Source organism: Prionailurus viverrinus, unplaced genomic scaffold (genome assembly GCF_022837055.1).
Source record: "Prionailurus viverrinus isolate Anna unplaced genomic scaffold, UM_Priviv_1.0 scaffold_63, whole genome shotgun sequence".
NCBI lineage: Eukaryota > Metazoa > Chordata > Mammalia > Carnivora > Felidae > Prionailurus > Prionailurus viverrinus.
In genome coordinates, this window is record NW_025927625.1 from 382,943 (window position 1) to 522,743 (window position 139,801).

Consider the following 139,801-nt stretch of genomic DNA (forward strand, 5'->3'; position numbering starts at 1 on the left):
CTTACCCACCCTGCACAACTTCCAGGTGGCTTCCTTTTTGAAAACGGAATTGGAAGGGCGCCTGGGTGGCTCCGACGTTTAAGCGTCCCACTCTTGATCTTGGCTCGGGTCATGATCTCCCGGTTTGTGGGTTCAAGCCCCATGTCGGGCTCTGTGCTGACAGCGCGGAGCCTGCTTGGGAGTCTCTCTTTTCCCCTCTCTGCTCCTCCCCTACTTGTACGCACGTGCGCACACTTCTTTCTCAAAATAAACTTCAAAATATTAAAACAAAACAAGATTGGAGCTTCTGTCACCTCACAGGGCAGAGTGAATCCCGGGGGAAGGGGTTTGTGTGACGGAGGCAGTGGACAGCATGACGTCCCCTGACCCACAAGTGCCACGGGGTGGGCCAGCCCTGCTGGCCACTGCCTGCTGTGCTGGTAGGGCCCCTTGGGAACCTCAGGAGAAGGGGAGCAAAACACTGCATAGCCGAGGCGTCAGGAAGCCGTGGCAGGTGCCGGCAAAGGAGCAAGTCCCCAGGAGGGACAGACCCCACGGTCAGGCTGCTCCTTCCTGGGTGTGTCACAGCCGTGAAGGGGGGACCCGGGGCTTGGGGCGCGTCCCTGGGCCTGCTGCCCCAGGAAGCTGGCAGGATCCAGGTCCGAACCCACAGGTGCTCTTGGTGGTCAGAATAACTGGGGGCAGGTGGCCAGAGAGGGGGAGTGTCCCTCAGAGCCACACTGGCCACGTGTCGGCCACGGATGCACGGGAGCGCCACAGCACCTCAACCGTGCCGTTGACTCTCCGGGGAGAGGCTGTCTGGGCAGACAGTGCCAGGTGACGGGGGTTCATCTTGCTGCCTTTTCTGTGGGAAGCCACACTCCATCCAAACAAGACCAGTGAGGGGGAGAGTGTGCACATGTGTGAGTGTGCATGCTTGTGCAGTCTCGTATGTGCGTCTGCGTGCACATGAGTACGTGTGACATGTGAGCATATGTGTGAGCACGCGTGTGCACATGTTTATTCTGGTGCACGAGTGTGCACGTGCACATTGTGTTAGTGCACGTGTGAGCACGTGTGAGCGTGTGTGTGAGTCTATGTCCGTACACGTGTGAGCGCATGTGTTGGCGTGTGTGTGCTGGTGCCTGTGTGTGTGTGCACGTGAGTGCCAGCGCCTACCTGTCCCGCGCTCCACCTCGCTCCTCCGCCATCCCTGCCCCCGGCCCCAGTGCTGACCCTTTGGGGGTTGGGTGCTTAGGTGTGTGCGCAGCGGGATTGCAGCCGGCCCGTAACAGAGCTTGTGAATGACCTTCCTGTCAGGCAGGTTGAGGATCACACTCGGTGGAGTGCTCTGTGCGCCCTAAAAATAGGGGCGAGTCTGTGTTGAGGGGGAAGGGGACACTGGGCTGCAGCAGAGGGGACGAGAGTGGGTTGCAGAGTGGGGCCCACAGCACGCCTGTCCCATTAGAAGTTCAGGGCATGCAGTTGTGCGTGGGAAGAGTCCTGGTTGTCCCGGACGGGGGTTATGGCTCTGGGTTTAGGTCCGTTTCTTAGTGTTGTAGCTTCTGGAGTTTTTCTCATGGAGCGAAGATGTCTCTTTCGGAGGCACATTTCTCATAGGTGTGAGTGGCTGAGGTTACCGTGGCTCCAGGTCAGCTGGGAGGCCCGACCGCCTGCAGACTCGGGGGACCCCTGGGGTAGTGCCTGCCCTGCCCCACTCCCCGGTGCCTCTTTCAGGGTCTGCCGAGTCGAGGGGTTGAGGTCACAGGCCCCAGAAAAAAACCCCAGCGAGGGGCCAGCAGCCTGCACGCAGGCGTATCTGGGGAAGCACGTTCTGTGCAGAAGGCCGAGACCTTGCTCGTCTTCATTTAGCGAAAAGCACTTTCAAGCGCTGTAAAGACTACACTTTGCCGCAGCTTGAGCTCTGCCAGTGGGAGTGGTGGCCTCACAGCCGACACTCACATGCCGTGTCAGACGTGGCCGTTCAAAAGTGAGTGCGCTGCGGGAGGCCTGCACTCTGGCGGGTGCCCTGCCCTGAACTTGAACTGTGTTCAGTTACTGGCATCTCCCACCATCCGCAGCCTCTGCCGTGCGGATGGCTGGGCTCTTGGGGGTCTGAGACCCTGCTCAGGCAGCCTGTCGTCTGCCCCGGGTCTCTGGTGGCATGTTGGCCTGGCCCGGGGGAGCGCTGTGGGAGCATTGCGGCGCCAACACGTCTCACACCAAAACCTGGACTAAACCCTTAGGAATGACGAAAAACGAACGTCAGGAACTGAGCTTGGGCTAAGAAGGGACCCAGGCCCCACCGAGTCTGCCCAAGAGGGAGATCGTTAGGTTCCCTTCCTGTGGCCTGAATCCGGAGGACCAGTCCCGGCATTTGCAGAAGGAGTGGACGGGGGCCTGGCTCAGATCTGGTGGGGGCGGGGGTTAGGAGGTCGTCTAGGGAGTGATGCCAGCACAGGCTCCAAAGGCAAGAGATGGCCATTAGCGGAGGGGCTGGGGGGGACGACGTGGCTCCAGGCTGAGGACATAGCACGAGAAAGGCCAGGAACGAGAAGTGAGCCGAGAAATCTTGTGTGCCTAAGCTGTGAGTGTGTGTGTGTGTGTGTGTGGTGTATGTCTGTGTCGTGTGTGTGTCTTGTGTGCGTGCTGTACGTGTGGTGCATGTGTATGTCTCTGGTGCGTGTGTTCCACGTGTATGTGCGCTCTGTGGGGTGTGTGTGTGGTCTGTCACGTACGTGGTATGTGCGGTGTGTTGCGTGTGCACGTGTGTTCCCTGTGTGTTGTGTGAGCGTGTGGATGGACGTGTCCGCACGGGTGTCTCGTGCACACGCGGAGCCCACGTTAACTGTGCCATCTGGTCCCGGCAGGAGTCAGGAGCCCGTGCGTTTGTTGGTAACTGTGTATTTGTCCTGGGGAGAACTGCTGGAATCTTCTGAGAGTGAAAAACCGAACCGGAAGATCCAAGGGGGTGTTCGAGCCGAGCACCTGCCCCGCCAGGGGGCCCGGGGCGAGGCCCCTGCTACCACCTGCAGCTGCTCTCCCCAGACCCCCCCCCCCCCCACCCACCGGCTCACCAGCGCCCACGTGGCTGGCGGTGCCCGGCCGCAGCCACTCCCGGTGACGGTAAGCGTGCACCTCCCGCCACGGCTGCTTGGGCTGCGTGCGTGGTTGTGACCTCACACTCAGGCCGCTGTGGTCCTGCCCCGGGGACCAAGGCTGCGCTCGCCCCCCGTGGAGTGTTGCTCTTGGTGCCACTTTGAGGTTGGCTGCAGGGAAGCTTCCGGGGGGCCTCCGAGGAGTGCTGCTGCGGTGCCCCCACGCGTGCACTCTCAGTCCCGTGTCCCCGTGACGCTTTGGCTGCCTCTGTTGGGGTTCAAAGTAGTCTCAGAGCGTGAAAACTCGCTCTGCTTCAAGTGTTGCCAAATCCAGTGCCAGCTGCAACCTCGGGGCTTCCACACGTCAGCGGTGCCATTTCTGTCCTGGGAAGCCCCGTAGGACGCGGCCCACCCTTGCCTTCCACGGGCTCCTGGGCCGACGTGCGCCCTCCCGTGCCTTCCCTGTGCCCTCCTCGTGTCCTGTCCGCACCCCGTCGCTCCTTCGACAAGATGAGTGCCGTCGCCACCGCCATCCTCCACGGCACTTCCGGTTTCTCCCACGTCCCTGCTTCACCTCCCTGGGCCGAGGTCTGCGGTTACGCCCTAGAGCCCACCTCCCCGTTAGTGGGGTTTGGTTTTCAGAAGCATCCTTCGCATTGGCCGGTACTTCCATCCAAATGTTGTTTTCACGCAGGAATCGTGTCGTTCGTAACACGGTGCCTTTCTGTGCTCCAACCCCCGGGGTGCTGGCCTCGCCGTCCATGTGGGATGGTCTCTGTGGTCCCCCAGGGGTCTCACTGATCAGGTAAGCCCTGCCTGGCCCCACACCCCGAGAAGAGTGGCGGAAATCCGCCCTAATGAGGCAAAGTCCCCAGGACCCTCGGCTCTGCCAGGGGCGGCTGTGATGTGGCTCACCTTCTCCAACAGCCGGACACCTGGCCAGAAGTGGCCACGGCTCCCTCCCAGCCCCTCAGCTCGACCTGGGTGTCCCCAGAGTGCCCAGAGACCCCAGAAGCCCCTTGGTCAGCAGGCCTTTGTTCTGCAGCAGGAACGCGGTCTCTTGTTCTGTCCTCAAGGGAAACTTGCAGAAGATTCCCTGAGGATTTCGGCACACAAAAGTGTCGCGTGGTCACAGGGTCTGCTTTTGCTGCAGTCTTTTCCTCGGTTTCCCTGGGGGTGGGGGTGACCCTCCTCCCGTCTTGCAGATGGATCTGTGCGGCCGGAGCCAGAGAGGGGCCCTGCGGGAAGCCAGCAGGAAGCAGGCCTCGCCCCGCCGCTGGTCCAGAGTGAATGGCTGGTCGTGGCCCCTGCACACCTTCCAGGCGGTGGCCTGGACCACGCTGTTCATCTTGGCCTTCGCCAACTTCGGTATCTTCGTCCCCTTGCTGCCGCCTAACTGGAACTTGGTCATCTATGGTGTATCCTTCACTGTGGGAGCAGCGCCCGCTGTCCCAGGGAGGCTCCCCGCGGGCCCTGCCCCAGATCTGGCTCGGGGCCCTGCCACGCCTACCAGCCCCCGCTGCGACCCCTGCTCTGCGACCCCGCTCCTCCTCCTCACCCCAGACACCCGCCACGGCCACGCTGCCTGAAACCTTACGTTTGTTCTCGGTGTGGCTCCCTGGCTTGGGGCCGGGGCTAAAAGCACAGAGTGTCTGCTGCTTGCCTGCCGTCAGTGCAGGGAGAGCACGCCTGGGGGCCAGGGCTGGAGGGGCTTTGGGGTGAGGCAGGCAGCCTGGACGACAGGAAAGGGTCGCAGAGGGGTCGCGGGGCTGGCTCAGAAACTGAAGGCTGAGTCCCAGGGATTCACATGGCGTTCGTTCTCAGGGTCTGGGGTGCCCCATGCGGGCCCCACTTGTCTGCAGGTCTGCAGTGGGCTGGGTCAGGCTGGCTGGCGGGGGAGCCACGCCAGGGGTGCGAGGAAGACACCGATTATAACCGTGTCCCTCTTGTGACAGGTGAGTCTGGTGGCGGGTGTTGGCTGGGCCTGGAGTGGCCGAGGCCAGAGAGAAAACCCGCCGGCTGTTAGGAGCCACATAGGCCACAGTGGGGACTGTGAACCCCGTGGTGGCCTTGAAAGGAGGCTCCAGACGTGTCACCAGAGTAGGCTTCAGGCCAGGTGGGCGGGCGTCGGGGATGCACTTGGGGCTGGCGCGCAGGCCCCATGGTGGAGCGTGGCAGGTGCAGCCGAGTGCTCCTCCCCCAGCCAGGCGGGCATCGCCAGCCTTGCCCCCTCCTCACACCTCACTCTGTGGGTGACGGACCTCAGTTTCGCCAGCGCATCTGTGCTCCGGGGGCCACCGCGGGCCAACCCCACCGGTGAGCCTGGGCGTCCCCCATGGCCTGGTGTGCAAGCCTGCTGCCCCCCCAGCGCCACGCAGCCCCCGATCTGGCCGGCCTCCCCCCTGTGGGGCCCTCAGGGTGTCTGATCCAGCGGCACAGAGCTGGGAATGTGGGTCCTGTGTGTCCGGATGCAGCTGCCCCACTTCTAGGCCTGTGGCCCAGGGTTGACGACGCTAGGTGGGGCCTGCAAAGCCAACATCCCATGCCCCACATCACCCCGTATAACTTGTGTCTTTCACACACAAGAGGATGGGCAGAAGTCGGCCAGCCTTGTAGATTTCTCCACCGGTCCCCAAAACCTGCTTTGTTGGGTTTTTTAAATTCAGAATCCAGGCACAGTTCACGCTTTGCATGTGGCGAGGGGTCTCCTCTCTCTGTCCCAGCACGAAGGCCAGCAGTGCCCGACCCACGACTTCCTGGTCAGAGTGGCACTCTCACTGGGACTCGCACCACAGCGAAACGTCTCCCAGTTCTAAGAGGGAGCCCTCTCTCGTTCTGGGAAGAGAAGCCCTCAGTGTCGGCAGGGGCCAGCTCCGGGGAGGGCCAGTTCCTGGCCTCCTTGCTGCCTCCAGCTGCCCCTCTATCTGTATCCTAACCTCCGTCCCTGGCTGTGGGTTTGTTTGCGTTCTGGGTTCTAATCCGTTGTCTCCATTCTCCCTTCGCCGTGGCTCAGCCTGTTCTGGGGCCTTCTCGAGCTGCCTCGTGTTCTCTGTCCAGGGAGCACTCTGAGAACTCACCTGCTTTCGGGCCCAGAGGGCGCCCCGAGCTCACTGGCACACCCTTTCTCCCAGGAGCCCCTGGCTGGCCCGAGTCCCAGGTTCTGGCTGGCTTCCTTTCCCCTCAGGCTCCGCAGCGCTTGGCCACCGGGGGGCGCCAGCGTCGTTCGGCGCTGCAGGGACCGCTGCCCCAGGAGGGAGGGCAGGGTCTGGGTTGCACCTCCAGAAGACACAGCAGAGGAGGCGGACCCCTGGTTCCCCGCTGACCTCAGCGGCCAGCTTCCCCCACAGCCCTGCCCCTGCGAAGGGCCCCGGAGGGTCCCTGTGCTGAGGGACTGGCCTCTGACGTGACCCGTCTTAGTCCAGGAGCCTGCGCCCTGGCCAGGCGAAACCCCTGGTTAGGTTAGCCTCAGTGACTGCAGGGCTGGTGGGGGGTGGTGGGAGCTCTGGGGGGCGCCTCACCCCTTCCTGCCGCAGCAGAACCGGAAGGACCCGAAAGGAAGGTCGGGAGGGCGTGTGTCCTGGGCTGGCGGAGCTGTGTGTTTACCAAACACAGATTGTCGCTAAGGGGATGGGGCCTCGAGGGCAGGGCCTGGCCTTCTGCCGCTGGAGACCTCCCACCCTGTGCCTTTTACTTTTTGTTATTCTCTGCAACCTGAGAGACACCCATAACCCGGGCATCTGAATGTGGGGGCAGAACTTTGGTGTGGTGCCCACCTGCTGACACTTCTCAGCCAAGTGGCTGATGGAATGAATGGCCAGGCAAAACACGGTGGCCTTTTGCTCACCCGTGTCACTCCCACGGGTGACCTGCCTGAACCTGTGTTTGTGCTTAAGGGGGCTTGCCTACCGCATGGCGGGGCGCTGCCCCTCTGTTCCTGGGGGACACGTTCTGGTAGTGGCCTGGCCACGGCACCTGCAGGGTTGGGACAGGAGGGGAAAATCAGGCTCAGGTCAGGGGCCTCGCTGCCTCCAGTTTGAGGCTAGAGTGCAGGCCACGCTGCCCCTACACTGTCTCCAAGGGCCCCAACGCCTCAGTCCCTCCCCCACACCTAGCCTGCCTGTTTCTGATGCGACAGAGGAAGGGGCCTTCCTGCCACACCTCTTGTCCTGGGCCGGACCCCTGTGCTCAGGACCTGCTCCCGCTGCCCCAATAACCACACAAACAGTACTTGCCTCCAGCCAGCGCCTCAGGCTTCAGGGAGCAGGTGCAGGGAGACCGTGTGCCAGCACTGTGTTGGTGTCTCCAGCTGTGATGGCAAAGCCTGACCAGGCCCCCGACCACCTGGCCACGGCCCCATACCCTGAACGGAACAGCAGAGCAGGGGAGGGTCAGGCCTTACCCAGCCCTGCAGGGTCCGGTGGCCACAGGAAGGGCCTTGGTGTCACCACATCCCTTATGTGGCACTGAGGGATCTGGTCAGTCTCGTGCCCCCGTGCAGGTCCCCCAGGGCCCGGCTGGTCCTCAGCCACCCTTCCACTCACCCCTGGCCTGGGCACCAGCTTCCTGGGCTGAGCCTCATGGCCCTCAGCTCATTCTCGCCTGCCCTCCTCCTGCCCTCCTCCCCCAGCAGGGCTGGGTCCCCATTGCCTCCATGCCGTCATCTGGCAGCCTGAGTCCTGGGTCTGCACATGGTGCCTAGAGGCTGGAGGGCGAGGGAGGAATGAGCGATTTGGGCCAGAAGCAGCCTCCCACTCAGGCTAGTGCATTGTGGAGGCAGGACCCCGCCTGTCAGCCCCAGGCCCGTGGAGGCGGAGGCAGAGGCTGAGGCGGAGGCGGCTGGCAGGTCTGAGGAGGACCCTGAGGGGGCTTCCCGCAGGCCTGAGCAGTAGCCCCAGCCCCCTGCCCCGAGCCCCCACCCCTGTCAGATCCCGGCAGAACCCCGTGCACTGTGGCCTCGCCTCCCGGGCTGGGTCATTTCCCCCTGCCCCACCCTGGAACCCAGCCTGTAAACCCTGAACCCTCCCATTCAGCACCAGTCCTGGGAAGCAGGGCAGGGCTGACAGGGAGGCGGCTTCCACCTCTTCTGTTTGGTTTCCAAGGGGACAGTGTGTTGGTCCTGAAGGGGAGGAGGAGGATGGGAGCCCGGGGACTGGTTTCACTCTGGGTGCCACGGCGGGAGTGGGGCCAGAGAGCCAGAGGGGCCTAGGGGCGAGGAGAGACAAGACGGGACCCAGACAGACCGTGCAGACGGGCCGTGTGAGCCCTCCCTGCTCCCCTCCATTTTTTGATGATACACTGTCTTCTTCGCCCGACGCACGTGCTCTGAGCATCTCTGCTGCCCAAAGAACCCCCACGACTTCGGCACCCAGCGTGGTGGCCGCTGGCCCCTGAGGGCCTTCCCTTGCTGCCTTGGTGAAGCGTGGGGTCCACACCCTCAGGCCGCAAGCAGGCGCCTCCAGCGTCCTGCTTCTAGTTTGAACGGGCACCTTCGCCGTGTTGACCAGGCCTGGCCGCACGTTCCTTGACACGCTCATGCCCAGGTGACTGGTGGGCTTTTCTGTTTCCACTTCGTGGTCCACTTGCTTGCAATTTCCATCGATCCTGCTGAAACCAACGTACGGCTCAAGAACTACTCGGAGCCCGTACCCACCTTCGACCCATCCAAACACACGCATGTCATCGAGAACCAATATTGCCACCTGTGTGAGATCACCGTGTGAGTGCCCAGCGTGAGGGGGCAGGCAGCCCCGAGGGCGCGGCCCCTGCCGTGTGGACCCGTCCCCTCCCCGTACTGTGCACAGGCAGGTCCTGCCCCGGCCTTTCTGTTTTCCATGCAGCTGACTGGTGCCGCTTTCCTTGAATCAGCAGCAGTGGCCCTGAGACACGCAGGACCCCTCACCCATCTAGGGGCTCAGATGAGTCCCAGCCCCCCCACCGGAACCCCACCTGGGCTAGTCAGAGCACTGAAGGCTCAGCAGGCAGCCTGGGAGGGAGGCCTGTGGCTCAGGATGGGAGCTGGTGGCACCGTGTGGCAGGCGTGGCTGAGGGAAGATAACCCGCCTGGGGCCTGGTCTTCCCTGCCACCTGTCTCTCCCTTCTGACCCTGTCTTCCTCCTGCACATGCTGCTAACGGGCTGCTCATGTGAATTCTTCTTTCTAGGAACAGGAAGGCTAAACACTGTAGGGCCTGCAACAAGTGTGTATCTGACTTTGACCACCACTGCAAATGGCTTAACAACTGTGTAGGGGGCAGGAATTACAGGTGAGGGGCTGGAGGGGGAGGTCCGGGAGGGAGGGGCAGAGTCCTGGGGGAGGGAGAGGGAGACCCAGCAGGGAAGAGGGATAAGGGCATTGCAGGGCTGGGGCGGGGGGGGGGGGGGTGGACCTAGAAGTGGGGAGGGGTGAGGTTCTGGGGGAGGGAGAGGAGGTCCTTGGCAGGGGAGAGGGGTGGGGTGCTAGGGAAGGGGGAGGTGGGACTTGGCAGGGGGGAGGGTGAAAGGACTGGGGGAGGGAGGGGGATTGGTCAGGGGGTGGGGGGAGGGGGCCCAGAGAGAGGGGTCCTGCAGGCTGGGGGCCTCATGGGTAAGAGGGTGGGGGCCACAGGCAGTGGGGGGAGTCCCGTGCTGTCCCCAGCACAGCGGTCCTTAGCGTCTTTCTGTTCTCCTTGTCTGGCTCTGAAATGTGTTGGCCTGGAGCCCCTCCCGAATGTGGAGGCCCAGCCCCATCCAGAGGGGCTCAGGCTGAGCTGACTTGTCCTTGGCCCGCTGGCCTGGACCCGGGCGCTTTCTCCCGGAGGCCGTCAGAGCACAGAGGATGTGGGCCGAGGCTGCACTGGGAGCAGGTGTTCAGTCCTGCACGGGCTTCGCCAGGACCCCACGTGCTAGGGCCCAGGCTGTGAGTGGCCAAGAAAGTCACAGGGGCTCCCCCAGTTAGTTCAGAGTGGCCTTCGCCGGCTCATGGTGCTGCAAGGGGTTCCACTGCTCACCTACCACTCATAGCAGGTGTGTTCTGTGCAGCCTGGTCATGGAGCCCGGTCCAGGAGGGTTATGTTCCGTGCAGCCCGGTCATGGAGCGTCATGCTCTGTGCAGCCCGGTCCAGGAGGGTTATGCTCTGTGCAGCCCAGTCATGGAGTATCGTGGTCTGGCTCTGTGCAGCCCGGTCCAGGAGGGTTGTGCTCCGTGCAGCCCGGTCATGGAGCGTCGTGGTCTGTGCTCCGGGCAGCCCGGTCCAGGAGGGCCATGCTCCGTGCAGCCCGGTCATGGAGCGTCGTGGTCTGTGCTCCGGGCAGCCCGGTCCAGGAGGGCCGTGCTCCACGCAGCCCGGTCAAGAAATGCTCCACTTGTTCAGGTTTGAAAAGCGTTGCTGTTTTGAGCAGAAGGAAATGCAAAGCTGTCATGATTAGAAAAGTCTAATGAGAATCGGGGGCCTGGGAGCCCCCATGCCGCCCTCTCCCGTGCAGAGGAGGAGCCCCAGGCCAGCTGGGGCTGCCTCCTCACGGTAGCAGGGCTTTCTTCTCTCCCCCAGATGCTCCTCTTAAGGCCTTGGTGCGACAGGCTGGTGGCCTTGAGGTCTGGTCAGCCGTCGGGGACGGGCGAGGGTTTGTGGCCCTGCCACTGAGGAGGACCAAGCGGACCGGGCCCCAAAGGGCACACAGGGTGGAATTCTGAGGTCCTGATAGTGGCCTCCGGGCACAACAGGCTGCAGAAGTTCCCGGTGGGGACGGCTGGGCCCTAGGAGCCCTCCTACCCACTGGGCAGTGTCAGCAGCAAGGAGTGTGCACAGAAGTGAGGGCACCTTGTGTGCGGGGGTCCTGGTGAGGGCGTGGCCACCCCTGTCCACGTGGAGTCCCAGACTCCCTCCTGTCCCTTCCGCCGTCAGGCAGAGAAAGCAACAGGAAGTGACTGCATTTAGAAGACGAGTTGGCCAAAACAGTTGGCAAAGTGTGATAAGCTCCCGAGAGGACATGCCTTCACAGGGGAAGTGCCCGGACTGGGCGCTGAGGCACCACAGACGCGGGAGTCAGGGACGACAGCGACGTTTCTGGCCCCGAACGTGCAGCCGGAGTGGCTTTGGCCCCCACCCTGCCGGGAGGGCCGCCTCTGGCCGGGTGCCAGCAGCAGCGGATGGCCGAGGGCCTTCTGCTGAGGGTGAGCCCGCCGGCTGGAACAGCTGCACTGCACATTACAGGCTCCCCGGGGACCAGAGCCAGGTGTGGGGCCAGGCTTCTGCCCCCTGCAGCTCGGGGACACACAGGACACGTGCCCTCCAGGGCCTTCGACAAGGGGCCACAATGCAGGCTGCCCTCCACATCCATGTGACCCTTTGAGGACATTCACATTTTAGCTCTCTGCCTAAGGATGTGCTAAAAAACCAAAAACAGACCTCAAGATGTTCTGGAAAAGAATAATGGAGTCAGATAAATTTCAGCTGGAGAAAAGACATTGATGAAGATTAAACAGTTTCCTTAAATATCACCACGGTAGAAAGCCCAAAGGAAGACCTTGCAGCAGAAGCTTATTCCAAGAATTGCTGACCAGAATTTAATTTCTGGATGGTTAGATCATTCCCTGTCCTGAGCACAGGCAAGAGGACGGGAGTGATTCTGGTCTAATGCCAAAGCACAAGATGTCACTTGTGCACGGAAGTGTGCACAGGCCCCTGGAGGGTGTGTGGAGATGATGCACCGTGGGCCGCCGGCCGGCCAGGTGCCTGTCCCAGCACCTCTGGCCTTCCCGGCCTGCTGGGCTTCCATGCCTCTGGATGGAAGCACAGCGCCCAGGATCCTGTGCAACATGGGGGGCAGGGGTGGTGGTCCCGACCCCGACCTGGCGGAGCCCTGGTGAGCGGTGGCGGCGTGTGGAGGAAGCTGCGGGCGGCCCGACCTGCTTGGAGCCTCTGTGTACCCACCTGGGAGCCAGGCCGGGCCCTTCTCACTGCCGCGTGGGGGTGGGAGGGGGACAGAGAAACTGGAGGTGCCCTCAGGGCATCCCCTGGGGAGCTCGGGTGCCAGGAGACAGGAAGAAGGCTGGGCCTTGGGTTCAGGGTCAGGGGCACCTTGCCCGGCCCTGAGTCTGGCTCTGCCCCCGCAGGTATTTCTTCTGCTCCTTGGTCTCTGCCTCGGCCAGCCTGCTCTGCCTGATCACCATCCTGCTGTACGTCTTCATCCAGTACTTTGTCAACCCGGAGGTGCTGCGCACTCATCCCCTCTATGAAGGTACGGCGGGGGGGCTCCTCTCTGGCGTTGCTTTCTCTCGGGTCCCTCGTGGTAGCCTCTCCCTCCAGCTGTCTTTTGGGGAAAGCTCTCCCTATGGGGGGGGAATCAGTCTGGCCCGCCCCCTAGCTGGTTGAGCTGCGGGGCCGGGCAGGAGGGCAGCAGCCCCCCAGGCACCAGAAGGCAGGTTGGGGGCCCGGTGCCCATCACCCAGTAGTTGGTCTTGGCAGGGAGCAGGGTGGGGCGGGAGGGCAGGGCTGCCTGGGGAAGGTGCCGGGTGGTGTGTGGCTGCAGGTGTCTGCTGAGCGGCTCCAGGAGCCTGGCCTTGGGAACACATGTGCCTCAAAGGTCTGCCCACCACTGCCCACCCTCCGGGCCTGTGACCGTGACCTTATTTGGAGAGAGGGTCCTCCCAAATGTGATTAAGGATCCTGAAATGATCATGGGTTACCCGGCAATGTGTGGGGTCCTGGATCCAGTGAAAACATCCTTATAAGAGACTGGGGGGACATGGGCACAAGCCCAGGGGTGCCTGGAGCCCCAGAAGCTGGAAGATCCAAGGATAGATCCTCCCCCGTGGCCTTGGAGGGAGACGGGCCCTGCAACAGCCTGACATCGGGGCTTCATCTCTGCTGTTGAAACTGCCTGGTCTATGGCCATCGGTCACAGCAGCCCTGGACACTGATGCAGGGAGGACCCCAAGCGGAGCACCTCGTGTGTCTGTCCTGAGTGTTTGGGGATCTCAGCCCTCAGGGTGCAGAGCAAAGCTTCCTTTCTCAGTCCAGGCCTCTCTCCAGAGCACGTCACGGCCATGCCCTCTTCCTGGAGGGGCACCATGCCCTGTGCACCTTCACCCCCAGGCCCGCACTGCACCTGGGCTGGATGAGCCCTCGTGAGAGGGGCCATCTGACCTGCACCTGCTCCGGAGTGCATCCTGGTGATTTCCATGGTAAAAGGGAACAGTGGGGTCTCAGCGAGACCCGGCCCTGCTCAGCGGGAAGAGCCGCCTGCGCTCTGCACACAGCCAGCTGGAGGCCTCCGCCTGCCATCCTTCCTGACAGTCTCCACACGCGGCCTGAACAGAAGGGCTGGCCGGTGACCGCCGCCTCAGAACAGTCACCGGCGGGCACTGGGGCTTCCCCGCAAAGGTCCTCCCGGCCACGGGGCCTCTCATCGCCCCAACACGCTCTGAAATGTGGCTCGCACGTGGTAAGGGGCAGCCTCAGCGCACCCGAGTTCCATGGCACGTGTCCTTACTTCCTCCCAATGTGGGCGTCGGCTGGGCCCTCGCTGCCACACGCTGGCAGGACAGAGGGCAGCCTGGTCTCCAAAGGTGCTTCTCTCTGGGAACTTGCTGGCCCCGGAACCATTGTGGATGTGCTGCACATGATTGCCTGATGACTGAGGCAATCTCCTGGGTTTGCTGTTCCAGAAGATTCCATGGGGCTGCTTACCCGCCAGTTCCCTGGGGCACTTTGCTCTCATTGGTGGGAATCATCAAGACATCACGGCTGAGGGGACAAGCATGTGGCCGGCCACCCCATGGTACATCCGGCCTCATGCACACTGCGCCGCAGCCCCCGAGGCACACAGCGGGCCTGGCGGCCACTTTCCATGCCACATAAGGGACTGGAATCAGTACCTCCCAGACTCTGTGGTGGGATGAGAGCGTTTGAGCTGGATTCCATCTCCGTGGGCCTGCCTGCAGATTCCTCAGTGCTTTCCTCACACTTAAGTTTGGAAGTGTCAGCAGCCCTCGGGGCCCAGAGGACCACATCCTGGAAATGTCCCAAGGCGCTGGCTACTGCCTTACAGTTCCCTGTGAGGGCGGCTGACTGAGAATGGGGAGGGCCTGGCACAGTGGCATGGCCCTCGGGACAGGGTGGGGGTTCAGCCAGGCAGGGGGTCAGGCTCTGTGACCTGGACCCTTAGTTATCCTCTCCCAGCCTCACCTTCCAGACCCGTAAAGTGGGGCTGCGACACCCACCTCAGTCAGGGGGCTGCAAGGGCACCTGGGCGAGGTAGGGCACACACTGGGGTGGGGGAGAGGCTCCCTCGGGCTGCTCACCCTCCCCCACCTCCCAAGGAGGGGCTGGCCATGCCCCAGGTGCTGGATGCATGCGTGTCTCCCTTGCCTCCGCAGACGTCTCCAAGGACACTTGGCTGCTGTTCCTTCCTTTGTTCCCTGTAAAGACGAAGACCCTGGTGGTCCTGGGCATTGGGGTGTTCGTCCTGCTGCTGTCCGCCCTCAGCCTCCTGCTGCTTGGACACCTGCTCATCTTCCACCTCTTCTTAAGTATGTGTCCTGACCCCCACTCCAGTCTTTGTCCCTTGCGTTCCAACATGGCCCAAGACAAGGTCTGCTGGCCCCTGCTAGAAACAAGCACGTCAGACAAATCACAGGAAGAGACACCCCTAGAAGGACAGCAGGGCTCATTCTGCTCTGAGGCCTGCAGAGGACACGAGAGGGCCTAGGAGTAAGTTAGATAAGGGAGCAGAACGTGTGAGGCAGGAACAGGCACCATTAAAAAAAGAACAGGGGATTTAGAGAAGCACCAAGTCCTAACAATGAAAAATAGTGAGCCAGCGACAGGGTATCTGCTGACCCAGCTCGCTGCAGGGACACTGGCCGTTTCCTGGAGTCCACGCAGCACTGCGTGCAGCAGGCTCCACTATGCCATGGCCCAGGGGAGGGCACGACTTCTCTCTGTGGCCTCTGCAAGGGAGAAGGTGGCAGTGGGGGCCCTATGTGGCTGCCGGAGCGGGTCTGGCGCAGGGAGTGTCGTCAGCAGAGCCAGGGCCAGAATCAGCACCCAGAGCCAGCACCCAGAGCCAGCACCCAGGCCAGCCCAGGCCCTTATCCTAAAGCTTCCACGCACTGGCCAATGGGGACAAGGGTGCATTTGGGGACAGCGCCCCAGCTGCAGCCTACATGACAGCCGGCAGGTGGCAAGCTGGGCAGGTCCAGAAGTCCACTGCGGCCACTCAGGACAGATGGATGTGAGACTGGAGAATAGGCCCACGGGACAGATGGCCAATGGGAGAGGGACCAGAGGGCCCCAACCCAAGCAACAGGGAGGGTGGTGGTGCCACACTCACTGTGGGGGTAGGGGAGGGAGATGCACACGGAGCTTATGGCTCAAGGTGCTGTTTACAGGGTATCTGGACAGCAAAACACAGACTTCCAGAAAAAGTTGGATTATTAGCTATTGTTACAGTAAACTTACCCTGCTTGAAGTAACAGAGTTATCACCCTGCAGTCTCTGTGGGTCATGGGTTCAGCATAGCTTAGCTGGGTCCACTGGCCCTGCTCGGCCACAAGGCTTCCGCCAGGTGTGAGGAGGGCTGTGGTCTCATCCGACCGGGACCCACGTTTAGGATCAACGCCAGGGTGTTGGCAGGCCAGTTCCTGGCCTCAGTTCCCCGTGAGTTGTTGGCCGGTGCCTCTTCCCACCAGGACACTCCAGCACGAGGGGGCAGCCGGCCTTTTGTAGCCCAGTCACGGAAGTGACGCCCCTCACCTCTTGTGCCAGGCGCTGGGGCCACCCACTCTCCAAGGGACGGTGTGATGCAAATACCCTGAGGTGGGGGGTGGGGGCTGCTGGGGGGCCTGTCGGAAGCCGTGGGCAGCTGGATGCCCCACGTTGAAGTTTGGGGGAAGGACATCCTGACGAGGCTGCAGCACGAGCAGAGTGCAGCGTTGGTGAGGGCAAGACCTCCCAGGAAGACGCACGGATGTCGGGGTGCCAGCAGCAGGAGTGTGGGGAAAGCCGCCTCCACACGAGCGGGGGGACAGAGCATCCCAGAGACCAGCGGCCCCGGCTGCTGTGCTGGCGCCCAGTGTCGCCGCGGGGGGGGGGGGGGGGGGGGGGACATGGCAGACGCTCATTCGGTGCACACCGCACTCTGGCCTCCCTCCCCAGCCCCATCTCCTCTCGCTACTGTCAGATGAAGGCATTTACACAAAAGTCAGGACGAGTGTGAGCTCTGGGGAACACACAGTGTGCACTCGCCACCCGATGGCGATGGCAGCCATCCTTGCAATCCCTGCAAGAGAACGAGTATTTTCGCGAGCGTGTGGCCAGGCGCAAATGACGCCCTGACACAGGTTCTGGGGGAGGTGGGAGGACCAGTAAGAGCCAGGTGGAGTTCAGCAGGAAGCCAAAGCAAACACAGACAGACGCACTTGTACACACCACCCAGGGAAGGGAACGGGCTCCACGCGGGTGTGGGGGCAGCCCACCCTCCGTCTGCTCCTCCAGCTGCAAATAGGCTTCTGTGGGCGGCCCTTCTCCCTTTCCAGAAATAATTAGAAGCCATCTGTCCTCGTGTTGGTTTTAGGGAAAGAGAAGTGGGAGGATTGGTGCCTCCGGTGAAGCAGGCACAGAACCCGTTTCGTGGACGGTGCTGTCTGTTGACAGAGCCGGGTCTCAGATGTCCTTTCAGTGACCCGGGGTGCTTCTGCCACAGTGCCGGAGCCAGCGTCCGGGTCCACACTGGCTTTGCGGGCCTGGAAGGCTGCAGGGCAGCTGTTCCTGGGACGGGCACCAGCAGCCTCGGGGCTGTGACGAGCTACCGCTTGCCTCCCATAGGCCAGGTGGGCCCCGGGGGTGGCCATGCAGCAGCCTCCCGGCGCCCCGGGTTAGGAGGCAGCTCCCGGCACCCTGGGGGGAAGCCCTGGAAGACCGGGTTGTGGCCTGTGGGCCACTCTGCCCGCTTGCGTAATTGTAACTACCCGTTTCCGCCTTTCTCCTCTCTAGTGTTCAAGAAGTTGAGCACGTATGAGTATGTGACACAGAACCGCTGTCAAAAGACTCCAAAAGTTCCAGCAGGGAGGAAAGAGCTGTCCTTCAAAATAAGCATGCCACAGGTAGCGGGTGCCCCTCTGCTTCACCATCTGCACTATCCGGGCCTGGGGCAGCGCCCAGTGTCACCTTGCAGCTAGGACTTCTCAAACACAGTCCTTTGCTTCTGTGTTGGCACAATCCTCTGATTCCGTGTGTGTGTGCGCGCGCGTTGTGTGATGCAGTGCAGGTGTGTGTGATGCGGTGTGTGTGCGTGTGCGTGTTTGGTGTGAGATGCACTGCATGTTTGCACGTGTGAGTGCATGATATGTATAATGTGATGCACATGTGTGTGGTTGCGCGTGCATAGTATGTGATGCAGTGCATGTGTGTGTGTGGTTTTGTGTGTGTGTGTGTTTAGTGTGAGATACAGTGCGTGTATGTGACTGAGTGCATGTGTATGTGTGCATGCGTACATGGTGTGTGTGTGCGGCGCAGTACATGTGTGTTTGGTGTGTGGGAGGATTTGTACGTTCACTATCCACAGAATCAAGCCAGCAGGGCTGACTACTTTTAGGCCCATATATTAATGCAGCTGCTTCTCATCAAAATTAAAAACATTTGCTTTTCAAACGGGTGCCATTAAGAAAATGAAAACATAAGCCAAAGGCAGAAATATGTGCAAATCATATACTTGTGTCCAGAATATATAAAGAATTCAAAATTCCATTATAAGAAAAATGACCCAGTGTTTTAACTTTTTAAATGGGCAAAAGATTTGAACCAACTGTTCACCAAGGAGGATCCATGGTTGGCAGATAAGCACGTCGACATCATTTACCATTAAGAAAACACAAAACCACAGTAAGATACCATTACACACCCATTAGAATGGCTATAATCAAAAGAACCAACAATAAAAAGCGTTGGTGAAGCTGTAGATCGAAAGGCTCCTACGTTACTAGCGCAGATACCAAATTATATCACTTTGATAAGCAGTGTGGTGTTTTCTTAAAAAGTGAAATGTATACTCACCGTTGAAGTCAGCAATCCCACTTCCAGTTTCTTAACTATTAGAAGTGAAGACACAGGTATTCATGTGACGGGTGCCATCCCCCAGTGAGATCCTTTCCTAGGACCCAGGAGACTCTGAGGCACCATTACTCAAAATTAACTAATAACTGACTTGAATTGTGTATAAGACTAAGCCCAGTGTCAGCAGCTTTTTCACTTTGTGAATTTTTATCGCCCACAGCAAGCAGATGACGACCTGGGTCCATCTGCACGTAGGTAAATGTGTAAGCTTACTAGAGTTGTTTTATCTGTCTGACAAATACTATATGCTCTCAATAGTCTTGCTTTAAAAAGTCTTCATGACTCCAAGGTTATACAAATATTCACATTCTTTGCTAGTATTTTCACCAGTTTTATTCGCTTTGCATTTTGATTTCCAAGCCGTCCTGAATTTGTTTGCGTGTTCACGGAGACAGGGACTAAGGTCGTTATGTCGCCCTGAGCCAGCGCCAGCGCCGCGCTTCGCCCAGCACCTGGTGCCCCGGGCTCCCCCGGGAGACCCTCTTCCGGCCGCGCCTCACCCTGAACGTCCGGCAGGGGAACGCCCTCGGCATTCTTTAGTTTCCATAGTTGACAATTCCTCCACGTGTTTAGTTTCTGTGTAAATTTTAAAATAGTTTTCGTGCAGTTCTGAGAAAGGCGGAGTTCGAAGTGGAGTTACAATAAACATTCCCTAGAGGCGGAGCCGCATGGTCTCAGCTCCACGCCCTGAAACTGCCCTGGAAGTCGGTCTCCCCCGGGGGAGCGGGCCGGAAGTGCCGCAGTTCGGTGGTGCTCTCGGAAGCTCGGTCCTCGCAGAAACGGGTTGGGGGGCGACTCCCATGTTCCGGCGGAGCGGAGCGGGTCGCAGGGCCGGTGCCGGCTCGCGACGGAGGAGCGGGAATCCCTCCCAAGAATCCGCTCGTTCCTTCTGCATTTGTTTCCTTAGACACCCGGTGGCCATGCTTCTGGGAAAACCCGGGTCGTTTGGGAGTTTCGCTTGAAGCATCGCCTGACAGAGGTCCAGGTACAATCCGAGCACATTCCCCTCACCCTGTCCGGCCTGAGGGCCAGCCGCCTCTAGAAGCAACCGAGACTAACCCCGTTTTCGGGCAGTCGGTGTGGACGCCGCGCAGGAACTGGGGACCCAAAGTCGCTGGCCGCCCCACGCGCTGCAGTCACTGCTGGCGCTCCGAGGAGTGTCTTCCAAGTTCCGTTTTAGTATTATTTTGTGAGTTATACTCACGATGCTTTGTTTTTATAAAATTGTAATCACATTGTTCAACTCTTGAGCCCCTTTTAAAAATTCCATATATTGTGGTGCCACTGGGTGGCTCAGGCGGTTAAGCATGGGACACTTGGTTTCTACTGAGGTCATGATCTTACGGTTTGTAGGTTTGAGCCCCATGTTGGGCTCTGTGCTGGCAGCAGTGAGCCTGCTTGGGATTCTCTCTGCCTCTCTCTCTGCCCCTTCTCCCCAAGGTCTCTCTCTGTCAAAATAAATAAATAAACTTTAAAAAATTCCATACGTTGTGGACATAGTTAAAAGAAAAAGAACCATAATTTTTATGAATGTAAGTTATTTCATCTTTGGGAGGGACCATATTCCTCATTTCTGGAATGTTATTTCTTATTTTCAATCACTATAGTGTTCCCTTCTCCAACTGGAAAGTGAGCTGCTAACCTTTGTATTGAAAGGTCGATTGTGTTGAGAGACAAGCCCTCTCAATGCGCTGGGCCGTCTGTCACAGTGGCCTCTCTTTCCTGCAGAAGTGTCCCTAGTTTGACCTGGACACTCACAGCCTTACATGTTAGGCAAAGCCCACTGTCAGAATGTCAGCTCCTAGAGATCAAAGAATATGTTTAACTCATGTGGCACTCCGCCCACCCCCCAAAAGAAAAATCCACTCAGTAAGTGCCCGTGGAGTTCCATGATGTAAATCACTGGTATATTTTAGGGGAGAACTTAGTGTCGGACTCTCTAAGGTGCTTCTCTCTAATAGGAGTTATCAGACCAATTTATTGGGAGTATTTCCTCTGGACCGTTAATCTGCTGTGAAAGTAGGGTCACACGTGTGAAGATACTTCTTGCCTAATTCTACAGGTGTTCTGCTCAGCTAATGTCCATCAAGTGGCTTGTATTTATTTTCTGTTGCTATGTGGCAAATTCCCACAAATGTAGTGGCTTGAACTAAGACTCGTCTGAAAGTGCTTGTGGGTCACGTGCCTGGCAAGCTCAGCTGGGTCCCTGGCTGGTGCCTCCCAAGGCAGCAGTCACGGCTTACAGGTCAGCCCTCCCTTCTGGAGGTTATGGGGACGAGGCTGCTTCCGGGCAGATTGAGAATGCCGATGCAGCTGTTGCTTTCCCGCTCTTGCCACGTGGCCTTTCTGTCTCTAAGTCAGTAACGGTGGGTCTAGTCTCCTCATATTTTAGATCTCTCGGACTTCCTCCTTTTCCTCTTTTCTCAGCTTTTAAGGATTCGTGTGATTGCATTGGACCTACGTGGGTAATCAAGGACAATCCTCCGTTTCCTACAGTTGCTGCAAGGCATGAGCACAAAGTGACAATGCCGTGGTCTCCAAGGCAGCTCACTTTGTCCATTTGTAACTGAGCTCTGCTGCACCCACAGACTCGGGAACGCAGTGGCTGAGCGTGGGGGCGCCGCAGCAGGAAGAAGCACCCCTGTGGCCTCCCGCCGGCAAGCAGTCATAGACCTTTACGGGTGGCGCTCCTGCGCCGTGTCCTCCGTCGTGCAGCCAACCCGAGGGCACACGGACGGCCTCCCAGGAGCTGCTGGCTCTGAGGCTCTGCAGATGAGCGTGTCACGATGGCGGCCAGTGCATGGAGCTTTGCAGCTGTCGGCGGCGCTCTCTGAGCTCACTGCACAAAGCAAGGCCCTTCTTTGCTGATGGGAGTCTGTCCTCCCTTTTGCATTCCCATCCCTGTAGAGAGCGGCGCAAGGAGGCCCCGCCGCAGCCGAGGTGTCCGGGTCTGTGTCCCACCATCGCCACGTGCCGGGAGAGCTCCCCGCTGCAGGTGAGAGATGCCGGGCACGTGAAGGGTCTCAGGCTGCCCCCGGAATGAGGACAGAAAACGCTTGGGATTGCTTGTTTGACTGATTTGAAGCATTTACTCGGTACCCAGGCATGCTACTCATATGGGAACAAAGGTGGAGGGAGAAGAGAAGAAAAACAGACAGAAAATATCCTTAACTGTAGGGCTTATTGTGTGTGTGTGTGTGTGTGTGTGTGTGTGTGTGTGTGTGTGTGTGTAAGGGGAGAGAAAGAGATAAATGCAGTGCAGTCGGGGTGTGCTAAGACTGAAGTGGCATCCGTGTGCTTTAACGAAGGGTACTGACGTCTGCGTCCTGCTGGCTTTGAAAAGCACCAGAAAATAAAATGATGGATGGATAGTCATGTGGTTAAAAAGAAATATTTACAGCAAAATTTTAATGATGATAGGACCTGGAAGTTGAGTGTGTGGGCATTCTTGTACAATCCTTTCCACTTTTCTGGGTGTTTGAAATTGTCCATTCTTAAAAAAGTGTTAGGGAATAACTATAGGCCACAGACATGGAGCAAGGGGTGTGTGTGTGTGTGTCTGTTTATGTCTGCTCTTCACAGATTGAGACTGAGGCAAGAATGTCCACCTCAAACTTCTATTTGACATTTGACTAAAGTTCCAGCCAGTGTAATACAGCAAGAAATACAAAGACATATAGATTTGAAAATGAAACTGTATTTATTTGCGGGAAACATGCTTCTAACAAATCTGCAAGATATATGGTAGAAATAATAAGATAGCTCAGCGAGGTGGTAGGATACAAAATCAATATAATAACCCCAATTATATTTCTGTATACTAACAACGAAAAATCTCAAAATGATATTAAGAAAACCATTCCATCTGCAATAGCATTGAAAATAATAAAATAAAATAAAACAAGCACCAAATGTATGTACTTAAAGCTACAAACTATTGATGACAGAAACTGAGCACAATCCAAATAAACGGAAAGATTTAGAATATTCGTGGACTGGAAAATATTGTCATGATAGAAAACTCCCCCCAAAATTGATCTACATAATTACCATGACCCCTATTGAGTTTCCAGCAAGCTTCTTTCTTTAAGGAAATAGCAAGCCAGCCCTAAAATAGATACAGAAATCCAAAGGACGTAGAGTGACCAAAAGAATTTAGAGAAAGAAGCAGCAAATTGGAGGACTTACTCAACCTGACTTAAAAATGAACTATCGAGCTACAGTAGTCGGGACAGTGTGGGCCATGAGGGTGGTGTGCCCAGTGAGGGGAGACATGCAGGTCAAGGGAACAGGATAGGAAGTCCAGCAATAAAACCTGATCAGTGGGTGTTAAACCGAGGTGCCAGGATACTTAAACGGGGAGAGATGCGAGCACATTCAATAAGCTGAGCCAGAACAATTGCATGACCGTGGGCAAAAAGAGAGGGCGGGGAAGAGCTTAATAGCTGCTTCCCACCATACACACAAGAATAACTCAGAATCAGTCACAGTTCTGAATTTAGGGGCTAACCTATAACACTGTAGGAAGAAGACAGAATAAGACCTTGGTGGTCTTGGGGTAGACAAAGTTTTCTTTAACATGGGCACCCAAACCACCATTAAGGAAGAAAATGGAAAATTTGACTTTTTTTATAAAAGAAAGCATTTCCTGTTCAGAATTCACCACTGCAAAAATTAAAATGTAAGTCACACACAGGTTGGAATAAAGATTTGCAAACCCTGTACTTAAATCCAGAATAAATAAAGAACTCTTAACACTTAATGGGGAAAAACGGCCCCATTTTTAAAACGGGGAAAAGATCCTAATTAACTTTACCAAGTAGGCTCTATGGGTGGCAGATAATCCCCTGACGAGATGTTCCGCATCATCCACCGCCAGGCAAGTGCAACTACAGCCACGGCAGGACGGCTGGAACGGCTCCCTCAGAAAGGCTACCGGCGCCGGGAGCGGAGACACGGGGGGCCGGCGGCCCGCAGGGAGCCGCGCGAAGCCGTCGGGGGCTTACGGTGATACCACTGTGGAAAGTAGTTCGACACTTTCCTAAGATCTTCAGTGGGTGCCTACCCTCTGACACGGCGGCCCCCACGCAGAGACCCCTTCCTGGGAAGGCCCTGAGCCACACGCACCTGAAACTAACGACGGGCTTGATTTGCTACGAACAAGCCTCGGTACCAGCGATCTCTTCTTCTTTTTCCTTTACCCCCACAGGCGGCCACCGGTGACCTGCAGTCACCCTCACACGGGTAGGTTGTAAGCTTCCCGGACTGGTTCCCGCTGAATGAAAACGGCTACGCGCTCTTAAGGCGAGTGCTTTGGAAAGTGACTCATGCCTGACGGGGTATGTTGAAATCACGTGACGACACAGGAGGAAATAAGGCCGTTTCGCGTAGCGGTGCCGCGTACAGCTACGCAGGGACCTCTTGCGCTCCACGTGCTTGGGGAAACGCAGCAATCGTCTCCCTGCGGACGACTCGCGCTCATTTCTTCTGTGTGTCGGTCGGAGAACGTGCGGGGAGCGGGTCCCAGCCTCCTTTCTATGACCCCCGATAATACGTGGTTGCCCGTCGCTCCTGAGCCATGCCTGCTCATTCTGAGCCCGCGAGGAGTCACACGGAGGACAGCCCTGCACGCGCACACGCACCCAAAGTGCACGCCTGCAAAGTCACAGAAGCAGAAAGTGGCCCATTACGAAGGTCACGACCCAGGGTGAGCACACATTTTAAAACGTGCACTCGGTCTCCACTTTGAAATCGTACCGGTGTGGAAAGTCACCTCGGAACACGGAGAAACGAGAAATATGCTCACGTTAGGGTGAGGGTCTCGATCTGCCGGGGCTGCCCTGACAAAGGACCACAAGACAGGTGGCTTAAAAAATAGAAACGTACCGTCTCACTGCTCTGGAGGCTGGAGCCGGACTCACCTCGACGTGTCCCCAGTCACAGGACCTGCACTTGGCTTCTCTCCTTGGCTCGTACCTGATGCTGTTTTCCCTTTGTCTCTTCAATTTTCCCATTTTGCCCCTTTCTGGCAAGAATGATTGAAAATTAACGAGCCAGGAGGGCCTGCCTGCCCTCTTGCACGGACGCGGTCGTCAGGCCGAGGGCCTGCCCGTCTTCTGGCATGGACGTGGTCATCCCTCTGAAGGCCTACCTGTCCTCTTGCACGGACGTGGTCGTCGGGCTAGGGCCTGTCCTCTTGCACGGACGTGGTCGTCGGGCCAAGGGCTGGCCTGTCCTCTTGCACGGACGTGGTCATCGGGCCGAGGGCCTGTCTTCTAGCATGGACTTGGTCGTCGGGCCGAGGGCTGGCCTGTCTTCTTGCTCATATGCGGTCGTCGGGCTAGGGCCTGTCCTCTTGCACGGACGCGGCCATCGGGCTGAGGGCCTGTCTTCTTGCATGGACGCAGTCGTTGGGCTGAGGGCCTGTCCTCTTGTATGGACGTGGTCGTCGGGCCGAGGGCCTGTCTTCTTGCACGGACTCGGTCGTCGGGCCGAGGGCTGGCCTGTCTTCTTGCTCGGATGCGGTCGTTGGGCTGAGGGCCTGTCCTCTTGCACAGACGCAGTCGTCAGGCTGACCCTGGTCTCAGGTGATGACACCTTGAGCTGCTAGAGTCGCTGCATCTGAAAACCCCCCTTACAGCGATGTGAGGTCATTGGCAGACACTGTTCAATCCACTTGCACGGTTCAGTCAGCTGAGTGTCCCACGACCTACATCCCCACCATTGCTCTTGGTAATTCCTGAACATCTCTTCCCTTCCAACCCCAGGGCCTCTCCCCAAATCCCCTCCCGATCTGCAGGGGCACCCCTTGTTGTTGACACCCCCTGCTGCTCCTGCAGCTCTCCCTTTAGGTGCTCCTCCCCTGCCCTCCCGGGGTCTCCCACCATGCAGTGGACCTGAGGGGAAAGGGCGGTAAGGAGGCTGTGTGATGCTGTGGCCTGTGGTTTCCAGCAGCCATCGGCATCCCCTCCAGGAAGCAGCGCCCGTCCTTGCTGATGAGTGTCTCCCCTTCCCCCCGCCATCCCACAGAGTGAAGTGCAACCATCTGCTGCCGGACGTGCACTCTGGTCCACCCTCCTCCGCCAACACGTTCGTGGAGGACTCGTGGGTGATGGTAAGTGAGGCATGGCCGTGTGTGAGTGAGCCTCAAACACAGGGGTGGGGTCCAGTGCTGAGTCTAAGCTCCCCACAAGAGCAAGGGCAGGACAGTATTTGGACCTGCTTGTCTGGCTGGTTTAAGGCATTTATGGTGTCCTTCGGGGACACTGCTCGAACAGGACAGTGGTGGGAGGGGGATAAAGGGAAACAAGGCGGGCAGCACAAACGATCTAAAGCGCAGGGCGTGTGTGTGAGCAGAGAAACATGACGGAAAAATGGGTGCTACTGGAACGGAAGCATCACACGTGTGCTTGGGTGACATGTGTGCGCTCCAGCAAGCTGGCGGGATTCTGGCCAGGAAGGGCTCAGTGACCCACTTACTGTCACAGCAGAAGGATGCCCCTACTCATCTCCCAGGTCAGCGGGGAGGAGGGACATACCTGGTCCACTGTGTTCATTACAGAGCCTGGAGTCAGAGCTCCATGTTAGAGATGCTGGAGGCCAGTCTTCAGTGGGGACTGGGTGTGACCGGCCAAGTCACAGCTTGCACCGTAGCCAACACAATTATGGCATGACCCCTCCCCGCCACTCGCTCCCATCAAGCCTTCCAACAAGTACATACTTTACGTGCATGGAGACCAGGCTGCTGCTCCATTCCAGGGGTCACAGTGGTGGCTGTGGCAGTGATAGCATCTATTGGCGCCCATCCCTGCCATCCCTTCTTGGGTGGTGGTGGCCACACAGCTTCTGAGTGACATGAAGGACACATCTCAAGAAGCAAAGATGTGATGACCATGTGGGTGTTGACCATGTATGACCGTGAGGGCCATGTCCCCCCGCTGGTTATAATGTGTGTCCAGGTGAACATGTGGAAGCCCTCTCTCTGATGTGTGGCTCTGGAGCTCGCCTCTAGGATGTGTAGTAGAGCAGTCTCAGGGCCACCTCATTCCCCTCCTGTCTCAGGAATCCAAGGAAGCTGTGACCGTTCGTTGTCACTCTGCTGGACACTTGTCATCCATCATCACGTTTAATCCCTCTGTGGATTGTCTGAGACAGATCATCATCCCACTTTGATGGCCGGGCTCGCCTCTTGGTGTGCGTGGAGCTTTAGGACCCCACCGGCTTAAACCCTCCCCACCCCATACCCCTGAGGATACATTTTCTTCTGCTTTCAAAACTGTATATGCCAGATATGGTCATATGGCTTTCTAGTGCCACAGTAGTAATAGCATGGGGTCTGGGGCTTTTAAACATTTGTATTCTTCATTCTAAATCTCCCAGTGTTGAAAAATGCATTTCTCACTTCAGAAAGGTAGTTACCTTTCCAGCCAATTTACACAAATTACCAACACTGTCGAATTCTACCGAATTTTTAAAAAATAATGACACAAACCCTCTCAGAATATAGAGGAAGAGAGACCTGTTCTGTGAGGCCAGTTCCAACCTGATACCAAAGCCAGACAATGCCATCCCAAAAGAATACCATGAGGCAAAATCCTTCAAGAAAACACAGACAGAAACCATTGATTAAGTGTTAGCAAACCAAATCTAGCAGCATACAAGATTAAGTACCATGGCTATGTGAAAATTAATTGACATTATACAAAATACCAACAGTAAATGACAATAATATGGCACTGTCAATTCAGAAAGGGAGTTGCCAATAAGAAACTCTCACGTGTGACAAAAACATAGTCTCAACAAATTAGGAATGAAATGAAAAGATCTTCATTCTGACCCATGCAATACACCTATGAAATACAACTAACATACTTCCTGGTGAAAGACTGAGTACGTCTTAAAACCGGGAATAAGGCAAGGATGTACTGAAGTTCCAGCTGGTGCAATAAGACAAGAAAAAGGAATAAAGAATAGAAAGTGAAACTGTGTTGATCACAGACAACATGATTCTAAAATACAAACAAAAAACAAAACTGCTAGTAATAAAATAGTTTTGCAAGAAGCAGGTAAAGTGATCTCCAGTAAGCTCTGGGACATTTATCTTCAGTGTTATCCAGAGCACGCCTGAAATCACATATGGTCCCTACCTGGCGTCGGGAGCCTCTGTGTGCCTCCAGCTAGCTCCACAGCAAATTGCCTCAGCATGGTCAAAGTAAAAGTTTCTCCATTGCCTTGGCTGACCTAGAAATGTTTTATGTAATTTGCCATTCTCTGGAATGGAAACAGTGAAAAATAAATCTCTTTTGACTTTGTATTGTTAAAAAAATAGCAAATCCAATCATATTTCTGTATTTGGCAAAAATGCCACTGAAAATAATATTAGTTATTTTATTAACAATAGCATTGACAATAATGAATTTAACGAAACTGTAGTAAAGTCTATACATTGAAAGTTATAAGTCATTGCTGAGAGAAACTGAAGACATTTGAAATAAATGGAAAGATATACAATGTTCATGGATTGGAACACTCAATATTGTTAAGATAGCATTTCCCCCAAAACTGATCAATGGACATAGTACAATCCCTATTGAACCTAGAGAGCCTAGGATGTTCTCTTTTGTTTTTTTATGTGTTTTTTTTTTAACCAACAAGCTGATCATAAAAGGTACATGGAAATTCAGAGTACCTAGAGTAGCCAGAACAATTTTGAAAAGAGAACAAAATTGGAAGAATTATACAATCTGACTTCAAAACTTACTAAAAAGCTATAGTAATCAGGTTAGTGTAGTCAATGGAATAGAAATGGAATAGAATAAAAATTCTAGAAATAAGCCTTCACATTTATGGCCAAGGCAATCCTTTGGGGAGAGGTGAAAATTTCAACAAATGGTCCTGGAACAACCGGATATCCATCGTGAAATAAAAATAACACCGTACTGGGAATGCAAGCTGGTGCAGCCACTCGGGAAAATAGTATGGAGGTTCCTCAAAAAGCTAAAACTAGAACTACCCTATGACCCAGCAATGGCACTACTAGGTATTTATCCAGGGGAGACAGGTGTGCTGCTTCAAAGGGACACATGCACCCCAATGTTTATAGCAGCACTATCGACAGTAGCCAAAGTATGGAAAGAGCCCAAATGTCCATCGATGGATGAATGGATAAAGAAGATGTGGTATATACAATGGAGTATTACTCGGCAATCAAAAAGAAGGAAATCTTGCCATTTGCAACTATGTGGATGGAACTGGAGGGTATTATGCTAAGTGAAATTAGTCAGAGAAAGACAAAAATCATAGGACTTCACTCATATGAGGACTTTAAGAGACAAAACAGATGAACACAAGGGAAGCAAAAATAATATAAAAACGGAGGGGGACAAAACAGAAGAGACTCATACATACGGAGAACAAACAGAGGGTTATGGGAGGGGTTGTGGGAGGGGGGGATGGGCTAAATGGGTAAGGGGCACTAAGGAATCTACTCCTGAAATCATTGTTGCGCTATATGCTAATTTGGATGTAAATTTTAAAAAATAAAAAATAAAATTAAAAAAGTAATAATACCGTACTTAGGTATTGACTGCCCTGAGACCCAGGTGCTGTCAAGGTCAGACTCTCCTGGGGCGTCTCCCTCAGCTCTCCGAGTCCTCAGGCGGCCCCTCCTCTGTGCGCCTCGGTCCTGGCCGCTGCCCGCGTGCAGACCTGCCACAGAAGTCAGGGCCGCCCGGTGGCCGCGTGTGACACATACCGGCTCTGAGCGGGCCCCTTGGCCAGTGTGGACACTGGCTGTGGAGTGCGCTCCCCCACAGACCCCTTCCCTGGCCCCGGGACCCTGAGGACGTTTGCTCCAAATCGGTAATAACGAATGTCGTTTTGTTTAACAATAAGCTCGAGGTTCACCACTCCACCTTGTTTCCTGTCGTGAACAATCATTTCTTCCCTCACAGGAGATAGCCAGCAGCCTGACTTCGTCTGCCCTCAGGTGAGTCTCTGAGCCTCCTGCAGGTGCTTCCCGTGTCTTGAAGACTTCACCACGATTCCCGACGAACACGGTCTTTGCTGGGCAACCTTAGGGCACTGTGATGACGTGATCGAAGACAAGCCAGTTTCCCTCGACGTCACAGACGCGGACAGCCACCCGAAGGGCTCGCCGAACTCCGCTCGCTGGAGCTTGCGATGAGACCTCTCTAGGCTCTTCACAAGTAATGTGTGAGCCAGCGCACAGTTGTGAGCGATGCCCGTGGACTTTCTGTCTGTGAGCACGTGCCGCGTGCAGAGGGCGCCGCGGTCCATGACCGTGTGCGGCAGAGGCAGGGCTCTCCATGTGCCAGGTGGGTGACCGCACCTCGCAGGCCCCTGGGGAGCACACGGCCTCTGCCCCTCCTGTGCCACAGAGGCAGAGAGTGGCCCCTTTCACATCGTGGCCCAGCTTCAAGCGCACATTTTAGAGAGTAAATCAGGCGTAGCGGAACACGGTGACTCCCATCCCCGCGACAAGACGTCGTCTTCTCCTGGAGTGTGAGTAACAGGAGGCCACACAGCACCCATGTCAGCGAGGTCCGTGCCGTCTCCCCTACGTTTCCCTGAGCACACGGTGAGCACAGGCTCCCTCTGTTTCTGGAAGGATGGTCCTGGGGAACATTTCACAGCTGTAAGTGTCTGAATATTGTATCCTCACTTCACAACCTCAGTAACTTTGCACCAAGTGCCCTTTAATGCATTTGAAGTGAAATTAAAAAGGGCAAGTTATTTACTTGAATGTCACCCACCACATACACACACACAGACCTCCTGCTCTGGCCCGCAGGGACTGTTGCAGAAAATGTTTCTTTGGTAACCAAAGAGTTTGGACCCAGTTGAGCAGCTAGCGCTTTAGACACCTTCCGTGGCCTGCTCCTGAGGCCTCACCCGAGTCTCAGTCCTCGAGGCCCACCCACCAGGGGCCCCCCTGGGACGTCGATCACAGGGAAACCTTGTAGGACTTCATACAGCCCGTGTTCCTCGCGGTCGCTGGCAGACAAACTTATTGGGAGTACTTCTTCCCGGCTGTTTATCTGTCTAGGGTGTCCGGTCTGCTGGTTATGTACAAATCAGCCAAGCAGTGAACATATGAATAAGGGGGAGGGTCCGTCGTGCAGGTGAAGCTGCTTCTGTCTGGTTTTAAAGGCATTTCTGTCGGCAGAAATCCACCGGGTGGCTTGTTTTAGTTTTCCACTGGTGGTGGAAGCCTGCAGCGTCCTTCTCGCATGAACCTTCTGCGTGTTTATGGCGCGGGACCCCCTCTGGCACTCAGCCTCCAGGCGCTGCCTGCTCCCGAGACTGCAGATAAGAGGGGGCCCCAGCGGGGAGACGTCCACGGGCACCGTGGAGCCTGCAGGGTCCCCACGCACTAGCCCGCCCGGCGAGGGCCTGCCCTGGAACGTGCTCCTTCTTCCCCGCTCTGCCCTAGCGGACCCGGGAGCCAGGTGTTCCTGTCGCCATCCGGTGATCCAGTGACCTCACCCTACACTCCACCTTGGCCTCCGGCACAGAGGACCACCTGCGGTGAAGGTGAGCCCGTGCTCAGATGTAGGGCCTGGGGCTCCCTCCTAAGCCGGGCTCAGCACCATACCCGGATGCTGGTCGCACTGGTGTTCTGCATTTCTGGGTGCCTGGGCCACTACACAAAGGGCACCAACGGTGTGTGTGGAGTAGGGGGAGAAGCGAGGGCAGGTCACGCTCCTGACGGGGGCCCGTGTGTGTGAGAAGCGGAGTCCCCAGACAGGTGTCCCTAAAACGAGCCTCGTACGTGTGCTCTGGTGCCACGTGCTGGTGATGGCCACGTGGTAGGTGACACAGACCAGAACGCCCGCTGTGATAGACTCTCAGCAGTGGGTGTTTTCAGGGTGTCTTGTGTAATCCCTTCAACTTTCTGTGTGTTTGGAGTTTTTCATGATAAATGTTGGGATAGCGAAGGGGTGTGTATAACTGACGGTCAACACAGAGCGTGTGAGCCACACACGGGGTTGAGTGAGGAAGCCTGCAGACGATACGCTCATGGCCCCAGGACCGGGCGGGCGGGGTGGCCTGTGCAGCCAGGCAGGAGACACAGGCAGACCCAGCGTGGTGGCAGTCTCACCGGCAGGTGAGTGTAGAACCCGGAAAGGCGGGGCTGTGGAGGGCCCGGCTCCCACCGTCCGTCCTTCTGTGTGCTCCCTTCCAGAGTGGCTCACGGGGCCACCCAGCCAGCGGGGCCTGAGTTGCTTCTGTAACAGCAAGGGGCTCCGGACAATGTGCTGGAAGCCTCGGCTTCGAGCTTGACGGCACTTGAGAGGGCCCCTCGACCCTGGCGCTCAGCCGCCCATGCACATTCACCGAACTCAAGCGCCCAGTCCCGGGCTGGGGCTTCCTCTCGGCTCATTCTGGAACCCGTGTTTAATCCTGACGCCCTGTGTGCCCCACTTCACGCCAGGCCCACCCCTCTGCGGGCGACCCCAAGGCCCGTAGCTCTTAGCAGAGTCCTTAGAGACAAATGGGCGCCATAAGGCACACTTGGACTTGGGAGTCCACTCTGGTGTGCAGGCGTGACCGGCTCCACAGCCCAGAGTAAGTTCTTTAACCTCCTGGAGTGCCCGGGTCTCCACGCTTGCAAGCTACGCATGGACTCCCTGAGGGGTCCCGAGCCCTGCTGCCGGTGTCCAGCTGGGACTGGTGCTCAGTAAATGGTAACCCCCGTCCCCCATCATACCTGCTTTGGACTTTGCTGCCCATTAATTATAATCCTCATCTGAGGACACAGACTCATCACTGATCTATGCGTTATCTGCTTCCTAAGTTTACTTGGTATTTTATTTATTTTTGGTAACAGATGTAGCATCACCACCCCCTCCCCCCCCAGAAAAAGGCAGGGTCCTGATGTGGTCAACTTCTGTGTGGCCCGGCCACGTGTGGTCTGCTTCTGTGTACGTGGCTTGGCCACGCTCTTTGTTCTCATGTTTTCCTTTCACTTCAGTGTTTCACATCATACGTAGTCCTAAAAAATAGATGCTCACGACACATCGGTTACTCTTTATTTCACAGAAAGGACATAGTGTGTATGTGATGTTTGGAATTTGGGGGAATCACCTTTTCACTTACTACCTCTCGGTCAAAACGGTGGTTCCCTGTCCCCGGTGGCCGAGCTCATTTGCTTTCCTTCTGCGACTGCTTCTTGTAACTGGTCCGTCCCCTCTGCTGTGGGCCAGCAGGACGTGTGCCCCCGTGCGGGTCCCTGTGATGAGCAGCAGGCCATCTCTTCTACAAGGCCAGACTCTTCTACAGGGGTGCTCGGTCTGCACTCCCGCAGAAGCATATGCATATTCGGAGCCCCGTAGGTCCGTGTCATCCCCAACACCCGGGGCACCGAGTGGTGCGGCTGGCGGCTCACAATCCCTCCCAGCCTTCCCCTCACCACCGATGGTGCTGAATATGCATTAGCCATGTGAATTTCCTTCTGTCGGAAGTGCTTCCTCTTGTCCTTGGCCCATTTTCCTCCTGGGCTCTTTCTGCTTTTCTTATAGATTTATTTGTGTGCTTTATATATGCTTGATACAAACGCCTCATTAGTTGGGTGAATTACAGATAGAGTGTCACAGCAACTCGACTCCATGCTTAGCTGAACTCAACATTTGATGAGTCAGAGTCACACTCACACTTGTGCATATTTTATGATAATGCTTTTTGGTCTCGATTAATCTCGAACCCAATCTTCTAAAAGACAGTCATCTATACTTTCCACTGCTAATTTTCAACATTTGATTTTGAGAGTTGAGTCCTCACTCTGTGGGTCATTGGTGTGTTTAGTGTGAGGTAGGGATCCAGCTTCATCCGTTCCAGGTGGTTTCTGTTGTTCCAGCTGCTTTCGCTAAACATCAGATTGACCTTCTTTCCCCCACTGATTTATTTTTTGTATGTCTCGTATATTTTTTATTCCATAATTCCTCCACTACTGCCTTTCTGTATTTAGTTGAATTTGCATACTGTGCCATTGTGATTCCCATCTTCTTTCCTTTTGCTTATACTTTTTAGTTACCTTCTTACTGGTTACCTTGGGGATTACAATTAATACCTTAAGCTTTTAAGAGTCTAGTTTGAATAATACTACGTTAATTTCAGTAGTATATACTCTGATCCTATACATCTTCCTACCTCTTCCTTTATATTGTTACATCTTTATACATTGTGTGCCCGTTAAGAAAGATTTATAATTATTCTGTGAATTGGTCTTTTAAGTCACATAGAGAAGAAGAGGAGTTACAAACCAAAGTACGACAATCCTTGCTTATGTCTCGACCTGTGTGGTTACCTTTCCGAGCGTACTTTATTTCAGCTACTGTCTAGAGCCTCTGTTTTAGCCTAAAGATCTCCCTTTAGCATTTCTTGTAGGGGAGGTCTGTTGGTCATGAATTCTCTCAGCTTTTGTTTATCTAAGAACATCTTAATTTCTTCTTTATTCCCAAAATACGGTTTTGTTGGATTTAGAATTCTTGGTCGGCAGATTTATTTTCCTTCCAGGACTTGAGAGGTGCCCTCTGGACTCCATGGTTTCTGATGAGAAATCAGCTGTTGATCTTACTGAGGCCCCTTGTACGTGATTAACCACTTCTCTCTCAATGCTTTCAGACTCCTCTCTTTGGGTTCTGAGAATCTGGCAGTGCTGTGTCTTGGTGCGAAGCCTTCTGAGTTTATCTTGCTTGGAGTTTGTGGAGCATCTTGGATGTGTAGATCCGTATCTTCCATCGGATTTGGAAAGCGTGCGGGCAGTGTTTCTTCGGATACTTTTTCTCTCTGCCCCCTCTCTTCTCCTTCTGGGCCTCAGGTCCGCCAGGTGCTCTTCATTTTCCTTTGTTCCATTTTTCTCCCTGGTCCTCAGGTGGGAGAATTTCAATTGTCTTCAGGCTCACAGATCCTTTCTTCTCCTGCTCTGTTTTGAACTCCTCTAGTGAATTTTTAATTTCACACTTTTCAGTGGCAGAATTTGTTTGGTTCTTTTTTGTAATTCTGTCTCTTTATTGATTTTCTTTTTTGTTCATTCAGTATTTTCATGACTTCCTTTAATTCTTCACCTTGGCTCATTGAGCACATTTAAGATAACTGACCTAATGTCCTTGACTACTAATTCAAATGTCTGGGCTTCTTCCAGGAAATTCTGTCAAATTCTTTTTTTCCTTTGAATGGGCCATATTTTCCTTTTTCTCTGGATGTTTTATAATTTTTTGTTGAGAACTGTATATTCTGAGTATTATAATGTGGTTAAGTCTGGACATCAGATTCTCCCACTGCTTGGGATTGTAGATCTTTGCTTGTTGAACTATCAGTTTGTGACTCTCCCAAGCTATTTTTGCAAAACATGTATTTGTTGTTGCAAAGTTTCTCTCATTATCTCTGTGGTCAGCCAGTGTTTTCCTTCAGTGTCTGGCTGCAAATAGGGGGACTAAGTGTCCCAGTAGATGCTCCCAAAGACAGCTACTGCTGCCAAGGGGGCCAGGGCAAGCGAGCCCTTGTGCCGGCCCCTCGGGACATGACCAGACTAACCAAAAGGCACAACAGACAAGTTTTGGAGTACAGAGTCCCTACTGCCTGCGCAGGAATGAAGGCTGTTGGCCTGTAGCCGCAGGAGGACTGAGGGTGGGTTGTCGCTGCTCTGTTGACACCACTCACTCGGGAGAGTTGGACAGCATCTCTCCCCTGGTGCTGTGCAGCGTGTCTGGTCTGGCTTCAGAGTCTGGAATAGTTGACCCCAAAGGCTCTCTTTAGCACAGTGGTCACATCTGTGGAAGACCAATCTCTCGTGCTTCCTGCTCCCTGGCTTTGTCCTTAGGTGAAGCATGCTGATGTGCACTCTGAGAACACGTGTCACCACCTCCCCACAAATCTCTACCCCGCAGGCAGGCCTCCACCGTTCCACTGCCTGGCTCCGTTGTGTTTCTGTTTTCATTCTAAGCAAACAGTGTGCTTCCCTGGGGCATCATTTCAGTAATACCTTGATCACCTTTGCTTCCAAGCACCATCACCTCCTTCTGTGGGTTTTTCTTACACGTCCTGCCTCTACCAGGTTGCTGCCCACTCCGTGACCCTCTGTAGCCAGCACCCCCACCTCTTACCCATCGGAGCCTTGCCCCCACCTCAGCTCCCACAACTGCCTCTGCGTTGGGTCCCCTGGGGGCCTGTCCATCTCGACAGCATTGTCCTCACACCTGGCTTTTCTACAGTCTGTTCCCGTTTGCTTCGTCTTCTTCAGGGAGCCATTGTTCATTGAGGTTCCCCTTTCATTTCCTTCCTATTTAATCTCATTCATGCCTCAGTTTGTATCTTGGCTAATTCTCAAGAGCTGGCTCTGGGAGGAGGACGAAGGCATGTACGGGTTTAGAGATCTCCTAGAGACACTGGACTTGCAGAACCTTCCAAGGAAAGTTGTGCACAGCTGCACAGTCCAGTCCCGCCACACACAGCCCTGTAAGTCAGAAGGAGCACCGTCCCCGGCCGTTTGGCGAGAGCCGTGCTCTCCCCTGTCGTCCGTGCAGGGGATCTGAAGTCACCGTCCGCAGGCCCAGTAGCACCAGGGCAAGGGAGAAACCTCCTGCTTTCGGGAGATGGTGTGAGGACATTCGGGGCCCCTGGGTAGCCAGGACTCACCACCAGCAAGCAGAGTTGTGCAGAGAAGGTGCCAAGAAAGACGAGGCGGCCTGTGTTGTGTCTTCCCCCCATGCCAAGGGTCCAAATAGGCTTTGGTGGCCCCCAGGAGACCCTCCTGCTCATCAGGAAAAGCACCACTTGTCTCTGTCCTGATGCACGTGCAGAGGGAAAAGCCACCCCCCCGTCCCCAGCGCAGCCTCCTCAGCAGCCCCACATACAAGCGAGTGCTCTGAACTCAAGAGGCGAGATGGCCGCCGGTGTCCCAGAGCCCGTCGTGGCTCCGTCTCCAAAATGTGCTCTTGCTGCTCTGTTCTGTTCCCTTTGGCAGTGCAAGAGGTGCCATGTCACGTGTTTCCTGTTATTTCTCTGCAGGTCTCAAAGGACCAACAGGAAATGAGGTTGCCTGTGAAAGCAGACAGCGCCGAGGGCAAAGGCCCAGCTTCAGGTAAGACATCACGCAGTGTGGGAGTTGAGATCCACCCAAGTTTGATTCCCTAAAGAGGAAAACGTTTTCTACAGAAAAACAAGGAGAGGGAGAAATCACCGGTGGGGAGTCAAAGGTCAGGATGCTTGCTGTCTCAGTGGCACGGAGGACGAGCTTGGGCTCACGTAGTGTCTGCCGATGGGGCCTGGCGTCCCCGCGCTAGCCCCGCCACCTGCTCTGTGTGCCACAAGGCAGCAGGTGCAAGACGTGGGTCTGGACGCCCAGCTGAAAGAGTGCCTGCAAGGTAGGAGCTGGCCCTGGGTGGCGTCGCTGTGGCCGCCGATCTGAGCCGTGGACCCTGACGTGCAGCGGTGGCCAGCCTAACGATGGCACCAGAGCGAGGGCCACGGAGAGTTTGACTAGTGACCGGAACCAAAGGCCTGATGTGCTCTGTTAGAGGCTCAGACTCCACCACCCGCACGCTGTCTGCCGAAATGCACGGTGATTTTGTTATTCACTCCCCTGACCCTTCCGGAGTCCTTCTGAGACGGCCCACCTCATCTAAGGACATGTTCACCACTCAGCTTTGAAACAACTACCTATCCTTGGCCACGATGACGCCTCCTGCTGCCCCCGTCGCGTCAGAGCTCACAGTGCAATTCTCCAGTGCTCCTGTTTCTAGAAAAGAGGTGGAGGCTGACCTTTCAACACACCCGTGGCCGCAGGCGTCAGTGGCTCCTGTTTCTAGAAAAGAGGTGGAGGCTGACCTTTCAACACACCCGTGGCCGCAGGCGTCAGTGGCTCCTGTTTCTAGAAAAGAGGTGGAGGCTGACCTTTCAACACACCCGTGGCCGCAGGCGTCAGTGGCTCCTGTTTCTAGAAAAGAGGTGGAGGCTGAGAGGGTGAGTTTGATTTCTGCGTGATTCCAGAAGGGCCAAAGCTGGATTTTAAGAAACCTAAACTACAAGCAAGTGGCAAAGTGACAGGGAGCCTGAGCCTCAGGTCTGGGTACGTGGCAGGTTGGCTCCTGAGTGGACTGACGCCACGGGGGCATGCATGTGCACGCCGTCCATGTGGGTGTAGGTGCTCGTGGACAGGTAAGAACAAGGGGTCCTCAGCCAGGGACGGAGGCAAAGAGAAAACCCACAGAGAGCCCCGTGGGCACCTGCAGCCTGTGTCCCAAGGGCCCCTGCCTCCCTGGTGAGCCGGGTTCTCGTGGCCTCACGGGAGGGAGAGACAGGCCCACGCTCAGGGCGCAGCCAGAACGGAAGGCCGATAAGTCATCCTGTAAAATCGGGACCCAAATGGCTACCCGCGCATGGCAGTGGTGAGCCCGGACGAACCCCGTGCTCCGCTCCCACAGGACACAAGAATGAACCTTGGAGCCGAAAGGAGCAGAGAAAATCCCCCAACTCCTCAAGCTGAGATTAACACCAAGTGATTCTGGACCAGCCGTTGGCAGGTGCCGAGAGGCGCTCCCCTCGCAGGAGCTGGGAAGATACCAGCCGCGCTCATCCCACATGGCCACGCCCTCACGGAGGCCAAGGCCACCACAGAAACAGACACACGTCGGGGGTTGGGCTCGAGGACCAAATGCAAAGTAACTGTGGTTGTTGTTTGGGGAAACAACAGGCAAAGGGAAACACATCTGAAGAGAACAGAAAACTTGTTTAAATCGCACGTGTATTTGAAGAGAAACCAAATGAAACTCAGAGCTGCAGAAAATACCACTGACGTGGGGCGGCTGACTGAGGGTTTTGCAGCACGCGGGTCACAGTTGGGGTTCGTGAGCTCGGAGCCGGAACTGGAGAAGTTACCTGACGCCCAAAGACGGGGCGACAGGCGGAGAGCGCGACCGGAGGTGGGGCTGGGGTCTGCGGTGTGAGCGGAGTCCCCGGCAGGGAGGGGCGCTCGGGGGGCAGCGTGCGAGGCAGCGGGGCTGAGGGCCCTGCGCTGCAAACCCGCACGCACTCGGGTCCGGTGAGTCCAGGAACGGCAAGTGAGACTGTAGCTGTGTCGTGAGAAGCTGGCACACTCCGGAGACAAAGGACATGCGTATTTTTAAATATCTGGCGATAAAAAAAAGGGGAGTCCTTCCAGGGATATCGACTAACTACGCTCATTGTAACGGAAGCTATGGCAGAGCGGAGTCCTGCCTGCAGTGCGGGGGCCATCAATCAGCCCAGGGCTGCCCTCCTGGCCGATGCACCTTTTAAAGTGAAAGTGAAACAGGCTCTTCGCACAGAAGTAAGGAACGTCCGGGAGTGAAAAAGAGACCATTTTCGGAGCACTTTTACAAAGCGACGTCCCTAGGAACAGATCTAACAAGAGACACGCCGGACTCATGGAGAAAACCATAAAACTTGCAGAGGGACGTCTTGAGGAGCCTGATGAGTGCGGACAGACCCAGCTCACGGCGTGCGTGCCAGGCCTCCCAGAGAGGCCAGTGCAGGACGCCAGCTCGAAACCCTGCGTCTGAGATGTGTGTGGAACTGCAAAGGACCAAGAATGCCAAGGAGCAGGAGAGGAGCAATTTGGGACGTCTGGCCGCGCCGCTTCCACGAAGCTTGTGAGTCAAAGACAGAGTGGGGTCTGTGCCGAAATAAGCACAGGGCCTGGCGTGGTGGCTTGCAGGGGCCGCGAGCACGTCAGTGGGCACAGGGACACTGTTTGTGGCACGGGGCGGCTGACGAGCAGGGGCGGGTAGATTGTTTCACAAACGCGGAAACATTGGGTGCCGTGTGGGAATAACACCAATGAAATCAGACCCCGCCTTGTACCGTTTACACAAGTTAATTCCACGTGGACTAAAGACATAATGGGTGAAGGGACAACTATACAAACTGGAAGATAATATTTGCTACTATCTTCTTTTTTTAAGTTTATTTATTCTGGGAGAGACGGAGAGTAGGGGAGGGGCAGAGAGCCAGGGAGAGAGAGAATCCCAAGCAGGCTCAGCACTGTCAGCCCAGAGCCCGACGCGGGGCTCGATCCCAGGAAACCTGAGCCGAGACCCAGAGTCCGACGCTTCACAGACTGAGCCCCCCCCCCGCCGCCACCGGGCACCCCTGGTACTGTCCTTATGTCCTCATGGTGACTGAGGGTCCTTAAGCAAGGTTTTCTTAAAGGCACTGTCCCTAAAGGAAGATACACAGAAATTAGATCACACCCAGATACAAAGGGAGGCTGTCAAAAATCGGGAAAATATTTGTGACACATAGGTGACAAAGAATTGGTGTCCAGGACACAAAGTACTATGACACCAGCAGGAAAAACATAGCCACACGATGGCTGGGCACTTCGGGGAACAGGGAACCCAGAAGACCCACAAACAAGTGCGTACCTTCTGCCATCCTCCGGGAAATGTGACTGAAAACCACATGTGCTGGGGTGCGGTCCCTGTCACATGAGCAGGTGTGAGTCTGCCATCACTGAGGACTGGCACGGGTGGGCCTGGGACGCGCACGCGGCTGATGGGCTGGGCCAGTGCCGCGCCCACAACTGGTGGACAAGGCCGTCGGCACCTCCAGTCATCCCGGGTGTGGGTCGGGAAATGCCTGCCCCCTGCACCACGAGCCATGAGCATTGCTGCCGGGTCCGAGGAGATGCCCAGTACGGGGACCCCAGCACGGGGGAGGGGTGGAGGAGGGTTCCCGCTGACCCGCTGAGCAGGGCTGTGTGTGCAGACACAGATGTTCTGTGCAGAAGCGGCCGCCCTCCTGGCAAGAGGTCAGGACGGACGGCACCAGGAACCTGTCCTTGGCCTTCCTGGCAGAGGGCCGGTTCTGCACCCGGGGCCAAGGACTGGGCACGCCCTCTGCTCACCGCCCTCAGGTGCTCATGGCACTTTCTTTTGCTCTGCAGGAGCCAAGGAGCCCACACTGGCCAAATGGGCGTCCACACACCCGTGTCCTTAGAGATCCGGGCTCGGGAGGCGGCCCTGGAGAAACTCAGGCTCCCGCACCTGCTGCCCTCCAGCAGCCAGCATGTGCTGCACCTGGATGTCCCCTTGCGGAGGCAGCAGGTCCAGGGCACGGAGCCTGCCACTGTCACCACCACCAGGAAGCCAGCGGATGGGCAGGTGTGCAATCTCCAGCACATCTAGCTCCCAGGACAGACAGCAGAGGTGGCTTGGGGCCAGGCATCGCCATCCAGCCAGGAAGCAGAGGGCCCGCTCGATGCTTAGGGAGAGACCAGGGTCAACCTGGATATCTCTGTCAGCACGACTTGCGTCCGCGCTGCCACGGAAGCCCCTGAGTCCAGGGCAGGCTCTCACCCCGACTCCCACGATGCCTGCCTGGCCTGAGGCCGGCAGGGGCTCCCGCTGTGTTCATGGTGCAGTGCAGCCCTCGCCTCTACGCAGGCACCGGTGGCAGCCGATGGCCCGGCTTCCTCCAAGCGGAGTGCGGGGTCCGCGTCCAGAGTCCAGGAAAGAAGGGAGCCTGTGCACACCCTGACTTGCGCTATTTCCCGAACACGTCCCCATCGTGCTCCGAGATTCAGGACAGACTTGGTGTGCTGTTTTCACTTGTGTTACTTAGGAATGTTGACAACTGTTATGAACCTAAGTAGCCTTTAGGGAAATTCTTCAGAATTTCTTAGACAGTTATACGAAATAATAAAAAATAATTTCGTTGGCAATAAGCTTGAAATCAGTCTTGGTAAACTTTAAATTCTTGGGTTTCAAGTGGCCTTTTCGAAGCCCCTCCTGCCCCCACCCAGCCTGAGTCCTGGCCAGAGTGAGGATGAGGGGTGTGATACAGAGGAGGGGATTCTGGCCTTTTTTTTTTTTTTTTAAGTTTATTTATTTTGAAAGAGAGAGAAAGACAGCGAGCAAGGGAGGGGCAGAGAGAAGGGGAGAGAGAGAGAGTCCCAAGCAGGCCCCATGCCACCAGCACAGAGCCTGATATGGGTCTTGAACTCACAAACAGTGAGATCATGACCTGAGCCAAAACCAAGAGTCAGACGCTTAACCCACTGAGCCCCCCCCAGGAGCCCCAGGGCTTCTGGCTTTATGGTGAACTTTTCACCACAAGATAATTAGTGCTCTCATGAAAATGTAATTTCATTGCATCCTGGATTCATACAAAGTGAGAAAATCCCCCCAAAACTGGAGAACAAAAGTGAGCTGATAGGTAGGTGGTCCAGGACCAGGGGCTCCTTTGAAACCAGGCCTTGATCCAGAAGCCAGGAACAGAGCTGGGGGCAAGGATCCGGGATGAAGCCAGTCTCAGGCAGAAATAAACTGAGCCAAGTTAAGAAGCTAGATTTTCAGAGCTTAAGATCAGTCCAGATAAGCTCACAACCAAAGATCACAAACCATCACGCACGAGAGAGCCAAGAAACAGTAAAAGAGAATTCAGACCCCCAGAAACCCCAAGGACTAGAAATACAGGATATTAAGGAGGATGCACAGAATCTTTTAATGTTGGGGTGCGTGGGTGGCTCAGTCGGTTGGGCGACTGACTGCAGCTCAGGTCACCATCTCACAGCTCGTGAGTTGGAGCCCCGCGTCGGGCTCTGTGCTGACGGAGCTGGGAGCCTGGAGCCTACTTCCGATTCTGTGTCTCCCTCTCTCTCTGACCCTCCCCCTTCATGCTCTGTCTCTCTCTGTCTCAAAAATAAATAAACGTAAAAAAAATTTTTTTTAAAGGCTGAAAAGAATTTTTAGAAATAAAAAATGTACTTGTTAAAAACTTGGATAAATTAAACACCAGATTAAACATAGCCAAAGAGAGAGTTCTTGAACTGGAAAGTAATCTGAAGAAGTTGCCAGAATGTGGATGCAGCCGTGAGGGCCACGTGGAGGGAGGGCTGGCGGGCGCGGAGGGCAGGTGGGCCTCAGACGCGTCCACAAAGCCCTCGAGAAGGGACTTACTGTAGTGGCAGGGTCGCCCAGGACTCACAAAACACGTGTCGGTGGCTTCTTGTCCAGCCAGCTGCACAGGTGAGGAGATCTACACCTCGACCTCCCGTACGGAAGCACGGGGCACCGGAGACACTCTGACCTCAAGAACAGCCGGAGGAAAGATCACCGACAGAGGAAGAGCAGACGGACGGCAGACCTTCTGGCTGTAAGGACAGAGGGAGGAAACAACTTCCACAAAGCATGACAGAAAATAGCTGTCGACCTGGAGTCACGTACCCAGAAGTGCTACGCGGAGGAAAAAGTAAAACCACGTTTGTAGATGACAGAGCACTGTGCTTCCTACCACCGAACCCACAGTGCTGTGACTGGAGAAGACAGAAAGGAGAGACGTGTGCGAAGCAAACATGGACAGGAGCCACGGGAACGGGTGCCACATTCACCCTGACCCTCTCGTGCTTCCTGTCGGCTCACCAGGTTTTCACACAGTAGAGACACAGATTTGGACGACGCAAGTAACGAGCCTGATTCGCGGGACGGCTGCGGACCCCGGGCTCACTTGTTGGGAGGTGTGTGTTCTCCCGGGGCTCGTGGACCTTTTCTAGAAACGGAGCTTGGGCTGCCCTGCCTCACCTCAGCGCACTTACCACCCAGGGACCCTCGGCGTGCCGCCCCTCTGTTCCTCTGCCCCTTCACACTGTGCCGGTCTCCCGGCTGTTCCTGCCCCTTCCTGCTCACTGCCAGCAGCGTTTCCGTCGTGGTCCTTACGGTTGGGGAGCATCCAGCCTCTTGCGTCTGTGGCTTATAGTTTACGTCAAACTTGGAAACACTTTGGCCATTATTGTTCTGACACCTTTTCTGCACCCTTGTCCCAAGCATTCTCTCTGCTTTTGGGGGGGCCCCGATTAAGCACACAGTAGGCTGCCTGAAGCTGTCCCACAGATCACGGACGATCCGGGTTTTCTAATTCTCTTCTTCCTGTTTCACTTCGGGTAGCTTCTGTTGCTACATTTGTTCCGTGTCTAATCTGCCATTGGCCCGTCCAGGGTATTTTCCATGTCACACGCTGTAGTTTTTCGGTCCTGCTAATTCAGTCTGTGGTGCTGCTGTGACGCCCATGTCTCAACGTAACTTTCAGGCCCTGTGGAATGCAGTTAGCTGTGCTAATACCTCGTGTCAGTCCTGGGTCGGTCCCAGATGACTGGTCTTGTCACATCTGATTTTGCTGCTGGTCTGCACCCCTGGTAGTGCTACGTGGAATCATTATGTTCACCTTATGGGGTGCTGAATGTTTCTGTATTTTTATGAATATTCTCGAAATTCATTCCGAGACGCAGTTAAAGAGTTTGATCTTTGTGCCTTGGGTGGGGCTAATGGTCCCCCACTAAGTTGTCTCCTTCCCCTGTTGCCTCAGTCGGCACCCCACGGATGCTGAGTCTTGAGCTCGGCCTCCACACTCGCTGCACACGCCGGCCGGACGCAGCTGCATTCTCACGGGGCTCCTGCGGGGCTCTGGGTCCGTCTACTTTGGTACTCGGTCTTTGAGTTCGGTCACCCTGCATGGCGCTTGGAGGCTATACCCAGGCGCTTGCTGGGGACCCTGCCGCTCAGGGGTCCTGTGCTCTGCTGCCTTTGCTCCATGTAAGAGAGAGCACACCTAATTCCTGTGACTCCGCCTCATCTGGACGCGAAAACCTGTTCTGTAACAATGGGACAGACGGTACGTGCTGCTGCACAAAGGCCCATTTTCCTCTGCAAAAGCAGAAAACGCGCTCACGGAAGCAGAGTCTGCTGGACCTTAAAAGGCTCAGCTGCTGTGTCCCCGGGAGGTGGAGAGGCGCTGGGATGAACCCCATCCCGGAACTCTTGAGGGAGCACTGTGTCAGAGCGGAGGGCATGGCTGCGCTAGCCAGGAGGTGCGCACGCGGTCCTGTGCACGGAAGGCCGCAGAGGAACGCTGGCTTAGATTAACTGGGGGCAGATCTGGACCGTATTAAGGGACGGATTTTGTTACCACGTGGAGGCTTCGGCACCTCTCTGTCCCACGGCTGCCTTCTGACAGGTTTTCATGCACATGTGGGAGCAGCTCCTTGAAGGGCTTGGATCTCAGTGGTGGCAGATCGTTTCTGTTTTCATCACCCGATAACTTGGTGATGCACCGCGTCCTCCCAGAGGGGCAGCCAGAGAGCCACCTCGTGCACACTCCAGGCCCAGTTTTAGGATTGCAAGGATAAATTCGTAAGCTAAAAAAGCAAGTTTGGGGCTCCCTGGGTGGCTCAGTCGGTTGAGCATCCAACTGTTAATTTTGGCTCAGGTCATGATGTCACAATTCATGAGATCGAGCCCCGTGTCGGGCTCTGCGCTGACAGTGCGGGGCCTGCTTGGGCTTCTCTGTCTCCACCCCCCTGTCTCTCTGCCCCTTCCCACCTTTCTCTCTCTCAAAATAAATGTTTGCAGTTAACAATAAAGATGAAAAAGCAAGTTTCTGAAGTAAGCATCACACGCACGGGCTGTGGGCGCCAGCCCTGCCCTATGCCTCCGTGTGTCCTCTCTGAGTCCCAAGACTTGCCTGGCAGCAGGACTGCAGTCAGGGCTGTGTGTGCCGAGGACCCCGAGGGGGACCCTGAGCTCTGTTCAATACTCCGTTGTGGCCATCCTGGGGGTGCTACCGATTTTTGCACAAGGGGCCCCCAGTTTGAATTCTGACCAGGCCCCGTATGTATAGCTGGTCCTGACAGTGATGCTGTCTCCACCCTCCAGAAGCAGGGCGCCAGCCCGCCTGAAATGTGGGGGCAGGACCTCCGCGGGCCCTGACTCTGCCCATCTGGCCCTGAGGGCTCCCCCACCGCCCTGCCCTGAGGGTGTCCCCATCTCCCGAGGCCTTGCCTCTCCTTCCCAGGGAAAATGCTCCTTGAATATTTATGCTCCTTGAATATTTATGCTCCTGAAACCTGGTGCCCACCTCCGTTGGCAGATTACCCTGTGTCTATGTCAGAGCTCTAACAGGTCTTGCAAAATGGATTCAACCGTCACCTTTGGCCGATACGACAGTGGGAACACAGTGTGCAATGTTTTTCTTTCTTCCTCTTGCATCGTTAGTAGTGATGTCCAGGAGAAAGCAGTGCTGAGGCCTGAGTGGCATGCGGCGAAGACGCTGTCCAGCTCCGACCGGAACCAACAGAACCCTGAGTCTCAACGAACAGACCTCTAGACGGTCGCCCATCTTCCACCAGTTTGAAGCGGAAGTAGAAACTAGAGGGCTGACAGGAGGCATGTGGAACCCAGGACCTCTGTGGGGCTGGGGTGGGGCTGAGCCCCTAGGGCTGCCTGTCCCTGGCTCCCGAAATGTCAGGAAAAGCACGTCCTCCCCACCGTGGCCTAGTGGACTGCGGCAGAGCCTGCACCACCGCCCCCTCTCTGGTTCGTGAGCTGCCTGTGCAGGCTCTGAGCAGACCAGAATCTCTGAGGTGAGCCCCAGAGCTGCATCCCACCTGCAGAGTCTGGCACTTGTGATGCATGGGGCTCTGAGAGCAGGGCAGAGTCTGGAGGGGGTGTATGTGTGTGTGTGTGTGGGGGGGGTCTCTGCAGCTGGGAGAGTTAAGGACAGAGGCTGGGTGGGGGCGGGGGTCTGGTGCCAGATGGACCAAGGACAGAGACTGGGTGGGCATGTGGGTGGGGGTTCTGTAGCCAGGAGGGGAGGGCAGAACCTGGGGTAGTGGTTCCTTGGCGAGGTCCAAGGGAGCCACAGCAATGAAACTGGAAGAAGGGTCACACCCCGTCCCCCGACCGGCCTTCTCCACTGGAGGGTGTCCTGCGGGACAGACAGGGAGGCCCTTGCACCCCAAGCCCCAGCACTAAGCAAGTGGGGCCAGCCTGGAGGGGAAGGGCAGCGGGCCTCACCCAGAAAAGAGGAGACATTGGAAGATTTCCGGATCTGCGTGCGCAGGTAGGCAGGACGGGCCCACCTTGAGCGCAGGAAGAACAGGGTCTCCAGGCTGCGCTGGGGATGCAGCCGCTGCTTGTCCCTGGGAGGGCGGCTCCGGCTGCACCGGGGCCCAGCACAGCCTGACCGCACCCAGGCGCGGCTGCACGTCCCGGCTGCTCCCAATCTCCCGGACGAGGCCCATTCCCCGCCGGCCCTCCCTGCGCCCCCTCCGTGAGGTCCCAGCCCGCACCCCCGACCCCGACCCCACTCCACATTGGGCCTCCTCGTCGGCCCGAGTCTCGGCGGAGAGGGCAGGGCCCCGCCGTCCCCCCGCCCCTCCCCGCAGGCCCGTCCGCTCGCGTGCTGTCGGCCGCGGGGATGCGGGCGGGCCTCCCGAGGTCCCGGAGGGCCAGGTGCGGCCGCCCCTAGCCCACCGCCCCCGGCTCGCCTCCCCTGCGGGGTTCCCACGCCCCTGCGCCGCGCCGGCCTTGTAAGGCAGAGCCGCGCCGCCGCCGGCCTCCGTGCGCCCGGCGCGCTCCCCGGGCCGGGAGGGGCCGGGGGTGTGGCAGGGCCGGGGGCGGGCCAATGAGCGCGCGGGGCGGGGTGGACCGGGGGCGGGCCAATGAGCGCGCGGGGCGGGGCGGGCCAATGAGCGCGCGGGGCGGGGCGGACCGGGGGCGGGCCGTCGGGGCGCGCGGGGCGGGGCTGGCGGGCCCGGGGCGGCGGGGGCGCGGGCGCTCGCCGGACACCCGGTCGCGCGCGGCCGAGTCGCGGAGGCGCCCGCTGCAGTGGCCGCATCTCCGAGGTAAGCGTCCGCAGAGCTCGGTCCGGGGCGCTGGACGCAGGACCACCCACCCCGCCCGGGCCCGCCGCGCCTGCCACCTGCGCCCGCCGCGCCTCCTCCTGGCTGCGGCCCCCTGCGTCCGTGCGCCCCCATCCCCGGCCCTGGGCTGCCTGGCGGTCGGTGCTGCGCGCTGAGGCCCCCGGGGGCTGCGTCGGGGGCGTGGGTCCGGGGGCTCGAGGGGCGCGGGCGGGGGCGACCCCGCTGCAAGGGACAGGTGGTTGGTGCGTGGGCCCCGGATGAGGCGCTGGGCCTGTCTGGGCGGCAGCGCTTCACGCGACGAAGCCGCCCCCCCCCCCCCTCCCGGCAGCCCCTTTCCCCGCCGCCGCCGCCGCTGCCGCCTCCCCACGTCCCGCTACGCGGACGCCCAGGCCTGGGGAGGCAAGACCGAAGGGGATTAGGGCGTAGAGGGTGTGAAATGAAGCCAGTGCCCTGCAGCCCCAATTCCGGGAGACCCGGGGCCACGCAGAGGGCCCAGAGTGAGCGTGGTCCCTTGGCAGAGACCGCGCCGCCCCCTCGGGGTCCCAGGCCCCTCTCTGGCCGCATTTGCGTCACCATTATCACGCCAGGTGACAGTGTCAGCCGCACAGTGTGCGACTCCAGCAGCCTCCCCGGAGGGTGTCACGTTCTCTTATCGCCTGTGAGCACAGAACCCGGCAGTCAGGATGAAGAGATCGATTGCCAGCAGGTTTGCTCACACACCTCTGGGGAGCAGTGCCCCACCTGTGCAGCAGGACCAGAGAAACCCTTTATTCTGCGGTTTCAGTTACGCAAATGCAGCCTTGAAATGAGCTGGGGAGAAAATCCATTCCTGCCACTCTGCTCATGACTATTTCGACAGGCGTTTGGTGTCTCTGAAGATGAGACACCGTTTAGGGTAAGCTGACAGTGTGGCCATCTATCTGCGTATTTAGTGGTTAACTTACCTGGCATTTTTTGGATACCGGCAGGGTCTCGGGGACGCTGGATAAAGGACCCAGCTCCCATGTCCCACTATGCAGGCCTGTCCTGACTCCCCATGGCCAGCCTCTCAGGGAGGACCCAATGGAGGTGGGGGGGGGCGGGGGGAGCTCTGCACAATCCAGGGCAGCCCCGCACCCCTAGATGGTGATTGGTAAAGGCCAACCTGGATCCCGAGTGCCCCGGGGATCCAGGGGCTTGGAGTGATGGGGAGAGAGCTTGCAACAGGCAGGAGATGGGGGTGGGGCAGCGAGACAGCGGCTTGACGGAGGCCTTAATTAAGCTGGATTCTGTGACCCCGTCTCTGGTACCAGCCACTGTTCCCGTCACATGGTCCAAATCACAGGGCTCCTCGAGGGTTCTGGGGGGAGGGGTGCTGGTGAATTTGTCTGCAAATTGCCTGCGGTAGGAGGGTGTGTGCATTCTCCTGGGGGAAGGGTCTGCCGCTTTCCTGATTTCCAGAGGGTTCCGTGAGTCAGAAAGGTACCATAACTTAAGTGCTACATTAGAAAATCGCTCTCCGTGAGTCCGGAAGGATGAAGTGAGGGAGATCATGGGAAGCTCTCTTGGCTGTATTCTTATCTCCCTGGTGCTGTTTGTCTCCTCTTCCCGAACGAATCCTTTGAAGTCTCAGGAAATAACTGGTAAAACCGTATACGAGGTTATAAATACTCATGGTGGAAAATGTGTAAATCACAGGAGAATTTAAAGAAAATTAAATCACTCATCACTGCTTGAGGATGCAGAGAAGGCTTTTAGCAGCCAGCCGGTCCTCAGGGCCACAGAGTGCTCCCGGCAGGAGAGACCGAGAATGAAAAGCTTCCTCTGGGAGAGGCTGCACTGCCTGGAAGCCAGGCCTATTTATAGCTGGTGATGTTGCTGGTGAGGCAGGAGGAGCACGTCTGGGGATCTTGGGACCACGAGGCAAGGGCCCTGCTGCACCTTGAAGTGTCAGGTCCTCTGTGGGCTCAGCGTGGCTCGGCTGGAGGGCGGTGGGGGCGGGGCGGTGTGCCCCTGAGCCCACAGACCCTGGACCTGGCAGACGCTCCCCTGTGTGTAAGCAGCAGCCTTGCCTCAGGGGGTGGGGGGATGGAGCGCACCTGCACCTGGGGCTCAGACGTGGTCTCCAGCCTTTCTGGGTGGGGACGCAGCCCTGGTGTCTGCCCTCGGCAGTGCAGTGCGTCTTCAGGGGGACCCTTTGCGGGAGCGGAGAGTGCGGGGTGCGGGGTTGGCCCTGCTGGGGCCTCGGGTGAGGGTGCGGCCCTGTGTGAGCCCCAGGAGCGGCCTGTGGGGGCGCTGCCCCTCCCTCCTCCCCAGCTCTCATCTGATGTGGGGTGTCGGTCTGTTCCCAGGCTCCTTGTCCCTGGAACTGCGCAATAGCACAGGACGGCCGTCAGCCGGGAGGTGTAATTTAGCGTCCAAACACAGGACCTTCTTTGGTGAAGAGTCCAAAGTCTTGCACGGAGAGTAAGGCAGTGACAGTTTTCTGCCTTCCCCGCCCTCGCCCCCAGCCCTCGCTTCTCTCAGCAGCGGGACCTGCCAGCCGGTCCTGGGAGGAGCACGTCCACACCGACTCTTTCTTGTTTTTAATTAGGTTTGTGGTGAGGAATGATGGGTTCTTACCTTTGCTGAAGCCTAGATGTTAAAACCACCTGGAGCCTTTTCCACTCCTCCTGCTGCCTCTGTGGTGGGGCGCACCCATGTGTCCCCAGCGTGTGTCCCTGTGTGTCCCCACATGTCCCTGCAGGTCTCCAGCATGTCCCCAGGGTGCCTGTGTCTCTGGGTCTCTTGGCATAAGTGCAGTGCCCCCGCGTGGGCTCCGTGTGACCTCCTGCCCCGAGCCACGTTTCCCCAGACCTCTCCCTGTCACACCTGTGTGATTGCATGTCTGCTGAGCACCTGCCAGGTGGCCTTTACCTGGGAAGCCCCACTGCAGTGGGGACAACACCCAGCAGCCGGCGCCCCCGGGTGACCTCGTGCAGTCCCCACATGCCCCGCTGTCTCACCTGCATGGGGCGGGGGTGGGGGGGGGGCGCCAGGTGAGCGGGGGGGTGGGGCGTGCGGTGCAGGTGTGGGTCTGGGCCCAGAACCGACGTTAAGTCAGGTTAAGTCAGGTGCTCCTCGAGTGTGCCTGCGGCCCTGCGTCACAAGCTGTCTGTAGAAAGCCCGCCCACACCCTCCTTCTCCATCCAGGTGTACGCGCTTCGTGCACTCACTGACCCTCGACCCCGCTCCAGTCATTTAATGCCGTAGGACAGACTGTCCCCAAACCAGGGCTTTAAGACAGTGACCCCGTTTGCTTTTGCTCATGACTCTGCCAGCCAGCAGGGCTTGGCACGGACAGTGGTCCCCATCCCCGGACCTCGGCTAGGGGGTCTGCTGGCCAGACAGGACCACCCGAGGCTGCCCTGCTTAGTTGAGTCTGGGTTGAGTGACTGGCACGAGGCTCCCCTGGCTCTGTGTGGGGTCTCTCCAGAACGTTTGCCTGTCCCTCGAGGGAACAGGGGAGCCTGGTTCTTTGTCGTGTGGCTGTGTCCCACGGTCCAGCCAGCTGGGGAAGTGCCCCTGGCTTGAGGGGCGGGAGCTGGTGGGTGGGAGACGCTCTAGGGTGGCCCCTCTTCTCGGTGCTTCGGAGGACCAGTTGTGGCAGCCCCTGGGGCCCCTGGCCCTGTGCCCCTCGGCCTTTGACGGCCCCTGGCCTGCTCCCTCGGGACTCGCTGCACCCTTTCCGTGGCAGCAGGTCGCACGTCTGTGGGTGGACGGCCCCCCCTCGGCCGCGCCGCCCGCTGCGCCCCGGTTCTGATTCCTGCCGCTTGGTCAGCTGTCCCCCGCGTCCTCGGGGTCTGAGGCTCCGTTCTCCTGACACCCTGCAGGCCCTGCCCCACTGGGCCTTCCAGCCCGGCAGGGGCCCCTGCCTGCTTCTCTGGACTGGCTGCCTTTTTCTCATCGAGTTGTAGGGTCCTTTACGGGTTCTGGAGACAAGCCCGTATTTGTATCTTCTCCTACCCCGTGGCTTCCCTTTTCTCTCCATCCGTGATATTTGTTGATGAACAGAAGTTCTTGATTTCAGCCTGCTGCCATCCTAGAATGGTTTCCTTTAAGGGCAGCGATTTTTGAGGCTTGTGCAGTGGATCTTTCTCTATCCCCAGGACGTCAGATACCCTCAGCCCTCACCTTCGTGAGGATTTTGCCTCTCCTACGTCAGTCCTCGGAGCGCCTGAAGGGTGGCGTCGGCGCCCCGTCTCCCCTGCATCTGCCATTTACTGAAAATATGCTCCTCCCTTTTTTCTGCAGGGCCACCTTGTCACACATGTGTGCGGGCTCTGGCGTCCCTCCCGTGGGTGGTTCTGTCCCATTGGTGCTGTCTTTGCTTCCAGACCTTTCTCTCGAGTCCCCATGCCCACGGAGCAAATCTTGTCTTTCTTTTAAGATCGCTGTGTGTTCACAGCCCTTCTCCCACATATGTCAGCTCAGTGCGTCTAGACACTAGACACAAAAGCTGTCGGAGTTTTTATCCAGATTAAGTTAAGCCTGTGGTCGAATTTAAGGACAGTTGACATCTTTCTGTACGTAGATTCCAACCCATGTTCATAACGTCATCACTTAGGCCTTTCGTTTCCTTCAGTGGCCGAGTTTTCTGTGTTGACTGTCTGTGCGTCCTCTGTGAGCGGTGTTCCGAGGAACTTGTATTTCTTCATATTTTAAATGTTGCGTTTCTAAATGCTTTTTACTGTGCGTCTTTGCTGTTACGCAGAAATGAAATGGCCTTCTGTGTGTTGACCACGTATCCAGAAACACCACTAGACTCACTCACTGGTTCTAATAATCGTCCTGGGATCCCTTTGGGTTTGGTGTGTGCACAACCCTAGAAGCTGCAGATGATGAGTTTTTTTCCCGAACAATTTTTATATCTTCATTTCCTTTTCTTGTCTTTCTGTACTGACATGGGGAATACAGTACTTGCCCAACTTAAAAACAAACGCTTTCAGTATTTCAAGTGTGGCGGCTTTTTTCAGTTTTTTTGCAGGTGGCCCTTTTTCTCAGATTAAGGAGTTTTCCTCTTTTTGCGATTTACTAAGAATTCGCATGATGCATAGATGCTGACTTCCGTCAGATGCTCTCCCTGCGTTTATGATGGTGGCTTTAGTGGGACCCTCACGTTTAGCCACATTCCCGGCCCCGCCCCAACTTGACTGCAAAGTGTTGATCCTTTTTATCTCTGACGGGATTCCGTTGGTTAATGTTTTGTTTAGGATTGTGAAGGACAGTTTTTGTATCCATGGGCAGCTCCTCAGGTCTGCCTGCGGTGTGGAGTGACTCTGGCTCCCACCGAGGCCGGGACCTGGCCGCCTCGCCCCTGCAGCAGGGCTGTGTAGGACCCGCCACTGGCCACTGCCCCAGCATGGGCTTTAAGCCTTTCCTAAAGCAGCAGGCTGTGTGAGCCGCCTCTTCCTGTGCCCAGTGCCTGCAACTTGAGGCCAGAGCAGGGATCCCAGCAGGCAGCTGTCATATGGCTGTCCTGTACTGGGAGCCTGTCCTCCAGGGGCCTTTGGAACCCGGCCCCGCCTGATCCTCTGGGCCCTCTGGGCCACGGCCCCTGGCTTCTCTCCTCCACGCACTGTTATCTGTGGGGGACGCTCCTCCTCTGGTCTCTCTGGTCCCCTGAGTGCTCCCAGGTGGCTGTGACAAAGAGCCACAAAACGGTGACTTAACACACAGAAGTTTATCCTCTCTCAGTGCTGGGGCCAGAGGCTTGGGGCCGGGGGCCGGGGGATCTCGCTCCCTCCGGAGGGTCTTGGGGAGGGTCCTTCCTGCCTCTTCCAGCTCCCGGGGTTCCAGGGCTGTGGCTCTGTCATCACGTGGCCTCCCCCATGTCTGTGTGTCTGCTTCCAAGAGCACTTGTCATTGGGTTCAGGGCCGCCAGGCAAATCAGACCTCGCCTTGGTATCTTCAGCTTGATGACGCCCGCAAAGACCCTTTCTCCAAACAAGGTCACATTCACAGTTCTGGGGGTTAGGATGTGGCCGTTCGTTTCTCGGGACCGCCTCTCAGCCCCCTCCACTTGCCCTCAGGCTGCCTGCAGGCGCTGACAGAGACCCCTGGCCGGGCACTTGTGGGGCCAGGCGCTGGGTGACTGAGCGGCTGGAAGTTTCCACCTGTGTCCTCATCCAACCCGTAGGGCGCCACCTACCCGGGACATCTGTCCGGGAGCCTCAAGTCTCCCTCCGGCTCCGCCCACCAAGACCAGAGTGTAAAGGGTGGGAAACGCGGCACCCGCACACTCAGGGCTTCAGTGCTTCCCATGTCGTGGCTGGGACTTGTGGGCAGAGCATCTTGGGACAGGTCTTAGAGAACCCGTGGCCCAGACGGTGAGCCATGGGCTAGTGTGGGCCTGGGCAGCCGTCTCGGAGACCCCAGAGGGCCCAGGTGGGCTGAGCCCCCTTCTCTGTCCCTGCTGGTGCCCGGGGGCCACCCTCCCACGCCACTCTGCTCTCCTTGGTTCTGAGGCCCTCTTTCGGGATTGGGGGTGTGCCGTGGTGCCCTTTGGGGCTGCCCCTTGGCCCCCACAGCCTTCATTTTCTGAGATCCACATGCAGACATGGTCCACTTCACACTCCTGGTGAGCTGTGGCTTCGGATTCTCTATGAAACTCTCTGAGGGAAGCGGGTCCCCCCGAAATCCCTGGCTTCGTGGTGACAGGAGAATGTCCCGCTGTTAAGGGGCTGGGGAGAGCCACCCAGAGGTCCTCAAGGGGTAGGTGGGGTTTGAAGATGCCCTGCCTTCCTCAGTCTCCCTTACTGGAAAGGCTTCTGCCCCACAAGGTCACCTTTTGGAGAGCACACAGCCTGTCCTGGCCCCCCTGTGCTGGCTGCCCAGCCCTCAGCCCTGTCCCTCCCGGCCCCCCAGCCCCATCCCTCCCGGCCCCCAAGCCCCGTCCAGCCTGGCCCCCCTGTGCTGGCTGCCCCTAAGCCTGACCCACCAGCTGGGCAGCAGCTCCCCAGGTCAGAGGCTGGGGCTCCCAAGGCAACCTTGCTGCGGGACAGTGCAGGACAGGTCCATGGCCCAGGGATGTTCGGGGACACAGACAAGACACGAGCTTGGTGCTCTGCTCGTGTTTTTCCATTGGAGAGAACTCAGTTTGGTCTTCTGACTGGGAACACACGATGGCCTGGCCTCAGGGCCTGGACAACCTGGCCCCGGGGGACCTGTCGGGGCCAGTGGCCTCAGGCTATGGGATCTGGGACCTGAGCCGTATCCTGCTCACACAGCCCAGGTCACGCCAGCTCTCTCACTGGGGCTGTGTCCTGTGGAGGGTGGGATTCCTGGCTGCCCCAGTGTTTCTCGGGAATGCGCAGCTCAGAAAGCCTGCTTTGTCCGCCCGGAAGGCTCTCACCGCTTGGAGCGGCCCTCAGCGGGGACGAGTGGCCCCAGGAGGCTCTCACCGCCTGGAGCAGCCCTCAGCGGGGACGAGTGCCTTTGTTCCCCCAGGGGCAGCAGCCAGGGCGATGCACCTCTAGACCCTGATGCCGGGGCCTGAGCCTCCAGGTGGGCTCTGGGTCCTGGTAGAAGGTGGAGAGCAGGGAGGCAAGCCGCGTGAAGTGTTCTGGAAAGGGCCAGCCCGGGGGCCTCAGTGCCTCTGCCCGCCGCATCCCACAGGGTCTGCCTGGAAGCCTCAGAGGGGCAAGGAGCGTGTCTCTTGTTGTCGTTCTCTTCTGTCTGCGCCTTTTGTTCGCCGTCTCCGCGTTGTCGCTGAGAGTCTGGTGGCATCCGGTAAGGTGCCTCCCGCGGCCTCCTCGTGGTTTCCTTGGCTCAGCCCCCATCCCCAGCTGCGCTCCTGGTCGCCCATGAGGTCTGAGCAGGATCCCGCTTTATGCTTGTGTGGCCAGGTCCCTCGAGGGTTCTGGCACAGAAATGGGGTCTCGGTCTGGACCCTGGGCCCCGGCGTCCCGTCGGTGGGCCCGGCGACCATCCCCGGGGCATCAGCACCTAGAGCTTTCGCTGGCCTGGGCCCAGGTGTCAAGATCCGGGAGACGTGGGAGTGAACAGCAGGGACACTGAGCAGGGGCTCAGGGAGAGCCAGAGTGGCTTCCAGAAGCTTCCCTGTGATGCGCCCGCCCCCAGGAGCCCTGTCCCCCTGCAGGGCCCGTGGTGTCCCTCAGGGGCCCAGAGCCGGGTTCTCAATTCCACTTGCAACACGGTGTGTCCCCTGCAGACTCCGCTGCACCCAGAGGGGCTGGCGCTGTGCCTTTAGCGGAAGAGGTTAAGGCAAGAACCCTGAACGAGATCCTGCCTTTCGTGGGCGGGCGCTTCTGGGAGCCAAGGGGCTTGGCGGGGCGAGCAGCCCCCACGCAGGCACGCAGGCCCGTGTCCCTGCCCCTGCACGCAAATAGGGAATTCTCCAGGGAACGCTCTCGGCTCCAAGGCTTCGGGGCACTCCAGCCCTGTTATTTTGCAACGGATATCCGCCTCTTCTGGGTTTGTGGCTGCAGGGTGTCCCCGAGGAGGACACCGGGTCCCCCTGTTTCGGGGGCTGGACTCACACCGTGCCCCGGCAGCACGGGGAGGCCAGCTCAGGACACCGGGGTGCCAGCTGGGCAGGACCTGGCTTCTTCAGGGACACCGACGTGGAGTTCCAGGAGTCAGGACAGAGCCTGGGAGTGTGCTGGGGGACTTGGGGTCACACTGGTGGGCTCTCCGCCCTCTTAGAGCGGGGGCCCAGGGGCAGGCGGGCGGGAGGAGGGGCCGGCGTTTCTCAGACAGGGTGTCTGGGAGGCTGCTCACCTCCAGGCCAGAGGTTCCCGGGGAGATGGGGCCAGAGGAGGGGCTCATGCAGCCCCCAGGAAGAGTGACAGAAGCCAGCAGCATGTGGAGGACTGGGGGACAGGGGTCTGGGTGAGCTCTGGCTTCCCTGCGGCCTGTCCAGATTCCCAGACACAGGCGTCCTGCCGGCCCCCACCTTACCCCACTCCGCACGCCATCCCTGGTCTCTGATTCAAGTGTAAGTGCAGCTCTTCCACAGAGCCTGCTCACAGACACCTGCTCCTGCTCACAGACACACCTGCTTCTGTTGCAGGAACATCACTAACAGGGAATTCCTGGTCAGGAATTCTGTGTGCTGATGTCCGTGTGGCAGCTGACAGTGGTCTGTCGGGGTCTGTCCCGTGTCACCTTTTCTGTAAGTTTCGCTTTAGGCAGTCGAGGCTTAAGGAGGTTGCCAGGGAGAGTCCTTCTGAATTGGGGCCCGACTCATTTTGGAAATAGGGGCCTTGGCCTGGTGCCTCTTTGGGGCCTCGATGGCTCCCGGGGGGTGGGGGCCGAGGAGACCACATGGCGCCTGAGAGACAGCCTTTCCCGGTGGCGGGATGATCCCTGTCTGGCACACACTGGGGCTCAGGCCCATCCAGGTCTGTATGGGGCCCGCTGGCAGGGGCTGCCCTCTGGCCCCTCCCCCCCCCACCCCGGCCCCCGGTCCCTAATTCCACCTTGGCAGGGCCTCTCGAGGCCCTTCTTTGAAAATGCAAATCCAGTAACACAGTCTCCCCACACCCAGTGTGGGTGTTTATCAGCTCCCTGCTCCTGACCCTTCTGGCCCAGGGGGATGGCTCACGTGAGACCTGGGTGCTTCCTCCCCCTGCTCACTTCCTCCCCACCCCCCTGCGCTCACTTCCTCCCCCTCCTCACTTCCCCCCCACCCCCCTGCGCTCACTTCCTCCCCCTCCTCACTTCCCCCCCACCCCCCTGCGCTCACTTCCTCCCCCTCCTCACTTCCCCCCCACCCCCCTGCGCTCGCTTCCTCCCCCTCCTCACTTCCCCCCCACCCCCCTGCGCTCGCTTCCTCCCCCTCCTCACTTCCCCCCCACCCCCCTGCGCTCGCTTCCTCCCCCTCCTCACTTCCCCCCCACCCCCCTGCGCTCGCTTCCTCCCCCTCCTCACTCCCCCCCCACCCCCCTGCGCTCGCTTCCTCCCCCTCCTCACTTCCTCCCCACCCCCCTGCGCTCGCTTCCTCCCCCTCCTCACTTCCTCCCCACCCCCCTGCGCTCGCTTCCTCCCCCTCCTCACTTCCTCCCCACCCCCCTGCGCTCGCTTCCTCCCCCTCCTCACTTCCTCCCCACCCCCCTGCGCTCGCTTCCTCCCCCTCCTCACTTCCCCCCCTCCCCACCCTGATTCTTACATATCCCCAAACAGTCTGGGTTTTTTTCAGGAAAGCAGGTGAGGGCAAGGAGAGAGACTCAAGGGTTTCACAGAGAGTGGGGGGTCGTGGGCATGTAGGGAACTCTTGGGGCAGTCCTGAGCTGGGGAAGTCCTCACATGGAGGGAGTGGGCAGGGCATTCGGACCGCCAGGTGTCTGGCCAGCCAGAGGGATCCCTGGGCATCCCTGGTCGTACCTGGCCACACGTGAGGGGCCTCCACCCCCACTGTGTGCTGATTTGTGCCCCGCAAGGTAAGGGCTCTCCTCGGGTGACCAGGAGACCCGTGCCCGCAGGTCCGGGCTGCCATCGTCGGCACAGACAGGCCTCTCTCGATAGCTCCGTATTCCAGGAAGCCTCTGCTAGAGCTCTGGGGCTCTTACAAACTAATCGTGTCATTATCTCGTCATATAGCACATGGACTTATCAAAGGATAGGAAAGGACACGCAGAACGCCTGTGACTCCTCCTCCCTCCGCCCTAAGAAGCTCCTTTTTCAGACAGAGAAATGGGGTCAGCGATAACACTGGAAGTAACTGGGTGTCACCCGGCCTCTGCCGTGGGTCCCTCTGAGGGCAGGCACTGGCAAGGCAGGCGCCGGGTTCCTGTCCCTGGGTGGGCCTGCGGGAGCCTAGAGGGTCTGCTCCCTGTGCATCCACGGGGGGCCGCCTGGAGGAGAGGGCACGGGTGGCCTCGAGAGCCGTCAGTCCAGACCTGCACCGGCTTTGCTGACCGGGTGGGCGTGGGTGACCCCGGCCTCAGGTGCCCGTCCTGGCTTCCTCTGGGTCAGCCAGGGCCCCCAACCCAGACTGGGAGGGGACGCTCACTGAACTGAGGACTCACCACATGCTTGCCGCTCAGGACTCTGCGTGTGTCCTGGGGGCACTCTGCTCTTGCCGAGCCCCTGGGGCACGGACGGCCACCCACTGCTCCCCTGGGAAGTGACTTCTGGGGGCTCCGTCACACACCTCGGTGGGGCTTGGACACCTCAGGCTCCTGTCTGGGCCACTGGCCGTGACACAGGGAGGGGGCCCCACAGGGACCCACCGGCCTTGGGGATCAGGTGCCCCACGAAGGCAGAGACCCGTGGATAGGGCAGGGCAGCCTCCGCTGGGCTCCTGATGAGGGGCCCCACGTCTGCCACACTCCCACTCCCGCCATGTGCCTGCACTAGGTCCGCAGCCCATGGTTCTGGGTCTCCCTCCCCATCACTGGCAGGTCCCTTGGGAGGATATCATTCTGGAGAGTCAAGCAGATGTGGCCCAGGAAGGAGACAATGACACAGTGGCCAGTAGGGGAGTGACAGGAGGGGCGCCGAGCCCACAGGAGGCCGGATCGGGCGCTTCCCCGTGGACTCTGTTTGGGGACAGCCCTCATCCAACCACCGGGCGCCTGGCGGGGGCCAGCGCTGGGAGGGACAGAGTGCCTGGCAGTAGCTTGATGCCCGAGGGACTTGCCCCATCCTGGGTGCCTGCTGTGACATGGGCGGCCAGCCTCCTGCCCTACGCATGGCTCTGTAGAAGCGTGGTGACCCCTTTCTCCCCTTCCTCTTCCAGCAACATGGCTGACAGCAAGGCCAAGGCCGCCAAGGCCGCCAACAAGACACCCCCCAAGTCCCCAGGGGACTCCGCAAAGGACAGAGCGGCCAAGAGGCTGTCACTGGAGACAGAAGGTGCCGGCGAAGGGGCGGCCGCTGCGGCCCCAGAGCTCAGCGCCCTGGAGGAGGCTTTCCGGCGCTTTGCCGTGCACGGGGACACCAGGGCCACCGGGCGGGAGATGCACGGCAAGAACTGGTCGAAGCTGTGCAAGGATTGCCAGGTCATCGATGGGAAGAATGTGACCGTCACTGACGTGGACATCGTCTTCAGCAAAATCAAGTAAGTGCCCCCCAGGCCTCGCACTCAGGACTCCCGGTGGGCGTTGTGTTCAGCTGGCAGTGAGGGGGTGGGATGTGCCAGTGCCCCTGACCCGTCGCTTCTCCGGATACGATGCCCAGGATTTGGCCGGAGCTGGCGGGGGTCCCTGGAGCTGGCGGCAGAGCTGAGAAGCCTGCCCCTCGGGCGTGACAGGTGCCTCGCACCCTCGAGCCTCGGGAGGTGTTCGCACCCGAACTCTGATGCAGCGTCATCGCCGCGGACTCGGTGGCTGTGAGCGGTGAGCCGTGTGCTTCCCACATGCGTGCGCGTGTCCTTCCTCCTGGATGCTGGACAGAGCGTCCGGCGTGGTTACGTGCCTTCCCCGTCCCTCTGGGCGCTTCTGCGGCCCGAGGACGCCCTCCCCCGCCTCCCGCCCTCCCAACCTGGGGACCCACCCAGGAAATGTCACAGCGCGCCCAAGGCTGCCTGGCGTCTAGCGATCTCGGTGTAGGTCACACTTGTGGGAAAATAGCTTCTTTCTGACACGTGCCCATCTCAGTTACTGTGACGCCTTAGCTGCACGTCCCCATGACCTGGGCACGTTTCCTGGGACGGCCCTGTGCCCTCCCTGTACATTCAGCGGTAGATGGTTTCCTCCCTGTGTGTCCCCAGCGGCTGTGACTCCGTGTCACCAGACACGGTGTGTCTATCCAGGGAGGTCTGCCTGCTTTCCTGGGCAAACACTGGTGCCTGTCCTCACAGTGACCACCGACCAAGGGGGCAGCCTTCTCCTCCAGAGCTGGGAGGCTGCAGGAGGGTAGAGCTGCCCCACGAGAAAACCAAGCCTCAGGACCCAGATCACTCACCAGGTGGAGGGGACTTGGTGCCAGAGGAGGAACCAGTCAGAATTCAGGGTCCGGGCAGAGGCCCCAAGGAGACCACAGCTGAGGGAAAGGGATTCTAGTGAGCACTCCACTCCCAAGGCCCAGGGTCAGAGGGGAAGGGACAGGGCTGGGGTGCAGGGGGGATGAGGAGGTAAAGGTGGGGTGCAGGGGGAGGAGGAGGAGGGGAAGGTGGAGTGCAGGCGGAGGAGGAGGAGGGGAAGGTGGGGTGCAGGGGGAGGAGGAGCAGAAGGCGGGGTGCAGGGGGAGGAGGAGAGGTGAAAGTGGGGTGCAGGGGGAGGAGGAGGAGGGGAAGGTGGGGTGCAGGGGGAGGAGGAGAAGGTGAAAGTGGGGTGCAGGGAGAGGAGAAGGAGAAGGCAGGGTGCAGGGGGAGGAGGAGGAGGGGAAGGTGGGGTGCAGGGGGAGGAGGAGCAGAAGGCGGGGTGCAGGGGGAGGAGGAGAGGTGAAAGTGGGGTGCAGGGGGAGGAGGAGGAGGGGAAGGTGGGGTGCAGGGGGAGGAGGAGCAGAAGGCGGGGTGCAGGGGGAGGAGGAGAGGTGAAAGTGGGGTGCAGGGGGAGGAGGAGCAGAAGGCGGGGTGCAGGGGGAGGAGGAGAGGTGAAAGTGGGGTGCAGGGGGGGGAGGAGGAGGGGAAGGCGGGGTGCAGGGAGAGGAGGAGGAGGGGAAGGCGGGGTGCAGGGGGAGGAGGAGGGGAAGGCGGGGTGCAGGGGGAGGAGGAGGAGGGGAAGGCGGGGTGCAGGGGGAGGAGGAGGGGAAGGCGGGGTGCAGGGGGAGGAGGAGGAGGGGAAGGCGGGGTGCAGGGAGAGGAGGAGGAGGGGAAGGCGGGGTGCAGGGGGAGGAGGAGGAGGGAAAGGTGGGGTGCAGGGAGAGGAGGAGGAGGGGAAGGCGGGGTGCAGGGGGAGGAGGAGAGGTGAAAGTGGAGTGCAGGGGGAGGAGGAGGAGGGGAAGGTGGGGTGCAGGGGGAGGAGGAGCAGAAGGTGGGGTGCAGGGGGAGGAGGAGAAGGTGAAAGTGGGGTGCAGGGGGAGGAGAAGGAGTAGGCAGGGTGCAGGGGGAGGAGGAGGAGGGGAAGGCGGGGTGCAGGGGGAGGAGGAGGAGGGGGAGGAGGAGGAGGGGAAGGCGGGGTGCAGGGGGAGGAGGAGGAGGGGAAGGCGGGGTGCAGGGGGAGGAGGAGGAGGGAAAGGTGGGGTGCAGGGAGAGGAGGAGGAGGGGAAGGCGGGGTGCAGGGGGAGGAGGAGGAGGGAAAGGCGGGGTGCAGGGAGAGGAGGAGGAGGGGAAGGCGGGGTGCAGGGAGAGGAGGAGGAGGGAAAGGTGGGGTGCAGGGCGGGAGGTGCTCTGTGGTTGGTTTGGGGTCCCAGGTAGACATTCCATCACCAGGGCCAGGTGACGCCCTGGGAGCCCCGGAGATGTTCTGCCGACAGTGTGGGCCAGAACCCCCAGGGGCCCGGTGTCCCCGCCCCTCCGCCCGCTGACCTGCGCAGTGTCTGAGGGCAGGGCCCCGGGCGGAGGGCAGGTGCGCACTCCAGACCTCCTGGGTCCCTCATCGGCTCCCTGGTCTGTAGAGCCCTGGTGCCCGAGGGCCCTGGTCCCCGAACCTGGACCGCTCTCCAGACGGACCGCTCCTCTGGGTGTCCACACGGCGTCGTCTGGGCCCAAACGTCCATTCTGTCGCCTGTGTCCCCCGCCCCCCCCCCCCGGCCCCGCACCTCCTACCTGTGGAGGCTGAGGAGATCGCCCGGTGGAGGAGCCGGTGTGGACAAATGAGCCCCCCACCTCTGCCCCCGCTCACCTCCGTTGCTCTGATCTGTACCCCCTTCTGCCCCCACCCTGTCTGCCCACCCCCTGTGCCTGGCTGGGCGCTCTGGTCCCACCCTCTTCCACGCGTCTTGGACTTCAGCGTCCGTGTGGGGTTCGGCTGCGCGGGACCTCCCCTCTGGGGTGTGCTGGGTCTTCTGGTCACTTTGTCACACTGACCTCGGCCTGAGCCTCGGGGCTGACCCCTGCCCATCGCCGCCCTGCTCGCAGACCTGCTGGACCCTGACTTGTGCCGTCCCACCTCCTCACAGAGGCCCAGCCCACCTGAACCCCCACGCACCTGGGGCGCGGGTTCCCGACCTCTCTTGTGTGTCCTTGGGGCATCTTCTAGTCCCTCCTCGGCTACAAGCTGCCCCTGGAGATGAAAAGCTGTGCGCTCCCCAGCTGGGTCTGCCTGATCCCCAGGGTCACCCCCACAGAGCAGGGGCCAGACTCTGGGAGCCTCTGGGAAGTGTGGCCTCAGGGTCAAGGACATTCCCAAGAGGGGCAGGGGCGGGCCACCTCGGCCCAGAAGGTGCTAAAGTGTTCCTACTTGGCGTCCACTGGGGAAGGGGCCGGGGAGGGGCCGCATCTTGGTTCTTTCCCCCGTATCTCCGGGTTGGGGGCTTCAGGACCTTTGGGGACCAGGGAGCCACACGGAGCCTGCCTCTACCCACTGCCCAGGATGGCAGTCTGGCAGCTGGCAGGGACCAGCCCTCTGTGTCCCCACGTGGGGGTCTGCACGTTTGCCGTCCCTGTGGCCCCCGGGGTTGTGACCAAGGGGACTGATACCTGACTCTGGAGATGCTATCACCACCAGGGACCGGGTTCTAGCCCGAGGTGTGTGTCCTCTGCCGAGGGGGTGGGGGGGTGCTGGCCTGCTCTCCTTGCTAAGAAACACGAGCCAGATCTGTGGTGTGGTTCCCGTGGACGGTTGCCACGGCCAGCCGGTCTCGGGCATGTGGTGCCGCTGTTGGCCGACCCCCAGGGCCAGACGGGAGCCCGCGGCTGCCTCCGAAGGTGTCTCTAGCACTGGTTCAGCGGTTCAGCGGTGCAGCCGTGCTCCGGCACCCCAAGCGGGAGGGACAGGAGGGCAGCCGTGTTTACCGTGTGCTCACACTGCTGGGGTGGGGGCAGCAGGAGCCCCAGGGGGCCCACGTGTCCTGAGCTGGGGGGCAGGAACCCCGAGGAGGCCCAGCATGGCCCCCATTTCTCCCCTGGGCGTGTCTTCAGGCCTTCAGCACTGAGCTTGGGAAACCACACGCATCCGGGAGACATGGGCAGGCCCGGGAGCAGAGGAACCTCAGAGCCGTGTCCCTCGGGGAGGGTTTCAACAGGGCGGGGAAGGCACAGCCGGTAACACGCCAGGGGTCCCACACCCTCGGCGCCGGCCCAGACGTCGAACTGTCGGGACGGGTGATGGCAGCCCTTCCTTCCGTCACCTTTCATTCCTGTCACAGAAAGTTGCCTCCACGCTACTGCGCACAGGCATTTGCACATGTATGCACACACGCACTCACAGCCCACACTCGTGTGCACAGAAGCACATACACGCACACGGCTCCCAGGACACATGTGTGCACGTACGCAGGCATGTGTGCTCACAGGTAGAACTCAGGCTCTCCACACCCCCGGGGGTGGGGAGGTGGCTCACTCCGAGGATGGGTGCCCTCCTGTGTGCAGGAGGCGTGGGCAGCCCGCCACCCAGGGAGTGGGACGTGGGCCCTGGTGTGAGCACCCGCAAGGGAACCCCATCTGGTTGCAGTCCCCGTCCCAGGAGGCAGGGCGTCAGCCGCTCAGAAGCTTGGGGCCAAGGCTCGGCCCCCGGCCCCTGGGCACAGAGGGCTCCACATTGCAGAGCCCAGGGCTCCTTGGGACCCCTGGCGTCTCTGCCCCGGCTCGCATGGGGGGGGGGGGTCATCTGATGGGTGGGCAGTGGGGGGCCCCAGCCCAGCAAGGGGTTGTGGTCACAACGCAGTCACACGGGCCTGTGGTGGCCACTGGGGCCCCTACAAGGTGGCAGGTGCGGGCAGGGCCCGTGCCCGGGTAGGCTTGCTGGTCACCTTGGAAGGGTGTGGCAGGGGCATCGTGCCTTGTCCCCGGAAGGGGAGGTGGATGGTGTCCCGGGCGGGGTCGTGGGGTCCCAAGGGAAGGCTGCAGGGTTAGAGGACGCTGGGAGGTCCCGAGGAGACCGTCTGGATCTGCTTTTATTTGGCCTTGTGACGAGGGTGGTCTTGGGCGGGACGTGCACGTCCTGATCGATGGGGTCTGGGGTCACACTTGTTCCAAGTGGCAGCCGTGGCAGAAGCGTCCTCGCCTCGTGGGAGCCACGGATGCAGAGCCACAGCCGCTGACTGGTGGAGGAGATCCCGCTCTGTTTGCAGGCGGTTGCCATGGCTCTGCGGGCGGTGGCGCCAGCCCGGGTATCTGCAGGCTTTGTTTAGGTCCTGTTGCCACGGCAGCGCTTGTTTGTTTTGATGTTACTATGTGTTAAATTTTAAACAAATTTCTCGCAGCTCCACTCCAGGTCTGGATTGAACGCTATTGTTACCAAGACAAAGCCTTCTGGCACCCTCTCCGCCCCGAGGGGCAGACCTCGGTGGGTCTGAAATACTAATTAATCCAGACCCTGTGTGCCCAGCACGAATAGCACCCTGACAGCCCCGCGTGGGGAGCCCGGACGACAGCGTCCCCTCAGTTCTGCCCGTGTGCTCGCGTGGGGTGCAGGTGGAGGGCCCGGCCTGAGGGGGGCAGAGGGCGGCCTCCTGGCCCATGCGCGCGCCTATTTTCGGGTTGCTGTGTGTTCGGAGTGAGGGGCCGTGTTTCCTGCAACATGATGCTGGCGTCTGGGTCTCAGGTTAGGAAGAAGCACCTTGGCGGGGCTCCCTGGGGCCCGTCGGCCACTGACCGGCTCCGTTCTTGCCACACACCCCGTGGCCCCAGCCGGGACATGGCCATGGCCCGGACGTGGTGGGACTTGTCCGAGGCGGGAAGCGGGAATAACAGAGCTGAGCCTTCCCCACAGAACACAGTCCAGATGCTGCCCGCCGCCGTTCCACCACGATTGTGGGGCGGGGGCGTCCACGGGAGGTCTGGGTGAGGTTGGCAGGGCCCCGTGCGTGCGGGCACATCCCAGAGACACCAGGGACGGGGGCTCCCCTGTGCCGGGTCTGCCCAGGGCCCACACTGTCCAGGCGGGGGGCAAGCGAGCGTGGGCATTCGGGGTCAGCGGCGGGGTCAGGATGGCCATGTGGCTGAGGCCTTCTCTGTGGGGGCCCTCTCCTGGCCCGAGGCCATGCAGGGCCTCCGTGGTGGGCAGCCTGGTGCGTCTGGAATCGGGGAGTTGCTGGCCCTTGGCCCCTCGCTGGGTTGATGTGGATGCTGGGTCTCAGCACACCTTTTGTCCTTTTAAGGTGACCTTCCCCAAATGCTCAAAAATGGTTTCAGTGACCTCAGTGGGTCTGTTTCATAGCCCATCCCCTGCCATAGCCACGATGGCAATTAGGGGTGCAGGTTGTGGGCGGGGGGTGGTGGCTGGAGCCCCCAGGGACCCCGCCCCTGCCCCTCACAGGGCAAGCCCAGCCCCAGGCTCCTGCATGAAGCAAGCATGCTAGGGTGGCTTTTACCTACTTGGCGGGGAAGAGTCGGGGCCACAACTGCCCCTTCAGGCGGATCGGGGCCTCCCCGCGGCCCCTACGGACCCACAGCATCATGGTTGTGCCCGGGCCCTGATAGGCGGGTTGGTCAGCAGCACTGGGGAGCCCTGGGCAGGAGCAGGGCGGCCGCTCTCTGCCAGGAAGGTCTGGCTGCAACTGGTCCTCCGTTTTTTGTTGTTTATTTTTTTTAAGAGAGGGCGAGAGCAAGCGAACGCAGGGGAGGGGCAGAGAGAGAGGACAGAGGGTCGGTAGCAGGCTCTGAGCTGTCAGCACAGAGCCCGAAACCCGGGCTCGGACTCGTGTACCGTTGAGACCATGACCTGAGCTGAAGTCAGACACTTGACTGACAGAGCCCCCCAGGCGCCCCACCGGCGGTCCTCCTTGGGCACAGCGTGCAGTTGGAGCCACTGGTCTGGCCTGGGAGCTGCCCCAGGTCAGGCATGACGTGAGGGCACCGCTACGTCACAGCCACAATGGCAGCTCCCCCAGGAGCCCCCCACTCCTGCCAGCCCAAAGGAATTCCCCACAGGCCCCTCCTTCTCACTGAGCCTCATCAGAGCCTTAAGTGGCCCCTCGACACCCCACTTCCTGCCTGCGCTGTCACCCTGGCCAGCCAGGCTGCCCTCTGGACAGGTCTCCCAGGGCCCTGGCTTTGCTGCGGGGGGGGGGGGGGGGGGCGGGGTGTGCACGGGGGGCCAGTAGCTTCCTCCCACCTGAGTGGCAAGTTCTCCATAATGACCCAGCATGCTGCCTCCCACCTCTTGGAGAGGTGTCCCTGGGAGTGCCATCGGTCCTGAATCATGGAGGTGCTGGCACGTTTTGGCCCGAAGCCCGGGAGCCTTCCTGCTGTTGGCCCTGGAGGGACATACGCCTGTCTCTGGAGGGCTGTCCTGGCCCCCGCCAGCCCCAGTGTCCCCGGGTGACCTTTGGCACTGGCAGGGTTCAGCCCCCTGCCCACCCTGAGTTGGGTCTGGAGGCCTGGGGGACACAGGGCTTGGGAAGCAAAGTGAAACCCCAGTTCATGGGGCCTTGTGTGTGATCAGTGACCCCATTCCTGCTGGGCGGGCCTACAGGCAGGGCACCGGCCAGCCCGGCCTGGAGCCGGGAGAGGGGGTTTCAGGGTGGGGACACCCTCCAGTTCTGTGGACTCTGGAGAACAGGCTCACTCTGTGTCCAGAGAGCAGTGTAATGTGATCAGTGTCTCTGGGGAAGAGACGGGCATTGTCATTCTAGAACTTGCTGCGCATGGCTCTCTGCAGCAGGGTGCCGGGTCCCCTGGGGAGAACTCCCTGCTGGGCAGTCACGGTGGGGACACTTGGGGACACCCGGCCCGGCCAGGTGGAGCGGGAGAGTCGGCCTTAGGCCCGTGTCCACCAGCTCTGAATGTGGCCCTCTGATGGGAGCCCCCGTCAGCCTTCCCCCCCCCGCCCCCAGCTCAAGTGACTCACACTGGTGGCGCCTGGTGCCGCGGTGCCCAGAGAGGGCTGCGTGCTCCGGCGGCCAGTCCCGGGGCTGGCCGTCAGGCCTGGCATCCACATGCCACCCGGGCAGGGCGTGAATAGGAGACAGGAGTGCCTTTGACGGCCCAGGACAAACAAACAGGGCCTTGGCCCGGCAGCAGGGCAGGGATCTCCGTGCGGGGCGGCTGCTGTGAGAACCTCGCTGCCCAGGAAGTTTCCCCCAGAGGCTTGCGGGGGGGGGGGGGGGTCGAGACCAACTGCTGCGGGGGCAGAGCCCACTGCCCACCACTGGGTCTGAGGAATCCCTGCACCCACCAGGCCACCAGCCCCTGCTGTGCGGTCGTGGTTGGGACCAGCACCCGAGGACAGAAGGGGCGTTTGTGCTGAGTGCAGGCCCCGTGGGGGCTCGGGCTTCCCAGCCCCGCTCCCTGACTGCGGGCTGTGTCCCGTGTCTTCCGACGGGCACGTCAAGTGCCTCTGAGTCCCTGCGTGTGGTGTCCAGCTGTTCACTGCTGAAGGACACCTGACTACGTGGTTCCCGTGGGACTGCGGTGCGTCTGTCCTGCGTCGAGCCCAGACGTGGGGGCTCAGAGCCATAACTGCCCAACCGCCTCCCCGGGTGGACGCCACGTCGGAGTGCCCGGCTGACCACATCCTCCCGGTGCGGCCATTTCACCGGCTTCAGCCACGCTGGCCGTCCGGCCCGGTAGGACTCGCCATGTGCGGTGGCGCTTTGTGTGCTCTGCGCTGGCCACCCAGGGGTCTTCCTGGACAGTGTCCGGTTCGGGTATTTGCCCCGTTTTCTATGTGGGATCCTCCCTGTTAAGTTTGAAAAACTTTCTCTTTCAGGTGTCTGTTTGCACGTGTTTTCTCCCCATCTGTGGCTCGTTTCGTATTCCTCGGAGCAGCATCTTTTCAAGGGCGTGGGGTTTTAAATTTCGGTGCATTCCAATTCCTTGTTTCTTTTGTGGACTTTTTTGGTGTTGTTTCCAAGAAATCTTTGCTTCACCCAAGGTCACAAAGTTTTTCTCTTAGGTATTCTTCCAGAAGTTTATAGTTCTAGGCTTTGTGCTGAACTTAGGACGATGGCCCGTTTTGAGTGAGTCTCTGTAGGCACTTCGAGGCACAGGACAGGGCTGGGTCCCTGCTGTACCAGCCCCAGCTGTTTAGAGACGGCCCTTTCTCTGCTGAGCTGCCTTTCTTTGCTCTTCCGTGGAAACCCTCGTGTGGGTCTGTCCCTGTGCCTTCGTGGTTATTGTGGCTGTTCTGGGCCGTCTGCTCGTGGACATCTGCAGGGCCGTCCCACTCAGGCCTCTGCACCCACAGGGTGTCCCTGCATGGCAAGGAGCCGCCCCCACAGGACCTCTTGTTCTAAAACCCTGACAACTCACTCCATGGATTAGCAGGAGAGATCCAAAGTGGGAAAAATGGTTTTTAGTAAAAAATTATAAAATGTGCACAGTTTAGAATCTTCCTGAAATTTTGTGAGTGGCCTGCGGCAGGGAACGAATAGGGCTGCATCTGCCCCTAGCCCCCTTGTGCCCCTTAGGCAGGCGGCTTTCAGGTGGGGGCAGTGGGGGTCCTGGGAGGAGGGACGGGCCCTGGGACCACCTAGCTGGGCGTATCGGCGAGGCGGCCGCCCGACCCCGTCCCCGTGTGATGACAGGGACGTCGGGCCACGGTGGCCCCAGGCAGGATTCGGCCTCTGTGTGGTTCAGATGGGATGAGCGTCTTGACCTGACTTTTTCCCTCCTGCTCTGAGTGGACGCCACACACGCCCCATTTTAGACCCAGACAACAGCTTTGTTTTAATGTCCAGTTGTTCATAAAGGATGTGGTTCCTTTAAGCTTTTTTCCAAGACAATTTATATTTGCTGCCGTTGCCCATGGCGACCGACTGTTGGGCATAAACAGTGCACACCAGGGTGGGGGAGGGGCATATTCTGTATTTTAACGTTAGACTTGATTTCTGCTGTGGGAGAGAGGTGGGGGTTCCCCAAGGCCACTGGGCCCCCACCAGGTTCCTGGGTGGGGATCCCCTGATGCCACCGGTCCCTGGGTGGGGGCAGGGTTACCCCGATGTCACTGGGTGCCCAGACAGGGACAAGGGTCCCCCGATGTCACCAGGTCCCTGGGAGATAGTCTCCCGATGTCATCGGGTCCCTGGGCAGGGCCAGGGTTTCCCCAATGTCACCTGGTCCCCGGGCAGGGGTCTCCTGATGCCACCAGGTCCCTGGGAAGGGGTCCCCTGAGATCACCTGGTCCCCGGATGTCAGCAGGTTCTGGGGGCACTACTTGGTGGGGCTGTGAGTTAGGGAGGGGAGTGGCCCTGGCCCGGGCCCTGAGCGCTCTCCTCCCTCAGAGGGAAATCCTGCCGGACCATCACATTCGAGCAGTTCAAGGAGGCGCTTGAAGAGCTCTCCAAGAAGAGATTCAAAGACAAGAGCAGCGAGGAGGCCGTCCGCGAGGTGCACAGGCTCATCGAGGGCAAGGCCCCCATCATCTCAGGGGTGACGGTGAGCATGGCTAGCAGGGACTCCCTGGAGGGCAGCAGCCCGTGGGGTCTGGGGTGGGACAGCGGACGTGTTACTCCCTGGGGGCGTGCTGACCCAGCTGCCGACGGCCTCACGCGCTCACTTGGCCCCTTGCACTCACACGGGCGCGCCCCATTCTCTCCCTCTACAGAAGGCCATCTCGTCGCCCACTGTATCCCGGCTCACGGACACGACCAAGTTCACGGGCTCCCACAAGGAACGCTTCGACCCATCAGGCAAGGGCAAGGGCAAGGCGGGCCGTGTGGACCTGGTGGATGAGTCGGGCTACGTACCGGGCTATAAGCACGCGGGCACCTATGACCAGAAGGTGCAGGGTGGCAAGTAGCCAGCCCAGGAGCAGCCCTTCCCGCGGGGGCCCGCGCCACCTCACACTTCATTACATTCCCTTGCTCCCTGGGGCAGAACTCAAGACTGGGGCCCCGGGGGGCCGCGGGGGTGGCAGTCAGGCCTCCCCCTGCCTGGGGCCTGGCATGCTTCTCTCTGACCCCCAAGTGGGGCCCCGAAATCACTGACCGTTTCTAACACACCTGCCTCGTCCAGTGCTGGCCGACAACACATGGCCTTTTTCAGAGCGTCTCCTGGGACCAGACCACACTAGCTACCTGACTTACAGGCGAAAAGGCCATTTTAAAGGGGCCGGTGAGCCACAAGGGGTGAGTGGGACAGACCCTGTCAGAAGGTGGCCACCTGCTGAACTGCAAACCCCTCCCTGGAACCTCGAGGGTAGCACAAGCTAACGCACTAACCAGCAGCACCAAGAAGACAGAAGTGAGCTGCTAACAGGACATCTTGAAGGTGTGGGGAGGTGGGACAGGTGCTTGCATGTGCACAAACACTCACACATACCCACATGTGTGTGCCTGCAATACGCACATGCTCGCACACACACACACACACACACACACACACGCACACACGTCGTGGAGCCGGAGGAAGGTGAGCCAGTGGAAGGGGCTCCTCAGTGGACCAGAGGAACACGGTCTGAAGTTGTCAAAATGGAAGCCAAGGACAAGACCGTTCACTTTATTGTGTTTTCCTAAGAAGAAACTGGAAACGTATTTGTTCCCAGAATGGGTCAGCGAAGACAGAATACCGTTTCTGCCCCTTTCTCTCCTGCCCTTTGTGTCTCTAGGCCAGGAGACCCTGCTGGCCGAGGCTTCCCGGGCAGTCGCTTTGCTGGCATGATGCTGTCTTCTGTCCGGGGCCCCACTCTGCACTCAGGGCCTCCGGGCTGTGGGTCCCCGTGGCTGCTCCCTGTTCGCTGTTCAGCTTCGTGGTTCAGTCTCTGCATGAGTCTTCCCTAACCTCTCCCAACCCCTGCAAATGCAGAAAACCACACGACAGAGGCAGGCCCACAAAGGGCCCCGAGGCCAGCAGCATTTGTTGGCATTTGGTTTCTCCGTGAGGCTGGACAGGGGAGCCGAGCATTGGGACTCTTGTCACAGCGGCTTCATGGGGACATGTCCCCTTGCAGAAGTGCCACCAAGCCTGGCGAGTGAGTGGTGGGGCCGTGTGGTCCTGGCGCTGGTCCTGGGAAAAGCCCATGGGAGCCTCAGGGAAATGCTTCTTGGAGCCCGTCCACCCTGGCCACTGTTCTGTGTCCGTGGCAGCTGGCTGGTTGGGGGCACTCCCTGGCGCACAGCACAGGCGGTTGAAATAGACCGGCACCGGGGTGGCACCCGCACCCGCCTCCCTGTGCCCAAAGGGCATGCTGGTCGTCACTAGAGCCGGGGATGGTCCCTCGTCTGTGCGGTGGGGCTCGGGGCTCGAGCTCCCATCCAGCATGGCCCCTCTGAAGGGATGTGGTCCTCCCCCTCGCCCCCACAGTGGGGCCTCGCCAGCAGCTTCCTCCCGAGGTTCTGAGACTTCCCAGGGCGTAAAATCAGAGATGGCTGCAGGCCTTGAGGCACCTGTGCTCACTGCGGTCTCTAGTTTCTACCTGGGCGATCCTGAGCTGCCCCGCCAGGCCTCTCCACCCCACGGTGGGGGAAGGGGGAGAAACCGAGGACTGAGTGCTGGAGGAGGGACAAGCAAGCAGGACACAGGACCCCCGGCTGGACCCGCGGTGAGGATCTGGAGGCAAGGGGAGGACGTGGGAAATGTTGGAAGGTACTCTGAACACGACAAATGTTTCTCAACAGCGAGCAGATCACAAACAAGACCTCCTCCCAGATCCTCTTGGGCACCATGTTGGGGAGCACCGTCTGAGGCGGTGGGGCTCCGCCTCCTGCCATTAAACACCTGGGTCCCCACTAGCACAGCCATGACACAGCGTGGACACTGGAGTCCAGCAGGACCTTGGCTCCCACAGTGTGCATGCCCCAGTGAGCAGAGGGACGAGGGTCCCCGTGCCACAGCCTGTACCGGGAATGCATAGCCCCCCTCACCCCCAGGAGGCCATCTTCTGTGCCAGAACGGAGTCTCCAGGCATAACAGCCTCCCCAGGACCACCCTGGGAGACTGGGGTCTAAGCAAGAGAAACCACACATCTGCCTGCCCATGGGGACCCCTGCTGTCACGCCCTCCCCACAGCAGCCCTCTTCTTAGCGGAAGGCACCAGTGCCGCGGGCTGGTGGAGCTGAGCTGCTCACTTGTGACCAGCGTTTCCCAGTGCCCTCCTGACTGTTCTCACAGCACCTTCCCGTGGGGTTTGTGAATGGGACCCCTTGGCGGTCCACCCCGTCCCACAGCAGGGAGGTCCGGTTGGCCACACAGGGGCTACAGTCTCCCCTGCCTCCCCTGCCCAACCCCAAAGCCTCTTCGGACGGCGCCCGTCCCCAAAGCCTGGACGTTCCCTCAGTCAGGAAGGAGGGGGAGGCAGCAAAGACTCCATCACGAGACTTCAGCGCTCTCCATTCCATCAGCTTAAAATCATCTGCTAAACGTGTCGCCGCATGTGTGTGGCCCCCGCACACGCACACACACGCATGCTCCTCCATCGGGGTCTGAACACGGAGAACACACAGGCAGGGTGTGTGTTTGCTGCATGTTATATGCAATGCCAATTAGCTTCTACTAACCGCGTTACCCAGAAATCCAGCGTCTATGTGTGAGCGAGAGACCGCACAGCACGAGGAGACAGGACGCGTTCTGCCAGGGAGGGCAGGGCTGGCAGCATCTGAGTGTCAGGAGAACTGGAGGAGGGTGCTTAACACTGATCACACCAGAACACTTATTTATTTCTATTTAACGTGATAGGATAGGCAACTAGGCGGCGGTAACAGTCAGCTTTACCAAAATGAAGTTCAAATCATGTAAGTTTAGGATGTTATCGCAGAAGATATATATTTATACTGGAGTATTTTCACACCTCTAGTGTCCCCAGTCCTACGTTTGCGGCAGATGAAAATCACAGCCGATGCGAGAAGCCGGGGAACGGTGCGCCAGGCGGCTCAAGGGCACCGCTTCCTGTTGGTGTGGCTCTGCGTCCGCGTCCCCGTGCTCGGCGCTCAGGACAGGCCGCGGGCGTCCCCCTGGCTGCTCGGTGGACAGGGCCTGCGGCAGCGGGCTCGTGCCCCCACCCCAGACTGCCTCCGTGAATAGTTTTCTGGCGCCCAGCTGTGCCCGTGTGCTCAGTCGGGCAGGACGTGTGGCTGCTTTTGCGCCACGTCGCGTGGTGGTGGTAGGAGGGGACGCCTAAAATTTTCACCATCTGGCCCTTTACGGGAAAAGCATGTGCTGGCCCTGCCCTGGGGACCCAGCCCAGCTCTCTCCATACACAAGCTGGCTGCTCCCCCATCCCGCGGCCCACGCCACATGGGACGCCCCGTCGTCACCTGTTCCGTGCAGGCCAGGTTGACAATTCAGCTGTACTGTGAAGTTACCAATAGGCTAGAATGTCCTTAAAACACTGACCCCGAACAGCTCCCCTCCACTGATTGACTACTGAACACTGTGGAACCTGGTGGTTCAGGGTATGGCCTCTGTCCCTGGGCATGTGGAGGGCATGGCCCCAGGTGGGCTGGGCAGTGGCCACCCTGAGCTTCGAGAGGTTTTTTTCTCTCCCTCTAGACTCTTGAAAACCCAAACCAAGCCAAACACAAAGGAAACCCACACAACTTAAAAGAAACTTGAAAGGGATCGTATACTACTAGTTTGTACTAAGTTTTTTTTCAGGAAAGGGAAATAAATTTATATATATATGCAATATATTTTTACACTGTTTTGTTACCATTAGGGAGTCCTGAGTGTATCACTTTATCAGTGTGATGGTGAAGAGTAGAGTCGACGTCTTGGGTGTTCTGACTCAGAAAGGCACGTCTGCTGGCGTCTCAAAGCCGCACTCAACCAGGGATATGGATGGGATCGGGGTGGCCCTCCTCTCCCTCCCAGAGCGTGAGACACGGTGTCCCCGGTCAGAGCTGACCTGCAAGGCCTGACCTGCAAACCTGTAGCGAAACGGCTCGTGTCTGTCTGCATACTGCTCCTCCTGTGTTCGCTGTTAACATTGTGTGTCAAATTGGTAAAGTGATAAATAAAGGTGTTGAAATGTGGATCTGTTGTCCTCAAGGTGCACCACCTACACCAGCAGTCACACACAGGCACTGACCTCTAACACGGACGGGCTGTGGGAGGGGCTGTGGGAGGGACGGGAGCCACAGCTCACAGGGTCTCACGTCACCTCCCCGCAGGGAGGAGACTTTTGCTTCCTCATTTAGACGGGGTGACTCCTGGCCTGACCCCAGGCCACCTGCCTCGTAGTCCAAGGCTCGTTCCAATCTCGCCCTGGTGCAGCCCCGGGTGGGGGCCCAGACACAGCAATGATGTCCTCGAGTAAGTACCAACATGAAATCCTCTGTGAGATAGTTTTCAAAACTGAAGATAAAGGCATTCGTTCTAAGACACAACAGGGAAAACTGCACCAGCAGACATTAAAAGTAAGTCTAACTGCAGCAAGAACATGACCACAGACACCATGTCTGCAGGGAAGTGGCTCAAAAAATAGGCAGTAAGTAACCATACAAAAACCCTGTAAATAAATGCTTTCTGTGGGAAAAAATATTTCCCTAAAATACTCGAACACTGGGGCGCCTGGGTGGCCCAGTCAGTTAAGTGTCCGACTCTTTATTTCAGCTCAGGTCGTGATCCCACAGTTTGTGAGTTCTAGCCCAGAGTGAGGCTCTGTGCTGGGGGTGGAGCCTACTTGGTTGGGATTCGCTCTCTGTCTTTCTCTCTCAAAAACAAAACAAAACAAAACAAAAACACTAAAGCAAAAACCAAAAACCAAAAAACCCTTAAAAGCCATCACACGGAAGCCGAAGGGTGCCCAGGGAGGTACATGCCCATGGCTCCTGCACACTACCAGGGGGAGCAGAAGCCCTGATTAGATGAACACCCGCTGTGATAATATGCCAGAAAGAACGCATAGCTTCCAAACCCAGCAGAGGTGAAAATGGCTACAGCCTAGAAGGGGACAATCACAGAAGAAACAGAATACAAAACAAGAAGAAACAAAAGCATATCGATTATGTCAGGCGATGTGGCAAGAGAAAAGAGAGAAAAGCGATAAAGGAAAAGGTTTTAGAGCCGAATGTGTCAGTAATTTCCACTAAAGATGGAAAGGAACAGAAGCTGTGGTGCAGGAGAGGAGGTGAGAGAGACAGCGGCGCCATGGACCAGCATGAACCATGGCCAGGGGGACAGGGTGGCCCTGGTGCCATGGGGAGGACGCAGGTGCGGACCAAGCCTCGCCGGCCCCGCCAGAGCCCCGCAGCTGGCCCTGGTGTTCTGCCTGCTCTGTCACCGGCCAGGGCTGCCCCAACGCGTCCTTGGCTTGAAAGTGGAGGTGGAGCCTGAGGTCGGGAGCAACCCGTGGCCATCGCTCACCCACGTCCCTTCCCTTCCCCGAACGGCAAGGACTTGCTTGAAGCAACCACCACCCCGACGGGTCTGCCTTAGGGACACAGCTCCAGATGCTGAGGCCGTGGAAATGCCGTTAAAAGACTGCTAGGCCCAAAACTTGGACAATTAGGCAATATGAGCGAATTCGAGATACAGCCCTTATGAGAACTCAGGAAGAAAGGGACAGCCTGTGCCATCCCAGGGCTTAGGCCGAGTAACTAATGGCAAAGTAGAAAAGCCCCCAGACCTAGTGGCTGACACAGTGACATTCCTTTCTTACGCACACGGAGTCCAGCCGAGATCAAGGAGGGCTCTCTGCCCCCAGGAGAGAAACAGGCCCGCTGGTCAGCGGCACCGCCGGCAAGGCTCCGGAGGGGACGGCGGCCACCCTGGTGGCCCGGCAGCTCTTCTCTGTCCCACTCAGAATGAGCCACATGGCCCCAGACCCACTGCGGGGGGCTGGCGAACGGAGGGGTGGACGGTGCTCTGTGAGAAGGGGCTAAGGGAACTAAACCCGTGGCCAGAAGTCTCCCCCAAAGAGCATTTCGGGCCCGACTGGCTTCCTCAGCAAGTTCCATCGCACACTCAGGGAAGGGAGAGTTACAACCTGTCCTGAATTCTCCTAGAAAGCAGAGAAGGGTGCACAGCCGAACTTCTGTCACGGGCATGGCGTGGCGGTGCGAACGCGGAGGAGAGCGGTACCGTAAGGGAGGACCGTGGGTGGCGTCACCGCGGGGACAGGACGGTTCCTGTCGCCGTCCCAGCCGACAACCACACCATGCGGTGCCGCGTCAGCGGGGTCCTGGGACCAGACTCTAGCTACCATTTCCTCTTCACGACAGCGGGGGCAGGCACTTATCACCCCTTTCTACAGATGAGGAAATGGAGACCCAGAGAATTCCAATAATTAAATGTCAGACATTAAGTGGGGTACCTGGAACACAAAATCCTAAACAAAATAGTAACCAAATCCAACAGTATGTTTGCAAAGGAAAACCCACCATTACTAGGCTGTGCTTAACCCAGAAAATTTCGGTTGTTTTTACATTAGCAAATTACTGTAATTAACCGTATGAACAGAATAAAGGAGGAAAACCACATGATCATCTTCAACGGCTGCAGAAAAAGTGATAAAATTCATCCATTCACGATAAAAAATGTCTTGGCAAATTAACACTACAAGGAGCTTCTTTAACCTGATAAAGTCTATCTATAAAAACACTATGCATCACACACCCTCTAGAATGAAAACATTAAATCTTTGACAGTAAGTGCTGGAAACATGGACCGACAGAAACTAATACACTTCTAACGGAGCATCAGTGTAACCATTCTAGAAATCATCTGAAATTACCTGCAGCAAAGGTGTTAAGAACATGGTTCAGGAGTTAAGTGAAACACGAACATAATGGGACACAAAGTTAATAAGAAAGAACCAAATGGGATTTTAGAACTAAAAACATATGTAATTTCTGAAATTAAAAATCCATTATCTACACAGGCCCAACTGCAGAATGAGTGAGGCCTGTGACAATGCAGCAGAAATGACCCCAACGGAGGGCAAGAACAAAAGATGGGAAAACAGACCCGAAGTCTGGGGACCCGTGGGGATGCTACCAAGTGGTCTGGGTGTAACTGGGGTCCGGGAGGGAGGGTGGGACAGAAGCTGGATCGAATAACCATGTTGAAGAAATGGTGGGCAAAACTTTCCCAGATTTGATGAAAATTATAAAGTCACAGGTCTAAGAAGCTCAACAAAACCTAAACAAGAGGAACATAAAGTAATAGCATGGTGAGCATTTCCAACAAGCCTAAAATGGTTGAATGCTAAAATCTTTTCAATAAATAAAAAAAAAAAAACGGTATGATGAAAGAAAGTGCACTCCCCCACAAAAACCGTATTTGCTGTGACATGCTTTCCTGCTAAGTTGCAGAGAAACTGATGCCAAAGGACACAGCCACGACCAGACAGGAGGGAACCGGGGAGGCCACCCCGGTTCCTGAGGGAAACGCCCGACCCCCGACCGCCAGTGGCAGAGCCCGACGACACACGCAGGCACCTGTAGGCCTGCCTGTCTTCTCCATAAATTAAGGAGGCTTGGTTTAAAAAAGTGCTTTGTTTTACCTAGAAGCCAAGTGTTTACATAAGATAAGAAGTTTCCAAACTAAAAATCTCGTATTTTGTCCGTGTGCGCTCTAATTTTCAGAAATGTAATTGCAAGCAAGAGAGCGCCTGGGGAAATACTTCCACTGCGAGGCAGTGATGTCACAAAATGGTATTTTTAATGTTTCCCCAAACTGTGTTACTTTTATTAAATCTTGGAACGTACCTGTCCCACCTGCGCCTAGCTTGCTTCATGAAAGAATTCAGTGAGAAAATCTCAGTCAATTTATAAAAAGTCACTTTTTAGAATGTTAGTTTATCTTGTCACACAAAATTATTTAATGATCACACACACGCTCTTTAGGGAGAAAAATACTGCATTTTATCTCAAGATATTTCACGGAAAATTAATGATGCTGGTCTCAAAAAACATCAATATGTCTTGTCTCAAAACATGTGAAGGGCTTGGATTAATCCTTTTTTTTTTTTTTTTTTTTTGCAATCTCAGGAGCAGGAGCCGCGTGGAGTCAGAGGGAGCCACCCTGGTTAGCACCTCCCTGCAAACACTACCCCTACATATCCTTGTTCGCAGACTCGCCTACAGGCAGATCAATCCCATCTTTTCAGGGTGTTTTAGAAAACCGAGCCGGAGGCCCTGAACACGTTGCAAAACTTCAGCTGATTATGAACGGGAGGCAGAGCTCTGCCCCACAATCGTACCAGGTAGAAAAGAGCTTCCGCGGTTTACTAGGTGTGTGGAGGCGACGCAGACGCTGCCTAGCAGCCGCCGCGCGGGAACGGGCCCAGCGTCTTCTTGAGCTCCTTGTAGCTCCAGTGCAGCTGCTCGACCTCGGCCTTGTGCCGCGCGCGCGCCTGGCTCAGTTCCTGCAGGAGGTGCTCGTTGGTGCCGACCAGGGAGCTGGAGGAGGGCGCGGGGGGGAGCGACGCCTGAGCACCGCCTGCCACCTCCTCTCCAGCAGCGTCCTCCCTCACCTGGCCGGGGCCCTCCCCGTCCACCCCGGTCCCCGCAGCCAACCCCTTCCCGTCTCCCACCGGCTCCCGCTCCCGCCATCCGCCCCTGGCCTCCAGACCGCGTGAGGCTACGCGTGACCCGAGCCCTCGGCCACCAGGCCACGTGCAGGCTCAGCACCCGGACGGACGGGCGAAGGCAACGGACGACGGAGGGGTGCCTGGCTACTCCAGCCGCACCTGTTTTCTGAGAAAACCATCATCATCCTGCCAGCTAGCAGAACAATGTTCTCATTCTGGAACAGATCCAAAGACTGACATATTTCTATCTCCCGGTCCAATGTAAAGGGGCTCCCTGAATAATTCTGACATAGTGATAGCGTAACTGAAGAGTCCTGGTTTTACAGTGTTGACCACGGTTGCCTTTGGAAGGACTTCAGGGAAGAAGCGGCCCTGTACTGCCCACTCGGCCATCTGTGAAGCGCCCTCGCCCCCCAGTCGGCAGTGACCAGGGATAGATGGGAGCGGGGCCATCTTCCCATAGACGCATGCCCCCGACGACAGACCTCCTGTGCAGGCACCAGCCGTCTGCTCCGGCCAGGCTAAGGCCCAGGGTGGATGAAGTCAGCGTGGACCACCACTGCCCCCCACTTCCACCCGCTGCACGGCAGCCCCATCCACACGCAGCCCACAGTGCTGCAGATGGGGGCCCATCGGGTTCTGGGAGCCATCCTGCCTCGCCTGTCCCCCCCCTGCACCCACGACGGCTACCTTTTGCTTCCTTCCGCTGCTCCATCTATGCTCCAGCTCATCTCCCAGGAGCCCCTTCCCCTCTGTACCTCGTGCTTGGGGTGGGCCCGCTGACCCCCCAGCATCACAGCCTGGCTCCACCTAGGGCCGTGCTGCACTTGAGCCCGGGGGAGGTGTGTGGGACTCAGCCCAAGGTGGGGGAGTAGGGGTGAGTTGGGCTCAAGCTCCGCACCTCCACAAAGTACACCTCACACCACCCAGTGAGCGGCACACCTCCTCCCTGCACCCGCTTCCCAGCACACGATTCTCTGGATAGAAACTGAGGCTCCGCCTGGACAACCCCCACACTGCCTGCTCCCTTCTCACCACCCGGCACACAGCTGGGAGTAAACGGGGAGGCCCCGCGCTCTAGGAGAACTGACAGGAACCACGCCGGGTGGACCGGGACAGCCCAGAGTCTCTCAGCAGCTCTCACCCACCCCTCACAGACGCCGCAGCAAGAAGGGACGTGCCTTTCCTGAAGAAAGGGGAGCTCAGGGGAGTTCTAAGTCAACCGGCGACGCGTGCGGCCCAGAACCCCACCTGCTGCGATGCCACCAGGCGGCTCCTCCGTGTACCCTGCTGTTGCTGGGGCCGGCCCTGCCTCCCCCTGCCCCCCCCCCCCGCCGCCCCGGGCAGGCACCTGTGGCTTTCCTGCAGCATCTGGGTCAGCTCCCAGACCTTGTCGTAGTGCTCCAGATGCTGCTTCAACTCCACGATCTCACCAGAGAGCCTCTTCACACTTGTTTCAAGTCCTGAAAGAGAAAAAAAGTAGCATCATTTAGTGAAATTGAATGTGTTTGAGTGTTTCATGTCCTGAAAGCTAAAATAGTTCGAGTTTAAACTGGATTGGGACACCAAAGACATATAGCTTGGAAAAGGTCGGTTTCCGTAAGCAACTCAAAAACCACCTTGGGATTAAAGCCTTGGGCCTCTGCCCTCCGGACACCCACGGAACCACAACCTCGCATGGAGGGCGGGGAGTGGAGACAGAGGTGGGCCTGGTGCCAGCTGGAAGCTCATTCCACTGATCTATGTGCTGGCAGGAAAGGGCCTTCAGGGGTGTCTCTTCCACCAGGCAGCAAGCTCTGCCCTAGGGGAGCCCTTGAAGCTTTGGGGACAAGCGACAAGAGGCCCGCAGTGGCCGTATGTCTCTGATGTGTCCTCCGCTCCCAGGCCCATCAGTGACACACTGTGTGTTTGGACTCCATCTACGTGACTCCTGTCTCTGGGCTTCCAACTTGGGAGGAGAAGAAATATATCATTTCTTGGCTCCCAAACCCCAAAACCAGGATCCAAATAAATCCACACACAGACACATGGCTGTCGAACTACACAAGTCCAGAGACAACAGGAGAGCCAGAGCGGGAAGGTACGGGAAGAGGTTCGGTGAGGACACGGATAGCAGGCTCCCACAGCAAAGGCAGAGGCTCCCAAAAGCACTACGATGGGACGACACTCCTCAGCATCCACATCCACCTGCACTTACACCGGAAGGTGAGTGTGGAAGGGATTGTGGGAAGAGGACAGTGAAGGCACAGTTTCGGCATCCCCCAGAATCCCCATAGTAGTCTAGCACCAAGAGTAACTAGATGACAAAACTGGAGTCCCAAAGACGACCTTTCAGCACCTGGTGGTGAGGCAGCCTCAAGACCCAAACACGAGAGCCACAAGCCATGCATGGCTTCATCTGTGGGAGAGGAGCAGCAGTCAGGAGGGGGGCAGCTGCTAAGTGTCCCCTATTTTCAAAAGAAATCCCTGCAGGGCAACTGAGGACCTGCGGCTGACACGAGAGGCTCGGCCTCCCCCGGCAAGGGCAGACCAGAGGACCCCGTGTGGTCTGAAGGGACGGGAGCAACCCTGGGCCCTCAAGGCTGGCCTGCCCAGTCCCTTCCAGAGCAGGGCCGTACCACAGAGGAACAGGTGGGGAGGGGCCCAAGTCGTGCAGGAGAGGACACCAGAGGCAAGCGGGAGAGTGAACAAGGCCTGGGAGTCCCCAAGGGGCTGCTGAACTTCTCTGTGAAGTTTGACGTGCTGCGTGCTGTACTCCTGGACACTGAGAGGACGAATTCCATGTGCAAGTGAACAGCACAGAGCACTAAAGGCAAACCCCACACACAGCTGTTGCCCCCGGACAACAAGAAGCCACACTCGGGACACATCAAAACCAGGACTGGATATTTCAGAATGAGCTAAGGACAGAAAGGAATGATATAAGAGGGGTGCCTGGGTGGCTCAGTCGGTCAAGCATCAGACTCTTGGTTTCAGCTCAGGTCATGATCTCACGGTTTGTGAGCTCGAGCCCCACGTCGGGCAATGCACTGGCGGTGTGGGGCCTGCTGGGGACTCTCTGTCTCCCTCCCCAACTCGCACTGTCTCTCTCAAAATAAATAAATGACCTTAAAAAAAAAGAAATGATACAAGAAATGGAAGAACAACTTAGTCAGAAATGGGAATGTCAGAGAGGAGGCGGCTGGCCTCAGGCACGAGCTCACAGCAAAGGAAAGCTTCATGAGAAGCGAAGGCTGAGCAAGTGAAACAGGACAATGACATCTCAGGAAACAGGTGAAAAGTGGAAAGTTTTTACATGAAAATTAAAGAAGAGACTATGACGAACTCTTAGCATGCCATGAAATAGCCCGATAAACACAGCGGAAGAGGCCTGAGTAGGTGCGTCACAGACGCCTGCCCAGAGCAAGGGTCTTGTCTGTGGCTGCGCTCCCAGGACCAAGCCCACAGAGAGGGCCTGTGACGGGCCGTAGCCCGGAGACATCTGCTCCGTGGCCCTTTAAGAGAAGTTTCTGGGGGCGCCTGGGTGGCGCAGTCGGTTAAGTGTCCGACTTCAGCCAGGTCACGATCCCGCGGTCCGTGAGTTCGAGCCCCGCGTCAGGCTCTGGGCGGATGGCTCGGAGCCTGGAGCCTGTTTCCGATTCTGTGTCTCCCTCTCTCTCTGCCCCTCCCCCGTTCATGCTCTGTCTCTCTCTGTCCCAAAAATAAATTTAAAAAAAACGTTGAAAAAAAAAAAGAAAAGTTTCTGGACCCCTGGGGACCTCGGTGGGGCAGTCCTCAGTGAAGTTAAAACCTCCCAGCGTCTTTGTGGTTTGCACCCAGACGAGATTCACGGAAGACACAAACTACCACCAGCCTGTCACTGAAACCCCAGAATCTGACCTTGAAATACCAAGTGCACTTTTGTAAAAATGGCAAAATAGAAATACAGTGAAGAGAGGGAAATGAAAGTGACCTGGCTCTGGAAGAAACGTGACAAAGAGGAAAAGCACCACGCTGCTGGGAAGAGCCAAGGAGACAGAGGAGTGACCGTGTGCGTGCTCGGGGAGGCAGGCAGGGGGCTCCCCGGTCCACGGCATTGCCAACAACACAGACCACATCCGAGCTTTTAGGGGTCTGCTCAGACCAAGTGGGAGCGTCTCTCAGCCCTCAGGACATTTTACAGTATTTACTGGACCTGAAGTCTACCTATGAGTGTTTGAACACTTACACTTCACCAAATAATGTTACCAAATAAACCACAAACTCACCAGTAATCTGCAAGTTTAACGTAGCTGCAGTGTCTGCATTTTTTACTTCTTTTTTCAGGCTGAACAAAAGAGCCTTTAGGCTACTATTCTCCTCCAAAGATTTGTCTAGATGCTGTCTCAAGTCACCCTAAGGACACAGAACAATACACTTAAGACAGATGAGTCAAATTCAGTAAAACGTATATAGAAAACTAAACCTTGAAAATCACCAGACGTTAGTTTTCTTTTATATCTCATAGCCAACAAACCACCATGTGAACAAGAGAAATCACAACTGCCCCCAGCTGAGCAGCACAGTGTACTTCAAAGGGGACAGTGAGAGGGGTGGCACAGTTCACGAGGGGGCAGGTGGTGTCCCCGGAGTCCCTGGGGAGGGTGTGCTTCAGCAGGAGAGGAGATGTGCTGGCTGCCGGAGCCCTGCCTCCTCCAGGAAAGCTCCATGGTTACCACAGCCTGGCTCCCTCTCTCTTCTCAAGGAGCAGGAACAAGGGCTGGGCAGTGTGCCAGCCCCAGGTGGTCCCTCTGGGCTCACTTCTTGGGCAAGAGCGCAGGCAGACCCCAGGGCTCCGCACTACCCCCAAGCAGGCGCCTCCCTGCAGCCTGTAAGTGGATGGAATCAAGCCTGCGGGAGCTGCAGACGGAGCGGGCTCCCCTCGCACCCGGAGACAGAGGCAATGCCCAGCACGCCACGGGACATTAAAAGGGAGGAGAGGGGACCGAGGCCACTGTGAGAGCCAGTGGCATATGACCCATCAAAGCCACCTTGCCTGCAGAGAAACCAGCACGCGCACCCCCACCAGAGGAGTGAGCGTCTGTCTCAAAGTGACAGGGGCCCTTTCAGGAAACTGCTACGCTCACTTTCCACCCCAACAGCCCAGCCAGCGCACTGGCCCCTCTGTGTGCACATACGCTAGGGCACTACAGAAACTGTCACACGGCCAGTTATGTCCGGCGACTCGTCTCCCGAACACGTGGAGTTCTGAGAGGGCAGGGGCCGGGCCCCAGTGCTGACGGTCTCAGTGGAGGCTGAAGCAGGGACAATGGACAGACGGCGCTCAGATACGTGCGACACTGCTGCCTAGAGCCAGGCTGGACCGGCTCGGGGGCAGGGCTTTCGCCAAGACCGGCTCCCCGGGCACTGGGATCTGAGGAGACACGACTGCGGAACCAGCGTCCTCACAACGGGGAGGAAACCAGGGTCAGCAATGGGCCCCTCAGGAACAAATGACTTCCTCTGTGAGAAGTACCTCCTGGCTGACTCACCACAGGTCTCCTGACTGAGCTCCACTGACCACGCCTCCCCTCCCCTGGGATGGGGTCAATGGGGTGAATCTCAGAAACAACTGAGCAGGGCTCTTGGGCTTCCTGATGGTTCAAGACTGCTTGTCTGGGCAGGGCCTCTCACTGCCCCCAGCCAAGGTCACCCTGTAGGACAGGGTCAGTCAGACCGTCCACAGAGGTGAAGGAGCGTGATTTCCACACTAGACTGCATCACTGTGGAACGGACCCCAGGGGCCCGTCTGCATGGATCCCACTGGTCCCACACTCAGCACTGTAAGGGGACGGGCCACCTACTCAACTGCACCAAACCCAAAAGCCGTGGCCTTTTGTTTCCATGGTTAACCGGCCATGCCGCGTCCCATGGGGTCAACACTGTCCAACAAAAAGAACGTCTACGCAGTGATTATGGTTCAGGGTCACAGGGCTCCAGTCCTTTCTGGACGCAGTCACCACTTGTGTGTACACATACATGTCCACAGTGCATCCATCTAAAGACCAGAGGCCGCCAGTATCATTTCACCATTTTTTATCTTTTTCTCTAAAAGTAAAGCTTCGTGTGGGATCTCTGAAATGGCAGCTTCTCATATAGATGGTATCAGGTGTTCCAGAGACCTGTCTCCCAGCAATCCTGTGGCTATTCTCAGTCCCATCTTCTGAAAGACACGGCTGACGCCGAGGCTTCATGGGCAGCTGCCAAGACGGCCCAGGGGTGCTCCCGCCGTCACGGGGCGCCCTCCCCTCGTGTGGGTGGACCTACTGACTGGATCCCGAGCAACACACTCCGCAGAAGTGCTGACACGTCCCTCTCAAGAGCAGGTAACAAAGGACGACCTTCTACCGGGCCACTCCCTGGCCCTGAGGAGCAGCTGCCATGCCGTGAGGGCCTGGGGCGGCCCGAAGAGAGGCCCTCGTGCACAGGTCCAAGGCTGCTGTAGGCAAGTCCGGCAGGGGCTACCCACCTCCATCAAGCCCTCAATCGACAACGTGATGGCAAGACCCTGAGTCAGACACACAGCTCGGCTGCTCTGGGACTCCTGACCCACAGGAGATGTCGACAATAAATCCTTGCTACTGACTGTGCTGCCCTCTAGGGTAACCTCATAGGCAGCAGTGAGGGACACCACACAGAGGGCTACGTAACTTGGGAGGACTGACCGGCTGCTGTGTCCCAGCCCACCCATTCAACCACATGACATAATCTGTTAGTACTGACTCTTTACAAGAAGAGCCCCCTGAACACAGTCCATCTAGTAAAACTCAACCATAATACTTAGCAAGGTAAACAACTTCACCCGGCTGAGTGCACAATAGACATCTTACTCATTTACACACACACACACACACACACACACACACACACACACACACACACTTATTTATTTTGAGAGGACAGCACCAGAGCATTTGAGAACATACAAGACGGGCAGAGAGAGAGGGAGAGAATCCCAAGCAGGCTCTGCGCTGATTGCCCATGTGGGGCTCGATCTCACAAACTATGAGATCATGACCTGAGCTAAAATCAGGAGTCAGACATTTAACTGACTGAGCCCCCCAAGCGCCCCTCATGACAGACATTTTAAAGTAAAAATCGTATATATTTGAGGTGTGCACTTGATGATACACACATAGATGGTGAAATGATTACCACAGTCAAGCTGATTACTGCAGCTTCTCCTCACAGTTAACATTTCTTGGTGAGCACATCAAAGCTATTTTCATAGCAAACTTCCAGACTCACTGCAGTATAGGAACCGTGGCCCCAGACCTAGTCATCCTGCACAACCACGGAAATGTCCCCTTACCACCATCTCCCTGTCCCCCCACCTGCCCGCCCCTGGTGATCATCTCCCACTCCGTTTCTATGTATTCAACTCTTAGACTCCACTTATAAGTGAGACCACGCAGCTGATTTCTTGCTCTGTCTGGTCACCGGGCACACTGTCCTGCAGGTCCCTCCATGTTACTGAAGACAAGACTTCCTTCTTTTAACGGCTAATAGTCCATGCTATAAGTACACATTTTTTTTAATCTGTTCATCCATCGACAGACAGTTCGGTTTCCCGTGTCTTTGCCACAGTGGATAATGCTGTGAGCATGGGGGTGCAGATCGCTCTTAGAGGTACTACTTTCACTTCCTGTGGTCACATACCTGAAAGTGGGATTGCTGGGTCATATCACAGACTTATTTTAATTTGGGGGAGCCTCCATACTGTCTTCCATGCTCGCTGTGCCAGTTTGTATTCCCTCCAACAGTGCACGAGGTTCCCTTTTCTCCACATCCTCGCCAACGCGTTTTGTTTTTTTGATTCTAACTGCTTCTGACAGGTGACGTCTCTTTGTAGCTTTGATCTCCTTTTCCCTGATGATGAGCGATGCTGGGCATCTTTTCGTGTAGCTGTTGGCCATTTGAATGTCTTCCTTGGAGAAATGTCTATTCAGAGCCTCCAGCCATTTCTCAGTTGGGTTCTCTTTTTGCTACGGAGTTGTGGTATTTATGTATTCTAGAATTTAGCCCATTATGAAACAAATGGTTTGCAAACATTCTCTCTCAGTCCACAGGCTGCCTCCTCACTGGTACTGTGCAGGAGCTTTTGAGTTTGATGTAGTCCCACTTGTGGAGTTTTGCTTTTGTTGCCTGTACTTTGGGTGTCAAACTGAAAAAATCATCATCAAGACCCTATCAAGGGGCCTTTTCTCTGTTTTTTTCTAGAAGTTCTACAGTTTCAAGTCTTACATTTCAATCTTTAATCCATTTTGCTTTGTTTTCTTTTTTTTTTTCCAACGTTTATTTATTTTTGGGACAGAGAGAGACAGAGCATGAACGGGGGAGGGGCAGAGAGAGAGGGAGACACAGAATCGGAAACAGGCTCCAGGCTCCGAGCCATCAGCCCAGAGCCTGACGCGGGGCTCGAACTCCCGGACCGCGAGATCGTGACCTGGCTGAAGTCGGACGCTTAACCGACTGCGCCACCCAGGCGCCCCTCTTTAATCCATTTTGAATTGACTTCTATGCATGGTGTTAAGGGTCTGGCTGCATTCTTTTGCATGAAGCTGTCCAGTCTTCCCAGCACCATTTATTGAAGAGACTGTCCTTTCCCCATCATATATATTCATGGTGTCCTTGTCAAAAATTTGTTGGCCATTTATGTATGAATTTATTTCTGGGGTCTCTATTCTGTTCCATTGATCTGTGTGTCTGTTTTTATGTCAACACCATACTGTTTTGATTACTATAGCTTCCTTCATAATATAATGTGAAATCATGGAGTGTGATGCCTTTTTCTTAATATGGGTTTGGCTATTAAGGGTCTTTTTATGCAACTAGAAAAAGGAGAATACAAATTTTAAGAAAAATAATCACAAATTTTATAATTTTTTATTTCTGTGAAAAATGCCATTGGAATTTTTATAGAGATTGCACTGAATCTGCACATAACTTTCAGCAGCATGGGGTTTTTAACACTATTAATCTTCCAGTTCATGAACATAGGATATCCCTCCATTCATTCATCCATGTCTTAATGTTTTCAGTGTTTAGATATTTAACCTCCTTGGTTAAATATATTCCTATGTATTTTATCCTTTTTGATGTAGCCATAAATGAGACTATTTCATTTCCTTTTCAGATGACTGTTGGTGTAAAGAAACACGACTGATTTGTTATACTGATTTTATGTCTTGCAACTTTACTGAATCGATTAGTTCTAATAGGTTTTTGTTGTTCTGAGTCCTCAGATTTTTTACACATACAATCCTGTCCTCTGCAAACAGACAATCTTACTTCTTCCTTTCTAATCTGGATGTCTCCTTTTCCTGCATGCTCTTGCTACTACTTCCAGTGCATGGAAATGCACGTCCTATATGTGTCCGATAGTGGGTCTTAGCTTAGAAAGCAAGCTTTTGGTTTTCTCCCACTGATCATGATGTTAGCTGTGGCCTTATCATAAGTGGCCTATATGGTGTTGAGGAAACTTTCTTGTGTTATCTGTTTTGTTGAGACTTTTTATAATGAATGGATGTTAATTTGGTCAAATGCTTTTTCCCATCTGTTGAGATGACTGTGTGGTTTTGATGTTTCAATCTGTTTATGCGGTGTTTTAATCAGCGTATGTTAAACCAACCTTGCATTCCAGGGGGAAATCCCACTTGGTTATGGTGTATACTTCTTTTGATTTGTTTCTTGAATTTGACTTCCTAGTATTTCACTGCAGATTTTTAAATTATGTTCATCAGTGGTATTAGCCTGTTGTTTTATTTTCTTGTGGTGTTTTTGGTATTAGGGTGATGCTGGCTTCATAAGTGAGTACAAAAGTATTTTCTTCTATTTTCTGGAAGAGTTTAAGAAGGAGTATTAATTCTTCTGTGAATGTGCAATAAAATTAAGCCATGAAGCCATCAGGTCTCGGTTTTGTTTGTTGTTGTTGTTATTGGGAGGTTTTATATTATTGCCCAATTTCCTTATTTGTTATTGGTCTGTTCAGGCTTTTTTTTTTTTTAATTTTTATTCATTTTTGAGAGTGAGAGAGACAGAGTGCGAGTGGGGGAGGGGCAGAGAGAGAAGGTGACACAGAATTCGAAGCAGGCTCCAGGCTCTGAGCTGTCAGCACAGAGCCCAATGTGGGGCTCAAACTCATGAACTGCGAGATCACAACCCAAGCTGAAGTCAGACACTCAACTGACTGAGCCACCCAGGCACCCAGGCTTTACTTCTTCTTGATATAGTCTTGGCAGGCTGCATGTTTCTCAGAATTTACCCATTTCTTCCAGGTTCTCCAGTGTGCTCACATATAAGCACTGGTAACAGTCCTTAGGACCCTTTTTATTTCTGAGGCATTCACTGTGATGTCTCCTCTTTCACTTGTGATTTGAGTCTTCTTCCATTTTCTTAATCCAGCTAATGGTCTGTGGATTGTGGACATTTTTTCCAAAACCCATCTCAGTTCTGGTATTTTTTCCCCATTATTTTTCGAATTCTCTATTTGATTTATTTCTGCTCTGATGTTTACAATTTCTTTCTTTTTTTCTGTTGCTAACTTTGGGTTTAGTTTGCTTTTCTTTTTCTAGTTCCCTGAGGTGTAAAGTTAGGCTGTTGAGATCTTTCTTCTTTTTTAACATAGGCATTTGTGTGTAACGGTCTTACACGGTGAGGTTAGGAAGGGCGGGGGCAGCCCTGCCCAGCCAGGAGTCTTGGGCTCGGGGGGGGGGGGGGGGGGGGGGGGGGCGCTGGGGTGGAAGCTGTACTGGCTCTACCTGCCCTTGGGTGCCACCTGGTGGACAAAGTCCATCCGGTCCAAAAGCAAGCACGTCGTGGGCCTGTGCTGACTGATGCAGGCAGGACAGCAGCAGGGACCCCGGGCTCACCCAGCTAACTGGAGCCTCTCTCGCCAGTGGTCCCAGTGGTCAGGGTGCCCGAGCCAGGGAGCACCAGGGCCACAAAAACTCCACCTCAAGCCCAGCTCCATGTGTGCTCTCTTGTGCAGGACAGGCAGGGCTAGGACATTGAGGCTAGGACAGGATGCTGTCATCCAGAAAGCCCTGCTGTGTAGGGCTCGGGAACCATGCAGGGAGTTGGGGGGTGGGGATGCTGGCGGGGGAGGGGACCCCTGCCCCTGTGGCCTGACAACAGCCAAGGGGAAATGCATCCCCAAACAAGGCCTCCACCCCACGAAGAGGGGTGAATGAACAGAGACGACGCCAAGGGCATGGCTCACCATCTCCTTCCGCGTGTTGCTGAGTTCCGACGCCACCTCACTCATCCTCATGCTGTACTGCTGCTGCTGTTCAGCAAGGAGCTTTTGCAAAGATCTCTTTTCCAGAGTAAGGAAGCTAATTTCTTCACTCACGGCTGCTGAGATGTCCTGAGCTGCTGTAAACTCTTGCATTGATGATAAAATCTGTCTTGCCTGAGCTAGGAGTAAAAATCAAATGATATCGTGGCAGTTACGTTGAAAACACGAAGAATAAACAAAATGTGTCCAGCACATCTGGAGTAACACAAACTCTCAACTGGCAAAAGGACACGGACGCCAGTGACACCACCTCCCTCAGGTGTCTGCACACCCATCCACTCACAGGTGGGATGGGAGGTGGGGACACAGGAAGAGTTTTATTCTAAAGCAAAGGTGCCCCTGAAGAGAAGGCCACGACTGGACAGTGTGCCTGGACGTCCCAGTGGCCTGCCACGCTCTCTTCCATGGCACTGCCTGCTCCTGCTCCTGCTCCTAGCCTGGGAGCAAGTGGGTAAGATTTACAGGATCAGGATCCAGGGGTTCCAGCATCCTGGGCAGTCCTGATTCTAGAAGCTCCAGGGCCATGATACCAAGCACACAGCTCAGCTCCGGGCAGGGTCCAGGGTCTGCAGGAAGGACAAGCGAGCTCCTGCCCCAACTGAGACCCTGAAGGCCACACACTGGGCTGCGGGAGAAAGACACAGTAACCACCCCAGGGTGTGGCGTCTCACTCTCTGGATGAAGGGTGCCCCGTGTGCTCCTGCACCCAGGCACAAGCAGAAGCAAAGCCAAGTCCTCCCTGGTAAGTGACCACCCTCCTGGGCCTCATCCTCAGTGAAAGCTCAGCAAATCCAGGGCCCTGCACAAAAGAGCACACGTTCGGAGGGCCGGAAGGAGACGGCACAGCTTTGTGATCTCTCCAAACCTTCACATAAACCGGAGCAACGAGAACCCAACATGTGAACAGCACCTCCAACAGAACCAGGTGACGATGCAGAGTACCAGTAGGAAAACCAACAGCCGCAGTCCTGCACGACACCCCTCGTGCCTCACACCTCATGGAGGTCCCGAGCCGCTTCAAGAGGGCGTCCGGATGCTCCATGCAGTGCGGCAGGGACGGTGACGGCCAATGGGGAGGGTCCAGCAAGGTGCAGGGCTCAGAACCCAGCAGGCAAATAGCACCTGCAAACAGAATGCTGCCCGGAGGGCGGCCCAAGTACGGGTCTGAGCCGACCGTCCTCCTGACTCACCGCGGAACACCTCGTTGCCGTGCAGGGACTTGCAGCCGCCCCAGTACCTGTCCACCAGGTCGAGGAGCGCCTCCAGGAGCACCACTTCCAGGCCAGCCTTCTTCCCGGGTGGCGGAGCTGAGTACAGTTTGGCAGGAGACACCTGCCACGGAGACAAAGCCATGATGCTGAGATGCCAAAATCAGTGGTTACTGTGTGAAGCAAAGCCTCTGACGTCAGCATGCCTCATGCTGATGCCCTTGTCCTGCAGAGGTGTGCACGATGAGGCTGTCCAAACATCACAACGCTACAGGGGTGGCACATGGGGATCCCTTTCCTGCCCCCCCCCCCCCCGGACATGTGGCATCCTCATACCGGGAGGAACAGCTAAAGGACGTGCTAGCAGGTGTCACACCAAGTATGTCAGTCATGAGACCCACATCATAATTTAAGCTCTAAGGCTGTGGGAACCCCAGTCCCACAATGGCCTGTCCTGGGCCCTCCTGAGCCAGTGCACAGGGACTCCTGGAGGCTGCAGACCCTTTAGAGTCAGTCTCAGCCTGAACGGTCCCCCAAATGTATGAGGCCACATGCCAGACCAGACGGAGGTCAGGCCAGGACGATGTGGGCAGAAGACGGCCAGGCAAAACCACCAAGACTCCACCCAGGGCCTGGCCACATCAGTGCCGTGTCAGCAACCACATCAACAGCTCTCCTTTCCTCTTTAGAAATTACGTCACCAATTTTAAAGAATTACCAAAGAAAGGGAGATGGTTCTGCCCTCCTGCCCACTTTCCAAGCGCCTGGGGGTTTGGGGAGGGAGGGAATAGAAGCCTGCATCTGTCTCTGGGCTGACGGCCAGAGCCAAGACACGGGCTGGTCTCAGGTGTCCAGGAAGAGCCAGGACATGGGCTGGGCTCAGGTCCTGCCACCACCGCCCACCCCAGGTCCACCAGGGACAGGGCCTGGTGAGCGAGCACCGCACTGACCAAGGTCACACTGGGGGAGGGGCAGCGTGAAAATGCCAAGGCCTGGCTGCTCACCCCAAAAAGCTAAGGGCAAGAGCATATAGCCCTGGTGAGTGTCTGGCACCAACACTTCCATCCTCCATCAAACTATCTGGACACCTGTCCTCAGGCACAGGTGACAGAGCCCATGTCCCCAGTGCACTCACTCAGGCTTCTGTCTCCTACCTGAGGAGCACAGGGCAGTGTCCTCTGCGAGAGGCCAATCACCGTGAGGTCCCAGCCCCTCGGTGAGTGCATGAGCTCTCTGGGTGAAGCTTCTCACCTGGCGCTGTCCATCCTTGGTGAGCGAGGCCAGGCCTCCAGGGGGCAGGAAAGGCCCGGGCCTGTTCCCCACTCAAGCAAATCCTCATTTCTCTTCCTTCTCTCAGTCCAGACAGTGAGAGACTGGCCATATAAACAAACAGTGGCCGCATCCTGTGTGAGAGTGACCCTCTGACCCAAGACCTGCAGCGACCGGCCCTGAAGCCAGCCCCTCATGTATGGCAACCAGCCAGGAGGCCAAACTGTGACCCCTGTAACGGTCAGCCCAGCAGCCAGAATTTGATCAGTTAAGTGACAGCTCCCCTAATTTTTTTTCCCTCTTTGCAACTCAGGACCGACCACAGGAAGCCAGATCATTTCCCTAACCAAGCAGCATCTTGTCCCTCACTCTGCTGCACCCTCTCTCTCCCCTGGCCCCAGACCCCCTCCACTGTGACGCTCTCCCACTCTCCCGACTGTCTGGGTTTGTCTGGCAGACCAGCAACAGGGCAGACCCCCTTGCCACAGCCCGTGCCCGCCCAACGTCTGCCCCAGTTCCCACAACTTTGTGCCTCTATCTCCAACAAAGCCAGTGACAAAGGCAACAGAGTCATCACCCATGTGGCCCTGGGTCATTTGCAGGGTGCCAGAACCCTCAGTCCCTACCCAGGGCCAAGTCCTTTGGAAAACCACAGGATGCACGTCCAGGACACCCTCACAACAGGGCCATTGGTGGCTCCCTGGCCAAGATGATGGGTTCCGCCTCTAAGACAAGCACCCTTGCCAAAAAGCAGAGCACAACTGCCCCTCAACTGTGCCCACATTCCAGCCTCAAAGCACGGAGCGTGGCAGAAAGTGGTGGGAAACCTGGGAGTATATTTCCACCAGATCAAAAGGTAGCAAATGCTGGGGAGAAGCACGTGTAGAAGTTTCTCCAGCTGGGAGCCAATGAGCACAGGGAAGGGAGAGGGGGCACACAGGCCTGGCAGCCCCCACCTCTCCATCCGGTCCTGCTCACCTCTCCCACTCACCTCTCCGGTGCCACTCACGCTGGGGGACCTCTCCTCTTCGGGCTCCGACACCGCTGAGTGAGGAAAGGTCCTTTCACTCCTGCCCTCCGAGCCACTCTGCCTGCTCAGACTCTCCTCAGGGCTCGAGGGCACACTGGGCCTCTCCGGGCAGTGCAGACACTCCTGGTCTGCAGGTGCCTGAGATCTCCCACCAGGCATTCTTCGCTTCCTGTACTTTTCAGGAGCAGGCAACGGATTCAATACCTTTTGGGCTGACAAACTTGACTTCTGAGAAAGGGTAGACTCCTCAATGTCTGTGGAATCTGTAAAGGAGAGCGGAAGAGAGCCCTCAGCAGAACAAGTTCTCTGGCCTCAGTGACCAGTACCGTAATTTAAAAAGGTGTGTGTGCACGCATATGTGTGTATGTGCACACGCACAAATATGGAAAATCCACCCAAAAGTGATAAAACTGAGCTAATAACTTTAACAAATCAATCAACCAACTACTATGTTCCTGACAAAATCACGTATGAGAAAAAGAAGTGAGTAAAAACTTAGAATCTGGGAATTACAGAGGACTGAACGATTTGCCCCTGTAGCAGACTTTGTTAACATGTCAGTCCCTGAGACCCTCCCTGCCACTGGGACGGCCACTGGGCCACGTCCCTGAAGCGGGCTTTCGCCAAGCACTGCCCGGCACCGGGAGGAGACGAAGGCTCTCCCTGGCCCCTCAGGCCCCCGTGCGCTGCAGACAGGGCCTTGCTCCGTGGGCAGGCTCTCTCTGCATCCCCTCCCTGCTGCTGTCTCGAGGCACCACAGCACCGAGCTCTGCCTGGACTCTGGACTCTGCACGCCAGCCTGGCTCCTCAGGCCCCACGGCCACACCCGTCTCACCAGGCCACCCTCCAGCCCAGGCCTCTCCTCTGGGCTCTTGCTGCTGCGTTCTCGCGTGGCATCGACAGCTCCAAGGCTCCTCGGGCTCACCAAGCCAAGGACTTCCCTAGCGAACCTGTGCCTCAAGTGCTCACGACCTGAGGAGACAACAGTCATCCAGCTGCTGGGTCAGAGGTCACCAGCACTCTGCTCCCTGAGCAACACGTCCATCGCTGAACCTCCCCAAGTCTGCCTGACCGCTGCCTCTTGCTGGGACTGGTCTGCCATACCCTCTGGGGCAGACCCTCCCGTGCACCCTCTACAACCCAAACACACAGCAGCCACTCACATCACCTCCCCCCACCCCTGCCCCGGGGACAGACACAGCCCAAGTGCTGCCGTGCCACCTCACCTCAACCTGTGACCTGTGCTCTTCCTTCTCCCCTTCCAGCCCACCGCCTCTGCATGAGCCCACTCTCCCAAAACGCACGGTGGAGTCTGGCCACCAGGGATCAGCAGAGCAAGTCACAGTGGGGGTAAAGTCAAGTCTGAGTGCCTCAAGGATACAGAAGATGGAAAGACTGAGAAACTGTTCTGGGTCATAGGAGTCTGAGGGGATGTGACAATTAGATATGCTCTGTGCACCTGGACAAAATCCTGGACCAGAAAAAAAACAAAACAAAACATCAATGGAACATTTAGTGAAACATGAACAGAGTCTACAGGTTAAGCGGCAGGTCTGTGGTAAGGTTCATGTCCCATTCTGGAGAGTTAATGCTCGTCATCCAGGAGAGTGTCGTTGCGCTTAGGAAACCACACTAGAGTGGTTAAGAGTGGCAGGATACCCTTCCCCGAGAAGGTTCCAGAAAGGCCGACGACAGCCTATGCGCACACATACATATGCGTATACGTCCCTACGTTACATACGTACATAAGCACGTGTGCCCGCACAAAGATGACACATACATACCGTACACACATACGTGGTGGGGAGGGGAGGGGCACAACCGAACAAATGTGGTGAATGCAAACTCTGGGGGCATGTGGACAGAGCAGACATGAACCTTCATCGTTCTGTCATGGCAGCTTTTCTGTGATCACTCTGTGAGCGTTCACAGGGACTACGCATCAAGAGAGGGGTCTGAACATCAGGCACATGCGTCTTTGTGAAATAAGGAGCTCTGACAACGTGGCGTCCCGCGCCCCACACACCCCACGGCGCCGCCGCGAGGCCTCAGGGGTGGAAGCAGCCGGTCTGCCACGTTTGGTTAGGCAGCGGCCGCAGCAAGCCAGGCACGTCACCGGCACGACCTGCTGGCTTCGAAAGGCCCCACAAACAAGCCTCAGGAATGTGCCTGGTTTGCTCATTTCGGGAGGTTTTCTGACAACTTTGCCACACACATGCATACAACACTCCCAATTTACTTATTTTCTTCTTTTTTTTTTTTTCTTTTTTTTTGAGAGCGAGAGTGCAGGCAGGGCAGAGGGGGAAAGAGGGAGAGAATCCCAAGTAGGCTCCATGCTCAGTGCAGAGTCAGATGCGGGGCTTGATCCCCTGACCCCGGGATAGTGACCTGAGCCGAAATCAAGAGGTGGATGCTTAACTGACTGAGCCGCCCGGGTGCCCCTCATCGTAATTTTTAAAATGTAGCTACAGTCGTAACCTGGACCCCTGTATTCAGAAGATGTGTATGTGTGCATAGATAGAAGGGCCAGGTACTTAGCGACTAGACTCTACAACACGGATCCACTACACGTTTCAGTGTAGGAGATTCTTTCCTAAGACATCTCAGAGAGCTCCACAAACACACAAATATATCGAAGACAGGAGGAGAGATTTCACAGGGACAGCACACGGTGAAAACAGGCACTGCCAAGGAGCTGACAGAGGGCGCATGACACTGCTTACCTGGGTGTGGGGCAAAGCGTGTGTGCAGCCCACACTGCGGTGGGAGCTCCCCACAGTACTGGCTCTGAGGCCTCTCTTCTGAGCCATCCCCTCGAGAGCTGCTTCTCCTCTTCTCGTGGCCTTTCTTTATGGAATCCCCACACTGGTACTGTACTGACTGGGGACTCAACAGGTGCCTGGATTCTATTTTATTAAAAAACATTGTAGAAGTTTTATTTCATCAGAAATGACATTTTAACCTTATGACAGTGTATGATAGCTACAGAGTACACAATTAAATAAGAAAAAGGTGACTGAGCAGCCAACCCCGCAGTGACAGCAGCAGGTGCCGCAGACACCTGACCTCAGCACTTACTGCACAGCTGGTACCGGTACAAAGACTCGACAACCAACAGAACACCACACAGAATCTAGAAAGAGACTCGAGTCAGCTGAGTTAACAGATGTGCCATGGTACTGAGCGAGAAGACGGTTTCTTCACAAGCACGGGGTGGACAAAGATTTCTTTACGGGACACCAAAAAGCACAAACCATATAAAAAACAGAATGGACAGGCAGACAACACTGAGAACTTCTGCTCTTCCAAGCACGTTAGGCAAAGAAACGGCAAGCCACAGAACAGGAGAGGTCTGTGGTGCCTGCATCTGAGAAAGGGCTTGTACGAAAAAAGCCGCAGAGAACGAGCTCTTATGACCTGGCACTAAGAAGCGAAAAATGGGAGGGGAAGAGGCTTGAACAGAAGTGTCTCAGCAGACAAGTGGCCCTGAAAACCTGCCCATCAGAGTCCTCAGGAAAGCACGTGTTAGAACCATAAGGAACACCACCGCGCTGCCTGAGGAGCCGGAACTGACAAGACTGACAACACGGAGCCGGCGAGGACACCCAATGGGCAGATGTCCTCGCACCAGCAGGTGAGTCCTGGGGTTTCAGCCCCAACTGATGCCTCAACCTATTGCCGTCTTCGTGAAAAGCTCTCAGAAACTCCTAACAGGAGAAGAAGCAGAGCCACAGCACGGACACAAGCCCTGGTGGAAAACAGAGGCCCTGAGCAAAGCCCCTGAAGAAACTCACATGCTATAAAGACTTCACAACATCCTCGTCCGGTCTAAAGTTCTGAACCTGGCAGCCTGAACGCTCAGTGTCTCCTAAGCTAAGGGAACACCCACTCATGGTACAGACGGACAGTAGTCTCACCAGCCACAGGACACTTAACCCTCCTGTCTACTTTGACCTTTTGGGTCTCCTGTGTAGTTGAAGTCGATCTGAGGAAGGACACAATTTCCACAACCACGCCGTAGAACTATACGCTCAATTATACTGATATTTCCTGTCACAAGTCTATAATCCAAACTACTGGTATTTACAAGTTCACAAAGCCTTCATGAAGATTCTGTACTTAAAGGTGAGTTTTCTAGAAAGCACAACTGTGTGTCTGGAAGCCAGTAATTACCAGAACCCCGCAACACGCTGGCCCACTGGGCCTTGGTGGTAGAGTAGCAGCCTACCTTGGGAACTAGGGAGGTTGGCCTCTCGCCCCCTCTGGCTGGAGCTTGTGCTCCTGGGAGGGTTGCTCAAGTCCCACTCGCACTCAGCAATGAGGTTCAGGACCGCCTCATCATCTGCGTCCATTACCAAGCATTTCTTGGCCGAGGGATCAGCGCACGTGGCCCTAGAGTGGCGTGGTCTGCAAGGAAAAGCAAACTCAGTGCTGTCGTTCAAGCCAGCATCATGCTCCAGCCCACGCAGACCCTGTGAAGGAAGATGGGTGCTCTATCAGCGGGGCCACAAGGTCTCCGGGGAGGAGCTGGTGCACTGAAGAAAATGGCTCTGGGTGCTTCCCCAGGACGCTGGGTGATGAAAAGAAGGTCATGTGATGTCTCCATGCATCCCAACATCCCAGTCAGGTCTGTTCAAGAATGAAAGTTCCAGAAAGCTCCTGTTCTGAAATCCCCTAGTGTGTTCTCCTCCTAGCATATCCATGATGTGATGCATTTGATCAAGAAAGTTAAAGCGAATGGTGTTTGAAATTTCTATTTTTACATTAAGTGAAAACCTCTCCACACTGACTGAATATGAGGTGTTTTAGATACGACATCCTACCAATGGTGGCCCCCCCGCACATGAAGGTGAACACACATGAAGGGAATTCATTTCCAACAAGGCAGCTTATGAAATCTCTTCAAGATAATAATCACCTACTATGAACACTGACTCTGTGATATCTGATCATACTTTAAGAAGTCAATACTGTTCACTATTTTCTGAGAGTTTTCCAGCTCACTGCAGAGGGAAGGGGTCTTGGGTTCTTTTTCTGGTCTGCCCACAGAAACCTGACACCTGACACACTTCTGCCTTGGGGGTCTCCACGTCACCCATGGATCACAAGGTTCCACTAGGTCACCTATAAGACCCTCTGAGCTCTAAACGCCATAAGAGTTCAGTCTCTAGATGGTCAAGGACTAGGTAAGCTACAGAATATTGCTGGAAAAAATTAAAGACATAAATAAGTGGAAAGACACCCCATCTTCATGGACTGGAAGATTTAACATTGTTAAAATGTCACTAGTCCCCAGAGCAACCTACAGAACCAGTGCAATCCCTATCAAAATCCCAATGACGTTTTTTGCAGAAATGGAAAACACACATCATAAAATGCATCTGGGACCTCAAGGGACGCCAAATGGCCAAATAATCTTGAAAAAGAAGAGTAAGCATTAGAACTGATATAGCAGAATTGCTGACATTACCAGACTAGGCTTTAAAACAGCTACAAGTAATAATACTGAGGTCTAATGAAGAAAGCAGACAATATACAAGAACATGTGGGAAATTTAAGCAGAGAGCTGGAAATTCTCTAAGAATCAAAAAGACATACTAGAGATCAAAGAAGAGAAATGAAGAAGCCTCTGATGGGCTCATCAGAAGTCTGGACACAGCCAAGGGAAGAGTGTCTGAGCCCAAGGATAGCTCAAAAGAATCCTCCAAAACTGAAAAACAAAGAAAAAGATTGAAAAAACCCTGAAAAAACCCAGAAGAGAATACTCAAGAAATGAGGGACAAACCACAAAAGGTGTAACACATGCTTCTTGAGAACATCAGAAAGAGAAGAGAAAAAAGGAACAGAGAAAATATTTAAAGCCTGAAAATTTCTGTAAATTAATGTCAGACACCAAACCACAGATCCAGGAAGCTCAGAGAACACTGGCAGAGTAAACAACCAAAAATTTACATCAAGGAATATCGTATTCAAACTGGAAAAAAAAAAAATCAAAGAAAACGTAAAAAAAGGCTGAAATAAGGCAAAGGGAAAAACACTTTATGTATAGAGCAAGAAATATAGGAATTACATCTGGCTTCTCCTCAGACACCACACAAGCAGCAAAAGAGTGAAGCATTTCAACTGTTGAGAGAAAAAGCTACCACCCCAGAATTTGGTAACCTGCAAGATTATCCTTCAAAAGTGGAGGAGAAATAAAGACTTCCTCAGATAAACAGAAACTGCAATGTGTTGCCAGTAGACTTACCTTGTGAGAAATGTTAGAAGAAGTTCTTTAGAGAAAAGAATGATGCAGGTCAGAAGCTCAGATCTACATAGAAAGGAAGGGCACTGGGGCACCTGGGTGGCTCAGTCGGTTGAGCATCCGACTTTGGCTCAGGTCATGATCTCATGGTCCGTGGGTTCGAGCCCCATGTTGGGCTCTGTGCTGACAGCTCAGAGCCTGGAGGCTGTTTCAGATTCTGTGTCTCCTTTTCTCTCTGCCCCTCCCCAACTCACGCTCTCTTTCTCTCCCTCCCTCTCTCAAAAATAAATAAGCATTAAAAAAAAAGAAAGGAAGAGGACTGATCTAACAGATGAAAGTCTGAAGTACCAGCAACAATGTAGTATCTGATTATGGACGCCCACGTATTACATGCAGTTATAGCTTATTCATCAATGAAATCAATGATGGCACCGATACAAGGGACAGGAGGGTGGAGTTAAGAATGTTTTGTTAGTATGAGGTATTTCCACTGCCTGGGAAGCAGTGCAGTGTTACTTGAAAGAGGACTTGGACTAGCTGTAAAGGTCTACTTCATACTCTAGGGCAACCACTAAAAAAGCAAAAATATAACTGAGATGCTAACAAAGGAGAGAAAATAGAATCGTGTAACATGCTTGTTTAGAAGCACAAAAGGAAGAAACAAAGCAGAACAGGAACAGAGAAAACAGGAATGAATATGGTAGATATGAATCCAACTGTATCAATAACCACTTTAAACATCAATGGTCTAAACGTTCCAATTAAGAGAGATTCAACAAGGATCAAAAAACAAGATCCAACTATATGCTGTCTACAAGAAACCCATTTTAAATATAAAGGCATATATGGATCAAAAGTGAAGGGACAATGACAATGACAAATACATCATCCTGATGCTACTAGAGAGAATGCACGAACAGCTACATTAATTTCGGATGGAGCTGACGTCAAAGCAAGGAAAGTTACAGGGATACAAGGGGCATTACATAAAGATAAGGGATCAATTCTACAAGAGGAATTTAAAGCCCTTAACCTGTATACACCTAACAACAGAGCATCAAAATACATGAGACTAAAACTGACAGAACTACAAGGAGAAATGGATGAGTCCACGACCACAGCCGGAGACTCCAGCACTCCTGTATCAGAAATGGACAGACCTGGCAGGCAGAAAATCAGTAAGGACACGGCTGAAGTCAACAGTACCATCAATCAACTGGATATACTGACGTCTATAGACCACGTCATCCAACAATAGCAGAATTACACATTCTTCTCAAGCTTCTATTCAACTTAGATAAATCACACTGTGAGCCATAAAACAAATCTTCACAAATTTAAAAGAGGAGAATTCAGAGTATCTGCTCTCAGACTACCAGTAATTGATAACAGAAAGAAAAATGGAAAATCCTAAATACTTGGGAGATTAAAGAGTAAATTCCTGGGGCGCCTGGATAGCTCAGCCAGTTAAGTGTCCAACTCTTGATTTCAGCTCAGGTCATGATCTCACAGTTCATGAGTTCGAGCTCTGTGCCAGGCTCTGCACTGACAGCATGGAGCCTGCTTGGGATTCTCTGTCTTCCCTCTCTCTGCCCCTCCCCTGCATGCAATCGATCTCTCTCGCTCTCTCAAAAATAAATATTTAAAAAAACATAATAAAGAGCAAACTCCTAAATAATGTATGACATGAGTCAAAAAAGAAATCTCCAGAGAAATTTAAAAATATTTCGAATTCAATGAAAATACACCTTATCAAAATTTGTGGGATGCAGTGAAAGCAATACTTAGAATGAAATTCACAGCATTGAATGCATATATTAGAAAAATAGTAAAATCTAAAATCAATAATCTAACCTTCCACCTTAGGAAATTAGACAAAGAGCCAATTAAATCCAAAGAAAGCAGAAGAAAAGAAATAATAAAAATCAGAGCAGAAATCAGTGATACTGAAAACAGGAAATCAATACAGAAAAATCAACAAAAACCAAAAGTTAGTTCTTCAAAGAGATCAATAAAATTGAAAAACCTCAATACCAGGTTAATTAAGAAAAAAAAAAAGAGAGACAAATTACTAACGTCAGAAGTGAAAGAGGGGTCACAATGACAGATCCCATGGACATCAAAAGGATAATAAAGGAATACTATGAAGAACTCTACACCCACAAATTTGGTAATCTAATCAGACCAGTTCCTGGAAATGTACTAATCTAACAAAATTCACACAAGGAGAAATGGATAACCTGAATGGACATATATATTAAAGACACAAAATCAATAATTAATAGTCCTCTGAAACTAGGTTCAGATGGGTTCACTGGTGAATTCCACCAAATATTTAAAGAAAAAAAACTATAGCAATTCTCTATAATCTCTTCCAGAAGACAGATGCAGACAGAATACTTCCTAACTTATTCTATGTGGCCAGCCTTATTTTAATATGCAAGAAAACTATAGACCAATATCTCTCATGAATACAGATGCAAAAATCCTCAACAAAATATTAGCAAACTGTATCCAACAATGTATAAAAAAAATTAACTCACCACAACCAAGTGGGATTTATTCCAGATATGCAAGGCTAGGTCAACATTTGAAAATTAATGCAATCATCACATCAACACACTAAAAAAGAAAACTCATATGCTCATATCAATAGATACAGAAAAAGCATTTGACAAAACCCACACCCATTCCTGATGAAAATGATGAGCAAACTACAAGTAGAGGGGAACTCCTCAACTGGATAAAGAACATCTACAAAAACCTGCAGCTAACATCCCCCTCAATGGTGAGAAACTAGATGCTTCTTTGCTAAGATCAGGACAAGGAAAGGTGTCCCCTCTCATTCCTTCTTTTAAACATCATATTGGAAGTCCCACTAATGCAATAAGAAAAGGAAATAAAATATACACAGATTGAGAAGGAAGAGATAAAGTTGTCTCTGTTCACAGATACATGATTGTCTATAGAAAATCCCAAAGAATCAACCAAAAACAAGAAAGGAAAAAACCTCCTGGATCTAACAAGTGGTTATATAGCAAGGCTGCAAAATACAAGGAGTTATAAGTTGCACTGTATTCCCTGCCGCCCCCCGCCCCGCCGCCAAAAGATATGAAGTCCCAATACCCTATACCTCAGAACATGACTTTATTTGGAAATGGGGTCTTTACAGAGGTAATCAAGTTAATAGGAGATTGGGGTGGGCCCTAATCCAACCCGAATGGTATCTTTTGGGGAAACTGGGACACAGAAACAAACATGCAAAAGGGGAGATTACATGAAAAGACACAGGGAGAAGAGCCATATAAAGAGGACTGGAGAGATACATCTGCAAGACAAGGAACACCAAAGATTTCCAGCAAACCATCAGAAGCCAGAAGAACCACCAGAATCATGGGATAGATTCTCCCTTACAGCCTCCACAAAGAATCAAGTCACCAACACCTTGATTTCAGACTTCTACCCTTAACAACTGTGAGACAACAAATTTCTGTTATTTTAAGCCACCCCGTTTGTGGTACTTTTACATCAGCTCTAGGAAACTAATGCATAAGGTTAATATACAAAAGTCAACCACTTACTACATACCAGTAATGAACAACTGGAATTTGAAATGAAAAAAAGGCAGTGCCATTTACAATAGCATCAAAAAAATGACATATCAAATATAATCTAACAAAACATGTACAAGATCTGTTTGAGGAAAGCTACAAACCTCTGATAAATGAAATCAAAGAACTAAATGAATGGACATTCTATGCTCACAGAGAGGAAGACTCAATATTGTCAAGGTGTCAGCTCTCCCCAGCTCAATCTACAGATTCACTGCAATCCCAGTCAAAATCTCAACAAACCGATAGTTTACACAGAAAAGCAAGAGACCCAGGAAAACGAACAAAATACTGAAGGAGAACAAAGTTAGAGGTCTGACACTACCGGACTCCTAATCTCACATGGACAAAGGGGCTAGGAAACTCTTTTTGTAACAGCCACCAGACCCATTCATGAGTCTCCATCTTTATGACTTAATCACCTCTCAGAGGCCCTACCTCCTAACACAGTCATCTAGGGGTTAGGATATCAACACATGAATTGGGGGGGGGGGGGGGGGGCACAAACATCCAGACCACTGCACAGGGTACTGGGAGCAGCTGTCTACACAGTAATTAATCTAGTTTTAATGGGGAAGTGAGGAGAAGATGGCGACAGTGTAGGTATCTGAGGGAACAGGAGACCCCAAGGATCTGGAATCGATCTTGAGAAATCAGAACAGAAACTGGCAAAATATGGCCCACAAGGTCAAATCTAGCCCATTGCCTATTTTTGTAAATAAAGTTTTACTGGAACACAGTCATTCATTTAAATATTGCCTATAGCTGCTTTCATGCTACAAAGGCAGAGTTCAAAAGTTGAGGAAGAGATCATACGGTCGGTCCACAGAACCAAAAATATTCACTCTCCGGCCCTTTTCAAAAAAGAATTGGTAACCCCTACATTACAGGAATTTAGGGATGAGCTAAAGCATATAATGCAAGAAAAAGAAAACCATTAAAAGCTTCAGACAAAACAAAATGGTGTACAAGATCATGTAATTTCTAGCACATTATAAGCAATGTAAACATAGTGTATTGATTTTTGCCCTTTAAAATCAACCCACAGGGGTGCCTGGGTGGCTCAGTCGGGAGTCTGACTTCAGCTCAGGTCACGATCTCGTGGTTTGTAGGTTCGAGCCCCACGTCGGGCTCTGTGCTGATGGCTCAGAGCCTGGAGCCTGCTCTGGATTCTGTGTCTCCCTTTCTCTCTGCCCCTCCCCTGCTTACACTCTGTTTCTCTCTCTCTCAAAAATAAAGAGACATTAAAAAAATTTTTAAAAAACAATCAACCCACAAACCACGAAGACATTTTATGGTCTCAGGACACATTTAAATACTACCAACCATCACAGTGTACATTAAACACAGCGATGCAGACGCGGGGAGGTGGCACAGATGTGGGGCACGGGCAGGCATAGGATTCCACTCCCACGGCACAACTACATACGGCACCGCCAGCACTGACCACAGAGAACTTGGGAAGGATCGTACTCCACAGGCCGTGAGCACTGGGGTTGGGGAGGAAGGGGCTGTGACAGTCAGCAGTCAGCTACCGCTTAAAGCGCTCACATGCATAAAAGGTGGCGTGTTTGTACTGTCTGGAGATGAGAAAGTAACTCAAGCAGGAAACAACCACGAAAGTAAGCAGTGGCTGCCTCTGAGGGACAGGCCAAGGAGTAGACAAGATGCTGTGACTTCCTATCGCTACTTGACTTTACATGTTACTACTTTATTTTTTTTTTAATTATTTATTTATTTGTTTATTTTTTACATTTTTTAATCTATTTTTGAGGGAGAGACAGAGCACAAGTGGGGAACAGGCAGAGAAAGAGACAGAGGGAGAAAGAGAATCCAAACCAGGCTCCAGGCTCTGAGCTGTCAGCACAGAGCCCGACGTGGGGCTCGAACCCACAAACCATGAGATCATGACCCAAGTCGAAGTTGGATGCTCAACCGACTGAGCCACCCATGCGCCCCTACATGTTACTACTTTAATAAACATTTTAATATTATAAAATAAATATGGAAAACGTGGACAACAGGGGGAGAAATCCCCCGTCCCACCACCATTTCCTTGAGCCCCCGTTGGTACCTGAGCATTTCTTCTTTCCTCCTTTGCACGTCTGCCCTTGAAGTGGCAATCAGCACACAAAGAAGCTCCTATCTTTTAGGTAAACATTCTATCAACAGGCAAGTCTGAACAGCTCTCTCAATGTTCAAATACCACTTCTGTTCATACCTTCCAACTCTTAAAACAGCTGGGAAGTTCTGCTTTGAGTCCAGTGATTCCTCTGATGCAAAATGCAACTGGGATGCTTTCCGCTCACTCTCTCTCACGGGACGATCATCTAGGGAGAAGATGCCAGAGAACTAGCAAACACCACCAAGAAGCAGGTGACAGGCCCTCAACGACCCAGCCCCACAGGGGCACCTCCTAGCAGCCTTGAAGCACATCACCCTTCCCTTGGGAATGAAGGTGCCCCCGTCACCCACCCTGCAGCACACTGCACGGGACCAGCACTGCCACCCCTGGCTCAGGGACCTTCCATCCCCTGGGGCCAGTCCTGCCACAAGCATCCCCTGTTAAGTACTGGGTAGACCCAGTAAAGGAATGCTGGGCTCTGGTGGCTACACTTGGTTTCCCAGATGACAAATACCGATTCAAGAGGGTCGGCCTCCTCCCGCAAAGCTACTCCTCAGACACTACTGTGGAGGCCGGCTGCTGCCCGTGGGAAAAGAAATACACATGCAAGTTGACACACAGGCACGTCTTTCTCGGCACGTCTACCTCCTTTCTATGCATGTTCTCGGTGCTGGATGAGGTTCTGGAACCACACTGAGCACACCTGAGATGTCTCCGTGGATGAGAATCCTGAACATGCTGAAGAGTGAATGTGGTGGCTGTGTGTCTGGGCCTAGGGTGTGCATCCTCAGATCCGGAGTTTCAACTGTCCCCACACATGAGCCCTGAGCCCCAGAAGGCCTCTGCTCACTTGTTCCTGCTGGGTCTTCCCCCAGAAAACCTGAGAGTCAGATGGTTCCCAATACTAAAAGTCAATGCTGTGCAACTTTTCACACATCCTACCACAGAACTAACGTCACAAATGGTTAAATTCCAAAGCTGCCTCCCAAAGAGCATTTAATGGAGGCACACCCCAACCGCCCCTCAGCCTCACCAAGCAGTGCACTGGCCCTCAGGATTGAGGATGCACTGTCATCACTGGGGACACCGAACAACACTGCCCTTCAAGCAGACATTCCCACACCCCCAATACCCAGCACTTAGCTCCCTTCATGGAGGAGGAGGATTGAGCACACAAGGCTCCTTCTTCTTCATGCTCCGCGTGCCCTGGTGCTCACACTCCAGATCTCTCACTGGAGGTGCAACACGGGGAGCATCAGCAGTGCCACCGGTGAGAACGCTCATGGCAAAGACAACTCCTGGTAGCCAGGCAGGTGGGTGGGAAGGTGCCGCTATGGATGGCTTCCCCAAGCATGAACCTCCCAGCTGGTACGGCCACTGGGCACCCTGGGAGCTCTGCCTGCAAGCCTGACACAAAGATCTGTTTCTTTTAGGGACATGGGCTACTAAGCCAGTGGGTAGCTACACCTGCCAACAGGACCTCACACTCTCCCATCGCTATCACCTGGGGGCGGGGAGGGCACATGAACCTCTCTTCCTACAACCTTCTAGGCAGATGTGAAACAAGGTAAAATCCAACCACCTGGCTAAGCCTGAGATGAAGCTCAGGGAGTTACGCACAGAAATGGCACTGGATGTTCAGAGAACACGTCCAAGCCAATCACCTAGAAAGTGGAGGGCCAGAAAGGGACAGAGCAGCCTGGCCCACACCTCTGCTCATGGCCCCCCCGGCAGGTGTCTGTGGCCAGAGTTCCTGGCCATCCCCCCAGGCAGCGCTCCCACAAGACTCACGCTGGGAGACACAGGGACTCCACCAGGGGAGTAGAAAGTCAACTTCTGAGAGCACAGAACACCTATTAGGGCTCCCACGAGCAAGGGTGTGAGCTCAGCTGTGGTGCCTACCCAGCTGCCTGAGCTTCGGGAGCATGTGCACGACAAAAAGGCGGTAATCGGACTCGTTCTTCACCACAGGGTTCAGCCGGAAGTCCACATCTGTAAGCTCCGTCAAGGCATGGAGCTGAAGCACTTCGGCTAACGAGGAGATGCAGTTGTAGTAGAGACTGAGGCTTTCCAGCGCAGTCAGGTACTGAATGCCCTGCCAACGGGGCAGAATGCAGCATTAGTTTATGCTTTGAAAAATAAACAGCGAGACGGGCCATCAATACGAACCAACACCAACCTAACAGAGGCACCCGCGAGCGACCACATGCCACTGCCAGGAGCACAAAGACGGAAGGCGCTCCGTGCCGTGCAGGTTCGGGATGCCACGTCTGCAGCAGCGCAGACCGCGGAGGACGGCCCGTATCTGCGGAGTTCTCACAACTTCATTCAATCCGCACACAACCCCACACACTAAGAACTGTTACTGCTCCAATTCTACAGATTAGAAAACAGCCCGGGGAGGTTGAACAAGGGGCTAGCCCTGGGTGTGCCCTGGACTGAAACTCCCGGGTGACGCCGACCAGGCTCCAAGCGCTCTCTATAACGTGAGGCAGAAGCCTCCTCTCCAGGAAGTCGTGGGCAGTGTTTACACAATCCCCCCCCCTGCCACCACCTGGGTGATTTCTCACTCCCTCACCAGGACCAAGGGCTTCCCAGGATGCCCTGTACACACGGCACTGCCACTTAAGGGTCTGAGGCCAGATGTGAAGTGCAGAATGTGGATGGAAAAAAACACAGCTGAGACAGGGGTGGACAGTGACCAGCCCACAAACACTAGTCTTTCGGGCCTTATTTTCTTGCCTCTAAAGATACAGCCGTCTTCATCAGAGATATGAGTTTCAGTTGTCAAAGTAGTTTAAAGGTGTAATGAGATGTGTATGAAATCTACAGCTCATAACGAACACAAGAAAAACAACGCAATATTGCAACCGTTGTTAAGTGTATGGTCTACATACATTATAAGCAAAGTTATAAAACATACTGCATTGTTACTATAAATGTACTTTCCACTGCTACTGACAGCAATAAAATTTCTTTCAAGAAAAAAACCTAAAACTTACCTCTAGACTCACCAAGGAGTTGCGTGAGAGGTCTAAAGATTTTAGGCCAGTTAAGTTCATCAAAGAATTTCCTAGGTGAGTAATCTTTTCTTGGTAAGTTCCAGGAATAGATAATGACCGAAGTTCAGCTAAGAATAGAAAAATCATAAATAAACGTTGAAAAAAAAATTAAAAAAAAAAAAAAAAAAGAAAAATCATGAGATTTTCACCTTCCTTTTCAGTGAAAATATATTACTGTAATAAGAATGAGCTACAGCAGGGGCGCCTGGGTGGCTCAGCCGGTTAAGCGGCCGACTTCAGCTCAGGTCATGATCTCATGGTCCGTGAGTTCGAGCCCCGAGTCAGGCTCCGTGCTGACAGGCCAGAGCCTGGAGCCTGCTTCGGATTCTGTGTCTGTCTGTCTGTGTCTGTCTCTCAAAAATAAATAAACATCAAAAAAAAAAAAAAAACATTAAAAAAAAAAAAGAATGAGCTACAGCAACCTCAGAATCTGAAAAGTCACAAGAACAATGTAACTCCAAGTCTGAGTACTGATACTACAGGAGAAATGCATGCAAGCTTCCAGCTCACGTTTATCTCCAAAATGCCTCCATGCCCACGCATGCCCTGCTCCCCACACCCCTGCTTCTCCCCTCAGACACTCTCCCACCAGGAATATCTTCCTAACTGGGCCCCCACTTTGACTCGTGGCTGCTTCACTCTGTCACCTGTGGAGCCCCCATGCAGGGATCACAATTCAAAAACCAATGGTGAGCTAACGTGACAACTCCCTGCCAGTTACATGCAAGGGCACAGTGTGTGCTCTGTGCACCATATGCCTCTGCGTGCCATTAAATGAATGGCAGCCATTAAATGAACGTTGCTACAAAAATAAGTTTCTGTGATCAAAAAGACAGTTTGCGGGGCGCCTGGGTGGCGCAGTCGGTTAAGCGTCCGACTTCAGCTCAGGTCACGATCTCGCGGTCCGGGAGTTCGAGCCCCGCGTCGGGCTCTGGGCTGATGGCTCAGAGCCTGGAGCCTGCTTCCGATTCTGTGTCTCCCTCTCTCTCTGCCCCGCCCCCGTTCATGCTCTGTCTCTCTCTGTCTCAAAAATAAATAAAACGTTAAGAAAAAAAAAAAAAAAAAAGAAAAAAGACAGTTTGGGTCTGAGCACACCAGTACTTTCCCAGGAAGAATTATGTTTTAAAACACATCTTAATTAAATTTAAAATTGATTTGTGGGCTTCCATTTCCAGACAAGACAGAGTAGACCCATTTCACCCTACTCCTACTCAGGTACTACACCTAAGTGCCTGGAAAACAATACATGAAATAAGCACCAGACAAATCTGGAGGGTGGGGAACAGAAGGCCAACTGTTTAGGGACCTCAAGAAAACAGTCCAGCAGTGAGGGCCCTGTGCTGGTCTGGGGTCCTTTTTGTCTCCCATATGTCCCAATATGAGTGCCAAAGAAGCTGGTGACACACAGACACCATGGACACTGACTGAAAAGTAAGGATAAGCCTGCTGCCCACGGTAGAAGGACCAGGAAGGGGCAGCGGTGGAGGAAGGACTCCTGAAATCAGCCCCAATACCCAAAACCTAAAATGTCCATGACACAAGAAAAAAATGACCAAAACCTGAAAAAAATCTCAATTTAAATAGAAAAACAATCAACACCAACACTGACAGGACAGAATTATTTAACAAGAATTTTAAAGCAATACTTTAATGAACAATTATGAACACTCTTGAAACAAACGATAAGATAGGAGGTCTTGGCAAAAAAAAACCCATAAGATATAAAGAAGAAAAAAATAGGAATTTCAGAAACATAAAATACAATAACCAAAACAAAAGTACCACACAGAAGCAGCTCAGTAACAGCATGGAGATAACAGAAGAAAATATTCAAAGAGAGAATGCAAAGATAGACTGGTCAAAATTGTCCTATCTGACCAGCAGAGAGAAAAGAGACTTAAAAAAGAAGAGAAAGAAAGAATGAATGAACAGAGCCTCAGGGGCCCATGGAAAAAGAAACCTAACATTCCTGTCATGAGTCCCCATGCAGTCCCAATTAGACTTCCAGGAAGAGAATGATAGTATGACTAAGAAGAAAAATGTTTAGCAATTACAGAAATAATGGCTGAAAACTTACCAAATTTGGCAAAAGACATAAAGCTATATATTCAAGAAGCTGAGAAAACCCCAAACAGAATAAAGACAAAAAAAAAAAAAAAAAAAGCCATGCCCAGATACATCAGAAATAAACTTCTACAATCTAAAAACAGTGGAAGAGGGGCATCTGAGTGGCTCAGTTGGTTAAGCGTCCAACTTCAGCTCAGGTCATGATCTCGTGGTTTGTGAGTTCAAGCCCCACATCAGGCTCTGTGCTGACAGCTGTGTCTCCCTCTCTCTCTGCCCCTCCCCTGCTCACGCTCAGTCCCTCTCAAAAATAAACAAACATTAAAAAAAATTAAAACAATGAAAGCATCTTGAAAACAGCCAGAAAGAAAAGGCATTACCCATAGAGAAAAAACAACTCACAAGGCAGGTGATTATCCTTCAGAACCAAGGAGGCCCGAAGGAAGGAGAGCCACATTTTCCATGTGCTGAAAGAAAAGAACTTTCAACCATGAAACCTGTACCCAGCAAAAACAATCTTAGGTACCGAAGTGAAATAAAGATATTTTCAAATGAAGAAACACAGAGAGAATCTGTCATGAGTACACCTGCCCTAAGGCAACTGCTACAGAAAACTCTTCAAATAAATAGGAAGGATAAAAGAAGAAAACCTAGGTCATCAGAAATGAAGGAATAATGAAACAGGTAAGCATGTAAGTAAAAATGTTTCCTCCTGAGTTATTTACAATTTTGGATGACTGTAAAAGAAAAAAGTGATTAATGTGGTTTTCAAGGTATGCAAAGAAAATATTTAAGATCACTAAATTATAAAGGATAATAAAACCAAAGGACACATTGGGTAAGGTTTCTACATTTCACTGGAAGGGGTAAAATGTCCACACAAGGAGACTGTGTTAAATTACATAATACATTGTAACTTATAGAGCAACCACTAAAAATAGGTATACAAAGCGATATGCTCAAAAATATAATAGAGAAGTCAAAATGGAACACTAAAAAAATACTCAAATGGCAGAAGGCAGGAACAGGGAAAGAACAGAAAATAATAAAATGGCATACTTCCAACTATCCTATATTAACAATTCCATTAAATGTAAATGGTCTAAATACACTAGAAAAAAGAGATTGGCAGAGTAAATAAAAATGAACCAACTATAAACTGCCTATAAGAACCTCAATAATGATACAGATAAGTTTAAAGATTACACAGTAAATAGAGGGGAAAGATATGCCCTGAAAACACTAATCAAAAGTAAGCTGCAGTGGCTACACTACATGCCTCAACAAAGAAAATCATCAGGGACAAAGAGCAACAGCACATATGTTACAAGGGTCACTTCAAACCCTAAATATGTAGGCACAGTGTCAAAACATATGAAGGGAAACAGAGAAATCAACAATTATGGTTATGGACTTCAACACTTCCCTCCCAGTAACTAATACAATCACTAGACAGAAAATCAACAAAGATACAGAAGAACTAAACCTCATCATCAGCCAACAGGGTCTAATTGATATTCACATAATACTCCACCCAACAACTTTCTTTTCAGGTGCACTTGGAACATTCACCAATATAAACCAGATCCTGGACCCAAAACAAACCTCAACAAATTTAAAAGAATTAAAATCATAGAGTATGTACTCTGACCATAATGGAATCACACTAGAATCAATAAAAGAAGGGGAAAAAAGGAAAATCTCCAAACACACAATGAGAAAACACACCCCCAAGCAATCCACAGGTCAAAGAGAAGTCGTCTCCAGGAAAACCTAAAAATGCACTGTACTTAATGAAAATGAACATATAACAAAATTTGTGAATGCAGCTAAAGCTGTGCTTAGAGGAAAACTTATGTCACTAAATTATAAAGTATAAAATCAGTAATCTAAACTCTCACCTCAAGAATCTACAAGAGAAAACTAAATGCAAAGTGAGCAGACAAAAGGAAATAATAAAGAACAGAATCAATAAAATTTGAAACTAGGAAACAATGGAGAAAAACCCACCAAACCAAAAGCTGACTCACTGAAAAGGTTAATACAATCGATAAACCTTTACCAAGTCTAAAATCGAAGACAGAAATGACCAATATCAAGAATGGAAGAAGGGTTACCACCACAGACCCCAAAAACATTTAAGAGGCTGGTAAGGGAGTAAAAAACTCTACACACTTAAGTTCAACAACTTCTAGAAAACAATCAATTTTACAAATCCCAACCATAACTCACCCAAGAAGAAACTGATAATAAGGATAGTTTTACAACAGACAGAGAAACTGAATGTATAATTTAAAAGCTTCAAATATAGGGGCGCCTGGGCGGCTCAGATCATGAGCTGGGGGTTTGTGAGCTCCAGCCCCTATGGGGCACACTGCTGTCAGTGCAGAGCCTGCTTCCGATCCTCTGTCCCTCTCCCTCCCCCGCTCAGAAAGAAAGAAACAAACAAACAAAAAAACAACTTCAAGGCATATATGGTTTCAGAGAGCACCAAATCTACACAACCTCTTCTAGAATGCACATGAGGAAGCAACACTTCCCAACGTATTTCAGGTGCTCAGCTTTACCTTGATGCCAAAACCAGAGAAAAACAGGACAAAAAGAAAACCAGCGACCCATGTCCCCCATGAATATACACACAAAACTCCGCAGCACAGAGAGATGGGAGACCAGAACTCAGGGGACAATTGTGCAACAGGGGCGCAGGGCACGTCTTCCCAGGAATGAAGACCGCAGGTTCAAGGTTTTATTAAAAGCCAACCTGGAACCGCCTTATTTATGGGTGAAAGAATGCCCCCCCACCCCACTCGGGCCCCGCGCTCCACTCGGCCCCCGCGCTCCACTCGGCCCCCCCCCCGACCCCACTGGGGTCCCCCGCCCCACTCGAGGCCCCACCTCCACTCGGGTCCCGCGCCCCACTTGGCCTCCCAATCCCACTGGGGCACCCCACCCCACTCGGGCCCCTCCCGACCCCACTGGGGTCCCCCGCCCCACTGGGTCCCCCCCCGACCCCACTGGGGTCCTCCGCCCCACTCGGGTCCCGCGCCCCACTCGGCCCCCCCCCCCGACCCCACTGGGGTCCCCCGCCCCACTCGGGGCCCCACCTCCACTCGGGTCCCGCGCCCCACTCGGCCCCCTCCCAACCCCACTGGGGTCCCCCGCCCCACTCGGGCCCCGCGCCCCACTCGGACCCCCCGACCCCAGTGGGGTCCCCCGTCCCACTCCGGGCCCCACCCCACTCGGGCTCCGCGCCCCACTCGGCCTCCCCGACCCCAGTGGGGTCCCCCGCCCCACTCGGGGCCCACCTCCACTCGGGCCCCGCGCCCCACTCGGCCCCCCCGACCCCCGTGGGGTCCCCCGCCCCACTCGGGGCCCCACCTCCACTCGGGCCCCTCGCCCCACTCGGCCCCCCTCGACCCCACTGGGGCCCCCCGTCCCACTCCGGGCCCCACCCCACTCGGGCTCCGCGCCCCACTCGGCCCCCCCGGCCCCACTCGGGCCTCCCACCCCCACTCGGGTCCCCTCGCTCCCACCCCATTTTCCCCACCACCTCACACCCGCCTTCGACGGTTCAGGAAGACGCGGTCCGGGTGCCGCGTCTCTGGCCGGGCCCCGTCCGCCGACCCCGCGGCGGGAAGCTCGCGCCCCCAGCCTGCCCGCCGTCACCGCCACGCACACAGGTCGCGGTGAGGCGCCAGGCCGCTCTTCTCCCGGATCTTCTCTTCACACAGCACCAGCCACGGACCCGCAGGCGCCATACTTTCAAACGGCACGCACCTGTGTCCGCGCCTGCGCAGTGGGGCCGCCGCGGAGCCGCGAGGGGCGGGGCGAGGGGCGGGGCGAGGTGGTTCGGTCCTCCGTCTCTGAGCTCCCCTGCTCTGCCCTCGCTGAGAGCAGTGCCCTCCCCAGGAAAGCCTACCAGGCCGTGGGGAGCCTAACCCACCGGGAGACCCCGCACGTAGGGTCACTCGGAGGCGGCCGGTGGCGTCTGGGGTCCGAGCTTGTGGCTCTCCCTCTGACCCGGAGGTTCGTGGCCTGTCAGTCCCTTTAGGGCCTTTGAGCGTCAGGAGGAGCACTTGAGATCTGCAGGGTTTAGGGAAGACTCGGCCGCATCTGCCCCAACCAGCCAGAACCGTGGCGTCGCCCTCTCCTCCTCCATCTCCTGGTATATGGGACCACCTCTGCTGCCCCTCGCCCCAGATGTGACCGGCTCCTTGGCAAGGTCACGTGGCATGTCACTGCCCGGGGCGTGGTGGTGTAGGGGGGTGCACACAGGGTGGTGGGGCACAGGCTACCGCATCTCTGCTAAGCAGAGCAGAGCTTCCAACCTCGCGCACTGGGCCCTTGTGCGGCCGAGTCATTTACTGAGACTGGCGAACACTCGGTAATACTTCGGGCTTGTCCTGGGACTCTGACACGGGTCCTGTTCCAGGTACTGCCCGCGCTCCCCTCTCTACGGCTTTGGGCACATCCCAGGGCCAGGGTGTGGTCGCCGCACCAGGTCCGCTGAGGGGGACTTTGTGCAGGCAAGACACTGACAAACAGCGAACCCACGTCCTGCTTCAGAAGCGAAGAAAGGCCAACAAAAGGCTTCAGCTGGCGCCGCCCGAGGGAAGTGGCTGGTCAGGGCGGCCCACACTCCACACACCCACTGCTTCCTCCACTCGCGGGTCCTGAGGCTGGACAGTGGACCTCTGCGCACACCCTGCAGGACAGCACCACAGAGGCAGTGTTTCTGCCGTCAGGGACGCATCAAGAAAGCTTGGAAAATCGTGTTTTCTGCTTCCTGAAGTATCGCATATTCATTGGAGGAAAAATGCAAAATACAGGAGAACAAAGATTAAGTATTCCATCACACAGAGAAAAGCCCCGTTAACGTTTCCACCTGTGTCCTTCAAGTGTGTTTTCCAAGCCTGTGTATATTTTACAAAAACGAGACTATGCTGACTGTTCTCGTATTATATGCATGTGTATTTTTTACTTTGTAAGAACTCTTTATGTCACTAAATATTCTTCAACGTCATTTATTAAACTTCCATTAAAATTTTTTTTTAATGTTTATTCATTTTTGAGAGAGAGAGAGCATGAGCAGGGGAGGGGCAGAGAGACAGAGGGGGACAGAGGATCCGAAGCGGCCTCTGTGCGGACAGCAGCAAGCCCGACGTGGGGCTTAAAATCACGAACCGTGAGATCGTGACCTGAGCTGAAGTCGACGCTTAACCCACCTAGCCGCCCGCTGCCCCTAAACATCCATTGTAATGGACCATCGGATCATAAACCAAACCCAGGTTCGTCTGACCCACCTTCCATTGCTGGACCTTCCACCTGTTTCCATTTCCTTACATTGGCAAGTCTGGTGGAGTATTGTTTCAAAGTTCCTCTTGGGGCTCTTTGGATGGAGCCAGGAGTGTTGGAGCCTGGAGCTGGCACCATGAAACCATACAGCAGGAAGGATCTAGAAGGGGAGGCAGGGACTGCCTAAGCCCTGGCCCACATAGCCCCCACTCACCCCCCAGGGAGACAGCAGGAAACTCCATGGCATCCTGTGCTGAGTCCTGGCACACCTGACTGCATTGAACTGGGTTTCACGGAATAGTCTCCAACAGGTGTGTGGAAACCACTGAGGGAACACAGCCCTGTCCCAGCTCAGCACCTGCCTGTCCAGAGACCCAAGGAAACTGCCTTTCAACTCTGGGGATGCCTTTATCCAGCTCCTCACGAGGTTCCAACCACGCAGGGAGACTAAAACCCAGAAAGCGTGTTCGTGGCCAGTGCAAGGGGGCTGCATGGAGAAATTTGGGGGGAGCCCGGGTGGCCAGGCACTGGACACAGGGGTGGAGGGCCCCCCGTGCACCGAGCTCTCCATTGCTTGCAGCCCTCCACAGCTTTCTAGAACATTCCAAGGAGGCTTCTGGGCCTCTCAGCCTCAATCCCCAAACCGTAGGCAGCAACTTTGGGGTCAGTTCATCCCTAGAGATGAGGCCAGAGAAGCAGGCAGACCAATCTGAGGATGTGCCCATGTCCACTGTGCTGGGCAGCTGGACAGGTGCCCTGGGATGTCTGGACTTTTCCTAAACCACGGTTCTTGCCAGGGAAGGGGTGAGGGTGGGAAGAGACCTGCGATGTGTGGTGATTTCCCACTTTCCTCAAGACAGGGGAGCTTACCCATCCCTGGGAACCCGAGTGGCTGAGGGGTGCTCGCTGTGTGCCTCTGAAGTGCTCTGTTACCTACTATGAGGCGTCCCCTCTCCATCCTGTGGTGTAAGCCAGCGTCGTGTTGTTTCACTGGCAAGGAAACAGAGTGACCACCTGCGTGCAGTTTTAGGGCACAGGCTCCACACCTGTGCTTTTGTGCCGGTTTTGTGCCAGGTCCGGCAAACACAGGGGCTCTTGTGTGGCGAGGATGAGCCCACCTCGCCAGTCTCCAGTGAGCCCACTAGACTCACGCGTGTGCACCTGCGCGCTCACAGTCACATACCCTCACACACACGGCCTTCCCCAGCCGGGTGATGGAACCCACCCTTGGCCAGGCTGGAGACACCCCCCACCCAGACAAAGAGGGTGCCCTGCAAACACACCTCATCCAGAGACTTCATGGAACGTGCCTGTGGTCTGATGTGGCTACCGGTGTCTCCTGAGGGCCACGCTGGGAGGGAGGGAGGGGCAGGCGGCCCAGCGGGCACGGTCCTCCCCACCTCCCGCCAGCTCCTCCTCCTGAAGAAGCATCTGACGAGGGCTGGCTCGTGCTCACCCACAAACCAAGAGCCCACCCCCCGCCGCATTTCCAACAGCAAGAGCAGCATTGCTACCTGTGAGTTGTCCGTGCATCATTTTGCCAACTAACCCCTCTCCTCGGAGTAAAATGACATGGGGTGTGAGGCCCCTTCTGGGCTGTTTTAAGGTCAACTATCAAGGGTAGTTTGGGGGGCTCATGTTAGTATGCTAACCTCGTACGTGGCTAATCGTAACTCGGAGGAACGGGTGGTGCTGCCTCTGCTCTGGCCCCGGGCCGTGTGGCCAGCAGGGTGGAGGCTGTGGGGGCTGTCCAGGTAGGCGGGGGGACGGGCCGTGGGTGGCCACGGCTCCAGGCCGGGAGCAAGTCCAGCTGTGTGGACTCCACTTGTCTTTGGGAAGCGCTCACGGCACGTGACTCTGCCCCTCATTTCCGGGAAGGTGAGAGTCCAGGCCTCTGCCGGGGAGGCCTGCAGCTCCAGGGGGCCTCCCCTGGGGGAGTGAGGTCCTCGGAGCGGGAAAATGCACCCACCCTGGGAAGCGTGGGCGGGGGTTTTGTCTCACCTCGGAGCGCCGGCAAACATTCTACCGACTTCAGGTGTCAGACGCAATGCAAGCCCCGGATGAAACACAAGCAGAACCCCTCATGCGGGGCGAGCTCAGCTTTGCTGCCGGCAACTGCATCTCTGTCCAGACGCTTGGCCGCAGCTCAACTCCCATGAGGCCGAGTGTGACCCGTTCCTGTCCATGTCCAGTGGAAACCCCTGCCTCCACACCCTGCCTACAGAGCCCGGGAACCTCCCCCCATCCAGCAGTCTCTGTCCGTGGGCTGGGTGCCCTGTGTCCCCGAGCCACCCCTGTCCCAGTCAGGGCTTCGGAGGGGGAGAGAGGAACAGAGGCTCCGGTGTCCTGTGGTTGCCAACACCTAAAATCCAAAGACTTCTCAGGAAGATGGGGGCTTCCAACCCCTTCTGGAAGGGGACACGGGACAACTGGGCCTATGTTTGCACACTACAGCAGCATGGGGGCAAAGCAGCAGTGGCACCATGGGGACAGGCCTGCAAGCTCCCCAGGCCTCTGAGCCTTGGCCCTTATCCGGAGATCAGGGACCTTGCCCACCATCTGGGACAGCCAGCTCCACTGCGGGCACACTGCATCCCATAACCACCCTGCATCTTCTTGCTATGGACTTAGGGTCTTCCCAGTGGGAGCTGCCTCTGCGCCCACCCCCTGCCTTCCCTCCCACTACCTACTCGGCTGCTAAGGGAGAGATGCAGGACAAGTGAGGGATGGACCTCAGGTGTCACCCCACCTCCGTCGGGTCTGGGGACCCGCAGCCCGCTCTCTACCTCTGAGACTCTAGTGAGCACAGGGCTCAGGGTTCCTTTGGACCAGGCAGAGTGTGGCCACACGGAGCCCCTGCCCCCCACCCTGGTCCTTTGCCCCCGAGCCTAGGTCAGCCAGCCCTAACGTCTCCAGAGAGCTGGCCACCCCCAGCCTGCACCGATCCCCGCAGATCCCCACGGGGCGGGATTCCCTGTTGGGCTGAGAGTCATCACGTGGCAGAGCTTGGCAAACACAAGGAGAAAGGTCAGGTGCTGCCCACTCTTGAGGCTCGTGTGTTACGTCCACCGTAAAGCGGGCAGCACGGAGGGCGGGAACACCGGTCTGCGAGATGCTGTTCTTGTCGCGCGACACAGCTGGGGGCAGGGACCGTCTCTGGCAGGCCAGCCGGCCTGTGAACCAGCAGGCGCCGTGGGCAGGCCCACGCGTTTGTGTGGCCGGGCAAGCCGCTCTCCGAACCACAGATTTCGCTGCCACTAAAAACTTAGCAGGGTTTTGAGGCAACCGGCGCTTCCCTACCTCTTCAATTTTGCCGATTTCCATTTCGGACTGACAAGAAGTAAGCAGGAGGCTACCATGGCATTTTGGGGTAGAGTTTTGATCTTCTGGAAAAAAGAGTAAGTGTAGGTGGCACATGCCACGCCCCCCCCTCCTTGTCTTGAACACAGTTGTGATGCCTGGGGTTGCAGCAGTTATTTGGGGACAATGAGGGGAAAATTGGCATTGCACAGGTTCCCAGCCTGGGCTCCAACCCAATGCCAGTCCCAACTACCCCGAGCCTTCTAGCTGTGAGAAGACCCCAGTGTGCAGTGACCCTGCTACAGCCAAACGCATCCCCCCCTGCTGTGGTGGGCGAGCCACGCGTGGCACGGGCTGCGCCGGGTGGTGAGTGTGCAGTCAAGGATGTCCCCAGGACGTGACATTCTGCAAGGCAGAGGTGGAGGGGCTCCCTTTCTGCCTGGGGGAGAGAGACAGGCTCCCAGAAGAAGGGCGGACGGGGCGTGGAGGTGGGTGTTGCCAGCAGAGTGGGGAAGAAGGGGCTCTCCTGTACCTGAGGCTCAGTCAGAGAGGAAGAGACGCCTGGGGTGGGCACGGCCCTCCCTCTGCTCTGGGGTTGAGCTCAGTTCCAACCTGGCCAAGTCCAGGCGGTTTGTGTAGATGATGGAGCAGACGGGGCCAAGTATAAGCAGAAACCGGAAACAATTGACTGGTTTCCCGGCTACAAAGTGAGCGAGAATTCCGACAGCCAGGCCTCCTGCCCTTCGTGCATAATCACCAACAGTTAAGACAAACAGTGACGAGACTCCCAGAACAGGGACCAAGCCTCCACTTATCACTGTGGGTACTGCCCAGAACAAAACCAAAGCGGAAGGTCTTGTCTACAAAGAGCTTATAGTTTGGCTGATAGTGGGTACCCGAAAAGGCTATTTCGGGAAAACATTTGTGAAACTACAAGTACTCTTCTCTCCCCCCAACAAAATCCATGTAAAATCTCTCGAACCTCAATGAGATTAACTTAAGGATCTTGGGAGGAGTTTGTCCTGGATTTTCTGGAGGGCCCTAAATGCAATCACATAAAAGAAGAGAAGACGCAAGAAACACACTCTGGTCCCCATGGGATGAGGGAGGCGGAGGTCACAGGGACGCGGCCAGGGGGAGCCCAGGGACGCCTGGGGCACTAGCAGCTGGAAGAGGCAGGAAGAACCCTCCCTGGAGCCTCCAGAGGGAGCACAACCCCACCAGTGACTTGACCTCAGACATCAGGCCCCACAGCAGGAGAGAGTAGATTTGTGTTGTTCTAAGCCATGAGTCTGTGGTGATTGCTCACAGCGGCCACGGGAGTCGAAATACAACATGACCTCAGAAATTACCATGATCAGCCCCTTCATACGCAGAGAGTTGATTTTTGCAGGTGTGAAATGCCTTACGTAAGCTCCCAAGACGGTCAGTTGTCTTTATTTTCGAGGACACTGCTCCGCGGTGCTCTTGTCCAGTCTGTGTTGTGTGGCGGGTTGAAGGAAGACATTTCCACGGGGTCTGCCTCCTCCCACATCTCAGGAGAGCCCGGGCGGGGCGGGGAGACCGCGCCCCTGACAAGTGTTCCAGGACACTGGGCAATGGGACCAACCTCGGGACAGGGCAGAGCCGTCCTCAGAGGAGGCTGAGACTCAGCAGGCCCTCAGGGGTCGATTCCCCCGTGTTGGGCCAGGCAGGTTGCCCGTGTTGTCTCGGTCAGTAGCCATGAGGATCCCATGAAGGCGCCACGGGACGGAAGATCCTCTCTCCCACACCCATTCTACGGGGGAGCGAACTGAGGCTGGAAGGAGCCCTGAAACGTGCTCAGATCCAAACCCAGCTCCGCCTCCTGCCCTGAGCTCTTCCCCACTAATGGAGACCGCCTCCCATGGAGACCCCTGGAGGGCAGGGAGGGTCATGTGGGGCCACCTTACTCCACTTTCCTCCGGGCGCCCGCAAAAGCCCGAGTTGTCTCCTGCGGCTTATACACTGTTTTCTGTACTCATTTGACTGCCAAAAACCATTTTCAGAACTCAGTCCCTGTAAATATTTTTTTCAAAGGTCCCTTTTCAGTCTCAAGGAGCAGGAAGCAGTATGCTTTTAAAAACCAATTAGCCACACATTTTTGCTCATTAAATAAATATTTTTACTTTGGACCCAGTTGACGTCTCAGTTTCACAGAACAATGAGGCTGACTCACCTGTTTGCGCCTCGGTTGCCCCTTTTCTCCCCGAACCTTTGAAGTCCCTGTGAGGCCGCGACACCTGGCCCATGCGTGGGGCCCGGCCCGGCCCCCGGGCACCACCTGAATTCTCACCCATCTCTCAGGTGTTTGAGACGCTTTCGATATGCTAGCACATCAGTCTTCTTGGAACACTAAGGAGGTTCGTGCTGCAGGACACGGCCCGCGGGGGAAAGTGACTGAGACGTGAAATGAGCGGACAGGACCTCCGAGAAAGTTGTGCCCTGGAGCCCCTCCTGGCGGTTTCGGCCTGTTCGCCAGCCCTGCTCCCCTTGCTTCCTGACAGCTCTACTCTGTGGTTGCTTGTGCCCACGGAGGACGGGTGGGCGAGGCCAGCTCCTTCTGTGGAAGGAGCCTTCATTCACCTATTCAACAGGTGTTCACGAGGGCCTGTTCTAGGCGCTGGCCACACAGTGGGGCTTTGTCTCCACTGAGCAGAGGCCGGAACGTGGCATCAGGAAACGCTACAGTGTGCCACAAGCTGAGCCGTGCCATGGAAACAAGAGACGGGAACAGGAGAGGAACACAGGTGCCGGGCACGTTGTGGTTTTGAATACGCACAGGGTAGACCCGATCCGGGAGGCAGGGTTTAGACAGGGCTACACCACAGCAGGGTTAGCTGTTTACACGGGGGACCGTGCAGGACAGCATCCGAGCACCGCGGGAGAGCCAGGCGCTCATCCGGGTGCACTGGGGTCAGGTGGGTGGCACCTCGGCCAGCTGTGCAAGGGTGATGCACTCACCCGCCGGGCCCCCACTGACCGGCATCAGCACCTCCCGAAACCAAAGTGCCAACTGAGAATGTGTCCTCATCCTTTCTACCCCCGACTTCGTACCTGAAATTATTCTTCTGCTGACCTCCGCTGAATCCACCTCCCCACTTACCTATCCGGTGGCCTTCGTCCTTCTTCATGTTTGTGTGGACTCCCAGCATACCAGACCAATGGCAGGTTGTACACAAAGATGTATTTAATTTAGTTTTCTTAAATAAATGTCACATCAGTTATTTGTTTTTAAATATTTATTTTTTTTGAGAGAGAGAGGGGGAAAGGGCAGAGAGAGAGAGAGGGGGAGAGAGAGAATCCTAAGCAGGCTCCACACTGTCCGTGCAGAGCCCTATGTGAGGCTCTATCTCAGACCCTGGGATCATGACCTGAGCCAAGATCAAGGGTCGGACGTTCAACCAACTGAGCCACCCAGGCACCCCTGCTACATTAGCTATTTAAATAGTCAACTGGTAAGTTTAATACACTTGCATAGAAATGACTGTAGGTATTAGAAGAGTAAATAAAGATTCGGAGCCAAACCCTAAAGAAACAGAATAGGCAAATAATTGAAATATGTAAGCAAGTGTCTTTCAATTTGTAGTGGCTCTCAATTTAGTCGCTCACACACTCATAGCTGATTTATTACCACTGGTAGTATTAATTGGATTCAACCAGTTCATCTTCTACTTCTTGAAGTAAACTAGAATGGACTCATGGGATGATTTCTAACCCACACTGAAGGTTGCGTGTCATTAAATTCAGCCGGCACATCATAAGACCGAACTAGAAGATTGGTGAAAACCACGACGCAAAAGGAGCTGGAAAGAAGCAAGCGGTAGGAGCCTTGGAAGGGCAGCGTGGCTAGAGCGGCTGAGAAGGGAGGGCGCGGAATGTCAGCCTTTGGGAGCCAGGCGACTGACCTCAGGAAGGGATTTAAAATAGTCCCCAACTTTGGGGAAGCTGACACGGAAGCACAGATGCGGGAAGCCACAGCGATGCTCTGTCCACACGGAGACTGCAAATGTGGGAGGGGCGGGGAAGAGGCAGGTCCACGTACCCCTGGGGGAGCCTCTGCAACTCTGGGAGTCCGGGAAACTGTCCCAAAGAAGAAACCTCACTGGAAGGCATGCGTGGAAAGAGGACATCAAGTGCTGGAAACACAAGCCAGAGTGACCGGCTCTGAGGCATCTATTACCAAAACTGGCGGACTTGGAAGAAGAAGAGAAATGACTTGGCCAGAAGACAAAAATCCCAGGTCACTTTTCAAGGAAAGAAAACCAGAGAGTCCTCTTTTTTTTGCCAGCAGGTAATGGAGTGCCATATTTAAGATAACCAAGGAAAGAGCATCTAGGCCAGGGACCCTACGCCCTGCCCAACTGACCCACACTGCTAACAGAAGGGCCACAGGCAGACCCGAAGCCCTCAGAACTCAGGGAATCCGCGCGTGTGGTCAGCCAACATTGCCTTGGGGGCTGGATGGTAAATATTTTAAGCTCTATGGGTCAAGAGGCAAATTGAAGATATTATAAAGATGCTTACCTAACCACCTAAAATATAAAAAACCTGGTCTTCCTTGGGGATTCATAGAGACAAGTGGGGGGCTTGATTTCACCAGGAGTCATGGCTTGTTGAGCTCTGTGCTACAGAATTAGCCTCAGACAACCAAACGGTGAGGAGACGTCAACTACAGAATTTGGAATCTGCGTTTGGAGTCAAGATTCTAAACACAGAACTTGGAATTCAGAATCTGAACCCAGAACGTAAACCGACAGCTTAGAAACAGGATCCAAAATGCAAATCAAAAGGACAGGCTGAGATGTTAGTTGCCAATATTGACAACACTTCTGAAGCTTTTAAAACTTATACTCTTTCCTTTTCATTTTAATTTGGTTAATTAATTTATATGCATACCATAAAACTTACTTTTTTCTAATAAAAAGAAATGATCAGGACACAAAATAATTTCATCGTGCCAGAAACTTCCTTTGGGCTTCCCTGGTGGAGTCAAACCCTTCTGCCACCGCAAACTCCTGGAAACTCGCATCTGTTTCCCCATCTCTAAAGTTTTGCCTTTTGTGAAATGTCACAAAACATGAGCCTTTTTAGACTGGCCTCTTTCGCCCAGAGGGTGTCCGTGGCTTCATCCAAGTTGTTACACATGGAGAGCTAGTTCCTTTTGTTACTGAGCAGTATCCCCTTGTGCAGGTGCCCACACTTCATCCATTCACCTGCTGAGACACATTCAGTTGTTTCCAGCTTTGGGTGGTCATGAATAAAGCTGGTATAAATAGTTGTGCACAGATTTTTCTGTGAGGTAAGTTTTCACTTCTCTGGGGATGGGATTACTGAATTGCATGGTAGTGAATCTGTAGCATTAAAAGACGCTGCCACTTCTCCAGAGGACCTGTGTCACCTTTCGATTCCCACCTCAACGGAAGAGACTTCCAGGTGCTCTGCACCCTCACCAGCACTTGATGCTGTCAAGTGTTTGCTTGCTCTTCCTTCCTTTCTTTCTTTCTTTCTTTCTTTCTTTCTTTCTTTCCTCCTTCCTTCCTTTCTTCCTTCCTTCCTTACTTTCCTCCTTTCTTTCTTTCTTTCCTCCTTTCTTTCTTCCTTCCTTTCCTTCCTCCTTTCTTCCTTCCTTCCTTTCCTCCTTTCTCTTTCTTTCTTTCTTTCTTTCTTTCCTTCTTCCTTCTTTCCTTTCTTTCCTTTTCCTCCTTCCTCCCTTTTTCTTTCTTTCTTTCTTTCTTTCTTTCTTTCTTTCTTTCCTCCTTTCTTTCTTCCCTTCTTTCTTTCTTCCTTCTTTCCTTTCTTTCCTTTTCCTCCTTCCTTTCTTTCTTTTTCTTTCTTTCTTTCCTCCTTCCTTCCTTCCTTCCTTCCTTCCTTCCTTCTTTTCCTTTTTTCTTTCTTCCTTCTTTCCTTTCCTTCCTTATCCTTCCTTATCCTTCTTTCTTTCTTTCTTCCTTCCTTCCTTCCCTCCTTCCTTTCTTTCCTCCTTCCTTCCTTTCCTCTTTTCTTTCTTTCTTTCTTTCTTTCTTTCTTTCTCCCCCCTCCCCCCGTGTGCTAATTCTGATAGACACAGGCAGCACCACACTGTGAAGTTCCTCTTCATTCTGCCTCGACTAACAGTGTTGAACAACTGTGTGTGCTTATCTGCCATCCCAAATTCTTGGCTGAAATATCCATTCAAATCTTTTGCCTTTGTGTATTGGGTTGTTTAGCAGTTCTTTGTATATTGTGAATGCAAATCCCTTGTCAGATGCATGGCTCACAGATGTTGCCCTTTGGCCTGTGCCTTGCCTTTTCACTCTCTTAATAGCATATTTTGCAGAGCAAAACATTTGATTCTTGTGAGGTCCACTTTATCCATTTTCTCTTTCACGGTTTGTGCTTTGGTGTCATGTCTAAGAATTCAATTTCTCACCCAAAGTAAAAACATTTTCTCCTTTGTTTTCTTCTAAAGTCTTATAGTTTTAGATTTTGCATTTACATTTTTGATCCATTTTGAGTTAATTTTTACAGATCAGTGTGTCTATCAGCATTCATCTTCTTGCATGTGGACGTCCAATTGTTTCAACACTATGTGTTGATAAGCTGATCCTTTCTCCATTGAACTGCCTTTGCATTGATTATAAAAATCAATGGGCCTTATTGTGTGGGTCTTCCTGTTGATTTATGTATCTGTCTTTTTGCCAATACCACACTGTCTTTATATCCTTCACAGTAAGTCTTTTTTTTTTTTAAAGCTTATATATTTATTTTGAGAGAGAGGGAGAATCCCAAGCAGGCTCTGCACTGTCAGCACAGGGCCTGATGTGGGGCTCGAACACACAAACCGTGAGACCATGACTTGAGGCTTAACCCACTGAGCCACCCAGACGCCCTGCCTTCACGGTAAGTCTTAAAATCAGATAATGTGACTTCTCCAACTTTGCTCTTCTATTTTAAAATTGATTTAGCTAATCCAGTCCTATGGCTTTCCATAAAAGTTTTCGAACATGCCTCTTTATCTAGAAAAAAAACTTGCTGGGGTTTTTGTTGTAATTGCATTAAACCCATAGGTCAATTTGGGGGATAGTTTTCCAATCAATGAACATGTTAAAGCAGTCTTAAGTAGTAAGTCTTCTTTGGCTGCTTTCATCAGCATAAAGATCCAGTTCATGTTTTGTTAAGTATATATATATTTAATTTCCTCTGCAGAAATTTTTTTTAACATTTATTTATTTTTGAGAGACAGAGAGAGACAGAGCATGAGCGGGGGAGGGACAGAGAGAGAGAAGGAGACACAGAATCGGAAGCAGGCTCCAGGCTCCGAGCCATCAGCACAGAGCCTGATGCGGGGCTCGAACTCATGAACAGTGAGATCATGACCTGAGCCAAAATCAGACACTTAACCGACTGAGCCACCCAGGCGCCCCTCTGCAGCAATTGTGAATGACACTGAGCTGTAAATCTCAGTCTCCACATGTCCACCCTCAGTACGTAAGAGTATGACATATGAGTACTGGTCTTGTATTCTGTGACCTTGCCAAACTTGTTTATTAGCTCTGAATATCATTATATTTTGTAAATTCCTTGGGTTTTCTACCCAAACAATTATAACATCTGCAAATAGGTATGGTCTTATCCCTTCCATGTCTGAATGTCTTTATCTTCCTTTACCCTTACCTTGCTTTCTCACCCTAGCATGGGGTTGGAAAGGGGTGGAAAGAGCAGGTGTACTTTTCTTGTTCCAGATCTTAGAGAGAACATGTTCAGTTCTTTGCCATTAAGCACATTAACTGCAGATCTTTTTCTATTATTATTTTAGAGTGAGAGAGACCATGAGTGAGGGGAGAGAGGCAGAGGGAGAGAAAGAGAAAGAGAGAATTTCAAGCAGGCTCCATGCTCAGCATGGAGCCCGACACAGGGCTTGATCCCACGACCCTGGGATCATGACCTGTGCTGAAATCAAGAGTCAGACACTCAGCCAATTGAACCACCCAGGTGCCCCAGCTGTAGATCTTCTAATAGATGCCCTTTATCAGACTAAGGAAGTCCCCTCCTTCTACTTTGCTGAGAGTTCTTGTCATGATTGAATCTTGAAGTTTGTCACTTTTTTTTGCATTATTTGAAATGATCATGGAGTTTTTCTTCTTTCATATGTTAATATGGAGGATTGTGCTGATTGAATTTCATAGGTTTAAGCAGCCTTTTACCCCGCTTGTCACTATGCATTATTGCTTTTATATATTGTTTACCTGATTTGCTAATATATTGATGAGTGTTTTTATATCTGGGTTTGCCAGAGATATTTGTATGTTGTTTCATTTCTTATATTGACATGTACCTGGTTTGGTTGTCAGTGAACAGCTGGCATCATGACATCAGTTGGGAAGTGTTTCTCCTCCTCTATTTTCTGAAAGAGATTGTATAGAATTGATAGTATTTCTTCTTTAAATTTTTTTAAAATGTTTATTTATCTTTTGAGAGACACAGAGACAGAATGCAAGTGGGTTAGGGGCAGAGAAAGAGAGGGAGACACAGAATCCGAAGCAGGCTCCAGGCCCTGAGCTGTCAGTACAGAGCCCGACACAGGGCTTGAACTCATGAGCTGGGAGATCATGACCTGAGCCACTCAGGCACCCCTCTTCTTTAAATATTCATAAAATTCACTAAGGAAACTGTCTTATCTGGAATTCTCATTCTCAGGTTTTTCCCTTGTGAAGCCAACTACTTTAATAGAGAAAGAATTATTCAGATTATTCAGGGTCTCTATTTCTTCTCGGATGAGTTTTGGTAGCTTGTTGCTTTCAAATAATTGGTCTGGTTCATCTAAGCTGTCGAGTGTATGTGCGCAGAGCAGTTTGTAACATTCCCCTACTGTCGTTTGAATGTCTGTGGGAACAGTAATGAAGTCTCCTCCTTCATTACTGGAATTGGTCATTTAACCTTCCTTCTCTCTCTCTCTTTCTGTCAACAGTCTGGTTAAAGGTCTGTCAATTTTATTGATCTTTTCAAAGAACCAGCTTTCAGTTTCACTGATTTTTTTGATGGTCTTTCTGTTTTTAATTCCACTGATTTCTCTCATTTATTATTTCTTTCCTTCTGCTTGTTCTCAGTGTACATTACTCTTCTTTTTCTAATTTCTTAAGGTGGAAGATTAAATTGTTGATTTCTAATTTTCCTTTGTTTCAAATATAAGCATTTATTTCTTCTTTCTAATTAAATGCTTCTAATATAATCGGTTCATTCTTTTTTATTTATTTAAAAATTTTTTTTACATTAAATATAATTTATTGTCAAACTGGTTTCCATACAACACCCAGTGCTCATCCCAACAGGTGCCCTCTTCAGTGCACATCACCCACCCTCCCCTCCCTCCCACCCCCATCAACCCTCAGTTTATTCTCAGTTTTTAAGAGTCTCTTATGGTTTGCCTCCCTCCCTTTCTAACTTTTCTTTTCCTTCCCCTCCCCAATGGTCTTCTGTTAAGTTTCTCAGGATCCACATATGAGTGAGAACATGTGATATCTGTCCTTCTCTGACTGACTTCTTTCATTCAGCATAATACCCTCCAGTTCCATCCACGTTGCTGCAAATGGCAGGATTTCATTCTTTCTCATTGCCAAATAGTATTCCATTGTATATATAAGCCACATCTTCTCTATCCATTCGTCAGTTGATGGACATTTAGGCTCTTTCTATAATTTGGCTATTGTTGAAAGTGCTACTATATTTTTTTTAAATTTTTTTTTAACATTTATTTATTTTTGAGACAGAGAAAGACAGAGCATGAACAGGGGAGGGACAGAGAGAGAGGGAGACACAGAATCAGAAGCAGGCTCCAGGCTCTGAGCCGTCAGCCCAGAGCCCGACGCGGGGCTCCAACTCACGGACCGCGAGATCGTGACCTGGGCTTAAGTCGGACGTCTAACCGACTGAGCCACCCAGGCGCCCCTGAAAGTGCTACTATAAACAATGGGGTTCAAGTGCCCCTATATAAGCAGTTAATTCTATAAATTTTCCTCTGAACACCACTAAGTTTTGATATGTTGTATTTCTATTTTTATTCAGTTTAAATAGTTTCTAATTTTTCTGAGAGATCATCCAGGACGTGTGGGTTATCTAGAAGTGTGCTGTTAAATTTCCACATATTTGGGAAATTTTCCAGATATTTTTATTGGTTTCTAGTTTCATTCCATTGTGACTTTTTTGTTTTTGTTTTAAATTTGTTAAGGTGTGTTTTATGACCTAAAGTATGGTCTGTCCCAGTGAATGTCCCATTAGCACTCAAGAGGGATGCATGCCTTGAGGTCATTCAGTAACTATTCTATAAATGTCAGTGGGGTCCTGTTGGCTCCTGGCGCTGTCAGTCCTTCCAGGTCCCTGTTTGTTTCCCATCAGCTTTTCTTTTTTTTTCTTCCATCAACTTTTCTATCACTTACTGAAAGAGGACTTGTTAGGACTTTCCTTGCCTTCTATTTTCAATAGAAGAATCCGCCTGGATTTTTATATTTTTTGTAGATGCATATAGGTAGGTTGTGTTGCTTGTCTCCGGTCTAACAATCTCTGTCTCAGGTGGCATGCTCACGTCATCTGTGCCCAGCTTCATTATTGATCTAGCGATGTTAGATGTCACCACGTGTTCCACCTATTATGTTTTAGCTGTAGCCTTTCTCTTCCCCTGTCTCTCTTGCTTGCTTTCTTTTGGATTATTAGAATATATTTTAATATTTTGTTTTTATTAAATTTTCTTTTCTTTTTTTTTTTTTTTTTTTTGCTATATCTCTTCCCAGTTTCTTTAGTGGTTTCTCTACAGATGACAACATAGATTAACTTCTCACTCTACTTGTCAATCTACTTACAATTGACATTTTACTACTGCAAGTGGGATGTAGAACGTCATCGCCACAGGAAGAAATAGAAAAGTTGAAGAGATGGATAACCAGCCATGAAATTAAATCAGTCATCAAAAAACTCCCAACAAACGGAAGTGTAGGACCAGAGGCCTCAGAGGTGAATTCTACCAAACCTTTAAAGAAGAGTAAATACCCATTCTTCCCAAACCGTTCCCAAAATTAGAAGAAGAAGGAAAACTTCTTCTATGACCTTCTTCTATGACCTCATTCTATGAGGTCAGCATGACCCTGATTCCAAAACCAGATAAAGACACTACGAAAAGGAGAACTACAAGCCAATTTCTCTGGTGATCACAGATGCAAAAATCTTCAACAGAATACTAGCAAACCAAATCCAACAATAATTTAAAAAATAATTTACCAAAATCAAGTGGGATTTATTACCGAGATGCAAAGGTGGCCCAGTATTCGCAAAACAATCAACATGATACATCACATCAACAAGAGAAAGGATAAAAACCAGATGATCATTTCAGTAGATGCAGAGAAAGTATTTGACAAAGTACAACATCCATTCGTGATAAGAACCCTCAACAAAGTGGGTAAAGAGGCAACGTGTGATAAAGGCCACATGTGAAAAACCCACAGCTAACATCATCCTCAATGGTGAGGCCTGAGAGCTTTTCCCCTGAGGTCAGGAACAAGATGCAGATGTCCACCCTTACCACCTTCATTCAGCACGGTACCGGAAGTCCCGGCCGCAGCAATCAGACAACAAAAAGTGACAAAAGCCACCCAAGCTGGCGAGGACAAAGTAAAACTGTCTATTCGCAGACGGCATGAAGCCCTGTCACCGCATAGACCCCTCTCCCTTTACACGTGGCCCTCATGTGTATCACACGCACATACACGGAAAACCCTCGGACAGCCCTGTTGATGTTACACAGAACAGACATCAGAGCCAGGAAAATCAGGCGTGAAGAGGAGATACAGTCCGCCGTGTTCACCCGGGGATCTACCACTTCTCTTGTTCCTCCTTCTGGAGTCTGAGTTGCCCTCCGGTGTCACCTCCTTCTGCCTGAAGGGCCCTTAACAGTTCTTCCAAAGCAAGCCCATTGCACCAGGCAATGAGAGTGTGTCCCCGGGGGTCTGCATCTTCCTCCTCTCTGAGGATGCTTTTGCTGATACGACTCTGACTTGATGGCTCTTTTGGTTTCACATTTTAAACATGTTCTTCCATGTGCTCTGGTCTCCACACTGATAAGAAATGTACCCTGTTTCAATTATTGTTCCCCACGGGGATGTGTCATTTCTTTCCGCTTCCCTGGCACTAAATTAACTCAAATGAACACTCTTTGCCGACACACATGCTATCGAATACCTGTCATCGGTCACCCTCTGGACACAGTGGGAAGCAGAGCTCTGTCCAGGGCAAGGCAGACCTGTGACAGACGCTTGGATGTCTCTCCTGCTTCTGAATAAGCTTCCTTAGTGATTTACTCCAAACATTTTGCTCACATGCTAAGACACCCACTGCCTTTTTCTTACCTTCACTGTGGAGCAGAATCCCCTCTACAGCTTTTGGAAAACACTGAGACCATGTTGCATTCACTCATTCCAACGGCATTCGCCTTCCCAAGAAATGTTTCAGATTCTTAACAGCAGAGGCTGTGCTTTCTTCTTGGGAGCCATTGGGGTGAAATGGACATGAATTAGAGCACACATTCCGATCACAGCCCTGCGGCCAGTGACTGTATCTTTATGTCTGGGCAAGCTTCTGCCTGTCTCTGGAAGGCCAGTTCCTTGTGCGGCAGAGTAAGGAGATTAAACAGGGTGGTCGTTAAGGTCCTGCCGGAGATGTGACTTCTGCTGCAACATGCAGCACAGCATTAGAACCCCAACAGGCAGCACAAATGTTTATTTACAGTGAAGGAGGCTCCCCTTGCTGCACTGGCTCTGCTGACCGCGGCCGTCCGGGGCCCCCACGGCACCTCCCGGTTTCTCGTCCTGCACAGCTGTGCTGTCATCACACAGCGTGGCCCGTGGGGGCAGCAGGAGGTGGCGGCTCTGAGGGGGCGCCAGCTCTGAGCGGGGTCCGTAAGCCCGTGTTTCTACCCCAAGGGCCCTCTCTTGGACGGCTGGACTGGGAGACGCTCCGGCGGCGTCCAGACAGAAGCTGGCACCTCGTGTCCACCTCACACAAGTGAGCCTGGAAGTGGACCCCCAGCCCCCGCCAAGGATGAGGCCACCATTGCAGCCAAGAGCAGGACGGCCACCACACCGACGCTGAGCGGACCACCCGGCGAGACCGCCCCCCGTTCCCAACCGCGGCCCCTGTGACATGTTTGTTGTTGCCAGCTGCTAGCTTTTGGGCTACGGGTCGTTCTGCAAGAACTCTGTCCCTCTGGGCAGGAGGACGAGAGTGGAGCTGAGGCGGTGGTTTGAGTTCTGTGAAGGCAGCTGCTGCCCTACCTCGGGTGTGAGCTATAACTTGGGAGTTGTCTGGCTCCAGTTGTCACTTTCCACAACAACGTGTCCCCAGCTGCATTATCCACGACTCAGCAAAGCAATGGGGTGACTGCGGGGCGAGGACGTAGACCCGGTGTCTCGAGGAGGGCTCCCGCTGAAACTGATGTTTCTGAAGACGCTTCCAGAAGGCTCAGACCTGTCGCCATGGGGTCACACTCTCTCTTCCTGAATGTGGACGACTTCCGAGCTGGGGAAGCGGGAGATAAACCCCAGCATGTTGACCGCCGTGGGGAGGCGGGTGCCAAGGCCAGCGCGTCGTGGGATGTGGGTCCGGGCTGCTCCCGGGCGAGGGCCACAGAGTGAGTGACAGGCCAGCTCCTCCCGGCTCCTCCCTGCTCCTCAAGGAGGGCTGCCTGGTGTCCGTGGGCTGGGGGAGCGGGCACAGAGCCTCACTCTTTTACCTCAGGTTATGGCTGGAAGCATCATGACTTTGAAGTCTACTCCCCCCAGACGGTTCGCAGCGTCTCTAAAGTAAATGGGTCGCAGAGCAGCAGAAAAATGATGAGGGTGACAGTGGCGTCCCGCAGGATAAGAGGCAGGCGGGGAAGGTTGTGTGGTCAGTGGGGCTCGGGAAACACCGCGCACACACACGCCGCACACCAGGGCTCCTGGGAAGATGCACGGCACGGCCCAGGAAGTCTGCTACAAAGAGACTTCATACCTGCTCAGTCCACACAGAGCTGCCTCGGGACATCTCACCCCCGAATGCCCAGGACTGCTAATTCCAGAGGAAATGCAATGAGAATAATTGCTATGTGGGATGGTGGCCACAGAAGTGATTCTGTGCCCATTTTCCCCTGACATCCAGTTAACTAAGTTAGAGAAAGGGGCTTGACGTAGCTTCCCTCGTGGGAAAAAACTTAAGACAGAGATAGGGAGAAAGGCCGCGAGGGGAAGGAGACAGTCTGGGTTTGGGGCAGCGGACGAGGGGTCATCGGAACTTTGTCATTTTCTTTCAGTGATTACACCTGCCCAGCAGTCAAGGCCGGCTGGACCCTCAGCTGACCCGGGAGGTTTCGGCTCCCACCCTTGTACCCTGGGCGGGGCGGTGGCCCGGAGCACTGGCTAGGATCAACAAGTGAGTGGGAAAGATCTTCAACATACACACACGTAGAGAGAAGAGAATCGCACGTACCCAGGCACTTACCCGCCGATTTAACAGTTCGGCATTTTGTTATATTTGCTCCATCTACTGTTTGGGTCAGAGGATTTTGGCCAACTGACAGAGAGCGTGGCATTTTACCCCTCGGTACTTCACCGGGCATTTCTAAAGAATGAGGCCGGTTTCCTCCGGGGCTTGGCGCCACGGGCAACCACAGACCCCCGTGGGGACCGGATAAACGCGGTCCCTCAGGTCGTCCAGCAGCCGGCCCGCGTTCACATCTGCTGACGGTCCTGAGAGCTGTGCTCGTGTCTCCTACCGCCCACTCCAGGTGTGCACTGTGCTGGGAGGACGGGGGTCCAGTTAGCTTTACCCAGAGAAGCACAGACACCAAGAGCCGACCATGACCTCCCCGTCCGGAAGCCCCCGTTTACATTTTTGGAAAGTAAAGAAAGTGCTCAGGGGGTCGGAGGAGGAGACCAACCACAGAGAGGTGATGGGAGAGTCTCCGGCGGCCCCCGCTCTCTTGCAGGCCAGCCCCCAGAGCACCCCTGACTGTGTTTTCTCTTCCCTTCACACCAAACGGCACTACACTTACCCTGCGGCCCACCGCCCTCACGGATCCCAGGTGGCAGCGGGGGCAGGCCTGGGTTTCCGTCCACGGCTTCCACCACAGAATGTCAGAGTGAGTTCTGTCAGCCACTTGAAGTTTTGCCTTGAGAGCACGCGCATCATTCCAGGAGGTAGCACGGATGTTATGGAGCCACACCGTGACTTTGGGCCGCATATCTGCTAAAGAGGCACAATTATAAGTGGTGCACACACCTGACTTTGCTCAAATCCCACCCGTTACCCGTCCACTCAGCTTCCTCCCCGTGTTTTCAAGATGCCTGGAGGTTTCGCACTTTGCGCACCTGCTCAGGTGCCCTGGGCACCGGGCGGCCTCCCCTGAGGGAACACCAAGGGTGCGGATCCCTGGAGCTTACCGTAAGAAAGACATTGCTTTATTCATTCTCTTCCTGCTTTTTAATTCTGTAGCAAACAAAAGCATAATACCCGTGTGAAGGCTCAGAAATTGGAAATATTAAGTATCAGCAGAAACCAAAGAATTAAGAGCCAGGGAGGGAGCACTGTACGTGTGAGATCACACGAACGCCCTAACAAGGCAGAACAAACGTAAAGAAATCTTTAAACACATAATGAGGATGAAATTCAAAACAAGGCCGAGTTTATCAAAGGAAGACACTGCCCGACACCGTGCGGGTTACGATGAAGGGGCTCAGTATTGGCTCACATGCTCGGCAAATGCTAAAACGCTCCGGGTCTTGCCTCCGTGAGAAATCCCCGTGTCCGCTTCGCAGGACGTGGGCTTCGTCAAAGGTTCTCACCCTGCGAAGAGAAGCAGAGACACCCCTTCCACGCGGCCCCCAGCCTCCGCCGTCCGCTGAACACCTACTGTGTGCCAGCCCCCCGGGACGCGGTGAGGCTTCGGTGGGGAGGGCGGCAGGGCCAGTCCAAGCAAAGTGAAGAGTCTTGGGCGGGACTGACTCAGAGGCCACTGGATCGCGTGTCCCCAGAGGACAGGCCTTGTCGGAGCTCACAGAAGGCCAGGGCCAAACTCGCCTAGTCAGAAAGGGGGCACGACGGTGCAGGACCCCAGCCCAGGGGGGCCCAGCGCACGGCCTTGATCCCCAGATAGCCCATTTTAGGGCGGCAGCGTCTCAGACACTGCCAAAGACAGCACCCCCAGACCTTAGGTCTGTAGGGCCAGGACGAACCAGTCTTTCCCAACCCTTAGAGTTCGGAGAAATTCAGGAAGTGGCCGTCCACAGATAATATTCAGGGACCCCTTACCTCATCTGAGGAACAAGATGGTGATGAGTAACAGATCATCCGGCAGCAGAGGACCCTCGAGGGCGTGAGGTCGGGGCAGAGGACCCTCGAGGGCGTGAGGTCGGGGCAGAGGACCCTCGAGGGCGTGAGGTCGGGGCAGAGGACCCTCGAGGGCATGAGGTCGGGGCAGGAGTGCTGGGTCCACTCTCAGCCGGGCCTCTGTGCAGCTGCGTGACTCTGGCCGGGTCAAACAACCTCTCTTTCCTTGCGTCAGGGTGAGGACAGCAGTCCTGGCTGAACTGTGAGGAGGTGAACAGTCCTGGGCCGCGCTCGCCGGCGCTACAGAGGCGGGCTTTGTCCCAGCCCACCCCACCGGTCCTCCTCTGCCCCTGGCCCCCCCACCCCCACCCCGGCCGGTCTCAGACCTGCTCGGCTTCCACGGTGGCTGCACGTTGCGCCCGGAGGGTAGAACCGACCGCTTAACGACTATGAACCCTCCACGCCATGCAGGATGCTTCTCCATTCATTCGGGTCTCCCCTATTTCCCTCAGCCGTGCTTCATAGGGATCTTGTGGACCTTCTGTTAAATGTAGTCTTACGTGCTTGACAGTTTTGATGCTATTATAAACGGAGTCACTCAAAATTTTTGTTTCCAAATTATCTGCTGCCAGTGCGCAGATACGGGACGGACCGTGGCATACTAATCTTGTGTTCTGAGGCACGGCCGCACTCTTCACTCTCGTGTTTTCCTTGACGACTCCTTAAAAATTTCCGCGCGAACAGGTGCACCACCAGTGAGTGGAGACGGAGGCAGCTTGACGCTGTGCTGACCGGTCTCTGTCCCTTATTTTCTTCTTGCTTTGCTGCACTAGGGGCTGCAGTGAGACGGGGGGGTCGCAGGTCACAGCAGGCTCCTTCCCTCATTCCGCCTCGGACGAGAAGCACCAAATATTCTGCCATTTAAGAACGAGGATGCCTATAGGTTTTACTTTGATGGCTTTGATTGCTGAAAGCTTTGATCTTGCACGTAGTTTCAGTTTGGGTCAGTGCTCTTTCTGTCCCCCTGGAGATATTCACAGGTTTTCTCCTTTATTTTGTCCGTATGGTGAATTCCATTGATCTGACTCTCAAATAGTAACCTAACCCTTCAATCCCAGAGAAACCGACCTTTTTTTTACATATTGCTACATTCAGCTTGCTAGTATTTTGTTCAGATTTTTTGCATCTCTTCTCATGAAGGGTGTTCCTCCGCAGTCTCCATACCTTACAACGCCTTTGCCGGGTTTCGACATCAGAATTAAGCTGGTCGCATAAAACAAGGTTTCCTTCTCCCTAGTTTTTGGCATATTTTGTGAAATATTGGCATCATATCTTCATTAACTATCAGATAGAATTTATCTTTGAAGTCCTCTAGCTCAGGAATTGTCTTTGTGGGAAGGCATTTGATAACTAATTTAATTCCTTTACTAGATATACAGTCGTCAATAACAGCATCCAGTTCATTCTCACCTGAAAGAATAGGGCTATTCAAATTGTCTATTTTACCTTGTGTCAATTTTGGTAAGTTGCGTTTTGAAAGAAGGTGTGACACAAGTTGTCAAATTTGTCAGTATAAAATTATTCATAATGTTCTAATACTATCCTATTAACATACATAGAGTTTGTAGTAACTTCGTCTCATATTTCTGATGTTGGCAACTTATGGTTATTTCTCTTTTGATCAGTCTTGCTAGCGTTTTATAATTTTATTGATCTCAAAAAGCAACTTTTGTCTTCATTGACTTCTCGGTCAACCCTGTTATTCATCTCTCACCTTTCTCATTTTTGCTTCTACTTCCTGCTGCTTAATTTGGGTTTATTTTGCTCATTTTTCAAACTTCTTTAAAAAAATTTTTTTAATGTTTTTATTTATTTTTGAGACAGAGAAAGACAGAGCATAAGTGGGGGAGGGGCAGAGAGAGAGAGGGAGACACGGAATCGGAAGCAGGCTCCAGGCTCTCTGAGCTGTCAGCCCAGAGCCCGACGCGGGGCTCGAACCCATGAACTGCGAGATCATGACCTGAGCCAAAGTTGGATGCTCAGCCGGCTGAGCCACCCAGGCGCCCCTAATTTTTAAACTTCTTAAAGTGGAATCTTAGATCGTCTGTTTGAAAAGATTTTAATGTCTATTTATTTATTTTGAGAGAAAGAGAAAGACGGCACGACTGGGGGAGGGCAGAGAGAAGGGGAGAGAGAATCCCAAGCAGGCTCCATGCTGCCAGCACAGAGCCCGATGCGGGGCTCGAACTCACAAACCACGAGATCACGACCTGAGCCAAAATCAAGAGTCAGACACTTAAGAGACTGAGCCACCCAGGCACCCCTGTTTGATTTTTTTAATGTGAACATTTATATAACTTTTTAAATATAACCTTTAATTGTAATTAAAATTTCCCTTCCAAGCCCGTCTTTGGCTCATCTTACAGATTTTATTTGTTATACACTCATTATTGCTCAGTTTGAAGTATTTTCTAATCTCCTGTGTGGTTTTTTGACCCATGGATTATTTAAAGGTATGTTCTTTAATTTGCAAATATCTGTTTTTCCCCAAATGTGTAATTATTAATTTCTAATTTAACTCCATCGTGATCAGAGAATACAGTTTCTAAGACTTCAGTTACTGGAAACATCTGAGACGTACTTTACAACCCAGCATATGATCTATAGTAATTTTAAGTTCCTGAATTTCCATTTGGTTCTCTAAAAAAATAATTTATATTTCTCTGTTGGGAATCCCCATCTGTTTATCTGCTATGACCATATTTCTCTTAAATTCCCTGAACATATTAAAGTCTTTGTCTTCTGGGGCACCTGGGTGGCTCAGTCGGTTGAGCCTCCGACTTCGGCTCAGGTCGTGATCTCACAGCTTGTGAGTTCAAGCCCCGCGTCGGGCTCTGTGCTGACGGCTCGGAGCCTGGGGCCTGCTTCCGATTCCGTGTCTCCCTCTCTCTCTGCCCCTCCCCCGCTTGTGCTCCGTCTCTCTCTGCCTCTCAAAAATGAAGAAACATAATTTGAAAAATTAAAAGAAAATAAGGTTCTTGTCTTCTAGTTTCACCATCTTTCATGATCTTGAGCTGGGTCACACTTCCCCTTGTCTTTGCCTGTCGAGTGACGTTTCGTTGGAAACCACTGCGTGCCGGTCTGCAGCCCAGACTCCGCGTTGTCCTAACTTCACCGGAAGGGTGTTCATCTTTGTTCCAGCAGGCCGTCTACCTGGCCTCGGCCTCCCTGTGACAGAGGCAGCTGTCTGTCTGCTCAGCCCTTCCTGCCTGTGGCTGCTGCTCCTCTGCTCTGAGATCTCAGCATCCGCCCCACACGTGCGGCTTGGGAGTCAGACGAGGGTTTGGACGGAATCTGTATGCAGACCTACAGCCTCATTGTAGCCCTTCTGGGGACTTCACCCTTCACTTTCTGGCGTCCCACTCTTCAAGCCAGGGGGGCCGTGGCCTCTGCTTGACTTGCACGGCCCCCCACCCCCAGCTGCCATCGGGCCACAGCCGTTTCCGTGCGAACCCCTGTTGCAGTTCTATTCATTTCGGGGGTTTTTTTTGTACCTTCGTTCATTGCTTTCCAATACCTTTAACTAGTGCTGTTTGTTTAATTAAAAACAATTTTTTTAATCCTTATTCATTTTTGATAGACGGAGAGAGTCAGAGCATGAGCGGGGGAGGGGCAGAGAGAGGGGGAGACACGGAATCCGAAGCAGGCACCAGGCTCCGAGCTGTCAGCACAGAGCGCGACACGAGGCTCGAACTCACAGACCGCGAGATCATGACCTGAGCTGAAGTCGGACACTCAACCCACTGAGCCATCCAGCTGCCCCTGTTCGTTTAATTTTAGAGACAGAGGATGAGCACGAGCGTGGAAGAGAGGCAGACTGAGAATCCCAAGCAGCTTCCATGCTCATCACAGAGCCTGACGGGGGCTCCGTCCCACCACCCTGAGGTCACAACCCGAGCCAATACCAAGAGACGGCACTCAGCTGATTGAGCCACCCAGATGCTCCTTTAGTGTTTCCAATTTTGTGCAGAATGTGTCCTTATTGTCGAAGGGAGAGTGACTCTGCCATTTACAAAGCAAAACCCCATAGAGTTTTCATGCCGCCCTCCTGTTTTAATTTCAAAGTAATTGATACCGTTTACATTTACATCTACCGATTTCTGTGCTTTTGCTTCTTCCAGCGCATCTCTTCCTTCCGGACAAAGTACGTGCTCGGTGGCTACTCCAGGGGGAGGCTGTACACTATACATACCCCTCTTCGTCACCAAATGTCCCAAAGTGCCTTATTTTACCCTCGTGCCGGAGCCTAGTCTGTCAATTTAGTGTCGACAGCTACTAACCCTCACACGATGAAGCTACGTTGCATTGTTTCCTGGCATCTGTCGCTGTGAATGAGACGTCTGTGGCCAGTGTGATTTCCTTCCCTTTGCGGGTGCGTTGGACACATCTCACGCAGCCCTGCGGACGGTCTCAGCCTCACCTGCTGTCTGGACCCTGACCGCCTTGCCATCCTCAGTGTCTGAGACACATCCACATCACACACCCTGGAAAGAATTCCTCAAAGATATTCCACCGTCAGTGAAGACAATGATACCTTCTGAGTGATTCTGAAAAATCAGAGAACAGACTGCACATTTTAGAACATGACCCCCTTAGGTTTCAACCTACATTAGCTGACTCTTG

General features: G+C 54.5%; 3 protein-coding genes across 14 annotated transcripts; 2 read left to right on the forward strand and 1 right to left on the reverse strand.

Annotated features, from left to right (window-relative positions):
• Positions 1 to 3,047: 3,047 nt before the first annotated feature.
• Positions 3,048 to 40,308, forward strand: LOC125159821 (palmitoyltransferase ZDHHC11-like). Of its 9 annotated transcripts, XR_007149933.1 has the most exons (13): positions 3,048 to 3,105; positions 3,772 to 3,882; positions 4,283 to 4,495; positions 8,618 to 8,793; positions 9,238 to 9,339; positions 12,168 to 12,292; positions 14,433 to 14,585; positions 17,050 to 17,159; positions 25,198 to 25,282; positions 29,121 to 29,155; positions 36,199 to 36,271; positions 36,346 to 37,005; positions 37,138 to 37,591. XR_007149933.1 is itself a non-coding variant. In XM_047848482.1 (12 exons), exons 3-12 carry the CDS (start codon positions 4,283 to 4,285, stop codon positions 40,165 to 40,167), a joined length of 1,125 nt encoding a protein of 374 aa, XP_047704438.1. In that variant the 5' UTR covers positions 3,048 to 3,105; positions 3,772 to 3,882; the 3' UTR covers positions 40,168 to 40,308. The 9 variants fall into 9 exon arrangements, 5 of the variants coding, with proteins under 5 accessions (XP_047704438.1, XP_047704437.1, XP_047704436.1 ...); XR_007149934.1 differs by lacking the exons at positions 36,346 to 37,005; positions 37,138 to 37,591 and adding an exon at positions 30,623 to 30,723 and having other exon boundaries at positions 36,199 to 36,272; XR_007149935.1 differs by lacking the exons at positions 36,346 to 37,005; positions 37,138 to 37,591 and adding an exon at positions 29,247 to 30,723 and having other exon boundaries at positions 36,199 to 36,241.
• A 6,464-nt stretch (positions 40,309 to 46,772) lies between these two features.
• On the forward strand, positions 46,773 to 73,741 carry TPPP (tubulin polymerization promoting protein). Its single transcript, XM_047848479.1, has 4 exons — positions 46,773 to 46,846; positions 58,587 to 58,907; positions 69,056 to 69,209; positions 69,379 to 73,741. The coding sequence occupies exons 2-4, from the start codon at positions 58,591 to 58,593 to the stop codon at positions 69,571 to 69,573; spliced, it is 666 nt and encodes a 221-aa protein (XP_047704435.1). The 5' UTR covers positions 46,773 to 46,846; positions 58,587 to 58,590; the 3' UTR covers positions 69,574 to 73,741.
• CEP72 (centrosomal protein 72) lies at positions 70,543 to 113,954 on the reverse strand. Of its 4 annotated transcripts, none has more exons than XM_047848477.1 (12): positions 113,850 to 113,954; positions 108,050 to 108,177; positions 106,950 to 107,142; positions 105,144 to 105,252; positions 97,296 to 97,474; positions 95,791 to 95,973; positions 93,029 to 93,330; positions 90,751 to 90,892; positions 89,483 to 89,679; positions 82,491 to 82,617; positions 79,595 to 79,706; positions 70,543 to 70,778 (listed from the first exon to the last, which is right to left on the reverse strand). In XM_047848477.1, exons 1-12 carry the CDS (start codon positions 113,929 to 113,931, stop codon positions 70,688 to 70,690), a joined length of 1,845 nt encoding a protein of 614 aa, XP_047704433.1. In that variant the 5' UTR covers positions 113,932 to 113,954; the 3' UTR covers positions 70,543 to 70,687. The 4 variants fall into 4 exon arrangements, with proteins under 4 accessions (XP_047704433.1, XP_047704431.1, XP_047704430.1 ...); XM_047848475.1 differs by lacking the exon at positions 70,543 to 70,778 and adding an exon at positions 77,664 to 78,112 and having other exon boundaries at positions 108,062 to 108,177; XM_047848474.1 differs by lacking the exon at positions 70,543 to 70,778 and adding an exon at positions 77,664 to 78,112.
• Between the last annotated feature and the right edge of the window lie 25,847 nt (positions 113,955 to 139,801).

What these genes read in the sequence shown, in the direction of transcription:
- LOC125159821 (XM_047848480.1), top strand. Translation starts at nt 4,283, where the DNA reads ATGGATCTGTGCGGCCGGAGCCAGAGAGGGGCCCTGCGGGAAGCCAGC. An exon ending in CACCTGTGTGAGATCACCGT is followed by an intron (nt 8,794 to 9,237) that starts GTGAGTGCCCAG and finishes TCTTCTTTCTAG; the next exon opens with GAACAGGAAGGCTAAACACT. An exon ending in TGGAGGACTCGTGGGTGATG is followed by an intron (nt 25,283 to 29,120) that starts GTAAGTGAGGCA and finishes CTTCCCTCACAG; the next exon opens with GAGATAGCCAGCAGCCTGAC.
- TPPP (XM_047848479.1), top strand. Translation starts at nt 58,591, where the DNA reads ATGGCTGACAGCAAGGCCAAGGCCGCCAAGGCCGCCAACAAGACACCC. An exon ending in ATCGTCTTCAGCAAAATCAA is followed by an intron (nt 58,908 to 69,055) that starts GTAAGTGCCCCC and finishes CTCCTCCCTCAG; the next exon opens with AGGGAAATCCTGCCGGACCA. An exon ending in CCATCATCTCAGGGGTGACG is followed by an intron (nt 69,210 to 69,378) that starts GTGAGCATGGCT and finishes CTCCCTCTACAG; the next exon opens with AAGGCCATCTCGTCGCCCAC.
- CEP72 (XM_047848474.1), bottom strand. Translation starts at nt 113,931, where the DNA reads ATGGCGCCTGCGGGTCCGTGGCTGGTGCTGTGTGAAGAGAAGATCCGG. An exon ending in GCGTGAGTGGCACCGGAGAG is followed by an intron (nt 90,893 to 93,028) that starts GTGAGTGGGAGA and finishes TCTCCGTGGCAG; the next exon opens with GTGTCTCCTGCCAAACTGTA. An exon ending in CGGCAACGAGGTGTTCCGCG is followed by an intron (nt 89,680 to 90,750) that starts GTGAGTCAGGAG and finishes TTTTACTCCTAG; the next exon opens with CTCAGGCAAGACAGATTTTA.